General features: G+C 38.0%; 1 protein-coding gene and 1 long non-coding RNA gene across 2 annotated transcripts; both read left to right on the top strand.

The window, feature by feature from the left end:
- Positions 1-33,238: 33,238 nt before the first annotated feature.
- Positions 33,239-111,222, top strand: LOC115410042 (uncharacterized). Its single transcript, XR_003934043.1, has 4 exons — positions 33,239-33,392; positions 34,258-34,350; positions 35,193-35,233; positions 111,133-111,222. It is a non-coding gene; the product is annotated as an uncharacterized LOC115410042 (long non-coding RNA).
- Positions 68,610-72,007, top strand: LOC115410013 (protein Tob1-like). Its single transcript, XM_030121416.1, has 2 exons — positions 68,610-68,845; positions 69,879-72,007. Exon 2 carries the CDS (start codon positions 70,038-70,040, stop codon positions 71,055-71,057), a length of 1,020 nt encoding a protein of 339 aa, XP_029977276.1. The 5' UTR covers positions 68,610-68,845; positions 69,879-70,037; the 3' UTR covers positions 71,058-72,007.
- Positions 111,223-114,599: the final 3,377 nt, after the last annotated feature.

Genomic DNA, 114,599 nt, shown 5'->3' with positions numbered 1-114,599 from the left:
GCAAGGCACTCAACCCCCCATTTGCTCCCGGGGCGCCTGATATGGTGAGCCTACTGCTCCTAGTATGCAGTGTGTGTGATGCATGCATGCATGATCTAGTGATGGATTAAAGGCAGAGGACAAATTTTGGTGTTTTGCATGTTTATGTGTGTGAACCTACTGACAAAATAAAGATTTTTCTTCCTGTAATGTATGGTATACACATTTTACTATGTCTTTTTTGTTTCTTCATTATGCAGTCAATGCATATTTTATTCTAATATATTGTAGATGATCTATACAGTACTATGAGTAGTTGCTATGGATACTCCATCTAATGTCATTGGTGAAAACAAGGCAGGTTTTCAGAAGGTTACAAGTAGTAGCAAATTTTCAACTTATTTCATCGTGAACTTTGGTCTGTGCTTAACAAGATCAAAGATCCAGACTCTGATGCAGATGCCATAGTCATTGTTTAAAGACCAGCAAAGAGTCATTATTTGGAGGGAAGTTGAGGTGAGCTTCCATGTACCCTTGCTGTCTGTGCAGAAGACACAATGTTGGTCACTGAGCATGTACTGTCTGTGTGTCAGCAGTCGAGCCCATTTGCCTTCTGTGTTTTGAATCTCCAGACACGGGCCATGAACACTGTCAGGATGAATGAACCTTAGCATTTGCTCCATTCTCTGCCCTCGCTGCTGCTCGTCTCTCAGCCCGTCTGCCTGTCTCTCTCACTCTCTATCATATCAGCCCCCCATCCAAAGACAGAGGAGCTTTTTTCATCCCTCTCCGAAACGCTGAGGAGCACATGTGAAATCGGCTCCCTGTTCACGTCATATCTGCTGAGGTGAAGGGAGAAAAGATGAACAGACAGAAAAAAGGTGAGAAAGGAGAAGAGGAAGAGATGTATTTTGAGAAGTTATGCCTGAGGATGAGATGAGTCACCCCAGCTTCCAAAATGCACTAGGCTCAATGGGATCTCACACAGCCTCACCCACACACTGTCTTTGCTGTCTTCTTCCAGTCTACTCTGATATGTATATATATATATATCTTTGCATGTGTGCAGATACTCAAACGCCTCAAAGCACTATTCTGGCGCTCCTTGAGAGTCGACATTCGCAGTGTGACCAAATGCAGTCTAATGATGTGCCACATGACCATGAAGCACAAAATCTTACATCTACCCAACTCCCTTTGATTAGCAGAAATGAGCCTCTCCCACTCTTGTAGCTTTCATTTTCAGGCACATTAAACCGTGAATATCATTCTATTGAGTCTAATCCTCAGGGAGAATTTTTGGCTGTCGGTTATGTAACACACACTCACAAAGAGCACAATCATGCCTCTCTTTTTCTATATAAATCTGTCACACACAGAAGCGTCACATCACATGCTGTGCTGTATGCTGTCATAAGTGCTCAGAGCGGCCGTGTTGGGGCAATGGATGTACTCAGCACTGCTGGTCCTGAGGCTGACTGTGCAGTTCAGTGTAGAGTCAATCACGTATTCGCTCTTTTGAACTTTGGTGCGTTTCTCTGGTGATTGTGGATGCCATCACCATGGCGAGCTCTTCAGTGACCCGTCCTACAGAACTGAATGCTGTCACCAATACACACACTGGCACAGCAGAATGGTAAGAAGCAGTGCAGCCACCCAGAACACATGCCCTTCACAATGCCAGTAAGACTCCCAGCACTGTGTTTAAGATAGGACAGATAGCTGCTCTCCTCCTGCTTTGTATGGTATTCAGTGCCTTTTAGGCTTCTCTGAGAACACATTGTGTTTTTTCTGATTATGGTTCCATCTTCACATTAAGGTGTTGCTACAGCCTGTAGGGAGCACTGCTGTGTTGGAAGTTGGGATAGAAGAGGTGAAAACAAGCTCACTGTTCACTTCAGACCTGTAACAGAAATGCCTGTAGACACACTGCTCCTTATAAACACCCGTTTTAACCAAAATTTGCAATCTCACATGTAGCTATATTTAAATATCTTGGACATGGTTTTGGAAACAATACACTTTTCATTCATAAAGCTTATTTTCTCCTACTCAGTAAATGTTAAATTTAATTCATGTACAAGCACATCATTTTTAACTTCCCCTCAAAGGAGGCAGAGCTGCAGGAGAGCAAGGGCTCATGGGTGAGCGACTGCTAATGCTGGCTTACTGACTCGGTTAAATTGTAAACTTCACCAAGAATTTTGTAACAAAGTAATTTTGCGGTCTTGTTAGTGTAAGTGTCTGTCAGAGAGAAAAATGTTTTAATCAATATACAGAATTTCCAACAGCTCTCTCAGCAGGCGAGCAAGCTGCCATACACACCTGCCAATTAAAGCATGGTGTGGCAGACATCAAAGTTTGTATTCACCCAGAGATCTTAGAGGAAAAACTCAAAGGTGGACCATCAGATCACTTATTTGAGAGTCCAATTAAAATGACTGACACCAGTGACTCCCGGAGAAAAAATATTGACCCTAATACTTTTAGGTTGAAGTTAAATGTAACTTTATGGGACCTTTTTGGAGCCAGCACCCAGTGGCTATTAGTGGTATTACACTGAAAGAAATGTCCACATTGTCATCATTTTGGAGCCAAAGTCCATGCACCTTGGGCCTACCACTGACAAATAAGTCATTTTGTAGAGTTTATGTTAATTTTGCATCCAGTACACAACAGGTTTATGTCCCTCCCTAATGACTACGAAGTTTTTCAGGTACCAACTGATGGAGGAGATCTGTCATTAGTTGTTGCTGTTGAGATGACCAGTTAGAACAGACCAGGTTTTTGGGGAAAGAGGGCTTGATTCCTGTTTATTCTTGATTCCTGTTGATTCTTCAAACAAATGAATCTAGAGAACTAGCCTGTGTTTCTATCAGTTTGGTGAGAGTATTGCACAATGCACCACAGATTATTCATCAATAAATTTAGTAACATATTAGACCATCCAGCTCTTTTTTGTTTCGTGATGATCCCTCCCTCTAATTTTGTCTTTTTAAGTGTTTGTTTATTATCTTTATCTGTTTTCCATTTTCCTTGTCAAACATCTCCATTGTCTTCTCTATTCTCCCCAACCTACATTGTATGACACCTATTATTTTTGTAACTCCAGCTGTAACCAGCTCTTTATAGACCAATGTATTTTTGATAAAATGCTCTAAATGCTTCAAAACAAGGTAGGCAAATCAGATTGTTACATGTTGGTAGATAATTAACTGGTATTAATTGGGTTTTTTAAAAACCTGTGCTTTGGCTGTGGGAGAACAGGCTTATAGCACCTGCTTTTCACACTTAGGAGTTAAGTCACATCATATAATTATTCCAAACACTGGTGATGTCTCAACATAAACACATTTATTGACATAGCAGCAACAAATCATAGGTATCAGGAGAATCAACACACCTTACAAATCTTACCCAGTATGGATTGTACTTTTAACACAGCCCTAGGAATGACTGTTATAACACTTATTTCAAAATATTATCCCGTTTTCTAAAGCTTAATTATTCCACTTGTTTCCAGTCTGTATCTTCTCATATCAAGTATTCATGTCTAATATTTACATAATTAATTTTTGCAGTGCTTGCAGCCAAACACTGTGTGTGTTTACTAAACCTTTACCTTTCTACCCACACTTCCTTTTTCGCCATCCCTCTTGACTCTCTTTAATGGCTTAAAGAATATTGTTGCAGATATTTGATCAATCCCTTAGTGGATCAATAGATCACCATGTTGCTCAGGAATCATCAGCTGCCTGAATTGATTACTTCAAAGGAAAACAACATCCGTTGATGTTGCATCTCATCTGCAACATGTAAGCAGGTTGTTCTAGCCAAGCTTTGTGGGATCAGGATTACTGTAACAGTAACACTTTCTTCTGCCTCCATGTTCCTTAGCTGTTAATGCTCTCTCAAGGTCAACACTGAGCAGTTTGTTTAGGAAAAAATGCAATGTTATGGAAAAATCTACTGTGTGTCATCAGAGGACAATATCTGAGAGGTTGTGTGCAGTAACCACTGTTCTGCCTGAAGTGTGTACCCTTTCTATTTACTCCATGTGAGAAAAAGAAACTTCTACACATTGCAATGTAGAACTGTCCTTTAATGTTTTGGGTTTTTTTTTTTGCAAAAGCAGAAGGATCTAGATCTGTTATTAAAAATATTGGCTCAATTAAAACTGCTGTATTTAATTTCTGCTGCGAGGTATCTCTCAATCAAACTGATAACAAAACACCGAGAGGTAACAATGACAGCTTGAAATATTGTCAATACTCTAATACTTTAAAACATCACTAGATGATGTCCTCTATTGATTTCCATTGAACTTCACTCTTGAAATTGTAAAAAATCTCATTACAGTGTTTAGAATAAGATGTTACAAAGTTTTGTCAAAGGACCAATGTATTGGATTGCAAATGTATGAACTTAATATATTCATATCGACAGTTCAGTAGATTTATGTGACCACTAGAGGGAGTAGTGAGTCACTCTGCTGGTCTCTTATGGTGAGGAAAACTAATGCCGTGGAGCCAGTGACTAAAGTTTCAGAAAGTGACCAGATGGGATGTGAACCAATAAGAAACAACTTTTACTAGATCACCAGTGGACACAGCTTTAAATGAAAAGAACTGAGTTTTATGCTGAAAAGGAAGCGTTTCTTCTACACAGGTGACTTTGATTATGAAGCTTATGAAGGTATAAAGTTATTATGTGATGTTATTTTATTTCCTAAATTAGCCATTTGTTGATCCACAGTTCAGACTAGACTGTGACAGTTCTGACCTTGTTTAAATGATTCCAAACAGATCTCTAGTGCAACTACTGACAACACCAACTGTACAGAAAACTGAGGTGATTTGTGGTTTTACTGTGGCTGTTTTCTGTCTAAAAACAGAGTTAAGCTAACAGAGCTATAATATAAATGATCAGCTGATGCAGCACATGAAGATTATAAGACATAGTGTTATTGATTGAAGGTGAAAACTTCATGATACCATAATACAGATGTGTGTAAACAGTGAGCTTTATACTATACTAGCCCGTTGACCTGTGGAGATCCACGGGTTCTAGATGTGGTAGTTTTTATTATGCTGTTATGTATTCATGCATGCTGTACCGCATTTATCCAGTAGTCACCACCAAAGCGTTCTGGGCATAGCAACGTGACTGTAAGGCTGTTGTATTCCAAAATTATTAATATCGCCCAAAATATTGGTCCTATCAACTTGCTGTTTTTGCTACTGTCTTCCTTGACTAAAAATACATAAATAAGCCAAACTGCAGCAGTCAGCTTTTTCCAGATTTTGTGTGATTCCAGACACACACACACACACACACACACACAGGCCAGTTGCCTTTTATAATATAGATTCAGTGAGTGATACAGTCTGAGGATACGTAGTGTTGATTCATTGATGGTTTTGTGTTTAGGTACGTGACTTAGCTCTTTTATTTACATTATCACATGACATTCTAATTGTTTAATGTTAGCTAAGTTACATTAGCACACATTAACTTTCTTAAGTCATTTGTCAGTGTAATAAATTATACTGATATTGGAATAAGTTGATTTATTTAGCTCTCCACTGGATAACTATCTTGAAAAATTGAATCCTGTGCAAGTAATGACAAAATAACAATGCATTATTGTTATAAAATATAACTCGGTGAGATTATATGATTCATCAGTCTCTGGTGTTTTAATGGATAAACACAATATGACAAGTGATCACTAAAATAACTGATATCTCTAAATTTTAACACAATTGGAAATGTGATGTAATGCAAGTCGAAAAATGCATACATACTATAGACCTGATCTCTTCATATTTTAATGTAAACACTAAAACACATTCTTTACAAACTGTAAATCATCATGAATGCTGTATCGTCCGTGTGGAATACAGACCATGATTTCAGGTTGTTCTGTTTTTGTGTTTGCCAGCTGAGTCACAGTGACACCTGCTTAACTGACTGGCCAATGTTAACAGAGTTTTAAGGCCAGTCACCTTATTTTAAGCAACACTTGTGCTCCAGTTTACACAGAGTTCCCAACTCTAAGCCTCTTACCCGTGAATGTGTGCTGCGTTCATGTGCAGCGTACAGTCAGGCATGTTGTTTTCTCACTCAGTTTAATGATGTATTATAGTCTTTACTGCATTCAGTCATATGCTATCATGATCCCAGTAACTCCTAATTGAATGTTACCAACTTAGTGCTATTTAGGGATTCAGGACACAACTGCAGCGTGCACTAGTTAGTTAAAGGACCTGTAAATAATCCACGTGCTCTGACACTTTTCTACATGTTTCAGATGTAAATATTATACACAGAATTTTTAGTATTTACTTAATTTAAGATGAAAAGAAATAATTAGTGCTTATACGTATTCAAATTCAATTTTAAACATCTCATCTAGTGGAGGCATTTTGTTTTCAGGCTGTTCATCTTATTTTTGTGTGAATGCAATATTTCAGAAACATCTTAAGGAAATTAACTATTTAGAATTTGTTGGTTAAACTGCAAAGACACTCTGACCTCAGTAAACACATTTCAACCATAACTGAAGAATAACTGACCAAAATGACAACAAAATTTCATAAAAACTGCCATTCTTATCCCTAGGACCACTGTGGCATTATGATACTGTGCTAACACTCTTTGCTCCTCTGTAAAAAAAACAAAAAAACAAAAAAAAAAAAATAGTACTTGAGAGTACATGAGTGCAGACATCATGTTCCTCACTTTAACAATACATGTCATTTCCTCCCTCCTGTACCTATTTTGTATATTGTAATTGATGAGTGTGGACAGGATGTGAACTGGCATTGGACTGGTTGATGGAGAAAACAATCATCTGAGTCATTCTAATAACTTTATGTAACTCAAAATGGGCTTTTTTAGATTCCTCCTAACATAGGTACACTATGGCTATGTCTCACAAGTGTATATTTTTTGCATCCCTTTTATATGTATGGGTCATGTGATGTAAAGCATGGTAATTAAGAGTTTAATGAGGCTTTAAGAATGCAACATGACTTTTGTGCTGAATCACCAAATATACTGCTTTTTTCTCTTAGAGGGAAAGTAAAGTAAGGGTGGTTATGCGCTACTTTTGAACAATTAACCTCTAAAACTGGCTTTGAGGCTGTAAAGTGTTGTAAATTTTGGGCCTTTGAATCCATCACTAATAGAGCGTCAACCGCCCAAAGCAAACGCTTTGCACAACTATGACCCACATGAACACACTGCACTCAAATCAGCATTTTGAACCACTACACAATCACTTGTCCACAGTTACAAAAGTGTGTTATTGACCCATAAGTGGGTCCAAACTCATCATTTATGTTAACTGCTCTAAGGGAGAGCTGCTGGTAAACGCAACTCTGCTGACGCTGATGGATGGTGGTTTGAGCCAAAGCTTGACGTTTGAATCCCATTCAAAGCCTCGAGGTCCTGACTCTGGAGGTGGAGTAACGGGAGCCACTGGCCTCAGGTTCGCCATGACCCAGTTCTGTCTGATGTGGCCTGGACTCTACAGAGGAGACGAAGAGTTGTTTGGGTGACATAAGAGATTGATGAGGTCTGATTGTACTATGATGCTATTCAGAGTCTGAATCCTAACCTGCGTTTGTTATTAATCCCATAGTGTGTAGGCTGCCATCAACAACATTATTCATTCAGTATTTGCTGAAGCACTTGAAGTATTATCCTAAAGTGACAGGTACACTGCCTTGTTGAAAGAAATTATTTGCAACACCTCCTAGCCCTACATTATTGCAAGATCCAATAATGAGTTATGAGTACAAACAGCTGAGGGCAGTCGTGTTCCTGCGATTATCCCCCAAAGTGTCACCTACGTACCACTGCTACGCTCATAATTAGGCATATGACTTCCTGAAACTTATAGGGCATCTGTGTCATGACACTATTGTGTTTTTTTGTTGGAACAAAAAGTGTTTCTCAATATCCGTACTTGTCTGTTCTTCTGTTCTTGCAACCTCATGAAACATCAGTCGTAGCCCAAGTACTGTTCCATTTAAAACTTCACACAAACCAAGATTGGACAAAATGCCCGGATGTTGTTCTTGTCTACAATCTTAAACCAAGGATGCACTGGTTGATGACCCGTGTGGACTTGGCAGGCAAATATCCCGAGATGCATTTCGTGCTACTGTCAATTTACTCTCGAAGGCAATAGCAGCTTCTGTGATAACTTACCTCAGAAATGTTTTATTGAGTAGATGACCGTCACACGATGTGATGTGATACAATGTTGGAACACGCGTGAGAGGCAGAATAGTCTGTATTATCATGATATGGCAGGGGTGGCCAACCCTGGTCCTGGAGAGCCACTATCCTGCAAGTTTTAGATGTATCCCTCTTACAACACATCTGATTCAATAATAAGCCTATCATCAAGTTCTGCAGAAGCCTGATAATGACCGTCAGGTGTGCTGGAAGAGGGAAACATCTAAAACATGCAGGAAAGTGGCTCTCCAGGACCAGGGTTGGCCACCCCTGTGATATGGGATTCAACAAAATTTCTTTAACCAGTTTTGAAGGATCTAGAAAATGTATAAAAAATATAAATGACATGTAAATAGTAATACAAATGTATTGAAATCAAATTGAGTGACATATTATGGTGGATCGTGGAAATATGATAGGGAGCCAATGGCAGAAATACAGCAGAGCCAGGAAGGAAAGTTTACAAGCATCAATTGTTCCAATAACAGAGACTTGCATTCTTAGGAAGTCCGTACTCTGGAACTATTCTTACCAAGACCATCCTCGCCAAGTTCTCTAGTCTGTATTCGGCAAAGTTGCTATATAGAAATGCCTAAATTTCAGACAGCTAGTCAAAACACCGCTGTCTTGTAATTTTAATATGCATGTTACAACTCGTTCAGCTCAGTTTTAAACAAGAAAACAGTCACAGTAAAACATAAATCACTTCCATTTGATACGTGTTATATGGTTTGCACTTTTCAGTGGCTATGCTAAAATGTCAGTAAGTCGTATTTGTTTGATTCGTGAAACATCAATTTTAGTCGATCCACATAAACAGCTAACCTCACAAACCTAATAACAGTCAGTAACTTTATACCTTTAGAAGAAACTCAGTAGATGTTCAGCTCCCAGCTTCATTCCTTAACTTGAGAGCTGTCTACAGCCTCGATATGAAGTCTTGTTTTACTTCTATTTTTGTCATTTCTTTTCTTTGACTCTTGATGTTGTTTCTTACTGACAGCAGGTGGTTGTGGTGATAAAAAAAAGAGCAACAGATATATAATACATCTTTGACATAACACCAAACATGTTATTTCTGCACACTGATGATAAATTTAGGCCATTTTAAAATATATCTTAAAGTATTCTCTCGATGCCTACACAGTGCAGCTACACAGAGAGTATGTCACTCAGTGTGTCCTCATTACTCGTATCTTAGCTTCTTGACATCTCTTTGAGAATGTCTTAGCATTTGGTACGTAAGTTCACTTGAACTCAAGGATGAAGGTCAAAATCAACGTCACTGTGATCTCATATTTGTCTATTTTATGGACTCAAGGATGAACTGATTTTGGTGGGGTATTAGTCCCTGTATTATGATAATTCAAATATTTGTAAGAAAAATAAAAGTCATCGATATGTAAGAGTAGAGTAAGATGATGTGATAACATTTCATATTACAAAAATGAAAAATCAGTTTCACTCTTGACGGCCTTGAAGGCTTTTTTTTTTTTTTTTAGTTAGTTATTTTTATTTTTGCATTTGATAAAAAGGTTCACTTGAAAACAAAGACAAACTGTTCAAATCTTGGTGGCCAACGGTCAAAGGTTATGACTTTAATACAACATGGTTTGGGCCATAATCCAACATTTGAAATCATAATAAAATGAATACAATGATAATGACTACAACTGATTTATCTTATGGTCCTTGTTACATTATTTCTGATATTAGAAGCAGATTATTTGTCCAGTACTTCTATTTCATTCTTTTAATAAAATGTATTTTATGTATTTTATTTTTATGTTGCAAGAAATTCCTTGGACAATTTAACACAGTTAACCAGGTTTAGACAAGATAAAGACAAATATAAATACTAAAAGTTCTTGCTATTATGGCAAGTAAAATGAAATTGTGAAGTCACAAATCCTCATATTAAGAAATGTACCATTAGGGTTACTATTATTTAAAGGATGTAATATTTAGAATCAGAATCATGTATATTGCCATGTAAGTAAACAGGGTTCAAATTACAAGGAATTTGCTTCTGTGGTTTGGTGCATACATAGAACATGGAGTAGGTACTTAGCATGTAGTTAAAAAATAAAATAAAATGGAATAAAATAAAATAAAATAAAATAAATAAAACAAGTAAGAGAGTTATAGTGGACTATCAAATTTAGCTAAATATACAATATACAATGTGGACAAAACCAATGGGTTTGAGTGAGGTATAACAGTACCAGTTATGGTTCTGTGCAAATAGTGCAAGTAATTAACAGATTTAGATGGATTTATGAACATCTAATTGCAGAAATAAAATATTATATTCATATTTCTATGTAATTCGTCTTTAATAACATACCAGTGTGTTTTTATGATGTTTGAGTGTTGATATGGCTTTATATTCCCTTGAATGATAAGCACAGAATGGACAAAACAAACACGAGCTTTTTTTTTTTTTGCAACTTCACCACTAGATGTCACTAAATGTCACACACTGAATATTTAATTCCATGGCTTTCCTGTTAAATCCACTATAAATTAATTATTGCTTTCAAATAAATATAGACGTGTATAGGGTTTCAAACTTGGTGTCTCAACCTGCAGCTGGTCAGTGTTGTGCTGCATCTGCCCTGGGGTTAAGTGTCTGTCTGCAGGACACTGGTCTGGTTCCCTGCTTCATTTACATGATAAGACAGAAGTGCATGATGGTCCTGAGATTGTTGCTGTGACTACAAGGGGGAAACATATGGCTCTTTCAGAGAATCCTCAGGGTGTCAGGATAGGTGGAAGCTTTCACCGCATGTTTTGTCTGTGCAGAAAAGACAAAAAAAAAAAGGGAAAAGGTTTTTGTGTTTTTTTAATGTAGCTGACGCACATTAGGGATGATTGTTTTTGTGTCAATAGTCTCCTCCCTACAGCCCCCACTCCCTCGATCTGTACTGGCCAACAGGAATTTATGATCAAGGATGCAACATTCTGAAAAAAATCTCAAACAATAGCAGAGGAAGGCTGGAGAAAATGAAATGTGCACACACATATACACAGTCAGGGCAATTTGAGTGGGAGGAAAAGTTGCCCACATGATTTTTGAAAAGACTGAGGCACTGTTGTTTGCTGCATTTGGACATAAAACAATGACTTTCCCACATATCTGAAATAGTACTGTCACTCCTGGCCTCATGTTATTCTGCCTTAGCTAATCAGTAATGTGCTTTTTTTGTCTTACCTTCATCCAAAACGCATGCTGTTGTTGTTTTTCCATGTCCGCTGAGGACAAAAACATTGCGTGGCCTGTGTTTCTGAGCTAGAACACGTGCTGTCAGAGTTAAAGAGCAGCTGGCAGCACTATCAAACATTCATGAGAGAGATGGAAAGACTGTGAAGGACAGTGAAGACCCAGGGATACAGAAAGCGAGAGGAGATGCAGACAGTGTGAGCTCACAAAGGTTAATGGGACTTATCTGCATGGACTCTGAGCTGCTGTTGTTTTTTTTTTTTTTTTACAAGTTGTTGTTTGCGTGTGTGAGGTGGTTCGAGGTGAGTTGCAATTGAATTTCTGTCACCAGTGATGCGTCTGTCCTGGCCAGTCTGCAGCATCCACTGAGTTCAATATAACTCTGATATCAATGATATCTGCCGCTTTATTGTGCCGGACAGCAGCTGGTGACATGTTATTCAGTAGTCTATTCAAGGCTGGTGCATCTCTGTAAGAGGGGAAATCAAATCTAAACTTGAAAACCTGAAATTACACCTGTCAGAAAACATTACCATACTGTAAAGATCCATGTGTTAAGAATTCATACATTTTATTTTGTAACGAAAAATGCCAACAAAAGAGTGAAAAAAAAAAAAGGTAAAAGACCACTACCACTCCAGGACTGGAAGCTGTTTCCACGGAGACAAGTGTAGAAATATATACACTAGACCTTACCTGCAGCTCCTATCACATCCACTCAGGATTGTTTCCCATTTGAGGGCAAACAGGCGACTACATTGAGTAGGAGAAATCGCAGTAGACTGACAGATGACCTGAGTAGCTGAAATAGCAAACAGCAAATTCTTTTTGTGACATGACTGACACCAGAAAGGATAATAAACCACTCTCTCTGTGTGAGGACAGACTGTCTGTTTGTCTTATAAATTATTTTGATAGTTTGATCAAGGTTGCACATTAACAAGTGGCATAAATCTTCACTGGTACAGAGAAAAGCAGTGGGGGGTTTCTATTTAAGAAGGAAACTCTGTTGGAAATTAAAAAAAAAAAAAAAAAGAGATGTTTTTGAAGTGTTTTGTGTATCTATCTATCTATCTATCTATCTATCTATCTATCTATCTATCTATCTATCTATCTATCTATCTATCTGTCTGTCTGTCTGTCTGTCTGTCTGTCTGTCTGTCTGTCTGTCACAAGGACATTATCACAATATAATATATAAATAATATTACAATATGACTTAAATCTCCCCTAACTATCTGAACTATTAAATTACCCTAATTATCAGAGAACTAACCTCTACCAAGGCAACATTATTCCCTACATCATTTCATTCACTTTGTGATTTTATGCAAATTTATGCAACTTCCCTCAAGACTGTATTTTGCATTCTGGGGAATGATGATCCAAACGTTCCTGAGTGTGAATATGAAATAAATATGTGAACAAATGCTAGAGATTTAGTAGTTTACGGTGATCTTTACATTCAACCTTTCAAGGTCTGACCTTTGCTTTTGACCTAGAATGTAGAAATTCTGGGTCAAAGGTAAATTTAACCCTCTCCTTTCCTCTCCCACACACACAAACCTTTATAATTTGCCCAATATTATGGACATTGCATTGCTAACAGGCAGATAAAAAAAACTTAAAAACATTAGTCCACTGGCAGAGGCTATTACTGCGTTCATTTACTTTTTTCCTCATAATTTCTACTGTTGTTATTCATGTAGAAATGACAGAGCAGGTGTGTTTTCAGAAGAACACAGCAGCACAAGATCAGAAAAATATAATCATTTTGTTGAATAGCTTGATTACTTTCAGATAAGCAATTCTCCAAATATCTTTATTCAGCTTCATCGGAAGACCAAGGGATCAAGCTATGTAGCAGTAAACATGAAGTCTGTGTCATTTTCACACATTTCCTTAGAGTATTTCCCTCCAAGAGTTTGGTTTGAACTTGATATTGTTGAGGACAGTGAATACTCTGACAAAGATAAAAACCTTTAGAGGGGTTGCAACAATCTTGCAGCATTTCACAATCTCATTGTGCAGCATTTCTCTGACTCATAACAACGTGTCTTGTCTCAATCTTGGCAAAGACACAAGGAAGGAAAGGGCACTAGGAAGATGACTGTACAAACACACATATTCATATACACAAACACACACAATGCTGGCTCTGATTTGCAGGCCAGATTTAAAGCAAATGTGTCTTGAAATAAACCTTTGCCCTTGGATCTCCAGGCCCAGAGAAGGAGGATTGAGGTCAGCTTTGTGCGTGTGTGTGTGCGCGTGTGTGTGTTTGTGTGTCTCTGCTCCATGACAGAGAGAAGAACATCTTAGAAAGTTAGAGCGATTAGCCGCGTTAGTGTCTGTGCTAATACTGGCCCATATCTGCCATTGATCCTCATCCGCCCATATGTTCCAAGAAAGGGAAGCGCCAAAGCAGTCACATGCACTGACCAGGTTAAAGCCGTGTGTATTTACAGTAATAGACTACTATTTACAGTCTGGATGTGAGTTTATCCGACCATCCGTGTATGGGCTAATAATATATGTGCAGCAGCATATGTACTGTACTTTTTTTCCCCCTATAGTATCTACGTTACTAGAGCCATGACAAGGGTGTCTCTAATGGAGGTGTTGGGCGGTGATGATGATGACAAATGTCCTTACAAATCAGCTGTGACTGGTAACAGGGTGTAGCGTGGTCCGTGTTATTATAAAAAATAATGTGTATGCGTGTATGTGTGGTTTGCATATTAGTCCAGATGGTGAAGAAAGGCCTAGTTGAGCCCTATCTGTTCTGGCTGGCTGTGAAGCAGAGAGGTTTTCTCTCTCCCTCCATCTGCTCTAGCCCAGTGGAGTCTCCAGCCTGCTGCAGTAGCGGGCAGTTATTAGCCGACTGGGTCTCAGGGACAGTAATTAAGAAATGAGATGGACTTGCGCTGTCCTCCAGGAGTCGGCAGACTACTGTAGCATTCCGACCCGCCTCGCCTCCAACAACCATTCTGTTTATATAGCAGGTCGAGGAAAACAGGGCAAAACAGACTCTACAGGCATCCGCACGCTACAGCATCCACATTCTCCTCAATGTCACCCAGAGTTCATGTTTTCCTCCAAACCATCATCTCTCCACAATAAACTCATCTTCGCGAGTAATCCATCACTTTCACATTTTATGCCAGTGTTGCAGCGTGAAACTACTCACTTGAGGATGTGAGATGCAAGTTGATTGCGGGGTGACTTCACTGTTACATCAGATCATTCACTGCATTAAAGGATGTGTTTTCAGCACCTTAGATCTGTTACACATCAGGACACCATAAGTTATTTGTAGTTTTCATGCTGTAATTTGTTAACCTCATATAATGTTTTTAGCTTTGCAGGGATGATTTTTTTTGTAGGGCAACCATAATAACATGACATCAACGACACAACCACTAAGCTCCAAACTTGTAATTAGATTTCACGTCTTCTACATAAACCTCTCACTGTGGCTTGATCGAGAATAGTGAGGAGAACACTTTGTCTCTTACAAAGTGGATGAGTTTGTTGACGTTTAATGTCCCCGACAACCTCTTCTCATTCAGCCACTTGTGTTTTTTAAGACACAGAAAAGACTCAAAATTCCCAAGTGACATATCTATTTGCAAATTTTATGTTGTAAAACAAATGTAAAAGTCTCTTGGCCTTATATTGCCACAGATCTTATCGGGCATGTAGCAAAAAAAAAAAAAAAAAAATTAAAAAACTGGACTGTGAAGTTCAAATTGTCTCCAAAATGTTAACTGTTTCCAGCAAAGGAGCAAAAGAAGTCATGTTCTTTATTATAGAACATGGACATATGGACATTTGTGTAAAAAAAAAAAAAAAAAAAACTCCGTTAGAAGTAGAAGCAATGATTCATCCTTACTCTTGCAAAAGTACAGAAGTAGATGCTGTTAAATGTACTTAAACAGTAAAAGCAGAAATCATTTCTGCATTTCTACTCACTGCACCTCATATCAGCCGTGTCTGCATCAGTTCATCTCATTAAAGTAACACTAAACTCTAAAACATATTTTGACCTATAACTAAAATCATGGCTTTTAATGAAATGCGTCAATGTTGGTGATAATGCACATACAAATAAATAAATACATCAACTCGCCACTTCTTTTTTTAGGCTTCACACCTTAAGAGTCACACTTTTTGTATTATTTTTGTACAACTTTATGTCGTGAAATTTTTATTTGACAAAAATTATATTGTTGTTTTGATCTTGAGTTTAGTGATATTTGCCTCTTACAGCTGCTACATTAATGTAAATGAATATTGATTTTTAGGAAGCTATTCTCAGGTGATAAAACCTGTACAAAAACCCAAACTAAACCTTTCATAGCCTTTTATGGTTCTGCATAAGTGTCTTGTGATTCCGTAGTTAGTAGATATTATAGTAGTTAGGATGATGTTATGTTTTAAGTAGACTACTAAGGCATTGTCTTTTCTGTGCCATCGTCCCATCCTTGTAGAGTGAAATCAGTCTTGATGTTGAGAAGGGTTGCAATCATGTAAAAGATTAATCCCTAATGCATTAAAAACAAATGAGTTTGTTTGCATAAAAATACAGATATTTACATTAAAATACAGGGAGTAAAAGTAAAATGTAGTTAGAAAAAATATGTGCAGAAACATCTAAGTACAGTGTTTGTGTTTGTTACTCCTTTCCTTTGTTTCTGGGTTTTAGTGCTAATATTTCTAAACCCTTCACAAAGGATACAGTCAGAAAAAGAGGTCTCATTCATTAGCTCCATGATAAGCTCTTTACCTTCCGCTGTTGTTGTTTGTGCAATCAGCTGACTGCTGTAAATATCAACCAACAATAACCACACTGAACTCAAAATCACATGATACACTGTGACCATTTCAATTGGCTGTTGCCTTAATCTAGTTGCAAAATGATGAATAAAAGTTTTTTTTTTTTAGGCATCATTAAATACACAATGAGCTAGTGTGTTGAGATTGAGGTTCCCACGAGAAAAATCACGAAAGAAGGATGGAAGGGATTTTAGTTTCAGTTTAAAAAGTCAAGAGAGTGGAAAGGAGTCATTTTTCTGTGAGATGAGGGCGACGTGAGGTATTTCTTGAGCAGGTTTCCAGTTGATGACAGAATGAGTGTAGCACCCAAAGGTGAGTGCAGTAAATCACGGAGATGGCGGTGTGGAAAGTGCCACGTAGATTTTACTTTATCATCTGACTCAAAGTTCGAACCTAAATTCTACCTGCTGATATTCTCACCCAACTCTGTGCTGACTGTCTGCGTTGGCGCTTAAAAGTTCAACACAGATGCCATCAAGTCATGTTTCACCTTGGTCAAAGACAGAGCGGAGAGCTGCTGCTGAATACACAAACAGAAATCAAACGCTGTGAAGAGCTGCAGGACAAAAAGCTGCTCTCAATCTGCCACCAACTCACATAAAGGTTGTTCTTTAAAAGTCTATTAACTCAGTGAAATCATTGAAGTTCATATTTGCAGAACCACACATAAGAATTGAAATGTGTTTGTATATGTTGGTCCTTTTTCGCAGACAGGGCACTTGTTTATGATGCACAGCTGCTCCCTATGTGTGTGGGAGTGAGGCCGTCTGCTAGCGAGGGGTTCTCTCGTATCTTTGACCTTTCAGTCTCACCCCCACCTGACTTCCCTTCTCATTTCCTTCCCTAATTTGAGCCGCCTCATATGAGGAAACCCTGTCCACATTCCAGCAGCCATGATGCTTGCCTTTTGGTGTGACGACACCTAATCTCTGTGTGTATTTGTGTACGTGCACACAAGCTCACTAATGGACTTGTGTAAGAGGCTCAGAGCATCACTCGGCTGCCGTGCTAAGTGGCATACAACCCTCCTCCCCCACAAACAAAAAAACACATCAAAGGGTACGGGAAAACGATGGTGGGACTATAGGCTTTTTTCCCCTAATTTTGATGCTGATCCTTCTGCTCACTGAAGTACAACAATCCAAAGATTTGCATGCAGCAACTTTTGAATCAGTTCAGCAACTTTGTCATGGTTTATGCAGAGAGCAGCTATACACTGCAAAAACACCTTCAAGACAGAAAATAAACTGATGGAGGCAGAAAGTTCTTTTTGGGATTTCTGAAAATAGTTTAAAACACAGGAAATTCACAATACTACTACAGCTACTACTACTACTATTACTACTAGTAATAATAATAATAATGATAATAATAATAATAATAATAATAATAATAATAATAATAATAATAATAAATAAATAAATAAAAACATTAATAATAAAAATGAAACTAATCCGATTACTTGCTTTTGCAATTATGTATTAGCTGAACCAGTACTTTCTTTGCTTCATCTGTGTCAGAAATCACTTAATACATGATGAGTTTTTCTGTATTTTCTAGTCTAACATCTTTGATATTTTTTTTTTACACTTAACACTATACCAGACCTACACAGCAAACATGGAGATATTAATAAGTACATAAATACCAATAACCCTAATAAGTTCATTATAATAGATTAGTATTATATTATTATAATTCTTTTATTATTATCCCACTATACCATTATACTTTATATTATATGATGAAGTATATATATTATACTCCTCAGCTCACTGCTCCTAATGTGTGTGCTATGTGACAATGCTAATGCTGGGTACTGTGTGTGTATTAGTATAAATTAGTAATGTTCTGACATTAACAAGAGATTTCACATATCAGGATGAAATGGACTTTGTTTGAGGTCTGTCTACATCAAAATCTGCAGAAACAATGAACGAGACAAATGACAAAATAATAAATGTTACCTTTAAAAAAAAAGATATTAGTGTAATATTATTTTATTTTAACTTTTTTTTTTTTTTTTAATTTATAATCCATCTACATGATGTTTTTAACCTCTTTGACCACGCCCACTTTTGAGACAGGAAGTAAATCATTTCATATCATTGTTCAGTTCAACATCATTGTCAGTGGATGATTTTTGGATATAACTGACTCATGATGCAATAATTAAAAAAATGTAAGCACTGCATAAAAATGCCATCATGTGTCCCATTTTATAGATATGAAATTTCTGTTTTGCAATTCTACAGCTGTCAGTTAAATGAAGCAAAATAATGAAAGTGAGTGAACTACTAAGTGTTTATTTTATAGCGAATTGTGAATGAGTGAATAAGTGGGTAAATCTGGTCTCAACATTGGTCTGATAGCACAAGCTTACAGTTGCTAATGTTTGCTAACGTTAGCTTACTTTGTATAAAAGTGGTTTTGTTTTGCTATTACTGATTCAATATGTTATTTACATCAATGACAAATACTTTTTGTGGTATAAGAAATAAGGCTTAAAGCATCTTTGAATACGATTAATGTTCTGTACAAATTAAAACATGTTAACCTTGGAATTGGAAGTGGAATTAGGAAATTGAACATTCTAATGCAAATGATGCTTTGTAAGATTATGGCTCTGAATCGATATGAATATTTTTGCAATCTATTTAAACTGTAAGTGTTAATCTTCATTATATAAGGCATTATGGCTTTCCTGTATGCCCTTTTTGCATGGTTCAAATCAATAAAAAGCAAGCATCTCATTTGTGATTAAGAAATTATTCAAAGATGACAGCTTTGGCAAGAGGAAGTCAGAGGGTTGAACAATGCTGTTAATTTTTCTTCCGCACAATTTCATTTTGCAGAAAAGGCCATACCTTAATATCTTTAGGCTTACAGAGTCCATTTGGCTGTGATTCCTGGAACACAGTCCTGAGTCTATTTGAGGTTTATGTGTAGGTTGGAATGGCGATCGGTCATAATATATTAACCTCTCTCAGCGCTTCAGGTCCTGCACACTCTGCTCATGTGGGAGTGTTAGAGAGTGATGGGGAGAGAGTCCAGTGGGATGGTACGTATGTCCATGTATCTCTTACATAACTTCTGACTTAATATTTCTACATAGCCATGATCATCTATCTGTCTGTCTGCCTCTGCATAGCCATCAGTGTGTATTCACCACGGCTTTAAATTCAGATTCCAGAAGGATTACCTTAACACCCAGATCACCCCCTAGTCCAGTAGAACACACATACACACATCCTACTCAGTCTTGCTGCACACATTATCCCCCCACTTTAATCCCAAATCCCCCAGAGGTCAATCAAAAAGTTCCAGGTCAAAAAGTTATGACGCCGCAGCGAGCATGGTATGCTACTCTTCCCACTGGCTGAGGATTACGCTGGCTGACAGGGACAGGGCTGTGGTGTGGACAGTTGCTAAGGGTCAGTTACGGATGACTGAATTAAACAGACACACACATGCTCCCTTGGCTGCCTCATTCTGCTGTCTTTTATAGTGATCATTTTCTTTATATTTCTATCTTTAAATCATAATTCTTATTCATTATAGCTTCTGCCTTTTAATGAATATAACAATAGCCTCTTTGGCTTAAAATTAACCTCAAACTTGAATGTATAAAAATGCAAAAAAAGTCAACTATTCCTCAGTGTTGAGTGTTTTTTTTTTTTATTTGTTGCATAAAGGATTGAAAAAAGGATTGCTTTCACTTATTAATCTGTCACTTACCTTCTCAGTTATTCAGTTTGATGTTTAGTTTATAAAATGTCTGAAAATGGTGAAAATTGTCAGTCCTTCCAAAGATATTCCAGATACTAAATTTGCTGTCACAGTGGAGTATATAGTAACATATACACTACAGCTGCAACAGTGAACATATAGAAAAAAATAGCAAGGATTTCTGAACATGTTGCAGTCATTTGCCGTGTTTCCACTATGTGGTACCGACTCGACTTGACTCGACCTTTTTGTGTTTCCATTTCGTAAAAGAACCAGGAATCTGGTACCCAGTACTATTTTTTTAGTACTTGCTCGGCCGAGATACCAAAATGGGTGAAGAAATACTAAAATGTGACATGTAAACACTGCAGACCACTGACTGGTCAGAGTATTGGCTCTGTGTTTTTGTGTCATCAATGCATGACCCGCCATAAAAAAAAAAAGAAAAAAAAAAAAAACAGGTTCGGACATTTACAGTAAATATACTGGTAGACTAATTTGAGCATTTCTGTCCTTGGTGGCCAATGAAAAGATTCAGCGTAATTTTGACAGGGCAACATGCAGTTAGCGAGTTTATCAGCAACTCTAAGCAGACGTCACGGAAGTTATGTACAGCATCGCTATGACAACCAGGTACTCTAAAGTCGGTAGTATCCTGTAATGGAAACGGCCTCCAGGAATCGTACCTGGTACCCGAATCGAGTGGAGTGGAGTTGGGCCAGTACCATGTAGTGGAAACGCAGCTATTGTCCTTCAGCCAAAAATCATTCTTACACTGTCTATTTGTAAAAATGTGCAGCCTTTACATCGACTAAAAATCTTGTCTGATCTTAACTTAATATGCTCTCTCTCTGTACATATATATATATATATATACATACACAGCAAGAGAGAGAGAGAACATAGAACACATAGAACAGCTATAATAGATGAATGATTAACACTGAACAATGCCCGACATCAGCATTCTGCAAAATATTTTCCAGCTGCTTTACAGACAGAAAAAAAAACAACAACAAGAGCATAGAGTAACAAAATAACATTCAAATTGTAACAGCATAAGGGGCAAGACAAGACACAACATATCAGATTATTGTGCAGGCTAAGAGATGCTGTATAGCACAGGAGCTTGTACTCTTAACAGGGCAGTGAAAGGTGCTGGTTAGGTGAATAAGGGTGAAATTATATGCGGTAATATGTTGGCCCGAGGGCAGAAGCTCGTCTCTGTTCTGGCCATGTGTAGGCGTAGGCGTCTGCCAGAGCGCAGCACCCTCAGGAGGTGGCTGTGAGGGCAGCTGTTGCCCTTTACGACTGACCTTGTCCTTGACCCCCCCATTTTGTGTAGATGTGTCGCAGGTTGGGGAGGCTAGACCTGATGGTGCAATCTGCTGGGCACAGTTGCCAATTCAGTGATTTTCTCACTAGATTTGATGACTTTTCAGGTGTCTTTGGTGACTTTTTTTTTTTTTTTTTACAAGCATCAAGTGACAAATCTTATAACCTAGTGGGTGACTGCAACTCCTCACTAACACAAACATTTTTCTAAACTGCTGTTTTACACCATTTGTTTTTTGTCTTATATATTTTTAGATTCTTTCCACACAATGTTAGTTTCACAAAAGGCACTACTAATCAAAAATGACTACAACTCACTATAAATGCTTGACCAAACCAATGTTTTTTTTTTTTTGTTTTTTTTTTTATGAAACTGTGGAAACTACAGAGCCACAAATCATACTTTAATCAAAGGATATCAAACATATGCCCCGTGAGCCAAAACCGGCCCACCAAAGATTCCAATCTGGCCTGTGGGTTGAATTTGCAAAAATGTCACGTAAGATATTAACAGTCAACCGTGTCAAACTCAATTTCCAAATACCAAACTCTAAAATTTTACAATACTATGCCTTGTACTAAATGTTTTGTGTCTTTGTAAATCCACTGCATTCTGTAATGCATATGTACTGTCTAAATGAAAAGTTGAGGCATAAAATTGCACTTATTTTTCTAAAGATATTTGAAGTTATTCACATTTTTTGTGAAATGGTACAGTAGTTTGCAAATATAAACCTTCTCATAATTCAATGGTGCTTTTTTGCACTAAAAAAAAGAGAATCATTTGGAGTTCTCATTATTTATAGGCTATGATGCTATTATTTTACTGGTATCCATTTGAAATCATATTTGGCTGTATGTGCCCCCTGAACTCAGATGAATCTGACACCCCTACTTTGATCGATCATAAAACTGAGCAGCAGTGACAAGTTCAGCCAAAACCGTAAGTGTTGGTTTGAGTGGTTGAAGTCTATTCATTATATGTAGAAATCACCATTGCATCAGGACATGTATCTGTGTCTGTCTGCCTAATGTGTCCATGCTGACCATGATCTATTGGATTAATGGATGAATAGATGTGCCAATTACTCCCAGGGAACTTCTTCAGCTTTTTCCATTCTCCTGAAATAGTAATAATTATATCCTGCACACTTGAATGTGTCGCAAAATAGTTTTTTGGCTTTCAGTACTCACTGCTGAACAGACTTTATGGACTTTACAGTCCAGGAAGCTACAATTATTGTACAGTGGTAACACTTCCTGTCAAGATGATTTGAATGGTATTAGAGTAGAGCGTGCCTTTAGCATCACTGGAAAAACCCTGAACAGTGTAAGATGAAAGACTGTGGAGCTGGAGGACGGATGCAATTAGCTTGCTTAACCACAGAGATGTTGACTAGCATATTAAGTTAAGATTAGTCAAGAGATGTGTGTTTTTTTAAGGCAGTGACTAACTGCTGTCAGATGGCCAGAAGATGAGTTTTTGTCTGTGTTGTTTGTTTTTGGTGTTGTCACAAAAGCACAAGAAAAACAGGAATAGCAGTAAACCTGATGAAGGCTAGTGCTTTTCTGGATACAGTTTTATGTGTTATACTTTTCAAACTCAACTCAGTCTGAACAGTTTTCAAGCACTTCATGCCTGATGATGTTTATTATAGCAAGGGATGAAAAATAGTAAGTACACCCTGGGATCGTATTCACATTACAGCCAATCGGGACTAAGGCTGTTATTTAACCTGGAATGAGAGCTGATTTTACCCTTTAAGACTGAAACAAAAACCCATGTTGCTGGAGTGTCTAGTGTGAATTAGATACAACATTAAAGGTCCCATATTTTGCAAATCTCACTTTGTGACAGTTTTCTTATAGTAGTGTGTGTTGCAGTAGCCTCATTATGAGGTTCGAATTTGAAAACTGTCTGTTTCCTCCCTGCCTTGCTACACCACATTCTGTGAAAATGCCTGCTCAAACGGCCGAGTTTGAGTTGGGTCCACTTATGACGAAATAAGCGGATTTAACTCCTCCCCCTGACTGTGCCCCCACTCTGCATGAAAAGGTGAGCCCCACCCTGGGAAAGTACCTCTTGGACAACAAACATGGCGAAGGCGAGACACACAAGTTGTGGTGTTGTTGGCTGCACACACCAACACGAAAGTTTATTTTTGCTCCCCACTTCCGAGCCTCTCCGAAAAAAGTGGCTGGATTATATCTTTGATGGTCATGTACCAAACAACATTCCCAAACGCTTGTATGTGTGTGCCCGGCATTTCACGGACGACTGTTTTTCGAACATGGGCCCATACAGCTCCGGCTTAGCACAAAGACTCCGAATCAAGAAGGACGCAGTACCAACGCTTCGTGACCCAAGTACAAGTGTGGGAGATGTAAGTTCTTATCATTTTTTTGTATCTTTACTGCATAACCCTACATTACGGATAAGCTGGTGGTTGTTGATGTATACGTCTAACGTTAGCATGGCAGCTAACATAGCTCGGTTACTGCTGCTAACGTTTGCGTCCCCGTTAACATACAAGAGCTGATAATATCAAGAGACATTCAACATAACTACTTTGAACACGGGCCTTTGGTGGTTGGCATCAGTATAGTTAGCATCAAGCTTGTTAGTAGCTTCCTGCATTAGTGGCGGCAGGCGTCTTTCCGTGTCAGGTCCACGAACCCGACACAACACCGCCGTTTTCCGTCGGGGCTCAATCACGCCTCAAGGCAAAGAAAGCCAGTGTTTGGAAAGACGTTCTGTCTGAGACATGTGTATTGTAGATGAGAGAGGGGTATTTCAGACAGGTGACTTGTGTATTCAGAACAGATCAGTCCCGTGTTTTTTCAGCGTATTCTCGTTATTAATATATAGCGGGAGAATACGTGACACTATTGACAGCATAGCTTGTTGCGTCCCGACGAGCCATGGCTTCACAGTCAACATTAGCGCGTAGTACCGCTAGCGTAAGCCGCGTCCTCTCCCAGAGAGGGGAGGGGGAGTGGGCCTGGACAGATACGTTCATTTGCATACCCAGAAGCAGGCCCAGAAACAGCCTGTTCTGAGGAGGGCTGGTGAGAGTGACTTTTTCGATCGCTGAAACTCCGAACAAAGGATGATTTTGGGGCGAACAAACTTAAATACTATGTTTTTGGGCTTCTGAGACCTATATGACGTGACTGAAAAATAGCATAATATGGGACCTTTAATTAACATCAACATTTTTTTTTTTTTTTTACGGAGTCAGCAATGTTTATCCACTCACAAAATATTTTCCTGATACTAGTCTGTGGTTCCTCTAGCTCTTTTCCTGTCCTTGTTTTTACGCCAGGATAAACTAATTACCCTCTGGATATAGCTCTCACGGCACAGATCTTCCCTTAATTTTCACAATTAGTTATTGGTAACAGAGTAAAAAAAAGTGTATTTGCTACTGGATTAACAGACCAGCATGACATACAACCATCTATTTTGACCTCAACCCAGTCAAACTACTTTGCAGTGTTGGCAATAGAAAGTTTGTGTGTAGTTGTACAGTTGTAAATGCCTTCAGTAGTAGTTTAAAATGATCAGCAATGAGGACAGTATTAATAGTGGTAATCAGGGTAAACTGTAAACAAGCTAATCATATTACTTAAGGCAACTACTACTGTGCATTTTAATTGAGTTTACCCAAAAAGTTGATTAGCTGCTGAACAAGAAAAGCTCATCTGAGGTAAAAAAAAACAAACAAACACGAAATTGTGTTCTGTCTTTTTGTAGCTGTGTTCCCAGATAATGTTATCTACGACCCAAGTTTTAATGAATCTATTATTCGTTAGCTGTGTTTAAGATACCACACAGTTTGGACTCAGCTGAGCTTTTATTTATTTATTTATTTTTTTGAGTGTTGAATCCAGACTTTGATGATACACCCCCACTCATGTACAGTAAGTTGCTGATGGTAAGATTCAGACCATAATTCTGCTTACTGACTCATGTGTCTCATTCGGATGATTTATGTTCTCATTTACCATGCTCCCTCACTTCCCCTGCCTCCTTTTTTTCTTTGCTCTGTAGCTCTCCCTCGTATTTTTTCCTCTACTTCTTGTTCCACTTAATTCTACAGAGTTGAGGCAATAAATGCACTGGGCGATGTAGAGAACAAGAGCAAAACAAAGTCGGATCTTGTCCTTGCATTGCCAGCAAGAAACATCACGAGAGCACAAACACCTGTGACGCATGTTCTACTCATTGAGGCTTGGCCTCTTCTGGTCTGACAGGAATAGCTGGCGCTTTTCCCTTCATTGTAGCCGCTTTCAACCATCCCCTCTAAAAGAAAAAGAGAAGGGGGAGCTCAGGGAGGTTGTGGAGTGCATTGATTGAAGAGGCAAAAGGAAGAGGCACACTGAAAGCACATTGGAGCTCTAATTCACCTGTTTTGATGGTCATTCATGTGCTAATGCAGACTTTTACGGATATAATGCTATACTGATGAGGCACACTCTGTTTACACAAACAGGATGTGCGCAAGAGAGGCTAGTGAACTGTAACTACCTCGGCTGAGAATGGGCTGGGAGAGAGTTACCAAGCTTGAGCGATCACTTTTCCATAATGTGCTTGTTCTAGTCGTGGTTGTTCAAGTGGTTTGTTTTGCAAAAAAACAAGCAAACAAGAAGAGCTCACACATATCTGTTCACACATTTTTGTGTACATGCAGAGAACCTCCTGAGTGGTCAAGGGTTTCAGTTGCTAAGTTCATGTGATTTATTGGTTGGTAAAGATCATAGTGTCTGAGACAGACAACCCAAGGTCAGAGGTCAGCAGAACATCTGTGCCACCAAAAATGGCAGTGACCTACTTTCAAAGATCTTCCTCAAAGACTCTGAGTCAGTAAGGTGAGGTATTACTGGGTCATTCCTTCCAAAGTGAGCAAGCTGTGTGTTAAAATTATATCTGTAGCATCCTAGTTAGCTGCTTTGAAGGATTAACATTTACATTTTCTTTGCTCTGTAAGCAGAAAGTGATGCACTTGTGTGTTTGATCTGAAAACAACACAAGAATGCTGTCTATTCCTTGGTCATGGTTCAGCTTAAATATTTTTTTCCCCTAAGATTACACTGAGCCCAGATTATGTCTTAGTTTCCTTGACATTTTAGATCTATTTTTATTACGACTGTATTATATTATATGTTAGTGTGGACCTTAATATGGCAAAAGTGCAAAAACAATGAATGAACTTAAAAAAAAATTAACAATAAGCTGAAGGTAAGGTTAAGGGTCAGTGGTTGGTTGGAGCGGTTACATATGAATGCATGCACCTATTGTTATCATACAACACAGAATAGTTTTAGTTTTGTTTTACATGTTGCTTATTGGAAAATGTAACCCTGGTACGATATGGTTGTTCCCACTGGAGGTATAAAGGGTTCATTATAAGGTCTGAAAACACAACAGTTCACATTGTTGTATGATTTTACATTAGTAAAAACATAAATATGAGTATTGTTTCTCAGTTGTGCAATTCGACCCTTCTAAACTCTACACATTGGACCTTCAATCATATTGCAGTGTGAGAAGAGCAGGACTACTGGCCTTGATGAAGGTCTGTTCTCCCTTTCACATGCCATCACCTGTTGTCAAGTTGCTTTTTCAGCAGGTCATTTTTTTTAGACTCTTACTGTCAGCTGCTGTGGGTTGGTCATGACTTTCACACCTGGTAGACGCACAACCAGGACTGAGCTAGTTATCATTCATTACTGTTTATTAGCTTTGCACTGTGTAAGTTATATTTAATTGTACTTTTTACAAGTTCATGTTTATCTTTATTGGTGAATATGGAGGCTTGGATTCTAATATCAATGGACTGATGACTTTAAAAAAAGCTCTTTGTCAACATGATAAAAGTCAGTAATGTTGCGATATGGTAGTAAAGACACACAGCTAGACTCATTAAAACTTTATCTATGGGTCAGTGTTCCCTTTGTAGATCCAAACTATTTACATACATGCCGAAATAACACCCTCAGAGCAGCTTATTTCATTACTCCTGACAGGTGGAAAGAGAGCTGTCATAAAAATTCTGAAAGCATAAAATAAACTGCCTTTTGTTTTATGCCTGCCGCTGACATGCAGTTAAATTAGCTGACATTTCTCTGAAGTCACCCTCAACATTTCTATCGGGAGGAAAATTTCTCCAAATGTGCTCTGCTCATCCAATTACAGCACGGTCCTAGCAGACAGGCTGGGGAAAAGGGAATATTGTCGTTTCATCATTTACTTATCCTTACAGTGGCTTGTCACAGTTGAGGTTCACCTTGTTGCATACTTTTTTTCCTATGACCACTTCCACAGAGGGAAGTCGATCTGAGTCACACTGTTTGTGGGCCCTGGGGACAAGAAAACACAGCTTCACTCAGAGAGCCTACAACTGTTGTTTTGCTCATCAAACCAAGAGCCAGCAGATATTTATTTCTGGGTTTTTTTGGAGGTGGCACTGGGATTCTTGCCTAATTTAATTGCTGGCACTATTACCAAACCAGGGAGAGTTGAAATACACCTGCCACTACCTCCTCTATTTTTCTTTTGTTAACATTACCACCCACTTTGACTGAACAATTGAGTCTTAACAGTTGTCTTCTCCTTCTCCTTTTACTTCTTCTCCCTCACTAACTCCTATCTTTTTCTTTTAAGGCCAGCCCTGAGGCGTCACAGTCTGCCTCACTGTGTCTGTGTGCCTTCAGAGGCAATGGGTAAAACTTTTAGGCTGAAACAGAATATAACTCGAAGTTGAAATTATTGATGAAAGCCAAGCCACCAGGAGCTGCCTTCAGTATTTATTCAGGTGTGCACAGAAACTTCTCAGTAGCTCCTACTTCTCTTCCCTCAAAACTGGTGAAACTGAGAAAAAAAAAAAACTTTAAGAATCAGTACTTGTGCGTTAGAGTTTATTCTGCAGAGTTTTAAGATTTTAACTGTGGTTTGATTTGTTGACAGTGTGAAAACATTTTAATGGCTTTCATCAGACATTAAACAAAATGGGGGGGGGTAATATAAAACACATCCATCAACGTTCCATACAAATGTATTGAGAAAATGTAAATAGTAGTGCTGTCAAATGCAAAATTTTTTTTAAAAATCAGATTAATCATAGGGTTGCTGTGGATTGATTTCGATTGATCACGATTAAATATCATTCATTTTTAATCTATATTAATCATGTTTCATTTTGCATGAGCAAACAGACTCAAGAAAGAAGGGAATATATATGCACTTAACGTATTTGTCAGAAGCTGGCTGACACATTAGCCAAAGTGCTAGCAGAATCCCCGACTAATGTATGCTTTGCGTTAATTTGTTATTTTAAGCTGGAAGTGCTTTGGTGAAAAGAAAACTTCTTCCTGCAGAGTTATGGCAATTGACTGTTCCATCTTGGGTTTTTTGTCCTCATATTTCTGTCCAGAGGGCCAATGTGCTGTTTAGTGTCTTCCATCTTTATGGGTTGGTTCTGGTGCCTGTCACTATCGAATCAACTGCCCATTTGTGCATGCCAGACGCTAACTCTACTTGGACAAACTGCCTGAAATGCATTACCAGAGATGTTCACAGTCGTTCTGCGCTGCAGATAAATTAATTGTGTTAAAATTTTACTTACATTAATCATGATGATGGATTAATCCGTGTTCATGCGTTAATTTTGACAGCCCTAGTAAGTAGCAACAGGTAAGTATGGGGGCAGGAGGTGGAGTTGGGCTTTCACGTGTGACAAAGATTAGCATGTTGTTCTGTAGCAACATCTAGGTTGAATCTCCATGACAATCTGATAGATAAATATTCACCCTTCCTTCATTTCCATTACGTTGGCATCTCTTAAATTATAATTTGACCAACAACCTGCAAAACATTATATTATATTTAGTGCTCATTAAATGTTGTCATATAAGATGCTAAATAATAAACATAGTAAAACAAATTACATTATTTGTCTCTCACCATTGACTGTCGCTCATTTTTTTCCATGGGGACTTCAGCTCTCAATGTGGTCATCATCATCATGGTTTACAGCTTTTCCCATTTTACATAGAATGTCATGCAATAACACTCTACCTGAGCTGCTTTATCTTTTACTCCCAACCTGAACCACTCGTCTGGATCCTTTAGCACTGTGTCAAAATCTTGATCTTACTGTTGTTTCTGCAGCTTATGGTGGAATTCCATGGCTGCCTTTTTAGTTTCTTTGTATTAACTCAGTGAAGGCTGCAATTTCTTTCTTGGTCCACACATGGACACATGCCGTTTACTATCTAAATCTTATTCCATATCACTTTGTTTTCCCAAATGCAAAATGAAAGTGGGAGTAAAAGCAGCTGAGAATATGTATTTGTTGTATATGAGCCTCACAGAGCTGTGACATACCTGTGCAGAGAGGAGCAAGGTATAAGTATTCAAGTAGGTGGAAGGTCATTTTCATTCATCTGTTTTATTACATTTCTGCCTTTTAAAATGTTTTTTTTTTTTTTTTTTTTTTTTTAATGCAATTTAAATCTTCTCTAAATGGTTTTCCCAGCCAGAGAAAAACGCTATGCTAAATTAATAAACTTGTCTGACCTTGCCAAAGCGAATGGTTTGGCGCTAATACATGTGATCAAGTTAAAACTGTAGACTTTAAACTTTGACAAGCTGAAAAGAACAGTAAGCTATGTTTATGAGCTAAGGGACTAATGAACCACAGGCTGCACACGTTTTATTTATTTACTTACAATGAGGATATTAAAATGAAACTTGCTGACATTACCATGACAAATGACAGTATGTCTGAAAATTACATGTTTTCAAAGCCAGTTCCTGTCTCTTCAACCACAGCTTTAGTATAGAAGAGGAATAACAGATCAAATACAGGGTAGGACAGACATTTGACAGACACTGAGCTAATGTGCCCTTAGATATCAATTTGGCTGTCATTTTATTATATTTTGGTGGGTTGTTGACACATTTACTTTTTCTGTATCTTCAATAAGACACTGAGGTTTAGTGAAAGTAAATGTGGGGGAGGGGATCTGTTTTTGAGGAACATGCTGCAGGGAAATGACAAAAAGTAATGTCACTTTGACTTACAACAGGAAGTGACAGAGCCAGAAGATGACTTCAGTGATGTTTGGCAACTTTGGAGTTATACAAATAAATGTAAGTGAAGAGGAAAAAAGTGAATTTGTGGCCTCATTGTCAACTATCTCCACATTTTAAAGTCAGAGTTCATCATAGTAACCTGCACTTACCTGAAAAAAAAAAAAAAAAAAAAAAAAAAAAAGTTTTCATCCCCTGTCCACCTGTTATTTTTCAGGTTTATTTAGCTAAATTTCCAGTAGATTTTTACTCAGACAGGTGCCCTAACCAGAGTCGATCCTGGGTTATCCATCTATGGAATACCATCAAAGCTCCGACACATAAAAATAGATTTACAGTGCTGCCATACAAGTACATAAAAATCTCCCCAGTCCCTCTTCCAGAGCAGCAGACAGTGAAGTTCATTAAAACTGTGACTGTTTTATGTCATAAGATGTGGTAAACTGAACTGACCAGAATTGTTCAAAATTTATCACATATATTACTCTTGTTTTGAGATTTGATGTAAGTTTTGTAAGCATGACTTGATAGAGGTGTTGACAGGACATCTGGTATTGACTATTATAAGCAAACTTTGTTTTTTTCCCTCCGATGTGGTGACATGATTGAAAACAATGCTGTACAGAGGTCTGGTTGAACTCATTATCATTCTGGAATCAGGACAAACTCTCTGGCTTAACTGTATTTCTTTAACCCATAAAAACCCAAACCTCCACCGGTAACCAAAATCATCTACTGATCTAAAATATTCAATAACTTCTTAACCACTAATCCTATCAATACATGTAAATAATTGGTATAAAATACAGTTTGTCATCTTTTCATGGTCATCAGATATGACCCATTTGGACATTCAGAGGCTCTGTAATGAACATAAACAGGTTTTTTTTTTCTGTTTTTGTATAATAACCTTTGAATTAATTGAGTTCTCATGAATATCTAAATCAAATATAGAAAATTTAATATAGGAAAATACATGGTTTACAGTAAAAAAAAAAAAAAAGAAAAAAAAAAAGCAAAATATAGAGGATAATATTAAAATAAATGGTGATAAATCACTTAAGAAAGGTTAAATAGAGAGAAAAAAATCATCTGGCAACTGCCACAAAACTAGCACTGGGTCTTTATGGGTTAAACTAGCAGTTCCCAGACTTTTTCAGCCCCCCCCCCCAACAATAACAAAAATAAATAAATAAATAAATAAAATAAAAATAAATAATATTACATCTCCTCAGGACCCAAATTTACAAAAATGCATCTTATTTTATGGCTTTTACTTTAACATAAGTGTCACCTTGTCTAATTCTTTTTGTATTGATGCTTCTTTTACATGATTTTCTTATTCTTTCATGTTATCAATCAATTTCCTCTTGTGTCTTTTACATTATTTTCATCTTGTTCAATATTTTGTCATTTTCTGTCTTTTACTATACTTATACTACACTGTTTACATTGTGTTGTGTCTTTTACTTTTACATATTTCCATGACACTTGTATTGTTTGTCTTTTGCAACTATCACATCATATTCACTTTGTTGCATATTTTACACCTTGCAGTGTTATTTACTTCTACACTATATTCTGCTTGTTACATCTTCTACATTTTGTATTACCTCACTTCTACATCATTTTCATGGTGTTGCATGTTTTACGTCTTACTGCATCTAACGCTAACAACTGACAGTCCATTAAAAACAGCTCAGTGACCCAGTGATTTAGTGACACTAACTTTGAGAGAAGCAGCTGTAAAACCAACTGTCTCGGGCGTCAAAAAAGGATGCAGTGAGTCTGGATGCCTTTGGAAGAAGCGCTGAGGTGAACATTTGCATATATTAAAATTGTAAAATCCTTAAAAAAGAAAATGCAATAAAGAATCCAAACTTACATTGGGGACTTTACATGCAGTTAGTCAGTCTAGTGTTTAATCCAAAACATGGACTCTGGCCTGTTCTAATTCATTACTCTTTGAGTGTTTTTCATAGTTCTGGCCATTATCCCTGTCAGTAATAATAACATTGTACTTGCCAACCTAAATGTAGTGTTTGAGAACGTGGGAGTGAGGAAGTTTTTGGACCTCAATCGGTGAAAACTTATTCTTACTTCTAACGGATGTAGAGGAGGTTCGGATCTAATTTAATCAATTCATCAAACATGTGCGCAAGAGGGGTGGGTGGAGGCCAGCAACCCTCTGCAGCCATTCCAGCCTTTGAGTGGTCCAATTAAATGAAAAGCATTAAATCTGTCAGAAATGGGAACATGAGGACCATATAAATGTTTTCTCACTATCTACATTTAAACAAACTTTATGTCTTCCAGAGTACTTAGGAGAGAAAACAAGCTAATGGTAAAACTATTCTCTGTGCGTATCCATACATCATGTACTAATTTGCCTTTGACATATTGTGGTTAATTGAGAGTTTCAAGGATTTGAGCTTCAACACAAAGTCTGTTGAGCAGCATATGGGATTCGGTAGGGATACCAAACTCTTTGTCCTTTGCTACATGGCAAGAATGACTTGTAGTAAACCCAAATTGTCCTTAAAATTACTGTCAGAATGATGATGCAAATGCAATACACCGAACACCAACTGTGCTAATCACAATATGAAATTGTGTAACCTCTCTCCATCTCTGCATATTCATGTTCCTCCCTCTATCTCATTCCTGCTTTAAAATTTTTTCATTAGGTAAGAGGTTCTGCTGCAGCCAAATTGGAAAGGAATTATCTTAAAAAGTCAAGCCTCCTCTGCCCACCTAATATGTGAGCGACAGAAGGGCTATAAGCCTCAGAGCTTTCAGATGGTTTATTTTAGCCATGGTGCGATGATGTGCCAGGAGACTGGAACAGGGAAAACACAGCAACTCTAAAACGCAAATGGATGCTCAAACAATCTGAGGACACATTTGACATCATGGCCCGCTATTACGGCTTCCACAAAGGTAACATATGGTCTCAGTGTGCTATGGCTTACTGTCATGACATAAGAGCTAATTGCTGCGTAGAGATCCTCGCTGTATTTACAATAAGTCCTTCAGATAGGGACAGTGTGCTCAGCATGGCTGTGTTATCTGGCTGAGTTTCTACAACAGCTGCCTCATTCAGATCTCTTAGTGTGACTCGAGGCTGCTGCCACGGTCTCCATTAGATCTGCGGATGTGCAGATTATAAACATTCTCTGTGGGCTTGTCCTCGTTGGGCCCTCTAATCCACTTCCTGTCAGAGTGTGTAGCCTGAGCCAGATGAGCCAGATGTGCTGTGTATGTGTTCATATCCGTCTTTGAATGCTTATCACTCAAATCTGTAAAGTCCCTGTGAAATTAAGTTTAATGTTTAAGTTTTTTTTTATGCTTTGGCTTGTTTAAAACATTCACATCAGTATCTGAGCCAGCTTCATCAAAGATGTTTTTCAAGCTAAACTTTACTGTATCTTAGAGTTTGGGATTTTTCAGAAGATAATAAAATATTAAGATAAATTGCACTCGGGTGTATAATTTTTCTTCAAATGAGAAACTATTGTTTTAAAATTGTAGAACTGGCTATAAAGTATGGTGGTAACAGGAAGTAGCTGCATTTTTGTTGTTGCTCCATAGGTAGTGTCGACCAATCAAAGCACAGTATGCTTCCCTAGACACCTGTTTTAACAAAAAACATAAAAAGTAAATTAAATAAAATGCTAAAGTAAATAGAAATCCACTAGCAACTTCATGAGGGCTTCAAGTTTTAGTGTGCAACATCTAATTTCTTTTAACTATTGACAACAGTGACCGCCTTGTCCCTGCTAACCAAATCAAATGTTCCTTGCAGGTACAATTTGAGGATGCTGACAAATGCCTCACCACTCTGTACTTCAGAATTCTGTTGGGAATGGTAATCGGCTGTCAGGACCAGGCTTCTCAGGTCTGTCTCTGTTGGTATTGATCAGGGTCTGCTCTGTTGGCCCGTTGGGCCGCCTACGGCACGCATGATAATGCAGAATCTCACTCCTGCCTGCTCATAACCTCTATAACTCCTGAAGACTGGAAAGATTAAGTTCCAACTCTCAAATGATTAATCAATTTCAATTACTCCCCATGTGATCAATCATATTCTCATTAATGTCTCAAGTGTTGCCCACAGCTGTACGGCCTGATTACAGGTCAGGCTTCTAACTTGAACAGCTTTATTGCTCAAGTCCTTGTAAAGTATCTTTTATAGCCTTGTAAGAAGCTGTCTAATGTTTGCATGTCAGCGGTGAGTTGGTGGTATCTGGTGGTGTAACTCAAGACATCACTGGCAAGAATAGTGTTCTGCTGATCATCAGGATTCCCCTCTCCATTCTGTGCTATTAAAAGACAGAAAAACACCTCCATCATACTCATGAAGTTGAGCAATCACTTGGCTCCCTCCGTCTGTTTCTCTTCATGAGTTTACTCCAAATGATGAATTTCCTCGGCTGGAGACTGAGGAGCAATTAGATTACAATTAGTGACTGCTGAAAAACAAGGGCATATTGTATTACACGCTCAGGTTATCAGTGTGCCAAACACTCCAATGTGTTTATTAGTTAGTCACGTTTTCCGGGTCACAAGTCACCTCTGTCAGTGATCTGTGTGACCACTTCCTGCGATGAAGAGGATTGAGGCAGAAATACTGTTAGGTGAGCTCACCTCTCGTGTAACTGGAGCCTGACATATAGATGAGCTGAGCTGCTCTCCTCACTCTGTGAGCTTGACTTTGTTCCCTTTTGGCTCCGACCGCAGATTATCCTGGGCTGAGCGCCTCCAGCATGCTGTGATGTCAGGTGAGGCTTTCACAGCATTTCTCTAAACACTATCCTCACTGCACATTTCAAACCATGTAAATGTCATGTGGTGTCAGGTGGTTATGTGCCCGAGAGGTCAAAGGTCATCTTATTTTAAAAAAGATGACATACTAAATGTGAGTCAGGTGATGGCATTCAGGTCAGCTTGGAAAATAACTGTAAACTATTGGAGATGATGAAGAGACTTAAATGGCAACAACATTAAAAGGCTATTTACACCACAAACAACAATTCTAACTATACATAAAACTGTAAATATGATATTTCGACTCAGATTATCCACTCTACAACTGTAACAACAACAACAATAGTGGTGACCATCTGAATGAGCAGGAACATCACATCAGCTCTACTTTTCACTTGTACTGATTACAGTTATTGTTGGTGTGGGTTTAACACTGGGATACACCAACAAGAATTCATTTTACATTGGATTAAATGATTGCTTAAATGTTGCCGCTGCTGTTGCTTGCACCTAACTTTTCTATTAGATCAAAATTAAATCTAAATCTACACTTAAAATTCTATTACATTTTTCAAAGTGGCTATTGACACAGTATTGTGGCACGAAATATCAGTTTGTCTATTACCACAGAGCCAATCAGCGCCCTTGTTATATCATGCCTAAACTGGTAACTTGTTGCATCCCAAAACGTACCAAGGCAATCAGATAATAAAATAGGTCAGAGTTAAAGACAGTGGAGATTTAGCTCAGTAGGTAACGTTCGGACTGCAGACGGCAGATTTGGACCACAGCACTCAATACACAACTGACACAGAACTGACACAGAACTGAGAAGTCACACTGCACACTACTGCATCTCACATGTAGCTCCGCCCACCTTCTCCACCTTCAATCTCACTGAATGCACAGAGCAAAGAACTTCATAAAACAACATATAGAGCATTTAGAACAATAATTCCCTTTCCATACTATATACTACCACCAATTTGTCATTTCCTCCATAAATTGCCACAGTACTGTTGTAGAAAAATGCAGAAAATGGAGAAATTATAGCTTCACCGTCAGGTCATCATGAAATATCACAATATGCATTATGTATTTATCTATGTTAATTGATTCATTGATGTGTTTGATTTGGTATTAAGCATCTCCATATTGATTTAACTCTGTTTAATTGCATCTTAAATTGGAGTTTAGTTTTTAATTGTGCAACAGAGCTCTGCCTAAATTCATATCTGGATTTATTCATTTAATGCCAGTCTTGCTAAACCCCTTTAACTCCCTCCATCTTCCATTTCTGCTTCTTTTAGGTTTGCTGCCAATTGTGTTTTCACATTCTACTGCAGTGCAGTTTGATCTGGACAGAAATCACCTTTTTTGTTTGCCCAAAGACCTGCTGTGTAGTCCACGGCATTATCCAAGAGAGGTGTCAGACCAAACTGAAAAGTCTGAAAGTCAAGGTATTTGTGAACGTACAGGAGTTTTATTCAGAAGATAATCAGTTTTCTAGGTTTGTCAGTCAGATGAGGTGTGTGCCTTAATGTATGAACACACACTTCCTCTTCCTTCCTCTTGATTTTATCACAGAAGCTTCAGAGACACTGAAACCTTTGCACACGCTTCAGTTTCCTCACTTTCAGATCACCTAATGGTCAGTTTTAGGGTATATATCAGAGAACACTTTACACCCTCCAAATGCTGCATAAAATGTACAGCGGAAACAATGCTTTTAATGTCTTTCATCAGATACAAATTTTGCTAATTACCTTTAAACAATTTTGCTTTATGTATCACTCACTTTTATTCATTAACTGACTCAATGTTGAGGGGCTCAGAAAGATCAACATCCTTTCTAACTTTTTTTTCCTCTTTTCTAACCTTTGTACCAATAATACAAAGAGAATTTGTTTCCTTTCAAAATTTGCCATAGGACAAGTCCAGAAACAATGAAGGAGGGTCCACTCACTTGATGTAAGAAACTGAAATTCAGTCCCAAGTAGTGATGCGTGAATCGATCCTGAAATATCGATATATCCGATACCAGATCTCTACGCTCTAGAATCGATTCACTAATCAAAATATCATTACTTTGATTCTTAGGCCATTTGAGGTCATGTATATCAGGAACAGAGTGGAAAGTAGCTAAACTATTGGGATTTTGTCCAAATGATATGCGATTGGTGGGAACTACTTCTTCTTCCACCTGGTAAGTGTGTACTGCGTCACACTTCTCAGTCAGTCAACTCTGACTCATGCAGTCCTGTACTGAGCAAAATATTGAACAAATTAAAGGGAAAACAAGTAACTATGCTATTATTCCTAAACAAAAACTTGTGAATGACGGAAAGTGTCGATGTTGGATGCTTTTGTTGAAGTGTTACATGTTCAGTATTTTCATGTTTCATATTAACACGTTCATGTACCGTGAATTAATATGCAAGTTTTCATTTTTATAATAGTTCTTAACAATTAAACAATAATTACTCTCATGTCTTGTATTCTGTATGAAGTTATGATTTTAAATACCTTTTTTTTTTTTTTTTTTTTTTTTTTTTTAGATTTTCCAGACATTAACTGTATTTGTGCGAAGCATCGGTATTGGATCAGTATCGCTGATACCAGCCTGAATTTTACTCATTATCAGATCAGAAAGGAAATCCATGGTATCGAACATCTCTACTCCCAAGATAGAACTTTATAAATAAATAATTTATCCCACAATCCAGTGGATCAGATGTAGTCTATAAATTAACCCTTTTAAATAACATTTAAATTTTGTTTTCACATTGTACTTTGAAGTTAGATTGACACTTTGCATTCCCCAGTGCTATAACAAACCTTTGAGCCTCAATACAAAGTAATTCATACAAATATGACAATGTCCAAAGTCATACATGTTTATGACTGGTTTAACAAGTTCATTTGTGGTTATGAAGGCTCACACGCCTAAGATGTGATGAAAAAAATGGCTAGACTTGGCACAGAGCTTTGTGCCGTCTCTCATCTTAGTGCTGCATTCACACATGACATATACAAAAGTCAAGTGTAAAGAATAAAAATGACACTATACACACCTTAACATGCTCACTCACTCTATTTGTATTTTCACTCTGCCATCCAAGAATCAATCATCCAAGAATGCCATTCATACATGAAAAAGAGGAGATTTCAATTTCAGATTCTGTTTGACTATCGGACCATTTATCTTCAGAGACATAACTTGGTCATTCTAATTCAGATATTTCAGTGAGGCGAATCAATATTGTTTCTAATATGCGTGTCATGGTTGGCCATCTGAGAGGGGAGTGAGCTCTGTGGTGTACTACTAATCAATGGGCAGATGGCTCCTCAAGCATCACTTCAGTAAATTCACATCTTCTGCCTGGATTGGATTAGTATTCAAAATGTTTCTGATTGCAAAGTGGGCTTCAGCACCTCACTGCTGCTTCCGTTTATGTGTTATTTCTCAAAGCGCTGCCGGCAGACGAGAAGTCCCTTAGCCTCTGATTAAACCCTTGAAGCAAGGTCTTCATCCTGGCAGAAACCCATGAGTGTGTGTGTCTGTGTGTGTGTGTCGACTGAGAGAAAGAGTGTGTTTGTGTGTGGAACAGTGGGGAGGGGAAGCAGCGGCGTAGCTCTGTCTGCACGTGGTGTGACAGCCCACGTTATCTTCCAGGTGGGCGGGGAGAAAAAAGGGGTTGAGGAGGGAAGGGACTGAGGCGAGTGTTTGGGTGGAGGTGTGTGTTGTGTGCACGACAGGACATTGCCGTCTGGCTGTCTGTCCTGGAGAGAGAGAGAGGGAGGGGAGGTGAGGTGAAATGGAAAGTGCAGGTGACTTGTAGCGTTGCCAGGCTGCCTGTCACACACAGCTAACAGGCTAACTGCTGCTAACCATCTCACTGGAAAGAGATAAAGAGGATTACGCCACTCTGTCTTAAGTCACTGCCTCACAGGGCTCGACCACCTCACACAAACAACCACAAGCAAAGATCTGTGAGAGAAGATGCAAACACTATAGACAGATGAAACCAGCATTGAAAAAACAGCCCATAATAGACTAGAGAAGCACTAACTGAGCTCACATGACTACAGTTTGCCAGAGAAAACAAAAATCGAGCCTTTGAAGAGACAAACAGATCGACAAAAAAAAAAGAAAAGGCTCTAAAACTTACTGTGTTCCTGACCTTGAGCGCCCCTCACATGCATATGCACACACAACAGACCACACAGTGGTCATTAAGACCTGTTCTGTATTGTGCTGGGACTGCAGTGAAGGCTATTACACTCCCTGGTTCTGTCTCTCAATAATGCATGATTAATTAGCCAACTCTGAAATAGAGTGAAACTGAGCAGAGAGTGGAAACTAAAGAGGGACGCAGTAGGTAGCCACTGTCTCAAGCAGACACTCATACAGACACACAAAAAAAGACACTGGCTCAGACACAGACAGCACGTCTTATGTTTGACTTTATATGATTTTAGTAAAACTATGCCATCCATTAAACCTTGCATATTGAGGTAACTCCTGAGACAAAATAGAAACCTATGAAACTTCACCAAGCCAGGAGCTGCTGTAGTTACAAGTGGCATCTGCACTCATATGGTAATATGTTTCTGTCCAAATTATTGCAAATTTTAAACACAATCTGCAGAAGAAAGTGCAAATTCATTTCATTCATTTATTTGTTTCGAGCAGAAGAAAAAACAAAAACATTATTATGTGTACAAGGAACTCATATCAGAGCAAATACATTAATAAATAAATAAAGGTGACCAAGACAATATAGCATTGCCATGTACACTAGTAATAACAAAATAACTTCAATATGTACTGCTTAAAAAGGAGTTGAAGAAGAATATGTATTAAAATCCCACCCCCAATCTCACATTTATACAACATAACACATTACTGATGCTTCCTTAATGATAAGATTAAATTCTGTTTGAACTCGTATAATGTAAATAACAGACAGTAAACAGATTAGGAAAAATGATGTATATTACACATAGTAGCTTTCTAAATGATAGCCTGCATAATCTATAATATATTATATTTCACAATAATTACATACCAATTAAATAAATAAATTATTGACTTTTCCAACCCTCTGTCTACTGCTCTTCAATGTCATTTCATATAATAATACCACCAATATAATAATGATAATAATAATTTTATTTGAAAGCGCTTGTCATGAAACCCAAGGACACTGTAACAGCAGGATAAAAGACAATAAAAGAAGAAGAAGAAAACAAGTGCAAGTAATGTGGTAAGATGTTAGGGAATTATTATGGTGGGGAAATCAGTCTTGAACAGGTGAGTCTTGAGTCTGTACTTGATGATGAGAGAGAGTCACTATTTGGATGGTTGGATTATTAAGGCATCAGTGTGTAATATTTAGTGTCCCCCTTCTCCTCACCGTCCCCTGTGGTGGCCATGGAAAACACAGAAAACACCCTCATTAGAGCCAGTGGTTGTTTTGTACATTGTAGGCGTTTTAGTTCAGGGGATAATAACTCCGGTCCACATTTAACCATAGCACAACACAGTTCCTTGACACTAGTTACCAAATGAGGTAAAATGGAAAAGGAGAGGAAAAAGAAGTTGGACTTACTGCAGAAACATGATTGTAAATATCTGACTTTAGAGCAATGAAAATTATTCCTATTTTTGCATTAGTAAACATTTTTGAAAGACATAATTATGACTATTATATTCCATTTCTGCAGTTGAGTCATCCTAATTCTTACATTGTAAACCTTTAATGAGATAGAAAATAAGTCACTGTGATAGAAAAATGTATTTTACAACTTTCCTACTTGGATATTATTTGTATAATAACAGAACTGTTCAATGTTAAGGTTAACTTCATTTTATTATCCCTGTAGGAAAGGCATTTGCTAAATGTTACCCATTCTAATTCATCATTTTTAAAGTAATTTTTTCTAGGTTTTTAATTTTTTGTCATTTGTTTTGAATTTTTACACATAAACTGTAATTATACATTTAGTTGGAAATATAATTTTCAGCTGTTTTCTAGGCATTAAGACAAGACTGATCTCTCTGCTGCCAATTTATCCAAGTGAGAACAAAAGTCCTGTCATTCTAAAAATCTTTGTCCCCATGGATTATTACACTAATGAAATATTAACTATTAAAAGGACACTTTGACCTGCAAGTCAGTGCTACCCTTTTAACCATTAATGTTTTATATCAGTAAAACTTCACCAGAACCCACAAAAGTTTAGAGTAAAATCTATAAATATGAGACACACCAACCAAAATAATTAGTATTTGAGAGTGAAAAAAAAAATCATCTCATTTCTTAATTTACCATTGATCAAGAAAAAAACAAACAAACCTCCTGCTCAATGAGCACTTTCTTCTTGTTTAAATTATCAGATTAAAATGACTAAAAAGCTAAATGTTAAAAGTTAATGCACAGTACTGTCCAGCAGTAGGTTTGTTGGTTTAGTAAAGTTCTAATGAAATGAACAGACATATTTATTTCTCATTCTCTTTTTTTCCACATAAAACAACATTTACATCCAACTGACTCTGTAAAGCCCTTTGAGATAACCTTGTTGTGATACTAGGCTATACAAATAAAATTGAATTGAAATTGAATTAATGATCACACACGTGCATTTCTCAGTCTCTGTATTAAGATACAATCTGGACATGTGAAACTATGTAAAGCAGCAAAAACAAATTTTCAGGGAAAAAAACTTTATAAACCAAAGAGGGGGTATTTAGTGTGACCTCTTTTTGCACTTAAAAATTTCTTTAACCCCTTTATCCAGAGAAAATGAGATTTACTGCCTTAATTTTCTGATGTTTTATACCTGGTTCCATTCAGCATATGTCAGAAGTTTCTAATTGTTTGTGCTGCTTCTTGTCGTGGGGTCAGGGGTCAAACTAAAGAAACTTTAACCTTTACAGTCCATTTAGATCAGTTTTTTATGTGTCTTTTAAGACTGTGCACACATTTCCTCTATTTTCTTGTTTTATGTGAAGAAAAGAGAATGAGAAATAAATGTCTGTTCCTTTCAACCCTGCAGAAACAACAAAGATAAAGGTGGCCTCAGACTTTTGCACAGTATTGTACATTCAGAACTCTCAAGCTTTCCCATAAAAACACATAACATAACGACAACATAAATATGTTATGTGACCGTCGACTGTAATGACCTGAATAAATATTCTGTTCAGCCTCAGTGAGAGACTCTGACTTTCTTCTGAGGAATAATGAGATCACGTTGTGGTGGGTTGGGTGAGAGGCTGACATACAGAAAACATCACGTTTAGCTTCAGTTTGTTCATTTCTTTGATTTTGTGACAGTCACAGTGGAAATCCTGAATCACAGACACAGAAATTTGATTCCCATGTTTAAATAGTGAAACGAAAAATCCATCATATATTTAACCTGTATGTGTTAAATACAGGATCATGTTTCATCATCCACAGCTTGTATTGCTGCAGACGTTCTCCTTCAAAAACGTCAAAGCATAAGGTAACGTTATATAAAAAACATTCTCGTTACTTAATAATGTGCCACGATTTGTCTGGGGATTTCTAACATCCTTCAACACTGAAATAATCCATCATATTTCTTTTGTTGATGTTAGAAAGAAACATTTCTTAGCTAAAACTATCTAGTGTTACACTGTGTTGCTGGGGTAGATGCGTCGAAGAGAGGCACTAAGGATCAAGACTGAGACAAAGAATTTTTGTGGAAATAAATTATCTAAGACCTCAACATGGAAACTGGATGTGCTGAATGTAGACAAGTGAGTCAGGCAATCAGCCTAGAAGTGGGAGTTAACTTAATCGACAAAGACTTTAACAGAAACTTCATGTAAGTGTATGTAAATCTTCCTTATACCTTCTGTAGTTGTAATTTATTCGTCCATTAACAGAACATTATATATACATACATAGAGTTTTATTTCTGTATTAAACATGGGCAAAAAGGCGTAGGCTGAAGCAACAGCTCATTCATGCCTACTGTATTTACAAGAAGAAACAAAACAAGTTAACAAGATGACCCAGTTTTAAACAATAATATAATTTTAAAAAAATAAATAAATAAATATATATATATATATATATGTGTGTGTGTGTGTGTGTGTATATATATGTATATGTGTATATACATATATATGTATATGTGTATATATATATATGTGTGTGTATATATATATATATATATATATATATATATATATATATATATATGTGTATATGTATATATATATATGTATGTGTGTGTGTACATATATATATATATATATATATATATATACACACTACTCAAAAAAAGTTAAGGACCACTTTTTCATTTGTGTATAAGTTTTTTTATATGAGGTATTGTTCTTCTGGAAATACCCCAATGCAACTTGTCCTGAATGTCCTCAACACACCGTAATCAATTTCACACATGATTGGATTCAATTGTTACATAATGTCCTCTGGCATCATTGCACATCCTGAAATGAGGGCCTATAGGGGTGTCAGCTGACCAAGTGAAGTGGTACAAAAGTGGGTGCAAAAGCATTTTCTGCCTTTAGTCTCCACAATCAGACAGCTTGGTGACACAGCAATGCCGAGATGCCACCTGAGTGAACCAGAAGTTGCCAGAAGCCCTAGGGATGCTGGAAGCTGGCCTCAATCAGCGAAGAGTAGCTGAATGATGGGTGTGTCGCACAGTGCCATCAGCAGAGCAAACCAAAGACACCGAGAGACAGGGCTGTACTCCGAGAGACCCCGCAGTGGCCGACCAGTTGCAACAACCCCTAGAGATGTCGCTACTTGACGAATCTCAGCCTCCGCAAACCCCTTTCACAGTGCACGTCGCCTCAATAATGACTTCGCTGCAGCAACTGTAGTGATTGTTTTCCACTCAAACAATCATAACCAACTTCACCGAGCCAATATGCATGCCAGAAGGCCCAGCTCAGTGTGTCCCACTCACCCCTGCTCACAGAAGAATCCGTCTCAACTGGGCTCAGGAGCATGTCAGATGGACCCAACAGCAATGGCGCCGAGTTCTGTTCACAGATGAGAGCAGATTCTCCTTGACCACAATGATGGACATGTGAGAGTCTGGATGTGACCAGAGAGAGATTGCCGACCCCTGTATTGCAGAACATGACCGTTATGGAGGCGGCAGCATCATGGTGTGGGGAGGCATTGCCTATGGCAACCTGTACTACGTCTCTCTGCGTGGTCCCTGGGGGAGCAATGACAGGAGTGAGATACAGGGATGAAGTCCTTGAACCTATCGTGGTGCCATTTGCAGAAAATGTGGGGGAAAACTTCATTTTCATGGACGATAATGCCCGTCCACACCGAGCAAGGGTGGTAACTGAGTTCCTCAAGCACCATGGAATTGAGCGTATGGAGTGGCCAGCAAAGTCCCCGGACTTCAATCCGATAGAACATGTCTGGGACATGATGGGGAGGAGTATCCAGCAGCTTGAATCCCAACCACATGGACTGCAGCAGCTGGGTGTGGCTCTGGAGGCTGCATGGGATGCACTGGTCGTCAGAGACATCAATCGCCTCATCAGCCTCATGAGACAGCGCTGTGAAGCCGTTATTGCTGCAGGAGGAGGCCATACTCACACTGGAGCTGACTGAAAGACATTCAGACATTCATTTGTACCACTTCACGTAGTCAGCTGACACCCCTATAGGCCCAGTTTTCAGGATGTGCAATGATGCCAGAGACATTATGCAACAATTGAATCCAATCATGTGTGAAATTGATTACAGTGTGTTTGAGGACATTCAGGACAGTTGTTTTGGGGTATTTCCAGAAGTAGAACACCTCATATAAAAAACTTATACACAAATGAAAAAGTGGTCCTTAACTTTTTTTGAGTAGTGTGTATATATATATATATATATATATATATATATATATATAATATAATATAAGCAAAATCTTAGATTCATACTGATAATTGGCTTACTTTATCCTAATATTTTATAGTTATTGAATACCTTAGTTTTAAACATCCTTTTAAATGTGGTGACTGATGTGCATGTTTTTAATTGTTTGCCAAGGTTGTTCCATAATTTTACTCCAGTTACAGATATGCATTTGCCCTTTTGTGTTGGTCCTTGCCTTTTATTTCCTGAACATACAGATCTCCCTAAGGTTGTACTGGGACTTTCTGACTGAGAACAACTCCTGTATGCATGGTGGAAGTAGGTTGTTGTGTACCTTATAGATGAATGCAGCAGTGTGGAGGTTAACCACATCTTCAAATTTCAGAATATTTGTACTGATGAACAGTCGATTGGTTGGTGCAAAGTAATCCTTCTGATGTATAATTTTAATGACTTTCTTTTGCAGGGTGAATATTGGTTTGATGATTGTTTTGTATGTGTTTCCTCATACCTCCACACGACATGTTAAGTATGAGAATTTATGTTCATAAACTTGTTTGATTTCAACACCATTTATCAATAGTTGGACTGGTTTAGTAATTTTTCTATTGCCAAATATAATGTATTTTGTTTTACATAGATTCACTAATAATTTGTTAATATCAAAACACTTTTTGAGGGTCTCTAATTCTTTTTCCACTGCACATAAAAGCTGCCCAAATTTTTTTCCGGCGCTATGTAGACTTGTATCGTCAGCCAATAGGACACATTTAAGCAATGGCAGTGCATCACAGATATCATTTATGTACAGGATAAAGAGTTTGGGACCCAGCACAGAACCTTGGGGGACTCCATGAGTTATTTTGTGCACATACTGCTCCCTGTCGCCCAAGTAGCTTTTGAGCCATTTATGGACTACTCCTCTAACACCATACCTCTTCATTTTTTATAAGAGTGTGCAATGGTCTATAGTATCAAAGGCCTTCTTGAGATCAATAAAGACCCCCACAGTGTATTCTCCATTGTCTATGCTGGTTGAGATTGCTTCCACTAGTTCTATTACTGCCATCAAGGATCTACTGCTGTCATTTCACCTACATGGTACCGGCTCGACTTGACTCTGCCTTTTTGCATTTTCATTACGTAAATGAACCTGGAATCTGGTACCCAGTTCTAGTTTTTTGGTATCTGCTCCTCTGAGGCTCCAAAACAGGGGAAGAGATACTAAAATGTGATGTGTAAACACTGCAGACCACTGATTGGTCAGAGAGTTGTGTCTGCGTTATTGCATTATCATTGTGTCTTAAAAAAACAAATGCGGAAGTTTACAGTAAATATACCAGTAGGTTTATCCACATGATGGTAGTCCACAAAACTACACCGTGGTCGGTCGAGGAGGTTCAAACATTTTTGTCCTTGGTGGCCAACAAAAAAATTCAGCTTGAGCTTGAGGGGTAACGAGCGAGTTTATCAGCAATTCTCTGAGCAGACATCATGGAAGTTACGCACCGCATCGCTATGACGTCTAGGTACTCTAAAGTCGGTAGTATCCTGTATTGGAAACGGTCTCCAAGAATAGTATCTGGTACCCGAGTCGAGTCGAGCCGAGCCCTTTCCACTTACTAAAAATGCAACATGATAGTCCATTGTCTATTCAGTCTTTGTTGACAAGAGCAAAATTTATCTAGTGTTCATACCAGGTCAATGGGCAAGGACCACAGCTCCAAAATGAAGCCAATGCATAATATCTTAAAGTTGTAAAACAGCTGATGGCCACTGAGAGTGTCTCTGAAAAGGACTTATTCTGTTGTCATTTGTTATATCTGGATGCTCTCATAACTGATTTGGTAGTCCATCTTTATTTTTTCCCCACTGTTAATAAGTTCCCAGGGGGAATAGAAGCTGTTATATCTGCAGGGTTGGGCTTTGATTGACAGGTCTATATGACAGCTCACTCATCTACTAAGTTAGACTATCAGAGTTTTGATTTATTTAACAAAACAGACAGACAGACAGCTCCAGTCAGACCACACCTCCAGTCAAGACAGCTTGACTGGAGGTGTGGTTAATAGGTTACACTATCAAGACTGTAAAATGACTTTGTTATGAAAGTGTGATGAATTTTATTGTTTTACTGAGTCGGTAAGATAGTGCTTAGCATTAGTGGCCTGACCCCTTGGGTTCCCATAGTTCTGTCCCTTTTGGCCAAATACAGTCAATTCTGGCTCAAAATAGCCAATATTAATAGATGGCAGTTTGTAACCCAATGAGTGATGTCACTGTTCCTCTGTCTACTAATTATATTGAGTCTGTGATGCTGCAGTTTCTTTTGTGTGGCTGATGAATAGTACTTTTCACTTGTAATAGAATGTGTTATCTCATCTGTCCCAAATGTTAATAGTCAAGACTGTGTTCCATCCTGAAATGCTAATTTCAAGTTTCATAAAAGTTCAGAGAGACATTCTGCCGAGTCTCTTTCATTTATCTATTTTTCATCATCTATCGAACATCTTAGAATTCACTTCTGAGTTTAGTGGGCTACAAGGTTCCAAGCTAAGCCAACAATTGCCAACTATTTCTGTGCTCCGAACTTTTCCCCCAACTAGCTCTCAGGACTGCCTGAGGCTACAGGCTGTTAATATGTTACAGGGATCCAGAGAAAGAAAGACAGACTGAGGGCATCCATGAATAGAGAGTATTCAGTCCTGCCTCTGCCTCATTCCCACTGAGACTAGGCCTTGGCTGGAGTTTCATCCCAGTCTGGCCCAGTGAAATACAAACCTCTCTCATTGCACACTCTGATTCCCACTAGAAACACATTATTGATTCCTCTCCGCGACCCCTCCATATTTTATTATTGCTAAGGTGAAAATGGATAACAGGAAAGCTCATATCAGCATGCAGCAGAACAATGCTGCATTGTGGCAACTCTGCTCTACTCCACTGAAGAGGACAGCTCCTCCTGAAATCATTCACGACACCAGTGGATGCACACAATTATGATCCTGTGCTCAGCGTGCCCTGCACCAATAATGAATACATGGATACACAAACACAAGATGGGACTGTGAATTTACATTCGATAACAGCTGCTGTTGAAAGTGGAGCTTTGCTTGCATAAGCTGTCCTCTGTCCTGCTGAGGAAGTGTGCAGCCTCACAGTTCAGCGGTCATACTGTTCATCAGGCCAGTTTCTCCTAAAAAAAATATTGAAAATATGGCAGGAATCAAGATGCTACATAGCTGCTGTTTTTGCATCTATCTGAAAAACACTGTGTGAGATGTGTTTACCTTTGGATTGACATGTCAGGAAAAGTTAGCTTTAAAATTCACATCCTTAGTTGCAAGAAAGTAGTGTAGATAATAATCGAAATGTGAGGGTGTGGTTGATAATGTGACAGTCTGTCATGTGTCTCTCCCTACTCATGTCCTTCCTCTAGAGTCAGTGAGTTCGATGTGATGACTCACTGTTGGAGGTGGTTTTTTAAGCAGCTTGAGTGACATCCGTGCATCATTTTGTTTTGCACTTAGCATTAACAACAGCAATCTGTCTTGCTCAGGAGCACAGATGCAGTCTTGGCTTTGGAGATGAGCTGCAGATTGCTCTGCGTGATTAGGACTCTCTAGAGTCACATTCGTGTATTTCTATTATTATTTCTGCAGCACACAGAACAGGTTGACTGAGAGGCAAAATTACCACCTGGGAATGATGATTGTGCCAAAATCTGAGCAACTATAACTACACTGCAAAAAATATTTTGTGATGTAGTCATATTGCTTTTGCAAGAAAGCCAGATGTGAGCAATTTAAGGTGAAACTGAAGATGCTTTAAATTGTCTTAAAAATCAGTACAGTTTAAACCAAAAACAACAAAGTAAATATGGAAATAGGACATTGATACCAAGGCCCATCTTTGTGTAGAAAGCCCATTCAACCATCAGCAGTCACTGCACACAAAAATCTCGATGTAATTGTGAAACTACATACAAGCTTTTTCTACTTAATGCTGCTGATAATGCTCTTATCTGCGATCACTCAGCCTCATGCAAACAACCACATAGTAGCACTCTGTTCTAAGATACTGCATTCACCACTTTGTGTCTTAAATGTTCTTACAATTTTCTTTTGGAGTCCAAACTGTTTTAAGAATCATTTAATATTAGTTTGCTGTAATACTAACTAAAGTTTTGTTTGTTTGTTTGTAAAAACATATTGTAAAGTTTATCTATATCACACTTTTCACAGAAATAATTCACAAAGTGCTTTACAGTAAAATCAAATCATTACATATTTCATTACTTTGTTGGAATTTTGAGCATGAAAATCCTTGACATTTCATAATTTGCTTAACACAGCTGTATTGTAGGTAGCATCTATGAGATCATATTCCTCAAATAGTCAAGAAATGACTACAAATGCAATGCTTCCTTTAAATTTTCAAAATAAAATCTCTCCAGTGTTTCAGTAGACAGATGCCATTCATTGCTAAACTGAGATTTTATTGTGTAGCCAAAATGTTGTCTTCCTGTTGTTTGTAAGTATATAACTATTGCCTATGTATTTTACTTCTGATTTTATTGTAAAGCACTTTGTGAAATCTTTCTGCAAAAAGTGCTATATAAATAAACTTTATTATACATCATTATTTATTATTATATAAATTTGCTGAAATTGGATAATAGTATTTCATATGAGTAATATAGTGTTGAAAATAACCAGATTATGTTGCTGTTGAGTGCATTAAACTACAATTTTAGAAGTGTTCGTTGTTCTGGAGCAGCAGTAGATTATATGACAAGCAGACGTTTTATTTATTTTTTACACAGCTTGTATTTGAAAACTGATTCATTTGTTCGTTTTGAGCTCAACCTTGACAACTGTCAGAGACCCATTTTGTAGTTCAGGCCTGGTTTTTATTTGAGATACAGTATTTACAGTAATTGTGACATATGATTGATGCTTCACTGTGTTTTCAAGTGTTTGTTTAGATCTGCCAAAGAGTGATTCTGTTAATACAGCTAATCAAAGCTATGTTAAGTATTAACAGTTACCCAGAGTGGTTGACAATCACAGCTGATCCATTCTGGCATTGACTTTACAAAATGATAAATTGCTTAATACTGCCTTTCAATTAGCCTGTTTACATGACCCTAGAAATCCAATAACTGGGAGTAATCAGATCATTTAAATAACCAGATCTGTTGCATTTACATGCACTCCAAAAATGTGATAATTGAAAAACTCTGATTTAGACGTTTCAGCCAATTATCACATTTCTTTCCAAGTATGAACGTATGTAGTGAGCGTAGACTCAAACTTTCTATTGCCTTTCGTTTATGTTTGACTACATGACTTCAATTTTCTATGATTTCTTTTTTTTTTTTTTCACATGCGTAGATGCGAAACAATGAAATAAATCTGATTAGCGAGTGTACATGCATGAAAACATTGGAGTATTGGGAGAATCCAGCTGTGTTAACCCGATTTCGCATAATCAGATTACTGCTGTTTTCTGATAAAGCATATCAGATTATGCTGTTTCTATGATCACTTGAAAAATGTGATAACTCCAAAAATTGGATAATGATCCGTGTTTTAGTGTGCATGTAAATGGATTCACTATCTGTGTAAGATGGGTTTCACCACCGCCCTTCCTTTTTTGGAGATTACTGACAGATCCTGAGTCTGTTCACTCTAAAGGGAAAAGTGAACATGAGCCCAAATCATGATGGATTCTTTCATCCTACAGTCACAGAAGTAAATATTGGACCCATTTTTCACAAGGCACATATCTTCTGACCATTTCAACACTTAAGTGTCATTTTTTCATATGGACTAAATAGGAGGAAAATAACCTTGTCTGAGACCCATTTCTGGCTGGCAACATAGAAATTTATTTCAAAGATGATAAAAACAAGCTGAAAACTGGGTAAAAACATTAAATGTGTTGTATGTGTTGACATAGACAAGCAAAATTCTAGCACATTAATGTAAAAGCAAATTTCTGTGGTGATAGTCAGTGATAAAAGGAAGAATTAATCTGCCTATTCTTTCCTCTACAGAATATAGAGAAGTAAATAGAAGAATTAGCTATTATTCCTAGCTGGTTATATTTTATATTAACTGCCCAGAATGAGGTAGTTATCAGTTTGCAATTTCCCTTTAGGTAACTAATACTACTACATGTCTAATACTGTAGTCACTGTATAAGCATTTCATTTCACCATTATTTTTCCTAGAACTCTCGTATTGTGTCATTTTGTTGTAGAATATATTTGGTAAATCTACATGCTATCAGGTAAATTAGCACAAGTGGTGGAGATCAAAACCAAGAAAAAGGGGATTAAAATTGAACCAGGGAAAGAAACAGAGTCCAAATAATCGTCAAAGATGACGTGTGTTGTCTGGGAAAAAAAAAAAAAAAGTAATTTGTATTTGTTTGGTCAAAGAACAACTGATTTATATTTAAAATAATAAACCACTCACTTCTTCGAAGAAAATAGAGAAGAAAGTAGAAACTTCATTTTCATTCGGCAGAGGGTGTTTGACATTTAAAGTCAAATAGTCCAGTGCTCAGTCAACACTGGATTATCAAAAAAGTTCAGCTATAATATAAATTTAATTATAAGATTATCATTTTCATTATTGGCCTTATTTCTTCATTTATTGATTTTGCATATAAATGTGCCCCGGGAAATATATCCTATATAGAAATGTGCTGCTGTTTCTGCTGTCTTATCACCACCCTGCTATATTTGTAGGTAATGAGCAAGCCCCGAAGCAATTACCAGTAACCCAGTTGACTGATACAGCATGTGTATGCAGCGAGTCCTGATGCTAGAAAAGGAAAAATTTGTGTTTGTTGGGTCAGTTGAACCTGCCCTATTTAAGGCAAACTGAGGACGTACATGTTGACCTCATAGTCTCATGGCAACATGTCCTGGACTAAGTCATGTGAGTCCATCCACACACACACACACACACACACACACACACACACACACACACACACACACACACACACTCATGTTAGCTAGCGGGGGAGACGTGCTCTTATGGACCCTGTTCTGAAAGCAGGTTTGCCCAAGCTGTTTGTACTGGCGTCACTCCAGAATACAGCCACTCATACTGTGACTGAGAGCAAGAAAAAAAAAATTATGGAAAAAAGACCTGATAAGTGTCACAACTGAAAAAAGACTAGATCGACAAAGATTACAGATGTAAGAGTTAGAAAATAGTAAGGAGACATTAAATGAAATGAACAAAGGAGGGGAAGCATGAAGGCGTGTTCGGGTTCAGTCTTTGTCCTCTTGTTTTGATTAGGGTGAATTTGTGATTAATGCATTTTCACATGGATATGGAATCACTCACCACTTCCCTGTGACATTCTTCACAATCTGTTGGCTGTTCCTCGACCTGATCCCTGTTCAGGGCTTGTGGGCGTCTCTCCGCCCACACCACAGGTCAAGACAGACAGTAAACACTGTGCTAAGTAAATGCACAACAGAGCTCAGCTCAGAAAAAGAAGGTTAGTTGCATTAGGCTGCTAGGCTGAGTGTACCAGATAATCAGAAGCTTATTTACTGTATTTACACCTACATAAGATGAGACACAGTAAAACTTATGGAGAGTATGCAGGTAAAAGATGGTTCACATGGTGGATTATAGAGTTTATGTAAGGTATGAAGATATCAATCAATATTTGGTTGTGAACCACCAAACACATCACAAATAATGTGATAAACAGACAGATGATAAAGGGAAGAGAAGAATGAATCAAATCAGGAAGTCTGAAAAAGATGTCGTTCTTCCTCCTGTGTTTACTTTCTTGGCCCCATTCCAGAAATATTTAATCATCAAACCTAAACAGCCAAAAACCAAGAGCAATACCAATACATGCAAATAATTTAGGTAAAATGCAGTTTGTCATCTTTTCATGGTCATCGGATGGGTCATTTAGACGTTCAAAGGCTCTGTAGTGAACATGGAAACACCATTATCTTCTGCAACACTGATTCACCACTAAAGTTCATGTATTTGACAGATGACAGTGTTTGTAAATACTTGTTTATATGTTCAGGTATTGAATCTATTTCCTGAAAAGCCACCTTTTCTCAGTTTCTCTCTTTGATATAGCAACCTCTGAATTTACTCTGAGCTTTTATGAACTGGACAAAAAAAACATCATTTTCACAAAAAATACACATGCATGCAGTGGAACTATTAGAATGAATGTTGATAAGTACTAAAGAAAGAATAAATGTAGAGATTACACCATTGGGAAGTTATCCTAATCATAGTTCTAGGTCTTTAAGGGCTAACCCACTTTTTGATGCCTTAGGGGAGAATATATTCTACTTAATTGCACCCGTGCTGAATTTGACAGCATTAATGCTTGTAAGTAATTGTTCTCAAAAGCTCTAAATAACCTGAAGAGGAGCAAACATTTTAAATGACTTGTCTGACAGTGACTTTGAATAAGTTCCTCACCATGAAATAATAAGTTAAACCTTAGTCATATCATTGGTAGAAATTTTCATCAGAAGTTATCAGGCACTAGTAATAAAACCTCATAACCTTCCTGATCATTTGTTCAAGATATAAAACAGTGACTGACAGCTGCAACAACCAATTGTGGCTCAGATGCTGTTAAAATGTGTGTCCAGTTCACAGGTGAGCATCATGTCCCTGTAGCTTGAGACAAGTGGGGATCACACAAGTAGTATGGCAGTTGATGTGGCGGTGGATTTTAACTGAACCTTTACACAGAACATTGGTACAGACCATTTTTATTATTGATAGCAATAGCAGTTCGGTCACACAGGTACTGGGTCCCACTTAAAAGTATTTGGAATTAGATGAGCTTTATTGTTAATATATTAATAATCACAAAAATGGAACTGGAAAAAAGTTCAATTATGAGATAATACTTGTGTCCGGATGTTCATATCAACATGTACTGAAGTTGTTTTTGAATTTCTGTGTAAATATGTTCGAATGAGTGTGCATGTAGCTTTTGGTAAAAACCAGTATTTGGCTCTTGGAGTTATCTAATTTTTCTTGTTTTTTTGCCTTTTTCTCACCAAAAACACTACTATGCACGCAGAGTTTGGCCAAATATTAAAATCAAAGCTTTATACAATGTTAGCACACAATATCAGCTGACAAAAAAATTAAAAATGTGGTTCTTTGGCTCTTCAGATTCCAAACTACTGTAATTATATTGTCTTGTGGTCCCCCCAGTCTTGTTTATCACCAGCCACCGCTGATTTATAGCTCATTATTTCCAGGTCTCTATGGCTCCAGAGCCCCAGGGGTTCATGGACCGCACTTTACCGACTGACCAATTGATTTCATCTATTAAATTACTTTTACATTCATGTTTTATGTGATTAGTACTGGATTTTCATTATTCTTGAACTTTTTTCTGTATAAAAAGAAACTGAACCAAGAGGAGAAAGCACAGTTTATTAACATACCTGCTGAAGGAAGCTGATTTAAAGGTCACGTGTGCCACAAATGCAACGTGAATAACAACTGCAAATGAATGGAGTTCAACTGTGGTGTCTAAATAGGTGGTGTTTACTACAAATCCTATTACATCAAAAACCAGGATGTGGAATTTCCCTATCTCACAGTGAAAGCTAAGCTGTTGGTGCAGAGACTGAGTCTCTGTGTCCCAGTAGGCAGTGGATATTTCTCAACACCATAGCTGCTTTGTGGGACTGACACAGCTCAGTTGTATCACGGTGAACACTGGATTGGCCTTGTGTAGCCTTTTGTATTGTATTCTTAGGAGGTGGCGTAACAAAAGCACACATGACGATAGTTTTGGATGGTGAGCGATAGGAGGAGCTGACCCAATATGGACAAACTTCTGGTTTTTAGAGAGTTATCACAGTACAAACTGAGCAGCATAGTCCACAAGTTACTGGCCTTGCACTGGAAATTCTTTTCACACATGTAAAAGTATTTTCATGCACAAAAAGTGAGTAGCATCTGCAAAGTGAAACATTTACTTCTCTGTGGTTTTACAGTTATGGTAAAAACACAAATAATCAAAGATCTTTGGTCGCTTCAATTTAAAAAAAATCATAGCATCTGGTTCAGCTTAAAAAAAACAAACATATTCATGACTTTCTGTCTATAAGTTATGTGACATAAAATAATGTTTCTGGAGTATAGATGTGGTATATCATGAATGAGAACAAGCGACTCTGACCACAGGCTTCTTGGTTAAGATTTCTGTCCTGTTTGTCTAATAAGTACACTTCAAGTAAGTCAAATTTGTGTTTTTATCAGGAATTATGTGCTGTAGGCTACAGTTAAATTGGAAACAACTATTGTGCACAGCTCCCCAGTGGCTTCCAAGAAATAGAATAGATACAGGAGCTTGTCCTAAAATCACAGTACTTTAAGTGTTTGTTCTGTCATGTGTATCTGGTGTTTGGACAGTGGAATTGCCTTGGCTTTCACCTTCAGATTTCATATCAGTCTTGAAAAAAAATTTATATTTCATAAGTCATACCTTTATTTTTTCACCATTAGTGCTTTGTCTGCAGGAGGCTGGAGTTTACTACTTTAAATGTTAGTTAGTTTTTATTTTTATATAGTTTTTTAGTTTGGTTTTCTACTTAAATTCAATTTCACTTAGTTTGCAAAGGTAGCTTTTGCTTTTATTTTGAGGAATTGACATTTCAGTTTAGTTTTACTTAAAGTTTTAGTTTTTCAGTTGTTTTAACAAAAGCCTTGATATATAAGACTCTGATAAAGATGGCATGGAGGATTCCCTCCATCAACTCTGATTTACAAGACGTTTTGCCCTGATGTAAAGTGTTTATATCGAGCAATAAAAGGTTTCGGGTGACTTCCTGAACTTAAGGACTAGTACTAGTGCTAGTACTAATCTGATTTTACCAATTCTATTTTGTTTTAGTTTGTGTTGCATCTTTTCTAACTGTGATGTTTATTTTTACTTGAGTTAACAAAATTGCTATTTCAGTCTAGATTTTAGTCTTAGTTTGCAATACTAATACTACACTTATCTTGGGACAACTTCCTCAGTAGAACGTGGTGAAAACTGCACCTTAAAAACTAACTGTTAAACTGAATGACAACAACAAATTCTGTTTATAGGCACCAGGACTGAAGAACCTGTAAACTAAACAGAAAGTGCCACCGGAAACATCAGGGGAAACCTCAGAGGAAATCCTTTCTTTTATCATTCAGGTGTAGTGCAGCTAGATGTTGCCATTTCCATTTATCATCTAAGCCGACTGAATTGACCACGTTGACTATTCACCCCGATGCTTTCTGATTACTGGGCTGAATTGCACTGAGTAGCAATTCCCAGCCAAAGAGCAATGTCACAATTACTCTCCTTCACCCCTCCCAGGAGATTACAGCATCGAGCTGCTGATGCAGTTGCATACAGCGGCCCTCGAAAAACACTCTTTTTTTTCTGCACTATGGCTCTTTTTTGTGTTCTCACGCTCTTTTTTGTCTAGCCCATCACCTTTCTCCATTTCTATCAAAGGACATCCATCAGCGAAATATGGCTCCACCTTCTCCTGTTACCCCAACAGCCCTGTGTCAGCTCTCTGATCTGGAGAGCATAGTTGGTGCTGGTGACGGCTAATAGGAGGTTACAGGCAACATATACCCCAACAGTGCACACATTAATCTCTATCTGAATTATGTCACCTCTGCTGTGGTGATTCCCTGAGCGTTTTACATATAAAGCGAGTGCGTCTTTCCATTAGCATGTTTACAACACATATATGGAGTTCATTAGTAAGTCGCTCTCATCATTATGCTCTCCACAGATGAGTGATCATAACTTCAAACTCATTATTCCATCTCATCCTCGTCAGCTATTTAAGAAAGAGCCCAAGCATTCACTTTAACAGTTTATTCTTTTCTTCTCTGCCTATTTTTTTTTTTTTTGTGTTGCCTATTCAGCATCTCCCGCCTCTGCATTTTTAGCCACCAACTCTGAGTAAAAAAAGGAAGAAAAAAAACCCAAACTCATTGCCATCTAAGAGATGAGATCTGACATTTGTCAGAAAAATCACACTTGAGTGCTACTCTAACTGTGGAAGAGCATGGGGTAATGTGTAAGAATAGTTGCCATGACTACATTGACATCATTTCTGGCAAACAGGATTGAAGGCTTCTCAATAGAGAGTCTGTGCACAAAGCGATGTTTTGAGCGGTGTCTTCAGGCTGTATATGCTAATGTTTCTGTTAATATCATACAATGATGATGCATGTTGTACTTATAATCTGACATCATCCATTGCTCACATTGCCCAGGGATGGATCTCACCCACACAGACAAGGGGGGAAGAGAGAAATCTGTTTTAAGGATTATGCAGTGGGTACAGGAGGGAGAAGGTTACAGTCCAAGTAGAGGAGGTGCAGAGCAGTGGTTTGGGGAGGAGGGGGGGATAAAAATACAAATCACAAAGACAGGGACAGCCTGCCTACTGTAGCAGACTCCATTCAGTATTCATGGCAATGTGACACATTCCCACTGCAATGGATGACTCTCACTCGAAAACGCATTCTATCCACAAGCACTGGCTGTTCATTTTAGAGTGTAATTGAATTTCTCAAAAAAGTCGATCTGACTGCAAGGGCACAGCTTCGCCGTGCAGTGTGCTGTCTGAAGCAGGACAGTCGCAAAAAACATGGGGTGAGGTCGTCCCCATGCCATCCCAGTGTTATTAAGCTTAAATCTGCTCTGTTATGTTGGCTGATTTATGACACAGCACCCGGCTTGCTAAACATAATCCTCTCACATGAAACCAAATAGTAGAGCAGAACGGTATTTAAAAAAGGAGGAGCACAGCTGATCCCCTATTGTGTAACCTTCCTTCTCCCCCAGATGGCTTCGTAGGAATCTTTACTGGGTCAAAATTATAGACTGTATTAAAGAAGTGAAAGTAGCTGTCACATTATTTTAGGTTTTTATGGCTAAGTTAGTGGCAGGGTAAAATGGTAAACTTTGTGAATCATTGCTGAACCATGTTTAATCAAATCCTTCAACTGTCTTATTATAATTAGCTTCCAACATATGGTAATTTAAATGGTCTGGTAAGAAGACCTCTACCCCCTTCCCTGGACTCTGTTTACAGGCTGTAGAAAAATCTGCCCCATGATGGGAGGTTTTTGTCTTTCATAGGTGTTTTCAGACAAGTAGGAGGGTTAAACATATGACTGACAGCTGTAATTACCAATCTTTGATCAGATTCGTTTAGATTTGATGCTAATGTTCTGACTGTGGGGCATAAAAGACCCTTCATGCCCACTACCATCAGACTCTATAACACCTCAGTCTGATGATTCATGGGCTGATGATTGCTTGTTCATTTGGCTTTCTTTCTTTCTTTTTATTGAATTGAACTGTTTAAAAAAAAAAAGGGAATTTCCCCCTGGGTATCACTAAAGTTCATCTGTATCTGCTCGACTCAATGATTCGATACAGAAGCTTGGAAAAGTGTCTTCTCTTTTTTTATATGTATAGTTAGTATTTAAATATGGACCCAGAGGAGAGAGGTGCAGGAAAGTATACATTTCTTCCCCTGACTTTTAGCCTCTGCAGCTTTTACCACAACTACAGTAGAGCCCACTGCCAAGGAGAGAAATGTTTTATTCAAGCACAAGTGACTACAGCATAATTGGACAAGAGGATGGAGCTGAAGAAGAGCAAAAAGTGAAATTTTCCAAACACGCATACTGCATAGTTTGTGTGTACGAAAACAGAGGAGCCGACTTTGCTTTAGGTATAAACATACTAATTACCACTACCTAATTAATGTAATTAAACTTCATGAAACATTGTGTGACAGATTCCTCTGACGTCTTGTTAGTCCACACAGCAGACACCGATGGTAGGGTCCTGATCATGCACTGCAAGCTGTGCTAATGGTATGAAACACTGCACTTCCTGTCTCTAATGGTTAACAATGTTGTGTTGCTTACATTATGTTTTGACACTTAGTAGTCACCTCATTTTCTTGCTCATTTACATGATATTTGTGTTGCTGAGGTAGAGACAGGCCTCAAACAAAGTCAGTTTTCTCCAAATTCGTGTATCTGAAAAATGCCATTTAATGTTGATATGTTCAGAAGACATGTAGCTTGTGCACAATGAGCCCAGTATTTACTTTGGTGATTACAGCATGAGCTAATCAGTTGGAATCTATGTTCACATTTACTTGGGAAAGGATCTGCTGCTAGTCTCAAAAATGGCAGGACATAAAGAGGTGAAATTTTGCCTTGTGCCTCAAGGGACATTATGCATTACAGTCAATGGCAAGACACAAGTAATTTTATAATTCACTTTGAATTATACAGCATTTACACATTTGCTTTCAGTGTAAAAAAATATTTTGTGAGTTAACAAAATCAGTTTGTTGTAAAAAGTATCAGGTGGTGAAAACATGTAAAGAGTAAATAGAGGTGACATCATTGTAACTCACTACTGTCTGTTCTGAGTTGCTTAAGATGCCTTTGCAACTTCAACATAACCAGACTTCTATTGACTGTTGCCTCTTTCAACACCTTTTCACTTTCCTCTTGAAACCTGAAGTGACATATATCACATGTGACAACATAAGCAGTCCACAAATCCTTACTTTACTATCTATTCTAAAAACTAAAAGTTTATTGACTTGCAAAATTGCATTTTAAATTGATATGTGTATATGCAAAATTCTCTTGCCATTGACTGCAGTTCATATCTTTTAGCAAAGTTAAGTTCTATGGTGAACAGCAGAAATGGCAGTACATCTCTCTCTCTTCATCTCTATCTGTTGGAGAAACCATGTGACAGTGACAGAGACACACTATGGTCTTATTCTTAACCTTAACACTCACTGTGGCCACGCCTTATTTTTGCATAAAGTTAATATGTACAATAATTAAACCTGTTAATACGTGTAAACAAGTGGTGCCAGGTGCAACAAACTCTGCCCCTCGCATATATTGTAGCTTATTTTGGCATGGAGCCGGCTGATGTCATTGTGTCCATATGTGTGCTGATATCAGCATATTGGTTGCCTCTATGTACGTGCCAAGTTTGAAGTAAATTGACAAAAAATGTACGTTTTTTTATAGACATTTGAAATTTCCCCATTATAAGTAAATGGAAAAAGAAACATGATTGAAAAAATGTATAAAAAATGTGAACTTTGACCTACTTTTCCCAAAATGCAACCACATGTATTCTGGGTCACTGGCAATCTATAAACCCAATTTAGTATGAATTCAACCAATAGTTTTGCTACTACAGACATGTTAAATTTTGCCCTGTATAAGTAAATGGGGGGAAAAAATGATTTTAAAAAAAAATTCATAAAAAAAGGGGAATTTTGACCTACTTTTCCCAAAATATATTGACATCTATTGTGGGTCACTGGCAGTCTATAAGCCAAATTTGGTAGGAATTCAACCAATACTTTTGCTGCTATAAACATTTTAAATTTTTCCCATTATAAGGAAATGGGGATTTTTTTTTTTTATTTTTATTTTTTTTAATTCATAAAAGAATTGAACTGTGACCTACTATTTCCAAAATGTAATCAAATCTATTCTGGGTCACTGGCAATCTATAAACCCAATTTGATATGAATTCAACCAACAGTTTTGTTGCTAGAGTGTTAACAAACAAACAAACTGAACCAAAAACAATACCTCTTGCCTCCCCTTCGGGGGGCCGGGGTAGAAAATCACCCTAGTTGTCTTGAAGGAGCAACTGAACTATAGAGACTAGGCTGTACATATAAGTTGGATATTTTAACATGGGGTCTATCAGGACTTGGAGCCAACCCCAGGTAGCAGTTTGAGGAACTTCAATTTTTGGCACTTCTGTATTTTCTCCTTTTTTCGGTCCTAGATCTTCCTGCTTGGTCAAAACACTGTAACCTGGATCAAGTATGAAACCACTGGGTGCTGCATGGCATGAATACACTCATTATTCCATATAAATACCACTTCATCTTCCTCTGCAGATGTACGGCATGCTGGCTCACAGAGAAATGTCTGTGTTTGTCCATGCATTCAGGTATGAGAGTGTGTCAGGGGGGTTGGTGGCAAATATTACCACCGCTTATATTAATGACATTCCTGGCAGTGGTGTGAAAAAAGGACTCTGGCCTCGCTCTGCCTGCCACTGCATTTGTAAACAACTGAGTAGGAAGCGGCACGTAATACCCAGTCCCTGTGCAAACCAGTCTTAGGAAGATTTACACGTACCAAAACAGGGAACCATTTTCACAACTCTCAGAACATTTACCCACGTAAACAGCACAAATATGGTGCAGATAAGTCTCTAACTGACCACCCTTTTGTCATTACAGCTGAGTGTTTGCACTTAAAACAACATCACTCCTTTGGATGTAAAGGAAGAATAAAGCAGGTGCTTGTGCATGTGTGCATGAAGCTATAAATTCAGGGAGCAGTGTAATCTCAGATAGCTATTGCCACAGATCTGCTATGAATACTAATTGAGTGCTACCTCCTCTTCCACGACTAAAACTGTATTTCAATAACAGAGCACTAAAACCCTCTGTTCCATGCAGGATCACATTTATTCAGTCGGTAAATGAGATATATGTGAAGACAGCTTCTTTACAGATTAAACAGGCAGCTAAAGAGAGCCCTGTGATGCGACTCATTTAAACACAGCATTATAATGTCTTTTACAGTGACTTGGGAGGGTTGTAAGAAACACAAGTGGAAAACAACTACATTTACAGGACTGACATGCAACAATCACATTCTCTAGGGGAAGATACACTTAGGTCCTTAAATTTATATGTAAAGTAAAATCCTGTCTTTATAGTATATTACAATTTGTAAAATCATCAAGTTTTCAATATTAATCTCAAAATTACTGCAGCAAATAATTCCACTGTTTGATAATCTGCTGGTATTTACCCCAAATGGTCAAGACTTAGATGGTGTATTTGAACAATCGTAGATGAAAAAAGGGGAAAAAATTAAAAGGAAGTAAGTATGGGGGGAAAAAAACATACAGTAGTACTAAATGTATGAGAAAAAAAATCCATTTTACTGTAGCTTCTCATACATATCACTATGTTATTGTTTTGTTACCCCGCCCTCTGAACGGGAGGCACGAAGTATTGTTTTTGGTTCAGTTTGTTTGTTTGTTTGTTAACACTCAAGCAGCAGAATTATTGGTTGAATTCACACCAAATTGAGTTTATAGATTGACAGTGACCCAGAATAGATGTCATTACATTTTGGGAAAAGTAGGTCGGAGTTTCAATTTTTTATAAAGTTTTGAAATCTTTTTTTTCCCCATTTAATTATAATGGGCAAAATTACCAATGTCTGTAGCAGCAAAACTATGGGTTTAATTCATGCTAAATTGGGTTTATAGATTGCCAGTGACCCAGAATGGATCTCATTACATTTTGGGAACAGTTGGTCAAATTAAAAAAAAAAAATGAATTTTTAAAATCTTTTTTATTGGCCGAAATTTCGAATGTCTATAAAATATCAATTTTGTTTCTACTTACTTCATACTTGGCACATATATAGAAGCAATTGATATGCTGACATCAGTACATGCATAGACATGATGACATCAGCTGGATTGATGCCAAAACAAGATACACAACATGTAAGGGGTGAGGTTTGTTGTGCCTGGCACCACTTGTTTTTGGGTTTTTTTTCTTGTAAATTTGTGACTAAATCTCATTGAAATACAGCATTTGTTCTTGCAGTTTAATAGATTATAAAATATTGTACATTTGTGAGTTGTTCCTTTTAAATTTATCACTTCAGTGTTTGAGAAATGCCTATGTTTTGCTCATAAAACAGCGGCTCCTTTTGCGGCTCCTCCCAGTGTGGACGGCCCCAAAGGGGGCGTTTCCTGGATCCTCAGTGCCATGCCATGTCTCCCTGTTGTGTGCGTGTGTGTGCGTGTGTAAGTGTGTTGGCGTGTGTGTGTGTGTGCGTGTCTAGTATGGAGGGTGGGAGGGAGGGGTTTTCTTTGTAAATGTTTTTCTGTTTTTATTGTGTAATTGTTTTTAATTCTGTAAAGCACTTTGTGTTGCATCTGTGCATGAAAAGCGCTTTATAAATAAAGGTTGATTGATTGATTGATTGATTGATTGATAATTTTCAGTTTCCCAAAGGGCAAATCCAAGAATCTCAAACCTACAGTATGTCAAATTAGTCTTGTGAAGTTCAGTAAAGTTCAGTAAATCAACATTTGATTTGTTTATATTCTTAAGGTTTCAGAAATTAATACCCAAACAAAAGCGTAATTTAATATATGCTGCCAAGCATTAGTGACTTTTAATTAAATAACTGAATATATTTCTTTGATTAGTACACTTCAAATCCAAAAAATACTTATTAATATTTTTGTCTGTATCATTTTAATAGATACGTTTCCAAAGAAGAATGAAATATGTCATTGTCAACCATGTTTTAAGGACAGACTGTACAGCATGTTATTATTCTTTGTTGTCAGAGTGTTTACCACAGGCACAAAGATTTATGCTACTGCACTTGGCAAGATGCTGAAATAAAACGAAACAAGGATAAGTGAAGCTGCCTTCAGTAGGGCAGAGCGTATAATGACGGACTGTTGTTCTCTCAACAACCTATTCATTCTGACCTGCTGAATAGATGTTGTTCTTATTAGCAAAGAAGCAAAGTGCCTCCCGAGTTCCCAAAAAAGAGTAATAAAAAAGTGAAGTGTTGTCTTTATCCTTCGGGGTGAAAGCCTTGAAGCTCAAGGATGGCGAGAATGCCACATGATAAAGCAGGAAGGGATGAAGTCATCTATCTGAACACTGAGCTTTGAAGTCCACTGGAAGGAACAGGATCTAATAAATCTACACCAGCACTCTCGGACTTAGTCAAATAACCATAAGAAATGATTGCACGGTGTGACGTTTTTCATTATATTGTATGTTCACGTTTCATTTTTGCAATAACAATATGCCAAAACCCAATTTCTCTCCATAAAAGAAACACTTTGGAGCAACCTGTCATTGTTTTTTTTTTGTTATTTCATCTCACTACCAGTAGTGAGTGTGAGATGTTACACATTAAATCACAATCCACTGACCACATCTGGGAGTTTCACAGAGCTGGTTCCAGGATGCGTGCAGCTACAAAGCTGAAGGAGAGGGAAGGATTTCACAGCTTTGTGAAGAAAGAAGAAAAAATGTCTATGTGGACTGACTTCACTAAAAAATTTGCATGAGTCATGCTAAAACATCTCACTTCATTAGTTGTGTTTACCTCCAGGTCCCAGCCAGACAGACTCACAACAACAGGAGGAAACTTTCACCATGCACCAGATCCATACTCTGGAGGAGAATAACAAATAGGTCATTGTTAAGCGCAGTGTGGGACTATTATTCAACCTACCCAAAGCCAAAACTAACACTTACTTACTGAGTATACACAGTGGGAAAATGAGCAGAAAGATTCTGGACCTGCTCATGGTATTTCTTACAGTACTGGGAAAACTCTTCTTTTTGAATAGCGATGCAACCTCCTTGTGCAAATTAAAACATGTCTGAACATTTGGTCATAGTCACACATTTCCTGTGCTGTGAGAGAAGAAAAAACCTGCCCTGCTTTGGTGGCCTTGGTGTGTCTCCAAGGCCCCCATGGTGTGTTTAGTTTGTGCTCGGGTCATCCATCACACAAGATCCTCTGTGGAGGGGGGGACTCATCTCTCACCCCCGCTGAGACTCAATCTGGAGGCTCGAAGAACTCTCCATTGTGCCTGCAGCATCCTGCAGCCCTCCAGCTATTATCTGATTGCATTTATAGCACTTTGTTTATGGTACTGGGATGTGCTAGTGAGCTGAACATCAGCTGTAGTATTGTGATAAACTACAACTGACTCCTTAAACGAGTTAATGTATGCATCGTCATTCCTTTTTTGTAAACATCTGAACATTAGCTGAACAGAAAATATTAACATCCTAGTGATGAAAACTGTTATAAGAACACTTTGAAACCTCTTTTACAAGTTCAATATGTACAATTTGCGTATACTCATGTACATATATTAAATTTGTGTTAGTCTGATTTTTTCTGAGAATTTTCTGATGTTTGCTAAGATGATCACATTGTTGGTTGTGTATATCTAAGGTAATACCCTATACACACCAGGGTTGTACAAAATTCAGAATTGAATTGAGAATGACCCCTAAATTCCAATTCAATTCTTGATTTGGAATTTGAAAAAACCTGCCCTGCCAAATTCAATTCTTGAATTGGAATTTGAATTGAGATTGCAAACATGACACTGAATTGCAATTCAAATTCAAATTGCAGGAGGCAGAATTGGAATTCCATGAAATTCAACGAAATTTATGATACATAAGTAAGGTGTATTTAACAGTGAAGCTTTACAGTATATATTACATATGATTAAAACATGAATTTCATACAGATATTATTGTATGGACTTTATGCACACAATACTTTATTAAAGTAAACAGCCCTTTTTCTCTTTCTTTCTTCTTTTTTTTTTTTTTTTTTTTTTTTAACACAAATTAACATTAAAAACGTACTCTATAAAACAGATCATTAAAATTGTAATAACTTTCAAATTGTGGAAAATGATAGGACAACACTTCATTTCCCTAAATACCTTGCTGTATCCAAGTCTACAAAATGGTTCTCTAAACATTTAGGACATTTTGTTTGGCGCACACTCTAGTGAAATAAGCTAATTAAGAGCCAGAGCTGGTTTGTACTTCTGATTTTTGTAATTACAGCAATATGCAAAATAATAACACACATAAAAGTACATCTGTGCTTGTTTACTTGAGAAACTGTTGACCATTAGATGCAACAACGTTACCCTGTAAAGCGCTTTAATAAATGATAATTGTATTTACCAAAACATTGTTTCATTTGCTTACTTTGAAATTAAGATATTGATAATTATTCAAGATTAAGGGAATGAATGCTTAATGTTAGTGTCTGTACTTCCATTTGAAAGAAAAACGTATGTTAGAAGCATCCCATTCTCACTGATATTTGATAAGAATAAATTTCTCTGAATTGCAATGAATTGAATTCCACTTCCTGTAATTTCAATTCAAATTCATTCATTGAATTGAATCAAATTCTGAAATTCTGAGTTTTGTACAACCCTGATACACACTAATTTATAGGTAAGACGACTTGGGGCAGATTTTTTAATTTAAATCCTTACACTCATTTCTGAATATGTCAATAATACTCTTCTGTTCCTCTGCAATTATACACTATTTGTTTCAAACCCAGCTGGTGAAGGATGAAGTCTGCACATATTTGTCCAGTCTCCATTTTTCATAAACTCAGTCAAACCTTCATGCCGTGAACCTGGTAAACACCACAGGAGCTAAGACAATTAAACAATTAAGTGACTAACACAATTACAAAATACTACAAAATATATCAAACCATTGAGAGTATAACCATACCTTGTTCCTCTTTAAGCCAGATGCCAAAATACTTTATTAACACCCCCCCCCCACACCCCCACACCCCCCCCCCCCCACACACACACACACACATACATAATTTTCCATGCCCTGTTTACTAGCCAGGTTTGGGTTATTTACTCATGAGAAATTGAGTCAGGTAATGTAAACAAATGATTGATAACACAAAGTGCAACACAGACTCTGTGTAACCAAACAAGTAAGCTGACTCATGATGGCATGAATTATTAACTTTTATTCTATTTACTTTATGAGACACTAAAGAATCATCTGACTCAAATTTAGATAACTTTTCAAAACAAACCACCTCTCGGAACAAAACTCCAACACATTACAAACTGAACATTTGAAAAGTACTGTTTTTATGTCTCTTAAGCCAGTTTTCAGCTTTATAATGTTGAGTTTTTTTCCCTTATTCTTCTGTGTTGATAACTAATACTAAGCTAAGAGCAGCTACTCAAGAGTGCGTGTAAGGGTGTTCATGGAAAAACAATGTGACCTTTATATTAGCACACAGCTATGTGTAAATCTGACATATTGTACCTGTAATAATAGACTACAGACCATTTTCTCATGAGGAAACCATAGCAGATTTTCCCATTCTCATTCTTCTGTTAGGCATAATGAATATGGAGTTTGTGTCTCATGTATTCATTTTAGTTGAGCATACACAGAAGAGGGGGATGTGTCTGTGTTTTCCATTTCTGGTATCATGATTTAGAGGGAACATGACTTGGACTACAGACTATCTAAATGAATTATTATTGATTCAGACCAATCATATTCGCCTCTGAAATTATATTGACTTCACTGTTGTCCTCTCTGGGGACCCTGCAAGTAACGGGCAGTTCTCCTTCAAATCACCTTGTTCTCCGGTCAGAAAACAGATTTAATATTTATATCATTGTGACATAAAGCATTTTAAGGTTTTTAACTCAGCCCATCCATCCCACACCAGACAGCCTGTCCTTTCCCCTCCTCCTCTGTCGTGCCACTGTCCTCCAAGCTGTATAATTCATTCATGTGGTATTGTATTTATTGTGCAAACACAGAGTGCGGGAGCCCATGTTAGGTAAGAACTGGCTGTGGCGTCAACCACCTTAGGCCTGACAGGGGATAAGCCGTGCACTGCACAGCTGCTCAAAACAAGTAGCCAGCACACAGGCACCAGAGAGCAGCTGGGATCTGTTGTGTAACAATTCATTTTCTCACCCCTCAGACCTTATAATGAAGAGAATTTTAGCACAGGTACACAGTGGAAAAATGATGTAAATATTTACACAGATGGTAATTATGGGATTCCATCTGTTTTGTTGAAAAGTTGTGGAAATGTTGCTGTATGACAGTGCGGCTGTCTCAGAAAAGGAAGGCTGTTAGGTTTAGATACACAGCTACAGCTGGCTCAAAGAACGTCAAAATGTCATTGGTGAGAAGTGAGAAACACAGCCAGTGACAGGTGTGTTCCTCCGCCGCAGCAACTACAGTGTCAAGCTCTGTTTATTCCTCTAGTTTTATATCAGTTGACCCTTGCTGGAAACAAAATATTAACCATTTTCATTACACTGTACTTCTTATACTGCTGTAAGTTTTATGCATGACCAAGCACAACCTCTGAGCAAAGAGGACCTAAATAAATATGCACATGCATGTCATGTTATCTGTTAACCTTCCCTCCTTTTTCAACAAGAAATTGTGTTGTTTCGTCGTGCTACTGAATTGTTTTTGATCCCCAAAAGGGCTTTCAAAGGATACTAGCCCAAATCTGCTCCATAAAATAGTGCAAAGCACATGAAAGGCAAACCACTACCGTAAATAGAACCCTACCGTTGATTGACTATAGAGCCGTCCAATCACATCAGCAGATTGAATAGTTATCCGTGACGAAAACGTGCTCAGCCAATAGAAACGCTTTGCTGGGTGTTGACCTCTGTGAGCCGCATCACCACCCCCTCCATGTCCGTGGCGGAGGACTACTATATAAACAAAGGAGCCCAAGTTTTAAAGGGCAGAGTTGTAAAAACTCCCAGGCTGTGGGGAGTTGGCTTGACAGCCTGTGAATCGGAATTGAGCTATAGCCCACAGGAACACAAACGCCTGGAGCATTATACAGACAACGTCGGCAACAACGTTTTATATCCGCTTTAGAGAGCTACACTAGAGGCTGTACAATTGCAACGTTTGCTGAAGCAGACTAAGTACCGCAAGACGGACCGGCTGTGAATTTCCATGTAAGTCATTTTAACCATAACAGCACCATAACCTTCGTTTTTTGTGGTAGTGATATCGCCTAATATACATATATTTAAGCCCCCTCTATGTCTTTAAAGTGGCACATTGTGTACTGAATGTTAACGTTGAGCTTTCAGTCGATTAAAGCTGTAGCCACCTAGCTAATTAAAATGCTACGTAGTTGCTATCGATCAAAACGGCTGTCAATGCAGGTTATGTGTTTTTCCCGTCGTTGCTATTCGGTGTTCGTACCTCTCCCTATGCTCTTGGTATGTCAACGAACTAAAGAGCACTGATAACCAGCTGGTTGAGCTACTCATTAACTGAATTTGATGTCTAGATGGCTAACGTTGTTAGCTACATTTGTGTTCACACCCTTCATTAACTTGCTAATGCTAGGCTGTGTCAGGCTGTGGCGATGAAATAACGGCCGTTTTACTGTCAGCGGCATGATGTAGCAGCACTACGGTGTTTTACACTCCCATAGAGAAGGGCTTTATAGCCGTGGTTAGACTTTGAATGATGATTATGTAACAACAATTCTCGTCGCAAAGCTCGTACGTGATCCTCTACCATGTATAGCTCGGTCGGTGCTCTGGGAACGCACTAGAATATATATGTAAATAAGCTCCCACTTTGACGCAAGAAGCCGGAGTTTTGTCCGAACATGTCCCCTTGCCAAGAATGAGCCAATCGACAATCCTTGTGACTATTGACACCTGCCATTAGATTCACCGCCCTCCGCAGAGGTCAACCATGGCTGCGTTTATCTGTCACAGTAGACCACTGGGGAGCACACACTGCTGACACCGTCTCTGAGTCAGTGGCTTGGGTTTATTTATAGCTGTTGATATTGTACAGCTGAGATACAGCACTGCTGCATGGAGGGGGAAGTGAGCAGTGAATGCTGAGTACTACAGTCTGACAATTGAGCTGTCATTAAACATAATGGCATCTAATTTGTTTCTAAATATATATAAAATCTCTTGTCTGCTGTAAAGGTAGTAACACTTTCTCCTGTTTTTGTTTCAGGATCCAGAACCTTACTCAACTGAAGGAAGGATATTCAATTTGGCAACAAGCACTTAATCAGAGTTTTTTCATTACGCTGATCACTGCTGCCTTGGAGGTTTTTGCAACGCTCAAAAAAAACAACTCTGTGACAGAAAAAGAATCACCACTGAAGCAGCTATGCAGCTTGAAATTCAAGTAGCACTCAACTTTATTATTTCCTATTTATACAACAAACTCCCTCGACGACGTGTGAATATCTTTGGCGAAGAGCTTGAGAGGCAGCTGAAGAAAAAATATGAAGGCCACTGGTATCCGGATAAGCCATATAAAGGTTCAGGGTTCAGGTGCATCCATGTAGGGGAGAAGGTGGACCCTGTGGTGGAGCAGGCAGCCAAAGAAAGTGGGTTGGACATCGAAGATGTCCGGAATAATCTCCCTCAGGACCTTAGTGTGTGGATCGACCCATTTGAGGTTTCCTACCAGATTGGGGAGAAGGGACCGGTCAAGGTGCTATATGTGGATGATAACAATGAGAATGGGTCAGAGCTGGACAAGGAGATCAAGAACAGCTTTAATCCTGAGGCCCAGGTCTTCATGCCAATCAGCGACCCAGTTGGGGCCTCTTCAGAGTCCAGTTCCCCATCCCCTCCTTTTGGGCAGTCTGCTGCCGTGAGCCCCTCCTTCATGCCACGCTCCACCCAGCCCTTAACATTCACTACTGCCACCTTTGCTGCCACCAAATTCGGCTCCACTAAGATGAAGAGCAGTGGCCGTGGTAACAACGCCAATGGTGGCGGCGGCAGCAACAGCAGCAGCAAGGTGGCCCGCACTTCCCCCACCAATAACTTGGGTCTGAATGTCAACTCCCTACTGAAGCAGAAAGCCATCTCCACCTCCATGCACTCACTGTACGGGCTGGGCCTGGGGCAGCAGCAACAGCAGCAGCAGAAGGCCTCTGCTCTGTCCCCGAACGCCAAGGAGTTTGTGTTTCCCAGCCTCCAGGGCCAGGCCAGTCCTGGAGCTGTGTTCCCTGGGGAGGGCTCCCTGGGGCTCAGCCATCTGCAGTACAACAATGCCTTCGACATGTTCGCAGCCTATGGAAGCCTCAACGACAAGTCCCTTATGGATGGCCTCAACTTCAGCCTGAGCAACATGCAGTATTCGAACCAGCAATTCCAGCCAGTCATGGCTAACTAAACTCATCATCCAGATGTTATTTATGAATGATGGTGGCTCAAAGAGAAGGAAAAACAAAAACGCACACTTAGAAAACTGGACTTTCAAGGATATAGTGTCTAGTCAGTCAAGCGCATGTGCCCAAGGGTGTTTTACTGTGCCCCCTTGAGTTTGTTTCTACTAAAAGCTTGTACAAACACATCCAAGCTTGGTTACTTCAACTCAACATGCATCATTGTTTTTCTTTTTCCTTTTTGCCAACCAAGCACAAAATTTTTTACTATGTTGAGAAAATACTCCAAAAAAAAAGGAAAAAAAAACACAAGCTTCAAGTTTTGGCCTCTTACAGTATTTTACAGGTGGTAAGACAAGGCAGATTTTTATGAATTGGCACTACTAAGTGGGGTTACTTGGTCTTTTTCTAATTGTATAATTTAATTTAGTACAGAGTTTGTAAGATATCAGAGTATATATTGTTTCTATGACATGGTGTTGCATTTATATCTTTTTACTACTCCAGTGATCTGTGATGGCTGCAGCAGCTTTTCCTTATTTTTTTCTTTTTTTAAAGATAATTGTTAAAGAAATCCATCTTAAAAAAAATACATCAAATATTCTAAAGATTGTGTACAGAGTATTCCTTAGTGGTGGAATTCAAGTGTAGGAATATTTGCTTTTTTCTGAAAGATGAATTGTATTTTCTGTTAAGAGGTTAAAAAGATTTTGCTATACTATGGACAAAATGTAATCGTATGAATATTAATTTTGTACCTACATTGTGCAATACTTGATAAAAAATACGGTATAACAAAGTATTTTGAGTCAGTGTCTTACATGTCAAGAGGGACTGAAATAGTTTATATTGTTAAGTTTGTATTAAATGCTTAAAAATTATATGCTTGTCTTTATTTTTTTTAATTTCATATTTGCACCCTGGTCTTTTTAATAAAATAAACTACAGTTGAACATTATCTGTGGAAATCGGACTTATTTATTGCACCATGTTATGTATTTAGTAATAGATTTGAGTTTGACAGTTTTTATTGGGCAGCCAGTGATGCTCGCAGTTGCCATCTTGTGTCATGAGGGCAAGTTGAGGTTAAAAACGGTGACTTGACTGTGCAATCTGTCCGTGGTGTAACCTGAAGCGTGAAGCTCATGGACTGTAAACTTTGGATCTGTTCAGGGCTGAGGAGGTGGAGGTTCACTGTCTCTGTAATTAGGGGGAGTATGGCCACGTGACCTCACGGCTGTGAAGACAGGTGGCGTGCTATTTATGATCTGTCACATTCAACGGACTAGTATGAACCATCACATTTCATTTAAGCCTGGTTATTTTGAGGTGGCTATGTGTTACTGTCACCGTTTGCATCCTTTTGAAAACGGCGTTTCCAGACAGCAACTGTGAGCCGTTGTGTAGTAATCGCGTATCATGGGTTCTGATGTCACGTGAAGGCCTGAGTAGAGTAAAATCAAGCTAAGTTTCAAAGTTCCAGCAGCTTAAGATAATCATGTTTAAGGAAAAGGTCTCTGTGCTTTAAGCTTCAATGATTCCTCCTTCTCTGTTCAGCGGCTTGTTATGTACATGGAATCATCATGCTTAAGCAAACTCGGTCACCTTAACACACCCAAAGCCTGTTTTACACACTTATAAATGGCTGAAGTATATGACTGATTATTTTCTTAAGTGCTTGTGCAGGTGAAAACCACTGTGTGAATGCACTTTATAGCAACGTTGTGCAATAAGTTAATGTATGTCCTCTTTAGAATGAAAACAAGCAGTGTTGACACATTTCTGCGCGATTCTGAGGGTGTGGATGTTTTTCAGTTTACCCATAAGGCACCGGTGTAACACACTTGATTTAGCTTCGAGGTGCATGTTTGTGTTTGCTGTAATGAAATCTACATCTTTAGATTGGTGTGGCAAATAAATTGCTCAGAATCCTGGGTGTTGCAAATTAATTCTTGCAGCACTCGGGGGAGTAGCTTTTGGAGGATTAGGAGGAAAAAGCGATTTTTGTAAGTTATAAGACACAGTCGCGTCTCAAACATCCTACTCAGGAGTAAAGTCAGGACTCTTTTTGTGTAGAAATGCCCTCTCAGAGTAAAACTCCTCCTCCTTTATGATTGATTTTTCAGTGTTGTGTCATTTTGCGGGTATTGGCATTGAGGGTGTGTTGCTAAAAGAGAGCACAGAGGTCAGTTAATATTCTAGGCTGCAGATCCAGTCGGCCAGCGAGACAACTTTTGCATTGTGTGCAGTGCTGTAATTAATTGGGTCGGCCTGTACTAGAGAAACTATTTTAGTCCTCATCTCAAATTGTTGCTTTTCAATAGGTAGTGAAGTCTTTTAAGCCCTGCAATCCGAGTGGAAAACAACATCCACACTCATACCCTAATAAACACACACACAGTTCCACATGACCAGCCTGACTCTCTGGGATAAACAGGTCCACAGATGGTCTGGTGTCACACCAGCTGGGAGACTCCCAGGGTGTGGGGTGTTGCCTTGCTGTGACTCCATCTTGTCTGTTCCAGAGTAGACTCCCTCCCCTCAGCTGCACACAGATACATTCCTACTATTAGCTTCACATATTACACACAGGTCTTTATCATATCTCTCACACACCCTGTAACGTCGTCACTCAGCGTTCCGGAGCAGTGTTTGTTCTGAAGGGTGTTTCTGAGTCGTGGGAATGTTGTGTTTAAAAATTTTCTTCCTGTTTCTGTGGAAGACGAACTCCAAATTCTTTGAATCTTATTACTGACCAAATGTATTTTCAAGTTCACAGAGTCAGGAAGGAGTGTCTTAGTTTCCAGTCCTTCACATGCAGTTATCGTGGCTTGGATCATGTGACTGCAGAGTGAAACCTAAGAGAACAGAAACTTAAGTGATTTCATACAGGCGTGGTGTTATTAGTTAGTGCCAGCTACAAATAGTACATGATTATTTTATTTTTGTACTTTTAAGCCTATAAACCTTCACCACTGTGTTATAAGAGCATTACTATGCATTTCTATATCAATACATATGTGCTTCCATGATGTTTGTGTTGTCTCCATTCCCAATCCAACAACTGCCTGCCTACATCCATTCCTTTCCACTAATTTATTTGTATTTTCTTTTTTTCCTTAAAAATACTTCTTTATCCTTGAGTTCTTCCCTCTGTCTCATCTGTCTTTCTGCAGCAGCAACAGTGTTCAACACTAGCTACTGTGAACTGGCTAAGACAAAGTGATCAGTTCCTAGCACCAACACATAATGAAACTGTATTTGATTTCCCATTTTAAATAGCACAAAATGAAAATAATTTATTCTTCAAATACACATTTACTTGTCTAGCTCTCTCTTCCAGAGTAAGGCTGAATATTTCCCTCATGCTGTGGGAGGATTGTCATTTGCCTTCCTTCTTCCTATCTGCCTCCCTACGAGAAAGTACAACTTCTGAGTAAAAACACATATCTTTTTATGTCCCATTTTCTTTTGTAGGGATTTAGTTATTTTAATACCACCACATGCTTCCTTGTGCACAGATGTTCCACCAAAACAACTGCTTTCTCAACACTATTTTGCAAATGCATTGTTGCTGTATCCTGTGCTCAGTGTTGCCAAAGAAATACCCAAACAAATGGTGTCAGGCACAACAAACCCTGACCCTCGCACATATTTCACCCATTAGAAGTAAATGGGAAGATTAAAAAAATTCATTAAAAATTTGAACTTTGACCTACTGTTCCCAAAATGTAAAGAGATCCATTCTGGGTCACTGGCAATCTGTAAACCAAATTTGGTATGAATTCAACCTATAGTTTTGCTGGTACAGATGTGAAATTTCGCCCATTATAAACAAATGGGGAAAAAAGAAGATTTTAAAAATTCATAAAAAATTGCAACTTTGACCTACGTTTCCCAAAATGAAATGACATCTATTCTGGGTCACTGGCAATCTGTAAACCAAATTTGGTATGAATTCAACCAATAGTTTTACAGCTAGTGTTAACAAACAAACAAACGGAACCAAAAACAATACCCCTTGCTTCTCCTTCGGGGGCGGTGTAACAACCCAGATAACTTTTACCCCAGTTCCATAATAATAGTGGAAGGAAACAGACTGATGTACAGCATGGGCATAGAGCCAATGATTGGTAGAGACTGATCTGGCTATGAGAGACTACAAATATATAAGCCTCAAAACGTGATAATTTATTAGATCAACCAGAACTATCTTCTTCGTTCCATTCAATTAAGGTGCAGTTTACATCCATGTTGGTACAGACTCATATGAAAGAAAGACTTAGAAGGAATTCAATGAAAGTTATTATTCCCCCAATCCTAACACATACACACACACACACACACACACACACACGGATATATGAAGGAATGCACAAAATTTAATGTGAACCTGATGTTTTTGGACAGTTTCCACATCTTATGTTACATTACGTTATGTTACGTTATGTTATGTTATCTGCATTTTTGGCAAAAAGGCTGTTACCACTTTATTAACATGCATGATTTGAATTCAGTTTCCGTTGAACCAGTTGATTTGACATTTTACCAACTGAATATGAGCTGTTGACACATAATCAGTTCTTAAAATTGCACATTTGTTTGAAATCTTGTTTTAATTACCACATGATTTCTTTCAAAACTATGTGTTCTCATTGACCTTGGACCACTGACTGCAATCAGTTCATCCTTGAGTCCAATGTTGTCTCAGAAGTCCCATATGTATTTTATACTCAGTAGCTTTTTATTATTTAAGATTCTTTTGTGTAAACTTTATAACTTCCAGCAAGCCCCTTTGCCAGTTGGAGATGTGTAACCATGGTAACCAGCATCTGTAATACCTGGCAGCAAGATGAACCTTTAAAAAAAATGCAACTGGGGTTGAATTTGTCATGTACTGTGCTGGCATATTTATTGTCAGATAATACTTAAAGACCTAGGATGTAGGATGATCTAATATAAAGGCAATTACATGAACAATCTAGGGGACATCTTGTGTGTCTAGTTCACAGGTTCATTTATTAATTATCAATGTCTTCAATGTCTACTTTATCTGTAAAATGTATGTGTTTGTCATTTGTTGTTATGTTGGTAATAATTTCAGACATATAATAGAATTTTCCAGAGGAACTTTGGACCTAACCCAAATGAACATTTTTGTGTCAGAAGTGTCAGAAGATTTCCTCAAGGTGTTCCTGAGATCCACATTCATGAAAACAAGACAGACAGATGTACGTACAGTAGGCTGTGGCCATCATCAGTGCAGAAGCATAAAAATGAAAACTGAGGAGATGAGATAATGTTGCTTTTTTTAACTTGTAAAATATGTGAACAGTTCAGTGAACCTGAACTGTGTTGATGCACTGATTTGAACAAATGTTTTTTTGCTTGTTTTTTTTTTTATTTTTATTTTTTATCTGATGTACATACAGTATTTTCGAAGTAAATATGAAGCCAGAGTGAATCATCATAAAGACAAGATGATCCATTTCAAGGCAGTTTGTAACAGTGGTATTAGGCATGGGAATTAATAAGAATTCAACAATTCCAATTCCATTATCGATTTTGCTTATCGATCCATTTCCTGACCAATTCTCATTGGATGAGAGAATAAAAGAGTACAAACGGGCACAGAAAATATATCATATACGGTATGCACAAATTATAATAACAGATGACGCTGGGCCCAGTTCCAGATCATCTTATATGAGGCAGCAATCAGGAATGTTAAGGGGCCACATGCCGATGTCGGAAGCGGTGACGGGGGGTCACACCATACGACCGCACAAAGTCAAAGTGAAGCTTAATACGCTTTACTAATTCCTCTATGTCTCCCGCTGTTGTGGACCTCATTTTCCTTTTCCTTACCATCGGAAACTTTTATTTGAGGGGGCAGGACGTTTGTTCCCCCCTCTAGAATTGGGCCCGGATGATGTGCTGGTGCTTGCTCTGCCGCTTAGATTCACAAGCGTCACTTTGTGAATTTTTAGCATCTTAGAGGTATTTCCCCCCTTTGAAGAAATGGAAGCTTTGCAAGTGTCACAAGTGTCCCTGGTGTCATCTTCTCGTGTGAAATACAGCCATACTTTGGGGCGTTTCTGTCTCAATGCCATGTTGGCTACGTTCTGAACTAAAACAATGCAGCAAATTGATCATTCTCAAAAAGAACTGGTTCTTGATTCCCATCCCTAAATGGTATGCATCTAAAAAGCTTCCAGTGAGGGCAGAGCCGTCTAAGTATTTGTAAAACAATGCCAGGGAGCTGAGGGACGGAGGTGTCCGGCATGTTTTGGAATGTACTTGACACCAGATGAGTAGTTTAGATCAGTAGGTCAGATGTAAGGTATGAGGAAGTCAGAGACAATTTCTCATAGACTGCAAGGGAAGCTCAGCTTCCCCTAAAATTACGAAAATTAAACGGTCAAATATGTACGGTTGTGTTGACATTTCATTGACTACAAATGTGTTAGAACATGTTCATCTCAAAGACGAGTTCAATCAGAATCAGCTTTATCACAAATCAACGGACTCGATGTTGTTCACTTCTCATACATTCCTGTTGCGCTGTTTTCTCATATGATCTCTGCTCAGTGCATTTGCCTGTAGACACTCAGCGTCCATGCACTTCAATGGGACTGAGTGGAACAGTTTTTTTCATTGCCTCAAAACTGGACGGTAATTGGATAAATGCCACGATGTTGTCCCTCCCCCGGAAGCTCAGAATCTCTGGGGGTGAATGGAGCTGTGGGCAGAGCTCGGCTGGGCTGGATGCTGGGCTTCCACGTGCTGATTGGATAATCAGTCGAAAGGCTGAATCCCGTTTGATTGACAGCTATTTTGAGATACACTCCTTCACTTGACAGAGTTCAGTTTAATACCGTCGCGCATTCTGCTGTGAAATCAAGAGAGAAACCACTACAAAATTACTTGTTCATTTCTTGCACTGTAAATAAAACACACTCATTGTACTTCCTTGTTTCAATTTAACATAATTTCAATGTCTTCTTGTTTCAGTTATATAATTTAATCATTTCTTGTTCAAGGTAAATATCGTTTTACATGGCCATCCTTAATAGTCTTTGCGTTTTTCAAATTTGGAAAGTTTGTGGTTCTTAAAGTTAGTCAATCCAGGGGAGTTTGCTGACATGAGAGATGTGTTTCCAGAAGAGGCATTCCAGAGTCTTCTGAAAAGTTACGGTGTATATTTTGATTCAGGGAGACTGAGGTCTGAGCTTCAAGTCCTGTATTCGAATTAGGACTTACAGGGTAACAGGGGAAAACTGTGTGATTTCTTGATTTTTCTAAAAGATATGGAATTGGACAGTGCAATGCCTCAGCTATACAAACTGTTGTCACTAGTGGCAACAATTGGAGCTACATCGGCAGGTGTAGAAAGGAGCTTCTCTTGTTTAAAAAGGCTCAAGTCCTACACCCACAACACAATGGGCCAAGGCCGTCTAAGCAGCTTGCTGACCATTGAGAGGACACTAGTCAAGTCCCTGGAAAAGACACCTACTTGGTGTGATAAGGTCACTGACCATTTTCTTAAAAAGGAATTGAGGGCCGAATTTATGTTTAAATAACTTGACAATTTTTTTTATGTAAGCTGACAATGAGCTTTTCCTCTCTGAAAGACAAGCAACCGCCACTGGAGGAAGTAATGACACTCTTTTGGTCCTAACACTGTTTCTAGCCTTAATGAACACTCTCGCCTCTATATTAAGCCCATGATCAGAGCTGCGAGCGCTGCTGCTTTCATAGGAAGCGAGGTTAGCACCTGTTCTTGGTTACTGAGCTCGCCGCGTACAATATGGTGCTGACATTTTAGAAGCTCACGGGCCGAACATACCGCCACATGAGCACATCTGCAATTCAAGGAAGCGCAACATTTCACTTGATTGAAAAGAAAAAAATAAGACCAGAGAGGGGAGAAGATAAAGGGGATAAAAGAGACCCATCCAGTCTGTGTTATTTGCTGATAAACCCTGAACTGAGACTTTAATGAATACAGGCTGTGCTGTGTTTGGCCAGGACAGAACCTCAGTCAGTCCCTGCTTTCAAGCGCTGCCAAGTCATTTTAGCGGGGGATCATCCATTCGACCCTATTCTTATTCCAAGCCAGACAATCAGTCAACCTAAAAGCACCACATCTCAGCTATATGGAGTCATAATCCATATTTCATTGTGGCTCTATAAGCCCGTGAGGAAGGGGAAAGAGCTGAACATATTGTTGCTGCTGCACTTTCATTCTGTCTCTCTCTCTGCCTCCATGTCTCTGTTTGTTTTGGTTTGAAGGCGCAGTTGAAGGTTACAGTACTGAAAGGGTGTTGCACACTTCAATAGGTTTAAAAATAGACCTGCAGGGTTTCTGCGTCATCGTAGGAGAATCCTCGCCTCTCGCAGTAACCCCCCCTTCTCTCGTCGCCTCCTACCAGTCAACCCTGCCTGACTTCACAGTGGGGACTACTTGTATGCAAACACGGCATGGAACAATTCTTTCCCTTCGCACCTGCATCATAACCTGCACTGACGTAGCATGTAGAGAGGAATGAATAACCTTTTGAGGAACTCGGGCGGGTCCTGCTCGAGAGTTATGCAGAGTACACTGCCCTTTCAAGTCACTGGCATGAAGAGGAGCTGGAAAAGCAGGCAGATCAACAGGAAGAAATATGTGTGAGAGAGTTAAAAAAAAAAAAGGCCGAGACAAAGGAGGGAGATGTTTTTCTGACTACATTAATGGCAGCAAACCATGTAGCCATGACAACACATTTCCTTTACCTTTTCATGCTGATAATGGCTTGCCGAAGCAGAAAGGAGAGCTTTGTTGAATCAGGCTTGGGCAATCCACCAAGCACAAATAAATGCACCGAAAATGTCTCTCCTTCGCAGATACAGTCTTGTTTATTATGATGTGGGAGGTTCAGAAAACACTTCTGGGTCCCGCAGGTATTGCTCTTATACGGGAAATCAATCTGAAAATGGCCATGTCAGGAGTTTCCACAGTGGTATATACTGTAGATAATGGGGGCCAGCTCTCTGTACTGCAGCTAGATGTTGAAGCTGTGAGCTATCTTTGCCTGTTTTATCTACGCTGTTTCCATTAATCTGAAGGAAAAGATTGGATGCGCCTGTCTGGTGGTATTTAACACTACATATCTAACAGGTACTGATATCAAATAGTGATATGCAAATGTACCTCTTTTCTACATCCCTAAAGGGAAGGTCTAAGCGAGCTACAGATAATAGGAAATGTGTAAAAGTAGAATTGAAATAATTGAATAACTGCTGATGAATCTGTAATTAAAATAATCACTAGTTGCACCCCAAGTTACTGTATGATAATCCCAAATGCGCAGCATGTCATTTCTGCCACTAGGGATCCATCAGATAAGACAAATAACAGAATATATTTTAGTCGACGATATGAAGTAATGTAGGATCGTGGAAATCATTGTTTTACTGCCAAAGGAAGTCCATCTGACATAGCTTAAACAAGGTAATGCAATAAAGTTTTACTCATATTATGTTTAGTGAAGTATACATGAAGATGGATCAGCTGAAGGGATGCTTTACCCTGTTGTGATTGGTCCGTTTCTTAGCAACTCTATTGAAATTAATGATGTATCTAATACATTAGTGCAACAAGTTCACTATTTGTAGCCTATTACCATATTATCATCATTTTTGTTTTGTTGTCCTGTTTTGCACTGTTTTATTCGTTAAAAACGTTCTGTTGTTTCAATGTATTTTAATAGATTTTGATAGAACACTTTGGTCACTTTGTTTTTAAATGTACTTCATAAAGAAACTGGATTGAAGTTGGATTGGAGTATTAGCCATTTTTTTCCTGATAAAGGGAATATGATGTCACTGACAGGCAAACTAATGAAACATAGTGTTCCATTAAATAAAATTAAATTCCCCTGAATTTGAACATTGTTGGAAGCATCCCATGTAATGTACGTAGACAGGAGAACAGGCTTAGTCACAGAAAATGTACAGATTATACTTATGAAACAACTCACCATTAACATAGGTAAAACAAGTGGTGCCAGGCACAACAAATTCCACCCCTCGCACGTATTATAGCTTATTTTTTTGCATCGATCCAGCTGATGTCATCATATCTATGCATGTGGTGATGTCAGCATATCAAATGCCTCTTTATATGTGCCAAGTTTGACGTAAATTGAAACAAATTGATGTTATTAGAAACATGTGAAATTTTGGCCATTATAGGAAAATGGGGGAAAAAAAGATTTTAAAAATTCATAAAAAATTTGAACTTTGACCAACTTTTCCCAAAATGTAATGACATCTATTCTGGGTCACTGGATCTATAAACCCAGTTTGGTATGAATTCAACCAACAATTTGGCTGCTAGAGTGTTAACACACAAAGGAACAAACAGACAAACTGTACCAAAAACAATACCCCTTGCCTCCCCTTCGGGGGGCAGGGGTAATAATTACTTCTTGTAACCCAACTGGTCTTAAATGATATGTAACATAATGTGACTGCCAGCTAAAATGACTGTGAAGCCCACAGCATCTTTCACCTCTCTTATTTTATTTCAATGCTATCTTAAACCTCTTGCATCAACAAGTAGTTGTTTCTGTTAAAAAAACAACAACTGTGATGTTACATTATATCACCAACCAGCAACAGATGGAGAGCAGGCAATGCCACCGATTAGCTGATGAACATAGTGGAGATGGATGTTTCCCACAGCAGCTGCTGAGACCAGAGACCAAACCAGACCATCATAACACGTCTCAATATGTACACTACATATGTCATAACAATATAATGATGTGGTAACATGTTACTGTTTACAGGATGTTCTGTGATGAACATATTTAGGAAACTGAGGCAAACTACAAAGAATAAACTAATTTATATAGCTTCTACTCTTCCACTCATTTATTTTTTAGAGGCAAGAGCAAAGAAATCTGTTTCCGAAAATGGTGTTTTTTTACTGTTGTGAATATTATGAACAACCACTTACACATTAATATTTTATCTATGGAACAAAGTCATAATACAGACAAGACCAAAACTTCAAAGTAGCACCACTATAGATAAGTAAGACTATACTATTGGTTGACAAATGAAAGGAAACTCAACATTGTGTAGGAAGGTTGTACATTGTGTGTTAGTAAGGTATGTTGATCCTCCATGTGCTTCCAAAACAGCTTCAATCCACCAGTCTGACCAGGCGTGTTTGATGATGGTGGTGGAGTGCACTGTGTAAGAATACCTATGAGCTGAGGCTCGTAGGTATTCAACTGGATTAAGGTCTTTAAGATATAAGCCATAGTTTATGATTCACATTATGTTCAGTCAAACAGCTCAGTGACCACTCCTATCAGGTTCTGTCCTTTCATTTGTCAATTTGCCACTCGTCTGTTATGTATGGAAGAAGATTAGGGCCACGTGAAAAAAATAAAATTAAAATTAAGGTCCGATATATATATATATATATATATATATATATATATATATATATATATATATATATATATATATATAATTATTCTGAGAAAGAAGTTAGAATTCTGAGAAAATAGACTTTAATCTCAGAATTCTGACTTTAATCTCGGAATTCTGACTTTAATCTTGGAATTCTGACTTTTTTCTCAAACTTCTGACTTTAATCTCAGAATTCTGACTTTAATCTTGGAATTCTGACCTTAATTTGGAATACTGACTTTTTTCTCGGAATTCTGACTTTTTCCTCAGAATTCTGATTTTAATCTCAAAATTCTGACTTTCTTTCTCAGACTTCTGACTTTAATACCGGAATTCTGTCTTTTGTCTCAAAATTCTGACTTTAATCTTGGAATTCTGTCTTTTTTCTCAAAATTCTGCATTTAATCTTAGAATTCTGACTTTAATCTCTGAATTCTGAGTTTTTTCTCAGAATAATAATAATAAAAAGAAAATATGTTACTTTATTAATTCATTTTTTTCCCCCAGTGGCCCTAATTTTCTTCCGTAGATATGTGCTTGAACTGGACACTTCTGTGTAATAATTCACCTTACAGGAAAAAAACGCAGCTCAAAACTGAAGTCAAAATCATGTATTAGAAATACATTCTTACTGAATTATACAATTGCTCAGAGTTGATGCGCATAATGTAAGACGGAAATTTAGTTTTTTAATTAAATTCTAATGTAACAAACATTGAATTGGTCAGCTTTTGTCCGACTGTCTTCCCATATATTCCCATAAACTGTTAAAACATGCTGGTACTAAGGCATGTGTGGACCAAAAGTTACACGTCTAGATAATACTATGTGGATGGCATTTAAGATTAACATTTTAGTTAACAGTAGAATTGTTTTAATTGTTTATCCCTGTAGGGAAATTCAACTCTGCATTTTACCCATAATACACACACAGTATCTAGCATTAGCAGTTAGCATTAGCACATAACACACAATGGGAGCAGTGAGTTGCCAGTGAAGGCACTCCAGATCATCGGCACCATCAGGGTACACCTTCAGCTGTTGTTTTTTTTTTTTTTTTTTGTGCTTCCCTAACTTGATCTGTTCTCCAAAAACCGTCACTTCTTGGTCCCAAAAGCCAGGTCCAAATGCAAAACTCGACACTTTAAAATGACTTTCCACATACCAGTGTGCAACTTCACAGCAGTTACATCCACTTTTTGTTCTTATACAGCCTATGATTCCAGCATTTGGATCGTATCTGCACTTTTTATTGTTCGCTAAGGCCGTCCTGCTATGCGCCACATTCCTATTACTTCTGTGACTACATCTTACCAGCATGGCCTTTCTTTGCGGTGCATTTGTAGAGGACAGAGGAGGATAGAAGAGCTGATGGAGATGGGTTAGGTGTAATACATCTCTCTCTCGCACCGCTCTGATATCTCTCCTTCTCTGTTCCCGACTCATCCATACCCCATCATTCTCTCCAGAGCCTGGGAAGTTTCTCCTGTATTTGATGTTCCCCGTCTGTGTAATTTAATCTCAGTGATTCCCTGCAGCTCTCTCCGACCATAAACCTCTGCTCTAATAATAGGAAGCCCAGGCACAGTCTCCTCTCTAATCTCTGTGTGGATGTTTGTGTGGAACTGCTCTTGCCTCTGCACCATAGAGATAAGGCTGCATTTGTTTTGGCCACTCTGAGACCAGGCTAACTTTAACTCACAAATTGAAATAGCGATACAGAATCAGGGAAGAGGAAGACTAACTGGGGGATTGATATAAGGAAGACAAGCCCCTAAAACCATTAATGTTTAGTGTAACGCTGCTGTTGCTATGCAGTCTTCCTATTGTGTGGACTATCAGTGGACAGATAAGGCTCATACTGTAAATATATATACATACGCAAGTGCTGCATTTAGTCATGAGACAGGAATTCAAGTGACTAAACAGTTAATAAGTGGATCTGGTGGCCTTCACAACTCTGTCACATGTGTTGGAGCAGTTTACACCTCACAGACAATTAACTGAGGTTTCTCCATACTTTAGTTTTACAGTCTGTATTAAACACTGAGGATGAACAAGGAGCACACGTCGTCTAAAAGGCATGAGGCCATATTTAGTACATTCTTTCATAACCTTGCCATCTTAGCAGCGTGACTCTATAGGGATAACAATGTCAGTTTGGATACTAAAGGACCACAATTACATGAATGGTATTGTTATTATGAACATTTTCTGATTTCATTCAAATCATGTAAACAGCATACTCAGTTCAGATATTGGAAAAGTAGGCTGTATTTCATAAGAAGCATTTTCTAATGTTCAGTTGTAGGAAGGTTCCTTTGACACACATACAATACACAGAGAATACAAGTCTCATTTGGAGTTTTTTCTGTGTTTTTTGACACGCGGCCTCTTGGTAGTTTATGTTTAGCTTCTAAACAACAGTTTGTAAAGCTCAGGCAGAGACCAATAAAAAGTTTTTTTTTGTTGTTTTTTTTTTTTACTTTACATTACCTATGTGAGATTTGGATATAAACTAATTTTTTTTTTTTTTTTTTTTTTTAAATATAACAGTATTGCTGTGCAAGGATTCAAAATGTAATTTATAACAGGCATTCAGTCTTTCCAAAGGACATCTATTATGATTTAAGCTCCCTACCAGTGGTTGGTAAGCTACTAAAATCTACTGAGAGTAGCTTGGTAAACCACTAACTTGTTTATATTAAAATAGTTGATAATAGTTGAAAGAAAAAGATGCCTGAATTTATTGGTTTGCTGCAAGTGCTACTTCCCAGTGTTTGGTTTAGGGTGATTTTTCCTTAGGTTCCATAATGATACTGATGTGTAAATACACAGAGCAACATATGACCTTTAGCACATGCACTGCACAAAGGTCAAGTTAGTGGTGGCAAAGGGCAAAAAACAAGTAAACATATATATGGGTCCGATCCATCAGTAATACATGGACACATTTCATGTTCAACAGTCTCTATCATGTTAGTAGTATAACTTATATGCATGTATTATACATATTTGAGTAGGTATTTATAAGCACTTTAACATTATGTATAACAAAATTTGGGGAGATACATTTTTTAGGTGAAAAATGTCAAATTACTGCTTGGTAACACACTGACTTGAATTGGACATTAATTTTTAAGTTTCACGCAAACATTCAAAACATGCAGTTCTCAACAGAAACTGATATCAAGTAGCACAAAACCTTTCAGATATTATGTTCAGCTATGCTGAAAATAAATTTTGGAGTAAAATATTGAAAAGTCTCTGTTTTATTGACATGAGAATGTGGTAACATGTGGACAGGCTGCCATAGTAACACGTGGAGAACTCTTTACCATTGTATGCATCACCCAAAATGTATCAAAAGGTCATTACTTTCTGAAAGTTTCACTCAAATATCTGAATTATAAGTAACTTGAAAATTTGAAATTGGTATTTTTGTGGTAACACGTGGACTGAACCTTTTAAGCAACTCACAAATGTTCAAACTCATAAATATCAATAATATTCACAAAATAATGTAAATCTAATACTTAAAACTTAATAATCATCAATATAATCAACAGATTAAATCAATCTTAAAGTTTTTTAGATATAATTTTAGCATCAAATTTGAGCTATGGCTATGGTGTAAAAAGTACAATCAATAAAATTGGTTGTAACTTTTTTTCTACAAGTGGTATTTTAAAAAGATTAATAGTTCCATAAAATAGAGATCTTTAGCTAAAGAATGAGACCACTTGATAAATGATGCGTGCAAATGTACTTTTTCATCTTGATGTTCACTTTCGCTCAGTCAGACCCATATTGATTTTATCACCCAGAATATGTGGTTAACATCACATATAAATATACATGTAGCTCAAGTGCTAGTAATTTATGCTAACCTGTGTTTCTAACATGGCTTCACACGAGAGGAATAGCAATACTTTTGGAGATTTTACATTTTGACTTAACATCTATATATAATCTAACATTCTGAAAAAGCTAAGGTATTGGTAGTATGAATGGTAAATTAGCAAAAAGTAGTGTGCTAACCTGAACTAGCAAGAGAAGTCACCATGTGTACCAGCATGCTAATGTTAATATCCAGTTCTAAACAGTGCTGTGTCCCATGGATAATAAAACATTCATGACCATGGGAAAGTTAAAATTAAAATGCAAATAGGCTGCAGGTGACTAGTTACTGTCTTAAATAATAACTAATAAGCATGTATGTATTTTAATTCATCATTTAAATATTATCAAACTACTCTTTGTGTACTTACAGTACATTTTGGTGGTAATAGAGCTAGAAGATTCTATAACAAAAGTCTTAATAGGTTTTGCTATACATTGGTAAACAGACATCACACAGTTGTGTTAACACTTTATTACAACATCTTTGTTGATCTGTACTGCCCTGTCAAAAAAGAGTAAAAAGGTCCAAATCTAAATAATGTTATCATCTGCATATGTTCTTTTTATGTTGTGTGTAAATTAGCTGTGCCTATTACTCATAAAGCATGAATGTAGACATATATGTGACCTAACAGCTTCTGTAAAACCATTGTTTAATGAAACTCTCCTCACTTGTGAACTTTTGAACGTTTCTACAGATCACTCCTTGTATGTGTCATGGAAGGGCGGATGAGTTTCAGTGCCATGTGCTACTTTCTACAATCTGCTGCTGAATCTGAAGTAAGTGAATATTTTCAGAGGAGGAACCACCCAAAGATGACTCACCCCTGGAGAATCCCTTTCTTCGATAGAAGCCATTAAAAAAGTGGTCAGTCATTTATTGCTTTGAGAAGTATTAGAAAAAACATCCATCACGTTTTCTCCTGCCCTACGGTTTTAATGTTCTTCCCCATGAATTTAATGTCTGATGGAATGCGAAGTGATGCACATATATGCTGGGGACAGTTTAGAGCACATGCCTCTAAATATAATCCTCCAGCCTTTAACTTGCAGAGTGGGCTGGATGAAAATGTTTGGGTTATGTTTTGCAGTGGCAGTAATGTATAAATGTAAAAACTTTACTAAAATGCTGTGTTTGTCCACGTTGAGGCTCCATCACCCCACAGCCATGTTTCATTTATGCCTCACATCAAAATAGATGCTGCACAGTCGGCTCCTGTTTCTGTCATATTTCTGTCAGAAGAGAGAGCAGGGCGCTGCACTTTAAGGAACGCTCTCCCACGGTTTAAATATTTCACTAGCTGAGAGAGTAAATGGCATTCTGATGCACTACACGAGATTCAGTGAAAGGTCAAGGTAGAATGGAAAGATTCACATCTGTGGTGTTTTTAGGATTCCTCAAGAGCAAGTGCTGCTGGGAAATCTGTCGACTAGCGTAACATCAACCTCAGATCATTGCTCTGTGGGTCGATATGGCTTTCATTCCTCTACTCCAACTCTGAGCCTTTCTGCAGTATCGACCCATCTGATGTCTTCTTAGAGTTGTGGCCCTAAGGTTGAATAAAAAATCTGCTTTTTAGAGTTTAACTTTGTAATATAATTTCACATATTTAACGGTGCTGTCACATTCAATTCAATATATCATTTTTTGTGGAGATTGCCACTGATGACAATTTGCTGTGCAGGAGCCTCTAAGGGAAAGGAGTTTCAGTGCATAATTCCTTAATATATATCTTATCTTAGAAGGGGCACTACCGGCTCAAATTTACCCTCCACCTTATCCTTTTCTGGTCTAACAGATACATGAACTTGTCATCACTGTCACAAAGTCTGTGACAGGTTACTGAAAATGACTGACAAGATAGACTACCTGGAGGGGCAGACCAAACGGAATAACATCGTATTCAACAGAGTTGCAGAGTCGCCCGGAGAAACCTGGACCGAGACGGAGGAGAAAGTCCTGAACATTCTGATGGAGAAATTAAAACTGCAGCACAAGGTGGAGGTGGAGAGGGCGCACCGCAAAGGGAAACCAAATGGAGGTGACAGACCGAGGCCGATCATTATAAAACTCCTCAGGTATAAGGACAGAGAAACCATTCTGCAACACACAAAGTCTCTCCAAGGCACAAAAATATACATAAATGAAGACTTCACAGACCCCGTCCAACAAAGGAGGAAAGACCTGATGCCAGAGCTGAGAGCAGCGAGAGCGAGGGGGGACATAGCATACTTAGGCCACGATAAACCAGTTGTGCATCCACGAACCAGCACACCAAAACATCTGTAGAGACTACTAAAGAACAGTTATGTTGAACCACAACACTCCATATGACTCTGGACACATCTCTTATACATCCTGAAGCAGAACATTCACTAAGAAGAATCATCAAACGTGATCATCCTGAATTAAATACCTTTAACCCCTTCATGCATGAATTACAAGAACCTTAAATTTTTTTTTTCTTGAGTGATTTTATTCTTCTTTAGGCATTAAAAAAACAATGCAATCATTTTTTTTATTAAGCTATTTTTCATGGAGTTGCAAAAATGTCCACTCAGCTGGACACCATGCATTTAATTTTTGAAGCAAAAAAAAAAAACATGTATTTACTGTGAAAACTATGAAATAGAAACATTTTAATGCTGCTAATGTGATGTTTTCTCACATTTTAACATACTCTAATGCTAGTCATTACTCACTTCATTGAGATAACATGCAAAAAAAAAAAACTTTTGTTGTTAATGAGTCTGATAACAATAACAAGGAATTGATTTACACTCAAATATGTTAGATGAAGTTTATCAAGAACAGCAGAGTTACAGTAATGTTATCAATTGCAGTGTATGGGATGATGCATAAGTGTCCACTGTGTTGGCTGATATGAAACTAAAACAACAAAACCCATGAATATACAAGAGAACAGCTGTAGAATAACTGTCCACTGTAGTGACCACTGTGCATGAAAGGGTTAAATATACTACATATAAACTACATGACATTAAAGATGATATTGATCCAGAAAACAACTTTTTCTTGAACATCGACTGCAGCTATTATACAGATGAACTGTATAACAGAACATTCCAGACTGAAAACAAAATCTCAATTATCCATTTCAACAGTAGAAGCTTATATGCCAACTTCCACAATATCAAGGACTATTTAAATCAATTCAAACAGCCTTTTAATATAATTCTAATATCAGAAACATGAATCAACAATGAAAGAGGCATGGATTTTGGACTTGAAGGATATGAGCTTATATGTATGAACAGGAGAAACAAAAATGGTAGTGGTGTAGCTATGTGTGTGGACTTGAGTTATGAGCATAAAGTGGTGGAAAATATGTGAACTGTGGTAGACAATGCGCTTGAATGTATAACAATAGAAATAATTAGGGAAAAGAAGAAAAATGTCATTATAAGTTGTATATATATAAACAGTACCAGTACTTATATTTTGTTGGTTGATTTTTATTTTGATTTCACTGTCTACATGTTCGAAATAAAGATTTCATTCATTCATTCATTCATCTCTTAAGCTACGTTTAGACAGCAGGTCTTAATGCACAATTTGGATTTTTTTGTGAGATCTGATTATTTTGTGTGCTCGTTCATATTATACATTAAATGCGATGTCTATCAGTTTTGAGATTGAACTGAATGCGACTCTGAAGTGACCTGCATGCACAAAAGAGGTCCTGACATAATACGTGACCACGCAGGCATGCACTGTGTTTACGGAAGTAAATATGTTTTTCCCACCACTCCTCCTGGGATGCAGAATTGTGACATTTGTCGCATTTCAATGATGTAAAGGTTGGATGAATGCGACCTTACTGTTCAAACTGAATTGGAAAATATCAGATACGTATCGGATTTAGGACCACATATTAAAGTGGCCTGGGTCAGATTTTTAAAAAATTGGATTTGTGCTGTTCAAACTGTCTTTAACAGATCAGATACAGGTCACATATGGGCAAAAAAAAAATCGGATTTGGGCCGCATTTGCCTGCAGTCTGAATGTAGCCTTAGTTCCCTGCGTACAGTTTCCTGACATCTCACCTATTTTGCACGCCTGTCTTTTTCAGTTTCCTGATAATTGACTGGAACACTCAAAGGGAAGCACACATCCAAGGCTAACACTTTTACTCCCATATGATTTTGGTTAAGAACCTTTTAGCAGCAACACAATGATTCACTGTCAGTAGAAACCACCTGGGATGTCATTATACAGGGGTGTGATAGGATGACAATAGCACTGCTCTGTTAAAAGGCCAAGTCCTCATGTTACGTACATTTAGTGGAGCTGTATGCTAATTTAAAGGATAATAACACAACTTGGTGGTAAATAGTACACTTCATTTCCATTCAACTTTATTTATAAAGCACATTCCATGCACAAGGCAGACTCACTGAGCTTCACAACAGGTATATAACAAAGTTACAATAAACAACAATCATAAAAAGGAGAGTGCAAATGCAAGTAAACAATCATATGTACACACACCTAAAACTACGTATACCAACACAACCACACATGTGCACACACAACTCAACAGAACGCCGTCAAAAAAAAAAAAAAAAGATATGTTTTTAATCTCACACTTGTAGTTTGTACCAGTTATATTAACATTGTGGTAACATAACTTAAAGTAATTGAAACCTGACATCATACATTAAATATTTAAATATAATATGGAGCGTACGTTATCAGTCAAATCAACAGCTTCTTTGGCAAACTGATAACCAAAGCAAAACCTTTACAGGACAGTGAGAGGAAAACAGAGTACACAAATGGACAAAGGTATAATTCAGAGCTAAAATTCTGCTGTGATGTCAGACAAAAACAAGAAAAAACAAAAAATGAACCACCAACAGACAAATTAAAAGTAAAAGCTTTGTTACCAGAGGCTGTTCTCTTCAAATGGAGTCCTGTGGGAGAAGTGGCTCAGTTCTGTCAACAAACTCAGATTTTTGGAAACAGTTGGATTCATAATAATCATACAACCTCTATGAAGATCTGTAACATCTTATCTGTGGACTAGAAAACTTGATAAGATTAAAAGGGAACAAAATGGCCTTTTTGTGACATAAATGACAGCTCAAGGGTGTTGGGAAAAGTTGGGGGCCATGTAACGAACACAAATGCACTTTTATATCTCTTTGTGTTATTACCAAAGTTAAAATCTCACTAAACACATCACCAATCTCCACGTCTATGACTAAGAAAGTTAATCTTTACAAGCTGTTTTAGGGAAACACTGGGTGAAGGTCAGATAATCTGGTTGTTAAGTTTGCAACATTACTTACTACTCCTGGGTCCATTCCTCTGTATTCAATCTGCTGCGGTCCTGTGTGTCTGAGTCTGTGAAACACAACCAGTTATCATTCTAGCACTTTACATGAGGTGATAAAGAGCAGAGGAAGTGGATGAAGGTGATAAATAAAGTAAGAAGTCTTAATAGATAAAAAAAGAGAGATTTTGCATGAGCTGCTGTTAGCACATGAGCTAACAAACAGTGGTTCCTACTGCATTTGTCAAACCAGACCTTTATGGATTCTTTTGGTACATAATAAGGTTTTAATGAGGTATTTTACATCTTCACTCTTTGTGTTTTGTTTGTCAGGCCTTTATCTGTTCTGTCCAGTTCACAGAAAAGTTAATAAATTAATGATTTATAACATGAAGTGAAGTGCACTGTTGTGAACAGATCAGAATATTAAACAGTATTGAAGACACTGAAAATCTTGATCGACTGCAGCAAAAACACTCACAATGGAAAGTAATAATATAATAATAGAAGTAATAATAAAAATAAAGAAGCATATAGGCTCGACTGGTAATAGATATTTGGACCTTTTTTTATGGCATCATGACGTCAGACTCAACAAAAAGATTAACTGCAAATTAGCGGCTTCATTTTCATCAATATCCAGGAAACCTCCTTTAAGATACAAAAACACAAGTGATAATTTCTGTCTTGCTAGAGGTTTAATGATATTGTGAAATGAGAAAAGGGGATATGTGCTTGCTGTGTGTCTAATCTGTACAGGAAATCAACCTATTATGTACTAAACCATGCCCATGGAATCGGTGTCAATCAGTGTTTACTTGTTTACAAGCCCCACTAACAGCCATGTAGGTTGTTTACTTCTGTGAAAAGGCCAGTTCTATGCTCTGAACATATGCATGCAATCCATCTGCAACAAGCGAGAGTAATACTTTGAAATTGCATAACCACTTTAACTCAACTTTCATGCAGCAGCAGAATTTCAAAATAGCTCGCATTAGACATGCAACCGAGCTGTGAGAGGAGTAACACTGTAAAATTCACTTTTTCAAAGCCTCAGAGTGTGTCTGTGTGTCTGTGTGCATGTGTGAGTTAGAGCAAACAGTTTCTCAGCATTAAGATTCTCATTACAGGATCAGCTCTTTCATCCTCGGGTTCAAAGCGCCGCCCTAGTCGACAGCAGTGGGCGAGCAGATACTACCATTTGATGGAGGGAGAGCAAGAGGAGGAGGAGAGCAAGGAGATCAGAGGGGATCGGAGGGGCACGGCAATGAGCGGAGGGAGAGATGAGGAAGGAGTATGAGGAGACGGAGAGGGAAGGTCAGGGGATGGACCTGGAGGTGGGTGGGTCCGTGGGGTTGGGGGTAGCAGGTAAAAAATGAGGTAGAAAGGCGGCAGGATAAGGTTGAACACGGAATGAAGACCAGTTTTAAGATTATGTAACTGCACTAGTAGATATGAGTCTGCTTCATGAGTCTGCTCCCTTGTAAATTGCAAAGTCTTTAGCCAGTAAAGCTGTGTACCAGACACCAACTGAGGGCCATTTGAAATACAGCACACTGTGACTCCATTATTCAGTCGACGGTGGAAAAGCATTTGCGCCTGCTCTGTGCACTCAGGCAGCTCCCCCTCTGCCTCACTTGTGAGCTTTTCATCAGCAGCTTGGTGAGATCACGTTGCATATCAAGTGTTTTCATCAAATTGGTGTTATTTCCTCTCCTCCTCCCGTATGCTGGCCTTTTCATGGGGCTAGAGATACTTTCTCTTTTTAATAGCCTACAGTTCCAGCTATAGCAAATCAATAGAGATACATTCTGCTGGTGTGGCTATCAACGGGAAAACGAACACCTCCGTGCACAGCTGCTGACATCTGCCTCACCACGTAATGGACTGGATGGGATTTCAGCTCTATATCAACCTGTCATGTCACAATGAGATGCAGCTACTGATTGGGACTCGTAGTGGGATGTGTGTGGATGTTCTGGATGTTAGCCTCACCATGCTTGTCACTGGACCTTTTGTTAATGGGGGGGGGGCTGCGAAAAAGTGACGAGCAGGCAGGGCTGGTGTCAGGAGGTGTCACCTTCCATCTTTCCATACGCTGACCTTCTGAGGTGACTTGCCTGGCTTGGCTTAGCACAGCGTGTGCGGGACTATGTGTATGTGAGCGTATATTGCTCTCACTTTGTGAATCGATGAATCAGTTGCGGTGACGGCTGCTAAGATGTCTTTGAAATACAGACAGCAGTGGCGAAGAGAAGGTCAGGCCTCTAGTGATTCTCAATCAAGACCCAAGGACCATGTATCAGCCTCAAACACTGGTTTTTATACAGAGGTGTAACACTGAAGTTGTGCCATATTCACATTCTGCACAGGAGGGAGGATGTACAGTTGCAGAAAAAATTATTAGACCTCCCCTTGTTTTCTTCACTTTCTTGTTCATTTTAATGCCTGGTACAACTAAAAGTACATTTGTTTGGACAAATATAATGATAACAACAAAAATAGCTCATAAGAGTTTAATTTCAGAGATGATATCTATCCATTTTCCATGTTTTCTTGATAATAACCAGAATCACTTCAGTTCTTACATCAATAGCAATGGCATTGTACTGACAAAAACAGTGCTTTTAGGCATTCCATGTTTTCGTCTCTCTCAGTTTTAATCACATGATACACACAGGGGTTAGTACTTGATTGCATAAGCATTGTTTTTGATGACTTTTGATGGTCTAATAATTTTTCTGCGACTGCATGTAGAAGTGAGGTCAGTTAAAATGAAGCACTGCAAAGCGAGTTGGTGGTACGCTGGTGAAAACTGGGTCTTGGACATTGAGCTGAAAATAGACATCTCAGAACCACATCTGTTTCTTGTGCAGCATCATTCTGCTGACCTTTGGTGATTTTATCAAACAAGAGCATTCAGAAAGTTTTTAGGAACAACAACAACTAATCATGAAGTAACAAACAGTGTAAAGTAGGTTCTCTTCCCAAAAGAGTGGAGTTATATAAATTGCATATTATATACAGTATAAGACTTTTGATTGTTGTTGGATGCTGGCTTCATAAAGCTTGTCTCCTATAGATTCCAACTTCTTTGTAGAAATTCCGGTCTTTTTTTTTTTTTTTTTTCTGGGAAACTCTAAAGAGTGTACTGCAGTTCTTTTTGTAAATTATTAAATTAAAGTCTGTTATTAAGATTTTAGACGTAGACGGAACTAGAGGCCTTGACAGCTTGCCTGTTAAATTAGACTTTGAGGGCTTGTGTTTACTGAGTGAAGTATTGTTTTCCCTGTCTGACTGGTCTACTGCACTTGTGGATAGTAGGTTACACTAACAAGACTGTCATATGATTTTGTTAAGCAAATGCATCATAATGACCTTTTTTTTTATCATGAACATATTAGCCTATCAGAAAGTTAGTGTTAACATTAGCTCACTCATCACCACTCACTCCTCCCTAGCTCTATCTTGTCCAAATATGGTCAGCTCTGGCTTTAAACATTAACTTTAAGCTTCAGAAGTCTAAGTGTAATTCCAAGACCAGTCTACACGGTGGGGAAGCAAAATTTACAATGAACATTTAGTTGTTTTTTCTCAGCAGGCACTACGTCAATTGTTTTGAAACCTAACATATATTGATGTCATAATCATACCTAACACTATTATCCATACCTTTTCAGAAACTTTTGCCCATATGAGTAATCAGGAAAGCAAACGTCAAAGAGTGTGTGATTTGCTGAATGCACTCGTCACACCAAAGGAGATTTCAGAAATAGTTGGCGTGTCCATAAAGACTGTTTATAATGTAAAGAAGAGAATGACTATGAGCAAAACTATTACGAGAAAGTCTGGAAGATACTATTAAAGAAGAATGGGAGAAGTTGTCACCCGAATATTTGAGGAACACTTGCGCAAGTTTCAGGAAGCGTGTGAAGGCAGTTATTGAGAAAGAAGGAGGACACATAGAATAAAAACATTTTCTATTATGTCAATTTTCTTGTGGCAAATAAATTCTCATGACTTTCAATAAACTAATTGGTCATACACTGTCTTTCAATCCCTGCCTCAAAATATTGTAAATTTTGCTTCCCCACCCTGTAGATAGATAGATAGATAGATAGATAGATAGATAGATAGATAGATAGATAGATAGATAGATAGATAGATAGATAGATAGATAGATAGATAGATAGATAGATAGCACTCTGACCTTTACACTCACCAAACGCTATTACTGCTTTTTACTTTAGTAATACAGGCATGAATCAGTGTTTTCAGTATAGAAATAACCCACAGTCAAAGGTGAATTAAAAGAAGAATCATCACTTTAGATTATTTTCAACAAATTGCCTTTCATTTCCTCATAGCATGAGCATATGTACATGCTGAGTGCTGTACATGCAGGACCTGATCAACCTGCTGAGTTTCTGAGCAGGAAGAGTTAGAAATGTTTTTTTTTTTTTTTCTCAGGTTATTCTGGGAATCACACTTGAGCTAAGACGTGTGTTACATGTGCTTCCTCTACATTCAGACCACATTCTGCGCTAACAAACATGAGAATTTATAACATGCGGCACACACTATATATGATGATTAACTATTGTATTTACTTCTCTCTGTGTGTTTTTATCTGCTGGTCTCAGCAAAGTGATTGTGTTAGATATTGATGCAATGCTCTTCACGCCTTTATGGAGTGTAAAATTAACGAGCTGTCGGCTATGTGGATGAGATTAAATGCTATGTGCGTGTGTAAGTTTATGTGTGTGTCCATGATTCATTGGTGTGGGCGTTTGAAGAGCTGCTGCTCTGCATGCTAAACTGACGCCACAGGCTGTGAGGGTCAGCATGCACTGAGCTCAGGAAAAGGATACCACAGTTGGGAGGAAAAGCTGGCTTACTGTCCCTCTGGCCAACAGTAAGATGCCCAGCCAGACGCTTTCAAGATCACAGCTATCACGATGTTGAAATGTATGTAATATTATCCAGGGTAATCTTTCAAAAGAACTTTTAAGTCATTAAAAACTGTTTCTTCACAACCGAATTTTGCCAACAGAAAAATTGCTACCCCTTTAATTTGATGACTAAAACTCAAACAGGATTGGGAAAAAAAAAAAAAAAAAAAATCAGATTCTGCTAAAGCTGGCTGCTGCGTGTTGTTTAATGCAGGAGGTATTTTAGGGTGTGGGATGAATAAAACATCGCAGCACCTTGTTTATTTCCATCCTTCAACCGTAACTCGTTCTTTACATAATTGAATTCTCGTCCTTTGAGGCAGTGCATCTAATTGCACCTTTCCCCGTTAGCCAGGGAATGATTTGTTTCCATGCTGACTCTAAACTCTGATCCTCTGAGGGCTGAACCTCAGAGAGGAGAGCTCTCCTGGATCATACAAAAGGGTCTGGGGTCACTGTTTCAATCCTGTTAGTGCTAAGAGAGGGGAGTATTGCATCATCTTGTTGCCTGAGGATCTTAAGCTTCTTCTGCCTGTCGCCCTGTCTGTCTGTCTGTCTGTGTATCTTTCACTGTGTGAGAAGCTGCCTTTCTACCTGGCAGCCATTCACTGAAAGATTTACATCCTAAAGTGCACTGCCCTCATTCTCCTCTCCATCTTTGGCACTGCTGCAAGTTAGGTCAAAGTACCTCCCCTCCCCCTCTTCCTCTCCTTCTTTTTCCACACAATGTGATTTTGTTAATGTGTGATTTGTTGCCTAATCTGTCAGGTTGCACATCACAGCACTGACTGTGGGAGATGTTTGGTCTATTGTGCACTAAAGCTCTTTATGCGCAGCCATGTCCTCTCCATATGAACGCCATTGTGACTCACAATTAATGATCACATTCAACTCCACTTCCGCTTTCTCACACTGACACTGATTAGCATTCTGCTTCAACATGCAGCCAGTGGAAAAGAGGATTTACAGGTAATGAGCACGGTAAAGTTAGATGTTACCTTTGTTACAAGCAAATCTGTGGCAAAAAAAGGCCTCTTTCATCAACATTATAGCTGTAAAGAGCAGAATTAGAACTGTTGAATTCGATTAATTTTTCCCATTAAACACACATTGCACTTACATATTAAAACACGCGTCTTGTGTTTTGGGTCAAATGATTACAGCGATCTTCATAATCACTCTAACAATGTTTAATTTCATTGGCTATCACTGCCAATAACTTTTACCAAGTTAATGTTAAAGGTCCCGTATTATGCAAATCTCACTTTGTGACAGTTTTCTTATAGTAGTGTGTGTTGCAGTAGCCTCATTATGAGGTTGGAATTTGAAAACTGTCTGTTTCCTCCCTGCCTTGCTACACCACAGTTTGTGAAAATGCCTGCTCAAACGAGCGAGTTTGAGTTGGCTCCGTTTATGACGACATAAGCGGATTTAACTCCTCCCCCTGACTGTGCCCCCACCCTGGCAAAGCGAGCCCCGCCCTGGCATAGTACCTCTTGGACAACAAACATGGCGAAGGCGAGACACGCAAGTTGTGGTGTTGTTGGCTGCACACACCAACACCATAGTTTATTTTTGCTCCCCACTTCCGAGCCTCTCCGTAAAAAGTGTCTGGATTCTATCTGTGATGGTCATGGACCAAACAACATTCCCAAACGCTTGTATGTGTGTGCCCGGCATTTCACGGAGGAGTGTTTTTCGAACATGGGCCCATACAGCTCCGGCTTAGCACAAAGACTCCGAATCAAGAAGGACGCAGTACCAACGCTTCGTGACCCAAGTACAAGTGTGGGAGATGTAAGTTCTGATCATTTGTTTGTATCTTTACTGCATAACCCTACATTACGGATAAGCTGGTGGGTGTTGATGTGTACGTTTAACGGTAGCATGGCAGCTAACATAGCTCGGTTACTGCTGCTAACGTTTGCGTCCCCGTTAACATGCAAGAGCTGATAATATCCAGAGACATTCAACAGAACTCCTTTGAACACGGGCCTTTTGTGGTTGGCATCAGTAGAGTTAGCATCAAGCTTGTTAGCAGGTGCCTGCATTAGTGGTGGCAGGCGTCTTTCCGTGTCAGGTCCATGAACCCGACATAACACCGCCGTTTTCCGTCGGGGCTCAATCACGCCTCAAGGCAAAGAAAGCCAGTGTTTGGAAAGACGTTCTGTCTGAGACATGTGTATTGTAGACGAGAGAGCCATGGCTTCAGTCAACATTAGCGCGTAGTACCGCTAGCGTAAGCCGCGTCCTCTCCCAGAGAGGGGAGGGGGAGTGGGCGTGGACAGATGCGTTCATTTGCATACCCGGAAGCAGGCCCAGAAACAGCCTGTTTTGAGGAGGGCAGTGAGAGGGACTTTTTCGACCGCTGAAACTCCGAACAAAGGATGATTTTGGGGCGAACAAACTTAAATACTATGTTTTTGGGCTTCTGAGACCTATATGACGTGACTGAAAAATAGCATAATACGGGACCTTTAAAGTTTAAAGCTACTCATGGCTGTTCCACTTGAAAGAAATAAGAATGTGTATATATGTCACTAAACATGATAACATTTGTGAAATGCTCTGAGTGACTAAACTGTGTCAGATAGTGTCTATGTAGTGGAAGTAGTGGATCTGCAATGCATGGGAATTGATGTGTCATACTATTCTTTAATTTGTGAGAAATAGCAGTAGAAAATGCACGAGATGTGTTGAAATGTTCAATATCCCATAAGGACCCGGTGTGACACTTGTGGTAGTTCCCAAATTAATTTTTCTCTATATTTAACCTTCCATAAGTGGTTTATCACCATTTATTGTTATATTATCTTCTGTATTTTGTGCTTTTTCCAGTGAAAATCTGGTATTTTCCAACATTTAATTTACTAATTATACAGATGTTCATAAAAGCTCAGAGTAAAGTTAAGGATTATTATATCAAAAATGGAGAAAACTGAAGAAAAAGTACTTTCAATCCTTAAGTGATTTACTCACTATTTACTCTGATAGTATGCTCTGTATTTTGCATTTTTAAGTGAAAATCAGGTTTTTTCCTTTATTTAATTCACTGTTGATGTAGATGTTCATAAAAGCTCAGATTAAAGTCAAAAATAGAGAAAACTGAAGAAAAAGTGACTTTTTTTTTTTTTTTTTTTTTTAGCAAAATCTATCATTAACTGAACTTAAACCAACTGTGTCCATCCACTGTCATTGATCCAACTCCATGGGTTTTACTGGTGAATCAATGTTGTAGAAGATGACGGTGTTTCCACATTCACTATGGAGCCTCTGAACGTCCAAATGGGTCATATCTGATGACCATGAAAAGATGACAAACTGTATTATACACCAATTATTTATATGGATTAGTGGATCAACAGGGATTAAACAGTTAATATCAGTAGATGATTTTGGTAGATGGTGGATGTTTGGGTCTTTATAGGACATATAAGAATGGCTTGCATACAGAGGTGACATTTGGAACAGGGCTGTTCTGTTCTGGGAATATAACAGTCTTCTACAATGTTGATGACTCAATTTCTGAGCTAATGACTCTTTTCGGTTGCCCACATCCATGATAACAGCCTGTGGACTGATTTCTATGTAGAGGACTCAGGTCGAGTTTTCCGTAAAAATCATTAGCAGAAGTGTCTCTCTTCTGCTCCTCTAAAGTGGCCACAGTGTACATCACCAGCCCCCATTAGCTTTGAAATTAAGTCAGTTAACGTCACCAAACAACCTGCTCTGAGTGCAACACAGTCTTCACAGAATACTGCATATTTAACCTTTACATTGACTGTACTGATTTCTTTCATGGATGCTATCCAAGAAGGATTTGTCATGCTTCCACGCTTTTCGAAATATCCCAAAAGATGCAGTAAGTTAAATACTTCCTGTGACAGAGCTTATTTAGAACATTTTATCATCTATTTATTTTAGTGCATTGCCTATTTGAAAAAAGGCACAAATCGCCTCCAGAAAATGTAAAAACCTTTATGAAATTGAGTTTTACAAACCCTATATTTCCATCAACCTTTCCTAATGCCACTGTGACTCTAAATCAGACATGAAAATACATTGATGGTTGGAAACGAATGAACAGAACCAACCATTAAAGTATTAGAATCTATCAGCAATTTGCTAAGGTTTAATGGAGGAAGCTAAAGGTCCTCCTCAAAAGCCTGAACCTGAGTAGAGCTATGACTCACTTAATGGATGGTACAAAAATAGAGAATTAAAGCCTGTGATTCATGAAGACTAGCAGCAAACAAAAAAAAAACAACCTCCAGTATTGATCACTATCTTATGATGTTGACTTAACACTGTACTGCATATTTACTCCTGCAGGTAGACTGTCATCAGGCAATGCTTTTGACAGTTGAGGTCACAACATTTTGCAAAACAGGCAAATCTCTCAGACAACAAGAATGTGAGTTAGATGTCCTGTCCTGTAAGGTAAGGTGAAATGCGGTGGCTTGTTGTGTTGCTGCAGTAAGCCGGGCCCTAAGACACTGACCAGGCCCTGTCACTCCCAATTAGCCCTGTTCAGCCTCTCACCGCTCCTAATTCAGTCCTTCTGCTGACCTCAGCCTGGAGTAAACTACTCACACACTTCACTACTTACTGCTAACCTGCAATCAAGAGCTGTGTTCTCTCTGCTAATTTTTCATCTCCATTTATGCAGTAGGTGTAATGACATCAAATACTACTGTGGAATGAAATGTGATCACTTTGTAGAATGCAATAAGCAAATGTAAGGCTTCAGTGCAACGTTAAACGCATGGGGACCCACAGTAATAACCAGTGGTGGTGTGTGCTAAAGACGACTGGGGAGTATGAACACAGCAGTTAAGGAACTGTGTGCAGGGTCACACTTGTCAGATTATAATGCTTGTCATAAACCTTTCATTTTAATGTTTGATTAAAGTCCACTTCCATTTTTTTTCTTCTGGGGCAAAGACTCCTGCATACCTCATACAGCAAAACCATTACCCATTCTCTTTTCCAGTCAGCTGTTATGGTTTGAGTTTTGTTGCCTATGTAACTTTCTGTTATGATATGTTAAGGCAGATATATCACATACTTTAACATTTCATTGTTAAATACCAGCAACAGGGAGAGTAACATAAAGCATGATCCTGACTAGACACAACAACGAAGGACCAAAAAATTTTTACCATAGCACAGCATTTTGAAAAATTTGATAGTCCACTATAACTCTATCTTACTTGTTTATTTTCTATCTTGTTTATTTTATTACCCCACCCCCCGAAAGGGAGGCAAGGGGTATTGTTTTTGGTTTGGTTGTTTCTTTGTTTTTTAACACTCTAGCAGCAAAACTATTGGTTGACTTCATACCAAATTGGGTTTATAGATTGCCAGTGACCCAGAATAGATGTGGTAACAGTAGGTCAAAGTTCAAATTTTAAATAAATTTTTTAAAATCTTTTTTTTATTTATTTTTTTTTTATTTACTTATAATGGACAAAATTTCACATGTCTGTAGCAGCAAAACTATTGGTTGAATTCATACCAAATTGGGTTTATAGATTTTCGGTGACCCAGAATAGATGTGGTTCCATTTTGGGAAAAGTAGGTCAAAGTTACAATTTTGAATGATTTTTTAAAATCCTTTTTTTTCCTTCCCATTTACTTACAATGGGTGAAATTTCAAATGTCTATAAAAATACATCAATTTTGTTTTGAATTTACTTCAAACTTGGCACATATATAGAGGCAACTGATATGCTGACATCAGCACTCGCATAGACATGATGACATCAGCTGGATCGATGCCAAAATAAACTACAATATGTGCAAAGGTTGGGTTTGTTGTGCCTGGCGCCACTTGATTTGTTTTATTTTATTTTATTTTATTTACTTTTACTTACATGGCAATAAACATGATTCTGATTCTTCTGATTCTGAGTCTGATGTTAGTTTTACAGATTTTCATGTTCAGTCCAATCAGGCCTTACATTTGGGATAAGATTATGTGGAATACTGCTCAGCAGGGAGGCCTTCTGTATCTAAAACAAACATCTGAAAATGATATTTATACCAAACAGGGTTACCAGACTGGTTCTGGGTTACTCGGTTAGAAGGAGCTCCAAAAAGCTTTGCTCAGGTCTCTATTGACTCAACGGAGAGCAAAGAATTTCCTCTGGTAAGGTCACATTGTTCTACTACACAATTGAGAGTGAAAAGCAACTGTGTACCAAAACCTGTGACATAACAGTAGATTACAATAGTACCCAGTTTTCTGGTTATATAGTCATAGCCCAGATTAATGTTAATGTGAAACCCATACAGGTGTGTAATAGTTTTGTACTATTTTCTCCTTTGCACTACATGAGCTGAATTATACTGATTGTTTTTCCATGTAGATTGATGATTTTTATGATGTATAAATATGGAGTATAGCAATTCTGATGCACATTTAATGTACTAATGCCACTATAGATGTATTTTGTGTATCAATCAATCACTCAATCAATTAGTTTATTACAAACAGTTATTAAAATCAACAATTCGTTACCCTAATACATTTTGTAATAGGACACCCCAGAAGCAGTCCTTAGATCATAAATGTGTTCTCTTTAATATGTAATAAAAGACATAATTTACATTATATTTTTTAAGACATCAAATGTTCTAGATAATTACAAGAACATTTAAAAATATTTGCCTATCTTCCTGACGGTGATTAATTTCCTATTCCTAAGTCCTATTGTAATCAGCATATTCCAATATTCTCAGATAATTTAATAGTAAGATATGGGGCTTTACCCACATACATACAGAGTTTACATGATTTGTATATCAGCCATGCAGGGTTTTGTGTATATATCTATTTCTTATGTAGATTAAACTAATGAGGATTCTAAATAAACAAATATATTGGATACATGTAAACTTTTGTAAATCGATAGTGTTCTCATTCTGTGATTGCAGCTGGAGTTTCTTCTCCTTTTTAAATAAATGTATATATGCCTGTTAGAAAGCACTGTTTCAGAAAGTTCTGTTATTTTCATGTTAAACAATACTGTAACTAAATACTTCTTCAAGTTCCGTTCGATGAGTGTTTGAAGCAGAAACTGACAAACTGATGCACAGGATGAGCATTAGGGCATTAACCAATAGCTTATAGTGAGTGAAATGTATTGATGTATTTTTGCAATGACAGGTCAGAAGTTCACCACACAACCAGCAGGCAAAATGAGCTGAAGCACGAAGTACTGCCTCTGTATCTGCTCACTTTTCGTCAACTGATCTCAGCAAGATTACCATCTTGACATGCAAATATCGAGGACTTCAATTTTTTTTTTTTTTTTTTTGCATTCAAGAGCTTATATTTCAGTCCCTACCTCTGCCTCTCCAGCCTGTGACAGCCATATCAAGCAGCGATAAAGAATAATATGGGCCAGAAAAACAAAAAGTAAGATGATCTGTTGTTTTGGAGGAATGAGGATGTGACGGAGGTAGAGGTTACAGTCCAAGTGGAATGAATAAGAGCGGCCTCTTCCCCGGCAGTAGAACATATGGGCTTCATTCATGCGTCTGTGTGTGTCTATGTAGTGACTGACAGCTGGTTTCAAGTGAACAGGAGGGAAACCAGAGACGAGGAGGTCAGCAGACACTGGGCTCACTGGCTCAGGTTGATTGGGTCAGTGTTTCCACTCACACCTTACCATCCCTTGACAGAATCCACTGCAAAAAATATCCAATTGAATGTGTCATTTAATCAAAAGCCAGGCATAATTTTTCTTCCAAGAAATGAACGCATCCGCCGCTCAGGTTCTCCCACAGTCATTACAACTGCAGCTTCACTAAGCAGATCTTAAAACCGCATAGTACAGAACTGCATGATGAAGTTCCGGTATTTTTTACAGTGCGCTGTCAGTCTATAGGTTTCATAGAGGGCTTGTTTACCTCTTTGTGCCGCCATCCTGTGATGCTCAGCTTTCTGCAACAATTTCATATGGAAACTGATACCTATGCGGCAGTGATGATTACCAAGGATCTTTACAGGGATGCATTCACAAGGATTATGCAAATGTGTTCTCGCTCAGCAGTCGAGGATGAGGATACAGGATCCTGGGGAAGAAGTTACTTTAGCTGGGACAAAAAGCCCAGGGCAGCAGCAGTAAACAAACTGAGACGTGACAGTTAGACACACTGTGAGACGCCCACAGGTCATATCTGTCTCTACTTACTCCTCTGTTCTGCTTTCTATTCTGATCTTTTTTTCCACCATTTACTTCATTTTTAGTCATTCTACACACCACTTTTATGCTTGAGATCTTTTTTGTCCCACATGTAAATATGTTCATTAAATATAGTGTGCATACAAACTATGAAACTTATTGGAAATTACGAGAGTTTCATGTATTGACGTAAATATTAGGATTAACATCATATATGACAATATAACAAGTGGTGCCAGGCACAGCAAACCCCACCCCTCGCATGTATTGTAGCTTATTTTGGCATTGATCAACTCTTTCATCCATATTCAATATTTGTTAAATATAAAAATTATATACTATGTGCCAAGTTTGAAGGAAATTGAAACAAAATGGATGCTTTTATAGACAATTGAAATCCCGTCCATTAATTGGGTAAAGAACAAGAGTTAAAAATTCAACAAAACAAAACAAAACAAGCTATCACTTAGATATTTTGCAAAATAATGTCTAAAATTAATCTCTATATCTCTGCAAAGTTTTAAGGAAATTTAGTTACAGTTGATGTTTTTATAGCTATTTGAAATTTTGCCCATTAAAATTAAAAATTCATAAAAAACGTGAACTTTGATCTACTTTTCCCAAAATGTAACCACATCTACTCTGGGTCACTGGCAATCTATAAACCCAATTTAGTATGAATTCAACCAATAGTTTTGCTGCTAAAGTGTTTACAAGCAAACAAACAAACTAAACTTAAAACAATACCCCTTGCCTCCCCTTCAGAGGGTGGGGTAATAATAATAGCACAGCAGTTGCAATAAAAGAGTAATAATGTTGAGTATCTCATTGCAGCAGCCCCTGCCAGTGTTCATATCATTAAGCAGGGAGTGGGTTTAGATCAGGTGGGCTTATTTTGGTGTAAACCCACCACTGCAGTGAAGGAATATTTAACAAGACCTGCAGTTTTGGAGACCTGGCCTGACCCAGTGTTATAGCCATCACTATTCAGCCTTTGGCAAAGTCACTCTGATCCTTCCACTGCCCATTTTGCTGCTTCCAACACATCATCTTTGAAGACTAAATGTTCACTGTTTCCCTCATACATCCATTGTCACAATATAATCAAAGTATTGCCACATCACTTGTCAGTGGTCAGAATGTTACAGCTGATACATATCATATGTCATACTTTATTTTCCACATACTCCTCTTTTTCAGTTTGATATTTTGAGATATATTTAATGAAAACTGCATCATACAAGCTGTTCAAAAGTATTATTTTGACAATTTCATACAGTATAATCTGTGTAACTGCATTTGCTATTCCAGTTTGCTTTAGTTACATCACATACAATAACATTTGCCAAAGAAAAAAAAAAAAAAAAAGTGATGGTTGCTGTCCAGTGTAGTTACAGCACTGAAGTAAAAGGTTCACTTGTGAACATTGAAAAAAAAAGAACAACTGTTCTGTTGCTGATATAAGACATTTATAAGAACAGTTTACCAATACTCTTTGTGGCACCAAAAATGACTGTGAGAAAAGCTATTAAAATATGTCATGACTGAATATTCCACTAATACTCTTGTGTACGTGCAGCTTTTCAGTCTATATTATAAAAGGGAAGTGGACTTTGTTTGTGTGTGTGTCTCAGGCATCACACAAAATCCAGAAAGTGCTGACTGCTGCAGTTTGGCTTACTTATGTATTTTTGGTCAAAGAAGAGACTAGTGAAAACAGCAAGTTGATAGGACCAGTATTTTGGGAGGTATTAGTAATTTTGGAATACAATAGCCTCCCAATTGCTAATCATGCTGCTATGCCCAGAATCCTAGAATCATTGTTGAAGTGAGTTACCTAGCAACAGATAAACAATAGGGCCACATTGCCATGGTGTCAAAGTTCATGTGCAGAAACAGACATGCCAGCTGAGAGATTATTCACCTGAAAATGCCAGTGGAATTTACCAAGAAAGCGAAGAAAGTAAAGGAATGAACTGGATCAGAGGATCTAGAGTTTGTCATTAGTATTCTGAATAATTGTTTTGAAATCTGTTTTGTAATGTGCTGAACTTGTGCCCTTTTTTTTTCATTGTGTCAGTATCGAGTTTTTTCCTTTTTCCACTGGTGTTAAAATTTTTGAGTACTGCCTCCCTTTTTCATTCCTTCCCCGTCCTTCTTAGAAAAGGCTGGCATTTGCAACATTTGCTGACTACCACAATCTGTTGATATCCAGGTCTATGGCAATGTTTTAAAGTCGGTATATTTCTTCTTTCTGCTACCAGCAGTACTAGCTTTGCTTTTGTGCATCCATCTCTGACCTTGGACACTTTTTTTGTTTTTTTTTTAACAACACACAGAACTGACAGTAAAGGAGCAGGAGGCTGTGGGTCAGAAACTGCAGTAAAAACCCAAAAGAATGTGCTGTATACATGTCTGAGGAACGCTCCTAAAACATGAATAATATCAGTAAATCCCACCTGTCTTCATCGCAAAATGCTGCCTTTGGAAAAAATACTACTTTAGGAATATCTATATGTAATATGACCTATAGGAAATATGCTATGCTGTGCTATTCAGAATAATTATACTTAAGATATTAACGCACATGTAAGAATTGTAAGTGGTCTACCATAAGCCATCTGTGTGAGACAGTTAGGACTTAATTCACAGTCACTGATTCCAGAAATTTAAAGCTCACGGGCAAACAGCCAAAACAAGAGGATAAGCAATGAACATGTGCCACTACATACACCCATCTACAGAAACAAATAGCTTCTCATTATATCTCAGTTGTGCCCTGTAGCAGGCTGAGTATTTAGACAGTTGTCCTGAGAAGTTTGCAGTGAGCTACTGTGTTAGATTGTGAGCAAATTAGTTTGGACCCTGAGGGCTATGTTGATGCCAGGCTTCAGGGCTTTGGATGTGTATGAGTGTCCGAATGTGTGTGTGTGTGTGTGTGTGTATGTGCCAGCTATGCATGTAAAAGACAGCGTATCCGACTTTACGGGAGATGGAGGGCATCACTGCGTGTCCCTGTGTGCCTTTGCCAGTATCCAAAAATAACTATGGGACTGTGTTGACCCTTTTCTACTGAATTCATCTGAGGGGTAAAGGTCACAGATGTGTCAGCAGTGTGTATCGTCTGCCAGCTTGTGTTCCTCCTCTACTGTTATTTAATGTGTTTTATTTGTTTTTATGTCTGTGGACAGCACTTTAGCCAAATGTGTTGTTTTTAAAGTGCTTTATAAATGAAGTTGACTTGACTCCACTGCCCTAAAATGCAATGTTTTTAAGAAAATAACACATACTACACTGAGTTCCCTCTTGACTTTCCCTGTCTCCTCTTCCTCCTTAACCTCTCTCTCTCTGTATTTGCTGTGGCAGCTGTGGTTGCTCTTTTAATTTTAGTAGGCCTGTTGGCTGCATGGTGATTAATTGGACGGCAGGGCTCAGGTTGTAAATAGATGTTCTATTCTCATGGTTGTTTTCCCCGGCTAGAAGTCCATGCAGCTGATTATGTACTCACTGCATGTGAAACAGCAGGTGCGAGAAACCCCAGGTTAACACAAAGAATAAAATACAGCTTCCTCGTGTGTGTGTGTGTGTGTGTGTGTGTGCTTTTGCTACCCATGACAGACATGGAGTAGAAGCTGAACAGAAAAAAGATGTGAGTAATGCACATTGATATATTTTTCACAACACTGTTAGCACACACAGTATCCAGACAACCCAAGATGCTGTCCCTTAGTCATAACCCTAAATGTACTCATCACAACAGTAAACACAACAGGAAAACTGAGCTTCAGGCATCATAAAATCAAGTATATCAACATTATTTGAAAAGTACAATTTTATTTTCTGTTCAAGCCCTTTTTCAGCTTCCCTTAGCACTAATCAACCCATTTCCCGAGGGTAGCTCACAAAAACAAAAGCCACAGCAGATGCAGTCCTACTGTCCATCAACAAACAGACATGTGGACAAATACCAAACCAAATACCCCAGGGAGACTGTGAGACAGTGTGAGCATGAGGCTCACATGCCAAAACGAGGCATCCGTTTTTAATAGAATTCCTAGCTTGATAACCTAATTGAATCTGTATGAAATGAGACATCAAAACTGAATTTAGACCCGTAATGTAGTCATGCTTAAATACATTATTCTGTCCTGAATGTTCAGTGAGAACAGAAATCATTTCAGCATGATCTGTTCATGTAGTTTTCTCATTCACTACCAAAAACACAAGTGACACTTTTTTTAACTGAAGGATGTCGGAATTCAGTTGCCGCTGTAATATTGTTTCTTGCAAATCTGTTTTCTAAGAAGAAATTCAGCTTATTCTGCAATGAATAATAGTATGAGGGGAAGCTTCTGTGCCATATGATGATATAAACCACAAGAATAAAATGAGAAACAGACTGTGTGCACTTATTGCCTGTTGTTACTGAATGATGGAGTGAAAAGGGTTTATGATGTCACACTGAAGCTGACTTTTGGCCCTCTGGGTATAAAATATCATCATCTCATCATGATAATTCTTTTACACATCTGTGTGAAATCTTGTCATCATTTTTTTATGAGTTACTGAGTAACGTCCAAAGGGCAAAGACCTTGGCTCCAAATGAAGTAAGTATAAGTATCTTAAAGCTGTAATACTACTGACAGCTGCTGGAGTTGGATCCAAAAAGCCCTGGGTCAACACATGTATACTGAAAATCTCTTAAAAAAAAAAAAACAAAAAACTTGTTTTCCAAGAGTTATTCCACATCTCTCTGTTCTATTTGGACCTTCTAATAAGTGATCTAGTGGCCCGTCTTTAAATTTTTTCCCATTAATTTATAGTCTTTGTAATGTATAATGTCTGCATTTTAGGCTTTGATTAACAGATTTGTATGAAGGCTCACCTGCCTGTGGAGTTGAACTTTGACACCTCTTTATTTAACAACCACAACAACTTGAGTGTAGTTGCCGTTAATGTGCTATTATAACACTACTGCAAAAGGAATTTATAACTCAGCACTTGACAACGTTTACAGCATTGCAGGGTTAATAAACTAGCAGTTAGCATTAGCTCACCTGTGATGCCTTGAGCCACTTCTGCAACCTTTGTCCAAATATGGTCATGTCTAATTCCAAAAGGCTGACTTGTAAAACCAATGAATACAGTTGTCCACTAATAATATACAGTCTATAGTTATGACCAAAAACTTGTTTTGAGAGGTCTCAGCACCTTTGGAGAAAGTCCATCAAGGTGTAAGAGAGGCATCATAAACATAATGGAGATCGACCAACAGACTGACCAGGACATGAACATGAACATGGACTTTAGAGCTAGTTAGCCTACATAAAACACTGCTCAATTTAACCACATGGTCATAGACACTTTTGAAATAATAACAATATTACACAATGTAAGTATATAATATTGACAGCCAACTCAGTGTAACCTAGTTTGCTCCTTCTGTCTTGGTCAATTAACCATTATTGTTAGTTTGCATACAAAAGCAGGAAAACCAGTATAGTCTAAAAGATCAAAATAAGCATTTTTGAAGCCAAACTGTGCTAATGTGAAAGGTTAAAATGAAAGATGGTAAAATAGGCTATGTAAAGTTTCTGTTGGAGTCTGTTTTCTGCAGAAAGTTTCTTGTTTTCTAGCGTTAGGTAACTCCATCTCAAAACCAACAACTGTCGATGTTGCCTACAGCAGTGGTAAGTTTAGATAAGTTACGTTTATTTAACAGGGAACATGGACAACAAAATATAAATTTCAGAGAAGAGAAAAGATGCATTAAACCAGATTTAACTACTAGCAGCATGCGACAAGTGTGCAACATTAGCAATGTTGAATTTAGTTTAGAAATTAATTTATCTAATGTCAATAAACAACTGAACTCCAACACAAACTTAATTTAAACACAAAAGCTCACACAAACCTTACATACTGAACTTTAATATGATGTGAAGAAACATCACATTAAGTGGAATTAACATCTTAATATTTTAACTGCGTATCACTGTGAAGGTAATAAAGACTTATATTAAACACACAATAAACACAATATTTCACTCAAAGACCTACTATGCTTGTTCATTATCTGTGATATCTTTGTCTTAGATGTACATCTCACATCATTACAGGAAGAGAAACAAAAATTTTAATTTATTGTTGCATGCTGTCGGTTTTTGATGAGATACTAGCTGTTTGGTACATATTTCTGAGTTTTCATGGCCTGGCTCAGTTACAGCTTGAAGTTGTCATGTCTCAATTGCCTTCTCTGTCCAGCTTTTGTAGGCACAACACACAGCAGTTCCCCCCCTGGAGGAACCTCACATTGGAGTCCATGTGAACTCTGAGTAGTGTCTGGATTTGGGGAGGTGGTGAGTGTCTGCTGGGTCCATGTGTTCATTCATGCATGTGTTAAGAAAACAGAGTGTGGAAGGAGACAGAGGAGCGCATAATGTTGATGGAAGTTACCTGAAATGACTTTCCAGCTCTAAGGTGCCTGGAAAAGTGTGATTGCTGCAACAGGCCAATTAATTTCCACGTAGATGTACATAGGCCCATGTGTGTTCATTTGTGGTTTTGTGTTAGTGTGAGAAAAATGAGCGAGAATAGACTGTGCTGTTTACTGGTTCTGTTAATGAGCCTTACCTTTTTACCCTTGTTAAAAGTGTCTCACTTCTGCAGCAGCTAGAAACTGCTACAATTAATAAACATCTTATTTATTCCCTCTCCTTATGTACTAGCATTTATGAGTTTGTCTGTATATACCTGTCACTCAAATGTTGCACTGAAAAGACTTTAGTTTTCTCAGCTCATCTCAACTTAGCTTTTAGGAGACGAGTGTTGTCACAGAAGTGCACATACAAATGGGCAACCTTTTTCCTTCACACACAGGCCCACATACATTCAGTTTTAGCACTCCGCCTATTAATAGATCCGTCTAGGTCTGCTGCTGCTCTAACGTCACTCCACTTTACTTGTCAGTAACTCTGAGCCTTGGAAACAGCACCCATGACACCACTAACGTATCACATGATGAAGGGAAATAGCCAGCAATCCAGCTGCCCCTATCAGCTGACCAGCTGGAAAAAAAATAACCAAAAACTCATGCAGACAACATCAGCCGGGGATGTGGGTGTGCATGGCATGGACATTGGTAAAAAAAAAAAAACTACAGCTGTTATGGATGGATATTGACACAGTGATAAATGCTAAACATATTAATGTAGGACATGTCAGAAATTGTTATGCTAAAATGTACACTAATTGTAAATAGATGACAGTCTTCAAAACTTCTAAAATAAAGGCTTTTTTTTCCTCTTTTTTTTTTTGTTTTTTACTAAGTTTTACATTTAGCCTGTCACAGATACAGCAATAGATTCAATAATGGAAAGTAGTGATAAAACAATTGGAAATAATGATGATGTACTGGGTTTTCAGGAAGCAATAAAATCTAAAGAATGAAAAAAAATTACTGCAAGAAACCTGGATTAGCAATGGTGACAAAACAGCAGAAGGTCATTCAGCAGAATAGTAAAACAGTTTCCAGTTATGAAGTGTAAAATAAGATAAGATTCACTTTATTTATCCCCTTAGGGTAATGCATTTTTGACCAATGGCTCAGTGTACAATAAACTCAAACTAAGGCAGGTAAATAAATCATTATGCTTATGGAAATCAATGTGGTAGTAAAATAAAAGTAGGAAGCAGTAGTATTATTAAAGCAGTCCATACAGTATTAAAATCCAAATAAAGTGTTTAGTCTATCTGCCAAACCTTAGATTTTCCTTATTTCGCTGCATTTCTTTCTAATTTCCTAAACTTGTGATAATGCATTTACATAAATACAGATGATAATGCATAGGCAATAGTGCATTTGTGCAAATGTCCCACCTATAACATTTGCTACTGTTTTATTCTCCTTACTGGTGAGCCAATGCATAGCTATAACATAACTCAAAACATACATGAGCACAGGAAGGTAGCTCATAACAAAGTCCAAAGGCTTCTGCAGACAGCTGAGATTTCAGCAGTCTTCAAGGTTTATTGCCAGCAACACTAATAAACTTTGGTATGGCATGTATGCAGACTGTACTATGATAAGAAAAAAAAAAAATATATATATTTCAGACTAAGACACAAGTCAGAGTTGAGTTACTTTTCACATCATCAGTGTTTGTAGTCTATCTGCGCTGTTGTAGTGGTAAACAATCAAACTAAGACATTAATCCGGCAGTTTGCAATAATAACATTTATATATGCAGTATAAGATAATATTTGATTTGGGAGGAGGACAATATGGACCTACTTTTGACCAAGGAAGTCATCTTGAAGTTAGTATGTTTACTTTTGTGAAACTGTGTGTCCCATTGACCAATATTTCATCTCATGTTGAATTCCTGCTTATTGTTTAATGGACGTAGGTCATTTCAGCATCACACTTGAGATGATGATCTCAAATTTGACTGCTAACCACAGTGTACAACAGGTAATACTTAGACTTCCACACCAATATGACCGATATTTGATGCTTCAGGTGCATGTTCATAACACAAAACAACAATAATCGTGTGAATTTGGGAACAATGTGGTTATTTTCTAATCACTTTATTTGCACAAAATAGTCTTTAGAGAGCTTCACTTTGGGATGTGTTCTCTGTTTACAGACCTTAAACCTGGGTAGTGGTGGTGTAGTAGTTTGCATGTCCGTGTCACAGTTACAAGGTTCTGTTTTCAATTCCTATTTGGACAGGACCTCATTCTTTCAGTGCTGTCTGGGTTTCCTCCAGGTCCTCTGGTTTCCCTCACCATCAAAAAATGTACATCTTAGTAAATTCTCTTTCTGTGCTCTTTGGTGCTGCTGATGATCTGGAGTTTGTCCCTGAGCGTCTTCAATCACAGTTCACTGTTACTAATGAGCTAAGTGGTAATGCTGATCGCAAATGCTAATGCTAAGTGCTGTGTGTATTAGGATGGGTAAAATGCAATGTATATATGGGTGGGGAAATATGTATATGGTTAAGTATAGATGGGTGTTTTGTAATACTTTGTAAAATTCATTCAATGAAATAAAGGTTATAAAAAAAAAAAATTAAAAAGTAAAATGCAGAGACTGAATTTCCATATGGGAATAATAAAGTGAGGTTAACTTTTAACCCTTAAAATCCCCGTCATATGTGAGGCCCAAACCTAAAGAAAAGTATATACTAGTGTTAGCATGAGCAGGACAACTACAAAAAAAGAAAAACACCACTTTCAGCCAAAATCAAATATATTAGCTCAAAATTGCACAGTATATATCTTAAAGCTTAAAGGGGTCATATTTAGCTAAACCTCTTTGGTACTTTTATTTGTGTATTTGGGGACCATAATAGTTCAAAAAGTTTGAATTTGAACCCTCCAGGTGCTACAAAACTATCTTTATATTCATTTTGGCAAAAATCGAGTGGATTTCTACAAACTGTTTCAGTTACTGCTTCATTTGTTGCACTTATAACTAGTTACATCATGACATTTGCACATATAAGGTCAAGCCTTCCTACTAACATTTCTCCAAGTACGGAGAAATGTGACAGAGCAGCATGGTCAACAGCCTGGACGAGGTGGGGTGTGAAGTTGCTCATTTGCATTTAAAGGGCCAGCGCTCAAAACAACCATTCTTATGTCATTACTCAGAAATATGGTTGAAGATGAACCTGTGGAGTTGAATTAATGAAGAATTCAGACCCAAGCATAGCATTTACAGT

The sequence above is a fragment of the Sphaeramia orbicularis genome, chromosome 19, assembly GCF_902148855.1.
Source record: "Sphaeramia orbicularis chromosome 19, fSphaOr1.1, whole genome shotgun sequence".
Lineage (NCBI taxonomy): Eukaryota > Metazoa > Chordata > Actinopteri > Kurtiformes > Apogonidae > Sphaeramia > Sphaeramia orbicularis.
Note: the sequence above shows the minus strand (reverse complement) of the source record. Positions and strands in the feature narration are given on the sequence as shown.

What these genes read in the sequence shown, in the direction of transcription:
- LOC115410013 (XM_030121416.1), top strand. Translation starts at nt 70,038, where the DNA reads ATGCAGCTTGAAATTCAAGTAGCACTCAACTTTATTATTTCCTATTTA.